At 60.8% G+C, this 135,931-nt stretch overlaps 6 protein-coding genes across 11 annotated transcripts; 1 reads left to right on the plus strand and 5 right to left on the minus strand.

Annotated features, from left to right (window-relative positions):
- Positions 1 to 314: 314 nt before the first annotated feature.
- On the minus strand, positions 315 to 4,132 carry GPR142 (G protein-coupled receptor 142). Its single transcript, XM_045570745.1, has 4 exons — positions 4,047 to 4,132; positions 3,102 to 3,493; positions 1,886 to 2,044; positions 315 to 1,183 (listed from the first exon to the last, which is right to left on the minus strand). Exons 1-4 carry the CDS (start codon positions 4,130 to 4,132, stop codon positions 315 to 317), a joined length of 1,506 nt encoding a protein of 501 aa, XP_045426701.1.
- Positions 4,133 to 8,050: 3,918 nt separating this feature from the next.
- Positions 8,051 to 20,457, plus strand: BTBD17 (BTB domain containing 17). Of its 2 annotated transcripts, XM_045570751.1 has the most exons (4): positions 8,051 to 8,207; positions 9,413 to 9,689; positions 11,108 to 12,228; positions 20,437 to 20,457. In XM_045570751.1, exons 1-3 carry the CDS (start codon positions 8,123 to 8,125, stop codon positions 12,180 to 12,182), a joined length of 1,437 nt encoding a protein of 478 aa, XP_045426707.1. In that variant the 5' UTR covers positions 8,051 to 8,122; the 3' UTR covers positions 12,183 to 12,228; positions 20,437 to 20,457. The 2 variants fall into 2 exon arrangements, with proteins under 2 accessions (XP_045426707.1, XP_036263577.1); XM_036407684.2 differs by lacking the exon at positions 20,437 to 20,457 and having other exon boundaries at positions 11,108 to 12,417.
- On the minus strand, positions 12,876 to 32,940 carry KIF19 (kinesin family member 19). The gene is made up of 20 exons (XM_036407681.2): positions 32,790 to 32,940; positions 31,096 to 31,176; positions 24,559 to 24,669; positions 23,899 to 23,986; positions 23,425 to 23,561; positions 21,883 to 22,008; positions 21,461 to 21,655; positions 20,752 to 20,898; positions 20,037 to 20,159; positions 18,873 to 19,038; positions 17,383 to 17,557; positions 17,030 to 17,228; positions 16,225 to 16,495; positions 16,011 to 16,132; positions 15,580 to 15,713; positions 15,260 to 15,365; positions 14,987 to 15,083; positions 14,108 to 14,505; positions 13,729 to 13,888; positions 12,876 to 13,492 (listed from the first exon to the last, which is right to left on the minus strand). Exons 1-20 carry the CDS (start codon positions 32,826 to 32,828, stop codon positions 13,362 to 13,364), a joined length of 3,006 nt encoding a protein of 1,001 aa, XP_036263574.1. The 5' UTR covers positions 32,829 to 32,940; the 3' UTR covers positions 12,876 to 13,361.
- A 3,205-nt stretch (positions 32,941 to 36,145) lies between these two features.
- DNAI2 (dynein axonemal intermediate chain 2) lies at positions 36,146 to 53,418 on the minus strand. Its single transcript, XM_045570752.1, has 16 exons — positions 53,275 to 53,418; positions 51,501 to 51,694; positions 50,805 to 50,966; positions 49,457 to 49,578; positions 47,813 to 47,955; positions 46,856 to 46,969; positions 44,540 to 44,679; positions 43,556 to 43,678; positions 41,696 to 41,919; positions 40,784 to 40,919; positions 39,890 to 40,036; positions 38,637 to 38,864; positions 38,545 to 38,547; positions 36,778 to 36,888; positions 36,394 to 36,457; positions 36,146 to 36,361 (listed from the first exon to the last, which is right to left on the minus strand). Exons 2-14 carry the CDS (start codon positions 51,681 to 51,683, stop codon positions 36,781 to 36,783), a joined length of 1,833 nt encoding a protein of 610 aa, XP_045426708.1. The 5' UTR covers positions 51,684 to 51,694; positions 53,275 to 53,418; the 3' UTR covers positions 36,146 to 36,361; positions 36,394 to 36,457; positions 36,778 to 36,780.
- A 2,370-nt stretch (positions 53,419 to 55,788) lies between these two features.
- On the minus strand, positions 55,789 to 77,987 carry TTYH2 (tweety family member 2). Of its 2 annotated transcripts, none has more exons than XM_036407659.2 (14): positions 77,775 to 77,987; positions 73,619 to 73,776; positions 70,808 to 70,919; positions 67,718 to 67,962; positions 64,508 to 64,603; positions 63,935 to 64,007; positions 60,930 to 60,999; positions 60,396 to 60,451; positions 59,819 to 59,911; positions 59,511 to 59,603; positions 58,817 to 58,959; positions 58,062 to 58,244; positions 57,582 to 57,660; positions 55,789 to 57,227 (listed from the first exon to the last, which is right to left on the minus strand). In XM_036407659.2, the coding sequence occupies exons 1-14, from the start codon at positions 77,901 to 77,903 to the stop codon at positions 57,147 to 57,149; spliced, it is 1,611 nt and encodes a 536-aa protein (XP_036263552.1). In that variant the 5' UTR covers positions 77,904 to 77,987; the 3' UTR covers positions 55,789 to 57,146. The 2 variants fall into 2 exon arrangements, with proteins under 2 accessions (XP_036263552.1, XP_036263553.1); XM_036407660.2 differs by having other exon boundaries at positions 67,718 to 67,938; positions 77,775 to 77,986.
- A 4,972-nt stretch (positions 77,988 to 82,959) lies between these two features.
- RPL38 (ribosomal protein L38) lies at positions 82,960 to 87,087 on the minus strand. 4 transcript variants are annotated; one of them, XM_036407688.2, is made up of 5 exons: positions 86,992 to 87,087; positions 86,738 to 86,771; positions 86,537 to 86,597; positions 83,896 to 84,018; positions 82,960 to 83,025 (listed from the first exon to the last, which is right to left on the minus strand). In XM_036407688.2, the coding sequence occupies exons 2-5, from the start codon at positions 86,738 to 86,740 to the stop codon at positions 83,000 to 83,002; spliced, it is 213 nt and encodes a 70-aa protein (XP_036263581.1). In that variant the 5' UTR covers positions 86,741 to 86,771; positions 86,992 to 87,087; the 3' UTR covers positions 82,960 to 82,999. The 4 variants fall into 4 exon arrangements, with proteins under 4 accessions (XP_036263581.1, XP_045426709.1, XP_036263583.1 ...); XM_045570753.1 differs by having other exon boundaries at positions 86,988 to 87,031; XM_036407690.2 differs by having other exon boundaries at positions 86,944 to 87,005.
- Between the last annotated feature and the right edge of the window lie 48,844 nt (positions 87,088 to 135,931).

Raw genomic sequence — 135,931 nt, forward strand, 5'->3', positions numbered from 1 at the left:
GCAATGCCCACAGCAGCTGGCACTGTTAGCCTGTGCCTGGCAGAGCCCTCTCCTTGTTCCCGGAAATGGGAATTGCTGGAAAAGCAATGCCAGCCTTGGGTAAACTGTCCTCCCCTCGACTTGGGAGGCTGTTTCCAAAGGAAGGACCCCCCCTTCCCTCTGCCCCCAGATTGCAAGGTAGGGCATGGATGAAGTTTTGTGGGCACAACCACCAAGGCCCAGTGTCCACTGGCCCCGAGCCGCACCCCCTCCCCCAAGCTCGCTGACGGGGCCTCCTCTACAGCCCCGCCCCTTCCGGGGGTCCCGTGGCCCCTCTACAGCCCCGCCCCTTCGGGGGGTCCCGGAGGCTTCAGCACGGGCTCCGCCGCGGCGCCCTCCGGCTGCGGCCCCAGGACGCAGGGCAGGTGGGCGTCGTGGACGACCTCCCGGATGGTGGCCCGGAAGGTCTTGCTGACGAAGCAGTAGAGGCCGAAGTTGGCCACGGTGTGGAGCATGGCGACCATGTTGGCCACGTCCAGCGCCAGGTGCACGCGCCAGTCGCGGTGCACGGGGGCCACGTACAGGTGGTAGAGCACCACGCAGATGCGGGGCGCCCAGAGGCCGGCGAAGAGCGCCGTGAGGCCCAGCAGGATGGCCGTGCTCTTGCCCACGCGGGGCCGCCGCCCGCCCCGCCGCCGCCGCAGCCGCCAGATGATGGCCGAGTTGGTGACCAGGAAGATGGCGCCGGGGACGAAGTAGACGGTGAGGCAGTGCGCCCACTTGAGGGCCTCGTCCAGCGTGCTGGGGGGGCCCGGGTCCCGCCACACGTCCAGCCACCAGTAGAAGGGGATGCCGGTGAGCAGGGCGGCGCCCAGGACCAGGCCGATGGCGCGGCGGGCCCGGCCCGGGGAGGCGGCCGCGCGGTGGTGCAGCGGGCGGCACAGGGCGCTGTACCGGTCGAACGTGAGCAGGACGGCAATCCACACGGAGGCGTGGACGGCGGCGAACTCCAGGATGTTGATGGTGTGGGCCACGGCCCGGGGCACCTCGCGGGCCAGCACGGCGCCCTGCAGGAGGAAGCCGCCGAACACGATGACCACCTGCGTGACGATGTCCGAGGCCGTGAGCGCCAGCAGGTAGGAGTAGGCGGGCTTCCTGGTCCGGGCGGCCAGGCGGGCCAGCGCCACCGTGGTCAGGAGGTTGACTGGTGGCAGCCCGGCCACAGAGGGGAGAGGTCAGAGGGGAGAGGTCAGAGGGGAGAGGTCAGAGGGGAGAGGTCGGAGGCGTTAGGAGGGCCACTCGGACCTGGCTCTCCCCACCTGCTTGTTCTGGCTTCTTGTCCTCTTTCCAGACTCTTCTGAAAACTCCTTATCTCAGGGGGCTGGCCAGGTCAGCCCTGTCTGTCCACCCACACTGATCCCCTCCCCGCACCTCCCTTCCTTCCCCCTCTCCCCGGCCACTGACTTCCCCCTGGACAGGCAGGGACGGGCAATTCCCAAGGCCTGGACCACCTGGCCTTCCTGCACCCGCCCCCGCCCCCGCCCCCGCCCCCACCCAGCTCTGCTCCCCGCAAGTGGTGGGCGGGACTCGGAGTTTGGCCGAATCCTGCAAGACTCAGTTGTCCTAGGAGGGTGCTCACTGCTGGGGTGGGGGGTAAGTGGGGGTTGTCTGCTCTGGTGAATCCCGGGGTTTACCTTGAGTACCCCAACTTCCGGCCCCTCACTTTTACTCCCCACTAAGCTTTGCTCCTCAGAGACCCAGATCACCCCCCTTAAAGACAAGGGGAGCCTCGGGGGTCTGTGATCCTGGGTCTCAGGGGTCAGCATAGTGGGTTGGGTCCCATCAAAGGAGCACCCCAATTTCTGGGCATCCCCCCCAGAACCCCACACCCCAGCTCCCCACTCACCAGGCAGCCCCAGGCTCAGCAGGACGCTGTAGTAGATCACAGGGATGACCCCGGCCACGCACGGGGACCTCTCCGAGGCCGCTGGCCAATGGCCTTCAAGCTCCGGGCTCGGCCCACTGCCATTGGGTGTGGGCAGCATGGCCACTCGTGGCCGGCCGGCTAGGAGGGGCGGAAGGGCGTGGGGTTAGAGCACTTGGTCTCTTTCCAGCCTGGCCTGCTAGCAGCCCCACCCTGACCCTGACCCTGACCCTGAGGTCTCTGTGCGCCCTGCTGTGTGCAGACCCCCAGAGCAGGCCCAGCCAAAAGACAGCCCTCACTGCAGAGCCCGCCCGCCCTCCGCGGCCTGGCTCCCCCGGTGACGGGAGGAAGCCCTCGGTGGCACGTTGGGCTGCCACGGAGACCATATCTCCACCACGCTGCTCCGGGTGGGTCCTCAGCCTGGAGAGCAGGAGGGGGCACAGTGAACAGGCATGCTCCCCGGCTTTGCTCCGGGCAGGCTGAGCCGGAGGGTCCGCCGAGGGCCGGGAGTGGCTGTGATTGCCTAAGTGTCCCGGTGACTGTGACCGAGCGTGACCCGCAGCAGCCGCCTGGCTCCACTCGGCACCCCCCTTCTCCGAGGAGAGACCGGACCCGGCTCCCCTCTCTCTCCGCTCAAGAGCGACCTTCCCGCCAAAGCCAGTTTGGCTCAGTGGCTAGAGCGTCGGCCTGTGGACTGAAGGGTCCCGGGTTCGATTCCTGTCAAGGGCATGTACCTTGGTTGCGGGCACATCCCCGGCGGGGGGTGTGCAGGAGGCAGCTGGTCGATTTCTCTCTCATCGATGTTTCTGGCTCTCTATCCCTCTCCCCTCCTCTCTGTGAAAAATCAATAATAAAAGTATATTTTAAAAAAAGAAAAGAAAAGAACAGCCTTCTCCTGGTGAGCACCTGGGAGCTGCAGTGGCCCCGGCTTTCCGATGGGGAAACCGAGTCCAGAGGTAAGGTGACCGCCCTGCGCCCCTCGGCCCCACTTTGGGTCTTTAGGCTTCACCTTCTAGTTGTGATTTCCTGCTGAAGCTGCCCCTCCCCCAGCCCCTGCTAAACCTGGTCCCCCCCTTCCTTCCCCCCTCCCCCCGCCACCCCCACAGGTTATTCCCCTCCAGCTCCCAGCCGGGCCTCCGGGTCTGGCACCTGCGCTTCCACCCGCCTCCCCCCGCCCACCCAGGCCTGGACCCTTTACCTGTCTCCTGCCCCTCGAGCCTCGGGCTCCGGGGTCCTGGATTCGAGGTCGCCCAGTGGCTTTCCCCGGGAGGCCCCGCGGGCCCCTCTCGGCATCGCCAGCTCGCACGCAGCTGTTGGCCGGGATTTTTCCAGCGGCACTGAGCCCTCAGGCGGAGAGGTAGGACAGGGGAGGAGGGAGGAGGAGGAAGGAAAGGGTGGGGCTGGGCCTCCGGGAAGAAGCCTGTAGAGCTAAGTGTGGCCTGGAGCAAACCTGAATCCCCCAGGGCGGGCGCCGAGGTGGGGCCGGTGCACCGCTGGGAGGGAGACCTTGGGGGGAGGGCAGGGGCGTGCTCCCCGACACTCAGGGAGCCCACCTGGGCTCCGCGGGGCTGGCACACCCCACGGGGCGGACTTTGGGGAGAAGTGGAGGGTTTGGGGAACTGACTCTACCAGCGTGCAAGAGTCCAGGCAGGTCTGCAGGGAGGGCAGGTCTGCAGGGAGGGCTGAGGGGGCCGTGCTGGGAGGGAGAGGGAGGTCACTGCGGGCCGCCCCAGGCCTGGAGAGAAGCCCTGGGCTTGGAGGACTCTTGTCCTGCAGCTGCTGCGGGCGGTGGGACCAGAGGCGGCCACAGGGGCTGTAGGCTGGGGTTGGGTGGGGTGGGGGTGAGGTGGGGTGGGGAGGGGTGGGGTGGGGGTGAGGTGGGGTGGAGTGGGGTGGGGTGGGGTGAGGTGGGGTGGGGTGGGGGTGTCCGGAGCCCTGTGCCCACGGACAGGAGTCAGCAGTGAGCAGGCTGCCAGCGGCGCTGGGAAACGGGGACCCCGTGGCCCCCGGCAAGCTGTTGTTTTCCTGGGCCTGGTGCAATGGACCATCCCTCACGGAGGATCAGCCACTGGCAAACAAACACCAGCCGGTGTGTGAGCGCTCAGGGCGGCTGCACTGCACCCTGGCCAGGCCCCACCCCCACCCCGGGGAGAGTGACCAGCGCAGCCCCGAGTGGGCACCCAGGACCACAGGGGTGACCTGGAGGAGAGCTGAGGCCCAGTCTGCCATCGCTTCCCAAGCTTGCCTCCCCCCACCCCCCAAACCCCCAACATAGCAGCCTGGCTCCCAGGTTCCCCAGCTAGATCCTTCCTCTGGGGCTGGATCTACCTTGACTCCCCCCCCCGCCCCCCCCCCCCCCCCCCGCCCCTCCGCCCACTCCCACCTCCGGGGCCACCCCTGCAGCAATCACATGTGTCTTACTGTCCCCTGGTGGCCACGTCCTGACACTGCAGGCCTCCGAGAAGCCGCCAGCTTTGGCCAGGTTGTGTGGGTTGGCATAGAGAGACCGGAGTAGAAACCACCCACTCAGGTGCCCAGGACGAGCGTCCAGGACCCAGCCCTGGAGTGCAGTGAGCTTCCAGGAAGCACAGAGCACCCCCCAGGCCGCCAGCCCCGCACCACGAGACTCGCGGTGAGCAGGAGCTACGTCCAGGCCAGTCAGATCGGCCAGCTGTGTGCGGGGCTTGGCCATTCCCTGAGCACCACTCTATCCCACACCTCCCCCCCCCCCCCCACGCTGTCTCTGGCATCTCCATTCCACACAGGAGGGCACTGTTACAAAGCGAGTCCCCAAGGGATGAACCACCGGAGCCAATTTGGTTAAGCATGCTAGAGTTTATTACAGATTCGAATCCGGGCTCAAACCTTGGCTGACGCAGCAGCCGGCAAACACCCAGGTGAGAGCCCCGATGGAGGGGCAGTCCCTCCTCTTATACCTCTTTTTCCCCTCCCATCCCACTGTTGGTCTGTCACTCCCAGATTGGCCCCTCAGGACAAAGACCTGGCCGTCTTTAGCTGTTCCTTAGGTGATTTACACAACCTGGCCTGTTTTGCTTCAAACAGAATGTCTGTTCTGACTCCCAACGGGAGTGCAGGATGCTGCGGTGTTTTATGACCCCAATTTCCCAGCCAGATCCGAGGGAGGTCTGCATGTCCCACCCCAAGGGAACTCCCGGCACTGAGTTATGACTGACTTTATTTTTTTAAACTTTTTCCCCCTGGCCTTATCTCTTGGGCAGACGGGGCCCACTGTCACAGGCACCAAGGCGCAGAGAAGCTCAGGAACTGAGGTGAGGCCGTGCACTCAGGCAGGGAAGGGTATTCAAGTCGGGGGAACAGCACAACCGGGTGCAGAGGCAGTAAGCAGATGCACCGCCCCTGACGGGACACCCTGGCTTCCGGGGAAGCGTTCAGCGGTGAGTGAGTGACTTCAGGGAAAGAGTCCTCCTTGTGCGTTATTAGTGTGGCCCCTGAGGACACGGCCCGGAGCCTAAACTCGTGACTCCCTGTTCCCCGAGCTCAGTGTCGGGGAGACCCCAGCTCAGGAAGGGAGACGGTACAGATGGCGGGTGGCTGTGGTCTGGGCAGGGCTGGCTGGAGCCCACCCTCCTAGTGGGGTGTCACTGCAGCCCAGCACCCGGTCCCCACCCTCCACCCCCCCCCCCACCCTGTGGGCTCAGAAACCCTCCCTGCTCCAAGCTGGAAAGTGTGCAGTTGCTTTTAGTCCTCGCACAACGGGGCCGTTTACGGCAACGGCGACAGCTTCCCAGAACAGCCGGCGGGGCCGGGCGGAAAGGCCGGCAGAAAAGCAGCACGTTTGCCGTTTGTGTCCCGGCTCTGCCTGTTCCTGGCCCGGAGACGAAGCCGCTCAGGCTGTAAACACTCCGGCCTGGGCCGGAAGGAGCCGTCTGGGCAGGAATTGTTCTGGCTTGAGAGCTCCTCAGACTTGCTCTCAAGGAATCGCGGAGTTTCCAGGTGCTCGGGCAAAACAAAGCGAGTGTCTCCAAGCCTCCGTCGCCAGGACCCTGCAGGCAAACGCCCTCTTTCCTCTGCTCCGGGATGCTCGCACACACGCACACGCACATGCACACACACACACGGACTCCAGCAGCCCTCAGACTGCGAAAAGGAGGAGAGAGTGCCTATTCCTAGAAGCCAGTTTCTCCATCAGCAGAGGAGCTCCGTGGATGACGGGAGTGAGAGACAGGAGGAGGGGGCATCGGGGATGGGAATGAAGGGACCCTCCCTGTCTCCTTGGTACCCGGGGCCTCTCCAATCCTTGTGCACCTGAAATGCCAACCATCCAACCGTGCAGGAGGCTGCCCCACAGAACCCTCTTCTGGGAAGACTCTGGAGTTGGAGGCGCGCACGCCGAAGCACCGTTTTCTGAGCAGGGGGTTGCTGTATCACCGTCTCTTTCTCCTCAGGGACGTTCCCATGGAGAAGTATTTCTCATGGAAACGGGACGCCCCCGCAGCCTGGACCCCCGCCGCACTGCGACTCGGTGGTGCAGCCCCGGGAAGGCAAGGGGCAGCCAGGGGCAGGACGGTGGTGTCCCGCAGGGGAACCAGGCGTGAAGGTCAGGGCAGCCGGAAGGGGTTTCCACTGGCCCAATTCCTGCTCCGTCTGAGGCACAGGGAAGGGGGGGGGCTGTTGGGTCTCTGTGCCAGCCTCGGGCGGAAATCGATGCATCCAGCTGGTCCCTGGGATCCAGAGAGCAAGGGAGGGCAGGCTCCACCCAGCCCAGACAAGCCCTGGCCTTGGGAAATACTCAGAGCCCAATCTCTGGGGAGCCCCCCCACCCCCACTTCGTTTCATCAACCTCTAAGGAGTCCCTCTCATCAAGACTGAGCCAAGCCGAAACCGGTGTGGCTCAGTGGATAGAGCATCGGTCTGCCGGCTGAAAGGTCCCAGGTTCGATTCCGGTCAAGGGCATGTACATTGGTTGTGGGCACATCCCCAGTAGGGGGTATACAAGAGGCAGGTCATTGATGTTTTTAGCTCTCTATCCCTCTCCCTTCCTCTCTGTAAGAAAATCAATAAAATATATTAAAAAAAAAAAAAAAAAAAAAACTGAGCCAAGCTCCACTCATTCCCTAAAAAGGTGAGGTCTAAACACTCCCTCTCACCCATTCCCCCAAGTCCCAGACCCCTCCCTCCTCTCCCCAGGCTCCTGACCCTCTCCCCCCTCCCCCAGGCCTCAGACCCACCTCCCCTCGCCTTTCCTGAGTTTCCACAAGCGCAGGCCTCTGCACGGACCCACGGAGGCCGTGTCCTAGCTCTCTGCCTCGGTTTCTCCTACGGGCGGGAGGAGTGCCAGGTCTGCTGGGTGTCTCCTTGGCATTCTGAGGTTGGACAGAAGCCCAGAAGAGACGCCGCACACTGAGGGGAACCTGGAGACCTCAGACCACCTAGGAAGGTGACTGAAAGGGGGGGGCGGGGGACAGGTGTGCCCCTCAGCATCTCCGGCCCCACGCCCAGGCTTGTGCTGGCGGGCGGGCGTGGGCACCCGGGATGGAGTGCCCCTGCCTGAGGCCCAGCCCTGCCGTCGTGGCTCATCTTGACCTTTTGGGGGGATGACGGTCACAGAGTGTGCCAGGAACATTCTCCCACGAAAAAGCAAAACAGGAAGGGACACCAGTTACCCATGAGCCCCTATGTGACACCCTTGCCCTCCTCGCTGACCCACCCCAGAATGGGAGAGGGGCGAGGGGAGGGTGGGAGCCTGAGCAGCCTGGTCCCTGCCCCCTCCCAGGCGCTTCCTCCGCTGCCTGGCCTGGGTACCATGGTACCCCGGGCCGGGATGCTGCCAAGGGCGCTGGGCCAGAGCAGAGGCTGCGCCTGGGCTTGGGGGAGGGGCAGGGGACCCTCTGGGCCAGCGCAGGCAGCCCTTGCCTGGCCCTGGAGAGCCCGACCCCCCGGGAGAGGGAGGACCGGCTCTGCGGGTGGGAGGTGGGGGGAGGGCGCCGGATCTGCCCCGCTCAGGGGCCCGGGGCAGCACAATAGCTCCTGGGCTGCCACTCTCTGGCTTAAGAGGTTGCCTGGGCAACAGCTGGGGCCAGTCCCCACCAATCCATGGCGGAGGCCGGGTGGGGGAGGGAGGCTGGTCCGGAAGGGGGTGCCATCCCCTTGTGCTCCGTCCTATATAAGGAGGAGGGGTGTGAGAGGAGTGGTCTGGCTTCACCGTCCTGCCAGTGCCCGTGGGGGAGGGGCGCCAAGATGCTGAGGCTGGGCCACACTGCGCCCGGGGCCTGGGGCGGCTTCTGGGCCGTCCTGACCTTGGTGGGCCTGGCCGCTCGGGCAGGTGAGTGAGGGGGGGGGGGGGGGGGGGGGGCGGGGGGGGCAGGGAGGAGGGGCGGGGGGGGCAGGGAGGAGGGGCTGGACCTTCCGGCCCTCCCTGCACAGTGGCGGGAGGGGGTGGGGTCCAGTCCACCGGGAGGAGCAGAGTCCATTCCGTCTGGGGGGAGGCCAGCCTGCCTCTGAGGGGAGGAGGGGCAGGCCGATGGGCGGGGCCAAACACAAGCAGACCTTCCACTGCCCATTGTCCCAGGCAGCTGGCCTGGGCAGAGGCCCGTGGGGTGCCATCAGCATTCAAGTCCTTCCAAGTGACAGCCTGGGGGGCGGGGCTGGGAAACGAACCTTCTCCTCCCTCCCCCCTCCCTTTCCCCCTCAGTCTCCCCTTCCTTACACACTCTCCTGTGAGCCTTCTCTCCGGTTTCACACAGGCTGTGGGCCTGGGGGTGGGCGCGGGGGAAGGAGGAGGGATGGCAGGCGCCGATCTTCTGCAGTCGGATGCCCTCCTTGCCTCCCGAGAAGGTCCCCCCCACACACACCCCTTGGCTTGGAGAGCTGCTGGCAGCATTATCTGCTGCCGAGTTTCCTGTAAATGTGTCCGTGTCCCCATCTGACCCTCATGGCGTCCCTGGAAACACGGCAGGAGGGCCCAGCCTGGAAGGGGGACGCCAGCCCCCACCCGCAGGTGCCAGCGACTCTCACCTCCCTGGTGGGTCACAGTTGAAAACTAGAGTGCCAGCCTGCGCATTTACTGAGCTCTGAGAGAAGGGCTTGGCTCGTTTTGATCGCAGCCATATTCCAAGCTCCCCAGAGAGTGTCTGACACAGAGCAGGTGCTCAGTACATCTCTGCTGGTGAGTGCGTCACTTCCGCGGACTCCTCCGGAAGTGAGGGGTTCTTCAACCCTGGCCTAGGGGTCTGGCATCATGGAGATCCGTTCTGGGCATTCTGTCTCCCCCTGGTTCCTGCCCTCTCTCCTCCTCTCCAAGAGCATCCCCCCAGGGTCTGCTCAGGGTCAGGTTCACGGCTTTCCCCACCACTTGTGCTGTGCATGCACGCATAGGAATCCATGCAGCCCGTGGGCACAGACACGTGTGCGCACAGCCTCCCAGGCCCGTTCTCAGGCCCCCTCATCTCCCGGGGACCGGCTGTTTGCCCGGGCCACACTCCCAGGCCCAGGTGCCCCCGCAGACGGCCTGTGTTCCTCTCGCTGCAGCCCAGAGAGCCGGCGTGGGGGGCGAGGCCGCGGGCACCTCCATCAACCACTCGCAGGCGCTGCTGCAGCGGCTGCAGGAGCTCCTGCGCCAGGGCAACGCCAGCGACGTGGTGCTGCGGGTGCAGGCGGCCGGCACCGACGAGGTCCGCGTCTTCCACGCCCACCGCCTGCTGCTGGGCCTGCACAGCGCGCGGTTCCGGGAGCTGCTGAGCAACCAGAGCGAGGTGCTGCTGCAGGAGCCGGGGGACTGCGCCGCCGTCTTCGACAAGTTCATCAGGTGGGCGGGGCGGGGCGGGGCCGGATTGGGGGCCTCCATCCTCCCCAAGCCCCAGGCACCCCCACTCAGGGAGTCCCGGAGGCCCTGGCCCTTCGGTCCATCTCCCGCGTGTCATTGGGGCGAGGATGCTACCACCTCCTGCGTCCCTCCTCCTCTGTTCTCTTTCCTGCGAGTGCAGCGACCCCCTGCCCCTGCCCACAAGCTGCAAGCGCAGGGGTTTGACATCTGTTACCGGAGGCCCTCAGAGCTGTCTCCAAACCTGCCGGGAGAGCTTTTAAAACTAAGGTTCCTGGGCCCCACCTGGGTCGTTGGCTTCGGGTCTGGGGTTGAGTCGTCACTTAAAAAAAAAAAAAAAGCCTTCATACGGTTTGCTGTCCAGCCAGGTTTGGAACCACCACGGGGTGAGGGAGCTGGGAAAGCTCGCCAGCTCTCCCCCTCCTGCCTCCCACCAACGCACCGCACACGGGGTGCCACGCACACGCTAGCCTGAGGAGGTGACCCTGTGTTAATGGCTCAGACAAGATGGTCGCCAGGATCCCAGCCATCACGTCCAAGATCTAGGCAGCAGGAAGGGGGGAACACAGAGGGGCAAAAGGTTCTGCCCTCCGCTCCCCTCAGGTGGTCCTACTTCACCAGCCTTCCCGAAATCCCACCCTGCCCCGCTGCTGGCATCTTATTGGCTAGAACTTAGTCACATGGTCACCCTCACTGCGAGGGAGCCTGGGAAACCTGCTTTCTTCCCAGCTGCAAACATGCAGAGCTGACATGCAGGGAGAGGGGAGATGTGGGTGTTGGGGCCTCTGGGTGTGTGCCAGTGGGGACTGGCAGGAAAGGCAAAGCGGGGAGGAGGGCTGGCAGCAAGGGGAGAGAGAATGAGTGAGCAAGAGTGAGAACAAGCATGGGGTTGACCTGTGTGGCCCCCTGCTTTGTAGCAGGCACCACTCACTCTCCAATGGGCACCATGACCCAAGGGGTGGGTGTTATTCCCCCCTTCTAGGAGTTTGACATAAGGTTGAGCCGTGAGTGGAGTTCAAGGACGTGTCCACGCATAGCTAATAGCGGATAGGACCTCGGTTCTGCACCCACAACGGAGCACAGAGCTCGGCCGCTAGTATAAGGTGACCAGACGTCCCGATTTTAAACAAATTGACAAATTGTTAAAAATCGGGGCGTCTGGTCACCTTAGTCTAGTAGCTGCTCAATAAATACACGCTAGTCCTGTGTCCCCACGAGAAGCGGAAAGAGGAGGCTGGGAGCAGAAAGGGCGTGAGAGGAACGGACAGGAAGCCTCAGGACCCACCGCTCGGTGTGTGCCTCTGACCACGGAGCTCTGCACCCGCGGCCAGGGCCCCTCTGGACTCAGAACGCGCCGCAGCTGGCCCTGCCCCGACCCCGCCCCTCTCCGCGCTCTCCCGCAGGTACCTCTACTGCGGCGAGCTGGCGGTGCTGCTGGCCCAGGCCATCCCCCTGCACAGACTGGCCGCCAAGTACGGCGTGGCCGCCCTGCAGCGCGGTGTGGCCGACTACATGCGCGCGCACCTGGCGGGCGGCGCGGGCCCGGCGGTGGGCTGGTACCACTACGCGCTGAGCACCGGCGAGGAGGCGCTGCGCCAGAGCTGCCTGCAGTTCCTGGCCTGGAACCTGTCGGCGGTGGCGGCGAGCGCCGAGTGGGGCGCCGTGAGCCCCGAGCTGCTGGCGCAGCTGCTGGCGCGCTCGGACCTGGTGCTGCAGGACGAGCTGGAGCTGTTCCGCGCGCTGGAGGCCTGGCTGGGCCGCGCGCGGCCGCCCCCCGACGTGGCCGAGCGGGCGCTGCGCGCCATCCGCTACCCGATGATCCCGCCGGCGCAGCTCTTCCAGCTGCAGGCGCGCTCGGCAGCCCTGGCGCGCCACGGCCCCGCGGTGGCCGACCTGCTGCTGCAGGCCTACCAGTTCCACGCCGCCTCGCCGCTGCACTTCGCCAAGTTCTTCGACGTCAATGGCAGCGCCTTTCTGCCCCGCAACTACCTGGCGCCCGCCTGGGGCGCCCCGTGGGTCATCCCCAACCCGGCCCGCGACGACCGCAGCACCAGCTTCCAGACGCAGCTGGGCCCCAGCGGCCACGACGCGGGCCGCCGCGTCACGTGGAACGTGCTCTTCTCGCCGCGCTGGCTGCCCGTGAGCCTGCGGCCCGTCTACGCCGACGGCCCGGGCGCCGCGCTGCCCGCCGCGCGCCCCGAGGACGGCCGGCCGCGGCTCGTGGTCACGCCGGCCAGCAGCGGCGGCGACGCGGCGGGCGTGAGCTTCCAGAAGACGGTGCTGGTCGGGGCGCGCCTGCACGGCCGCCTGCTGGTGCGCCACGCCTACAGCTTCCACCGCAGCAGCGAGGAGGCGGGCGACTTCCTGGCGCAGGCCGACCTGCAGCGGCGCAACTCCGAGTTCCTGGTGGAGAACGCGCTGCACCTGCACCTCATCGTCAAGCCCGTCTACCACCCCCTCATCCGCACCCCCGAGTAGCCGGGCGGCGGGGCCCGGAGCCTGGGGGCTGGGCCATAAAGGCCTGGCCTGGATGGGGCCGGAGGGACCGGCAGGGGCTTTGCGAGAGGTGGTGCGTCCACCGCCCCCTGGGTAACCAGGTGCCCGTGGCGTCAGGGGGAGCCCAGGTGAGGGGCGGTAGACCAGATGCCTGGTTTCACAAGCTGACTCCGCAGCTGACTTGAAGATGATGCTTTGGTTGAATAAACAGATGCTCGGAGAAGCGAGGGATGATTGAACCATCCAAACGCTGGGAAAAATTAGCCCAAGAGAGGGGGTTCCCTGTGTTTCATTAGCTTTCCCCAGGCTCCGCCCCCCCGCCCCCATGGAACAGGGCAGACAAGAGCATCTGAATAGTCAGGACTATGGGCCAGCTGGGGAGGGCGACTCCATTCCCAGTTTCTACAACTTGAAGCTTTCGCGTGGCAATTTCTGAGCCTGGACTTCCCGGGGTAACCGTTTGTTTCATTTAGGTTGCGAGGCTTTCTGTGGTCCGGGGCACCCCAATTTCCGACCGCCCTCCTGGGAGGAAGCCAGGGCAGGTGTGATGGGGCATGACACCTGGGAGGGGCCTCAGGGTTTCTAGGTTGGTGCCATGCCCCCAGCCAGGGTGAGATGGGGGTGCGGGGAGGGAGGGACACCCAGTTTCCAATAAGGTCTAGTTTCCAACGCAACTGTCAAGATCCAAATGGGATTTTACTGTTAAAAAGGAAGCCAATGCCAAGTAAGGAAACCAGACACCCTCCCGCCCCCCATATACGAACCATCTGCTGGCCCTTCCCGCCAGCCAGGAGGCCCAGCCTGCCCCAGGTGTGGGCCCCGGAGCCCCGTCCCGCTACCCACTCCCCCTCTCCCCCTTTCCCAGGCCCAGTCTGGCCACAGGTCTGTGCAGTTTGGGCAACAGGGTTCCACTCAAGGTGGGGAGCCGAGGAGCCTTGTCATCCGGCCTGCCTCCTGGGCCCGCCTCCCTGCCCTGTGGCACTGCCCACTCGAAGGGTTGGGCAGACACCCTGGTAATTCCTGGGTCCCGGGAGCCCCGGCCTTCTGCCATCCTAAGCTCCTGCCTCCAGGTCACCCCCGCCTGCCAGCCTCCATCTCCCATTTCCCACTGCACCCCACTCAGTCCTTGGGGGCAGGAGGGCGGGTTCCAGACTGGGCCCCTCAGTTATGCCGGAAGCGTCCATCCTTGCCGTGGGTGCTGGTGCCGTGGGGCAGGCGGGGCCCGCGGGTAGCCCGTCGGGAAACGCCAGCCGGATTGGAGGGAGCAACGAGGGGGGAGGAAACCCCTGGGCCTGAAACGGGGAAGGGCCGGAAGCAGGGGTCAGGAACGCTTCCCCCGCCCCTCTCTCATCACCCAGTAGCCTCGAACTCCCCAGGGGCACCGCCCCGAGATGCCAGTCCCACACACAGTATTCTGCAAGAACCCCGTTTCCAGCCAGGGCCGGCCATGGAGGCAGACAGCTCGGCATGCCTCCTGTGTGGGCAGGCCACAGGCTCCCCTCCCCCGTCCCTTCTTGCTGGGACTGACCTGTGTTCTGCCTTGGCGGGAGTTTGACCTTGGGCAAAGGCAGCGCGACCTTTCCCAGATGCCGGACGCCAGGGGCTGGGTGCCCGCACACTGGCATCCTGTGGTCCGAGATGCTCTCCAGGGGGCGGGGCCCCAGGAGGTGTGTCTTGGGGCAGGAGAGCTGTGTTGGTGGGAGAACAGTAAGGCCCGAGCTGCGGGGATGTGCTACGGGGATCTGCCCCCAGCTATGCGGTACAGAGGGCCAGTCGGGGGGACAGAGGGCCAGACTGGGGGACAGAGGCGCGGAGGGTGGTGCAGATGCTCTGAGCCTCTGGAGGAACCCAGCCCTCAGGCCCCCACCCACAAAGAAGGGGCCCAGACACCCCACTCCTAGCCTCACCCTTTGCCCGGTGACCTCAAAAGACCGGGACCTCCGCTTCCTCCTCTTTGCCTCCAGCGACTCCTCTTGTTTCTTGCCCAGGCTTTTCTTCTGGCCCCTCAGCCAGGGCCCCGGGCCGTCGTCTCGATGCCCGACCACCGGGGGCGGGGCCTCGCCGGTGCTGCTGGACAGGTTGTCCTCGCTGGCGGCGTGCTGCAGCGTGGGGCTGGGCGGCCGCTTGCAGGCCAGGGGGCCTGGCGGCCGGGACTCCTCCGCCTCGCTCAGCGAGTGCAGGGACAGGGTGCTGCGCTCCATGGCCGGTGCCAGCAGGTGGCGCCCCTCCATTCCCGGGGCCCTCGAGCGCCTCCGGGCAGCCTTCACCGAGATGCACTTGGTGCCTGTCAGAATCTCCTTCCTCTCTGCAGCGGACAGAGGGGGCGCCCACCCCGGGATCAAGGCCCCATATTCCTCTCCCTTCTGCACCTCCAACAACCCCCCTCCCCCAAGGCAGGAATGGGTAGGAGCCAGGATGTCTGGGTTTCACTCCCAGCACCCCCACTTGCTTGCCATTTAAGAAGCCTGGGGCATATTCCTGAGCCTCGCTTTCATCTCTAGCCCTGAGGGGGTAAAGGAACCCCACTGGGTGGTTGTGAGCATTAACTGAGACAGTGGGCTTAGCCTCCGGCAAGGGGCATGGATTCCATCTGTATTTGCTGCTGCATTTATTCCTCAGAGGAAGGGGGGCCATATGTCCCCCCTTCTGACTTCTGGCTGTGCCCCCAGTTCTGTGTGCCTGGCGGTTAACCCTCTGGGGGCACTGGTGCCTGCTTCCTGGAATGGGCAGCTTCAGCAGAGCAGAGGGCAGGCAAGGGCGCTCTGCTGGGCAGGCTGGGGGCACACCTTTGTGGGACAAGGGGATCTCCGACAGGTTCTCGCTGCTGTCCGGGGAGGAGATGACGCGGCTGCTCAGGCTGACCAGGCTGTCCTGAGTGGGAGCCTGCGGACAGGTGATCGGGGGGTCAAAGGAGACCCCACGCCCCACTCAGCAGACAGCGGGGCCTCAGGGGTGGCGGCCGCTCTGGAAAGGCACCATCCTGGCCACTGGGCATCCACCCTGTGCCCACCCTCAGCGAGAGCCCGCGGGGCCGAGGGTGCTGGGTGCTCAGTGCTCACCTCCTGGGTCACCAGGTGGCCGATCTGGATGGGGGGCGGGGTGGGCACAGAGGAGCCTTTCGCCTGCCACGCCCGGGGACTGGCCTTGAGCGCGTGGCTGGCTTCACTGAGGTTGGCGGGAGAGGATGGGCACCTGATGACCCAGCTGGTCCCACAGAGAGCCCACCCCCCTGCTGGGGGAGAGCTGCTCGCAGGAAGGGAGAGAGAACCCGGGAGCCCTCGCTCCAGACCCGCACCACCTCCTCCCCGTTGCTCCTGCCCCCCCCCCCAGCAGCCCCGCTCTGGGCGGGCACCCTGAGGTGGCGCAGACAGGGGCCCACCTCTCCGTGCTGAGGGGCGGGAGGATGCTGTGCTGCAGGCGCTGGGCTTCGGAGCTCAGCGTCTTCACGCTCTCCAGGTCTGCCTCGGGGGTCAGTGTGCTTCCTGCTGGGACAATTTTGGGCAAGGAGCTGTCCTGGGGAGGGAGGGGGCAGGAGTGGACAGTCAGAAGACGTGGCCTCGGACCAGATAATAGCACAAAGGCAAGGCCCTCGGGAAAACCCGGGCTGAAATATGGACTGGGAGCCCCCCCTCCCCCGAGGGCAGTGTTCTGGGTCCCAAGGGGGCAAGCTGTGGCTGGTGGGCATCCCCAGGGGCAAGGCTTTGGGTGGGGTAGGAAGGAAAGGGGGCAGCTTCCTGGGGTGTGAGCCAGCCTGGACCCCCGGAATGCCTTGGGCATCGGCCCCTCCCCCAGAACATGCCCGGCGCCCACCTGCAGGGCCCTGGAGGCCACGCGGTCCATGATGGTGGCCCGCTCCAGGCCGCCCTCCTCCAGCTCCCGCAGGTACGCCTCATAGAGCTCCTCCAGGTGCTGGGGGACCGCCAGGCTGTAATCTGCGGCGGGGGGAGGAGGCGCAGGGCTCAGGCGGGTCTCTGGACCCCTCGCCCTTGTAGGGGGGAGGGGAGGAGGCAGGGGCGGGACCCACCGTCGATGACCTGCCGCTGGCCCTGGATGATCTCGTCGCAGAGCGCGCGGTGCTGCTCCAGGCGGCGCAGGGCCTCGCGGCGGTGGCGGAGCGCCCCCTCGCGGAGCAGCGCGTGCGACTGCATGGCCGCGTTGTCCACCTCGAGCTCGTGCACGCGGCACAGCAGGCTGAGCACCTCGCGCTGCTCCTCGGAGCCGATGCGCCCCGGCAGCGTCTCCTCCAGGCGGCGGCCCCGCGAGCTCAGCTCCCGGCAGCGCTGCTCCAGGGCCAGCTGGGGGCGGGGGCGGCGGGGCTCAGTGCCGGGCAGCAGGCCAGGACCGCCCCCTCTGGCCCTGCTGGTCCTCGCCCCTCATGTCCCGGGACTCCCGGGGGCTCCGTCCCGAGGTCCCCGCCCTCAGCGCTGGATCGTGGGCCTCGCAACCAGGGGCTACTCCTCTCGGGACCGCCTCTGGCTGCTCTGAGCACACACTGCCCTCCCCGCAGCCCAGCGGGTGCCCTGAGAGCCCTGGGCTTGGGGCTTCTCCAGAACATTCGGCAGAGAGCCGTCATCAGGGAACCCCGAGGAAACACTCGGTGCCATTTTTGGAATCCTCGGACTGTGCCAGGCATGTCTGTCATCTCCTCCGCAACCCGCCGAGGCTGCACCCTGAGCCTCTCACTGTGCAGGCGGGGAGCTCAGGGGCAGAGGTCACCAAGGAACTTAGCCAGATCCCAGGGTCTCACTCCACCCCCCTCCCCCAGCTCTGCCCCTCCCCTCAGCCCCCCCCCCCTGGAACCCGCTCTCCCCGCCCCCAAACCCCGGCACCTTCTGCCTGCGCAGCTGCTTCTGCTCGCCCACCAGAGCCGCGATGCTCTCCCGGGCCGAGGCCACCTCGGGCGGCTCCACGATGTCGGGCTGGTCCTCGCCGGCGTCCGAGTCCTTCTCACTGTCGTCCTTGGTGTAGGATCCCTTCCGCTGCTCCTCCCGCCACTTGAGCGCCCGGCGCGACTTCTCCTGCTCCCAGCTGCCGCCGCCCCAGCCCCACGCGGAGCCGCGGGTCCGGCCACGGGAAGGGGCGCAGTGAGCAGCTGCAGCTCCAGCCGCGCTGGCCCGGCCCCGGGGTGGGAGGGGAGGGGAAGGTCCGGGGGTGGGGGTGGTGGTGGTGGTGGGGTGCTTACCCGGCGATGGTGAGCAGGTGGCGGGACGTGTCGATCTGCACCTCCATGGTGTGGTTCTCCAGCTCCAGCAGGCGCCGGCGCACGTCCATCTGCTCCTGGAAAGCGCCGATGAGCTGCTCCCGCAGCTGCCCCATGTCCGCCTGCTCCTCCTGCCCGCGGTGCTGCTGGACCTCAGCTGCCCATCGGAGAGTGTGGGGAGCCCAGTGAAGAGAGAGTCCCCTCCCCCCCGCCCTTCCCACCCTTTCTTCCCAAACCACTCTCAGTCCCAACCACCGTCTCTAGAAATCCCTCTAGATTGCTACCTCCTCCCGCACTGCACTTCCACATTGGGTCTTTTTTAAAAATATTTTTTATTGATTTTTTACAGAGAGGAAGGGAGAGAGAGAGAGAGAGCTAGAAACATCGATGAGAGAGAAACATCAACCAGCTGCCTCTTGCACACCCCCTACTAGGGATGTGCCCACAACCAATGTACATGCCCTTGACCAGAATCAAACCTGGGACCTTTCAGTCCGCAGACCGACGCTCTATCCACTGAGCCAAACCGCTTTGGCCACATTGAGTCTTTTTTTATTTTCTATTTTTTATTTTTTATTGTTTTGTTTTGTTTTTTACAGAGAGAAAGGGAGAGGAATAGAAAGTTAGAAACATCGATGAGAGAGAAATATCAATCAGCTGCCTCTTGCAACCCCCCCGCCCCCCCCCCCCCCCCCACTGGGGATGTGCCTGCAACCAAGGTACATGCCCTCGACCAGAATCAAACCCTTCAGTCCACAGGCTGATGCTCTATCCACTGAGCCAAACTGGTTTCGGCCATATTGAGTCTGTAGGCTGTGGCCTGCAGGTGGCCCCAGCCCCTCTGTATGAAACAGGCTTCCGTTGGCCCTTACAGCACCTTTGTGTCAGCGATTGCAAGGTGCCCTTTAGCCTAGCCGTGACCAGTGGTTGAGCATCGACCTATGAACCAGGAGGTCACGGTTCGCTTCCCAGTCAGGGCACATGCCTGGACTGTGGGCTCCACCCCCAGTAGGGGGCATGCAGGAGGCAGCCGATCAATGATTCTCTCTCCTCATTGATGTTTCTCTCTCCCCCTCTCCCGTCCTCTCTGAAATCAATTTTTAACAAGTCCCCCTTAGGCACCATACTGCCACCAGTCAGCAAACCATCCTGGCAAACTCAAGTCTACACGAGAATGTAGGCTGTGCCCCTTCTGGTGATGCCTGGTGTGGTCTTACAGCCCCACCCTGCAGCGTGGAGGGGGAGGTCCTCCGCAGCTAAAGGCTCCTGTGCCCCTCACTCGAGTGATCCCACCTAATCTTCATCGATCACCATTCCATTTGACAGCGAAGGCTCGGGGAGGTGGAGTGACCAGCCACGGCTACCCAGCCAGAGTCCGACCCCAGCCCTGCCTGACCCCAGGGCAATCTGAGACAGCCTGCAGGGGCTGTGGGAGACGGGCTCCCACTAACAGCCCCCCCCACCACACACACCTTGGATGTGGCGAATGTCACCCCGCTCCAGCCGGCCCCGGGCCTGGCCCCGCCCTCCCTGCTGGTCAATCTTGCACTTGAGCCGCTGGATCTCGCCCCGCAGGTCGGCGATGATGCTGGTGTACTGGGCGATGTGGTAGGAGACGCTGAGCAGGTTCTGCTTCACCTGCGGGGAGCACAGGGCGGGACACAGCGGTGAGGTCAGCCCAGGGGCCAGGGCCGGCCTGGGGCCTTCCTTTCTCTTCCTCCCCTCCCCCCCTCCCCCACAGAGCTTCTGGGTGACAGCAGTGGCCTTGTCTCCAGCCCCACGGCCTGTCACACCCCAGGCCCCTGGGAGAGCCGCACTCCTGACATGCTGTTCCCCTGCTGAGCCCGCACTGGCTCCCACTGCCTGGGGGCACCCTCGTTCCTTCACCTGGTGTTGGTGGCCCACCACCGTCTGTCTGCATTTCCCTGATCTTTCTTTCTTTTCTTTTCTTTTCAAATATATTTTATTGATTTTTTACAGAGAGGAAGGGAGAGGGATAGAGAGCTAGAAACATCGATGAGAAACATCGACCAGATGCCTCCTGCACACCCACCACCAGGAATGTGCCCGCAACCAAGGTACATGCCCTTGACCGGAATCGAACCTGGGACCCTTGAGTCCACAGGCCGACACTCTATCCACTGAGCCAAACTGGTTTCGAATGTTCTTTCTTTTTTTTATTAAAAAATTTTTTTTTATTCATTTCAGAGAGAAAAGGAGAGGGAGAGATAGAAACATCAATGATGAGAGAGAATCATGGATCAGCTGCCTCCTGCACGCCCCCTACTGGGGACTGAGCCCAACCCTGACATGTGCCCTGACTGGGAATAGAACTGTGACTTCCTGGTTCATAAGTCGACGCTCAACCCTCTGAGCCACACCAGCCGGGCTGTCTGGATTTCCTTTTGACTTTGTGTCGTGAACATTCTGTGACAGTTGAGGAACGTATCCAGCTCTCCCCATCCCACCAGACACCACCTCCTTCCTGCTTTTGGAACCTCTACTCCTGCTGCTCCCCCTTCTGGAATGTCCTTGCATCCTTCCGAGTCTCCCTCACGGAAATGGTGGCTGGTTGCAGGGAGCGCGGGAGGGCGGCAGGGTCTGGGATCCGTCCAGGGACTCAATGGGGCCCTCACCCTGGTCTTGATGTTCTTGGCCCGGCCGGCGTAGGTCAGGGTGTTGCGGGACTCCTCGAAGGCGCTGCTCGCAGGGCTGATGTGGGCGATCATCACAGTGCGGCTGTTCCCCCCCAGGGAGTCCTGGGTGCGAGGAGGGAGAGGGAGGAGGCCTGGGCTCAGCCAGGCTGCCGGGTTCCCCTTCTGGAGGTCTCTCTCCCCCTCCCCCCCTCTCTCTCTTCTCCTCTCTCTCTCTCACTCCCTGGTGCTGAGCAGCACATGGTCCCCCTCAGTCCAGATTTCCCCTCCCCCCCATCCCCCACTTTGCACTTCCACTTTTTCTCCGAAGTTCTCATTTGGACATTTCGAGTACCCCGGACAGGGCCTCCGGGCCCTCCTTCTCTCCCCTCACACAGGGAAGGCGTGGATGGCTGGGGGTCCGAGGGGCCCTCTCTCCTCCCTCCTCCACTTCTGGCTGCCCACGGCCCTCCTTTCCCGGCCGTGGATGGCACTGCGATTTTGGCCAGCGTGCGGAGTGGGGATCTCCGTAAGAAGGCTGGACTTGGTGAAAGGCACCAGATAAAACACAAATGCAGTACTTGGGACGTCCTTATACTAAGTAAACACAATCCGCTGTCTGTGTGAAATTCCAGCGTGGCTGGGCACCCTGGGTGTCACTGGCTAAATCCGGCAGCCTCCTCGGGTGCCCGGCGCCCGGCCCGGCGCGCGCCGGTACCTTCAGGAGCCGGGTGAGCTTGCTGTCGCGGTAGTTGATGTACTTGTTGCTGCTCCGGTCGCTCAGGGCGTTGATGCAGTTGCCCAGGGCCAGCAGGGAGCGGTTGATGTGGGCCCCCTCTTTCATGCGCTGCCCGCGGTTCTGCGTCTGGGGGCGAGCAGGGGGGTGATCCAGGTGGCCGGCATCACCCCCAAAGCCTTACGAGCCTCTCCCTCTCCCCAGGGGCTCTGAAAGGCCGAGATGACCAACTGGGCCTTGCCCTGCCCCCCTCCCGAGGGCATGCTCCAAGGGGAGAGAAGGAGGCCTCTGAGTAGGAGCAAGGGACTGGCCTGGCCTGAGAGAGCCACCCTCCGCCTCACCCCCCTACCTCACCCGCCTCCCCCAACGGGCAAGCCCCCTGCGCAGCTTGGTGCTGTGTACCACCAGGTGGAGGGAGGTGGTGGCCCCAGCTCAGAGCCAGAAGAGCCACAGGCACAGGCCTAGAGGGCGCCCCAGGCTCCGGAACGTGTGTGAGTGTGTGTGTGTGTGTGTGTGTGTGTGTGTGTGTGTGTTTTTCTCCTTCCATCTGAACTGGGAGGCTGGCATCCTTGCCCTCTGCTCCCCCCTCCCCACCCCCCAAAAATCATTATCCCCAGTCCTGGGGGAGCTGGCCTCATCTGAGAGGCCACACACACACCCCCCCCCCCTCCAGCCTCCGGGAGCTGCTCACCTGGGACGCGCGCTCGGAGCCGGCCAGGTCGACCATGAACAGGCGGCCGTGCCGCACCTCCTGCAGGACGTTCCTGACGCGGCTGCGCTGGCGCACGGACACCTGCAGCACCGCGTGGGAGCGCGAGGACGCCCGGTTGGCGGCCGTGGGCTCCTGGGTCCGCTGCCGGTTCCCCTTCATCAGCAGCTGCATGATCTGGAGGGCGGGAGGGAGGCCGCTCTGGGGGGCCCGTGGGGGTGCCCCACACATCGGGGAGAGGGCCAGGAGGTGGCGGGCTGGCCCCTGTGGGTGTGGAGGGGCCCGTGGGGGGCAGGGGCTGTGCGCCCACAGGAGGCTGGTTGTCCGGTCAGTCCTCTGCCCCTCCTGCCCCTCCCGGGTCCCCGTTTGCCCCCTGCCTGCTCTGCTGGCTGCATTGGACTCGCCTCTTCGGCGTTGATGGTGGAGACCTCGGTGATGCCCGCCACCTGGATCACCCCCTTGGAGTCCTCCCTCAGCTCCAGGTACCCCAGCGCGGGGTTCAGCAGGTCCCGGATCATCTCATTGTAGATCTGATGGGGCGGGTGGGGGACAGATGTTCATGGGACACTGAGGCCCAGGCTCCCCGTCCGTCCGGAGCATGGGCAGGAGCTCACCGGCCCCTTTCTTTCTGTGGGGTGGGGGGTGGGGGGGCTTCAGAGTCCACTGGAAACATGGGGCCACCAGAGCCAAGGAGAGAGGGACCCCCTTTGTGGGCAGGCGGGGCACTGGGCAGAGCATGGGGACCTGACTGATGTCCTGCCCTGCTTGTTGCTAAGCAACCCTTACACCTCGGGACCCCCACCCCCAGGGCGCCTCGCGGGCGGAGTCCACGCCGTGCTGGTGGGAGAGCCGCTGGCCGTGATGCGTCGTCGCTGCTCGCTGCTCCACCCCAGCTGTCACCCGGGAGATTATCAGCTCTGAGGGAGCCTCACGGCCCGGAGCCAGATGGAGGCCAGCCCACTGGCTCTCTCGCCTCGGCTGGCCTCTGCAGGATCTCCCCCTTCCCCCCGCTGCCCGCCCTGCCGGTGGTGGCACTCCCACAGGTGGGCGCTGGGTGCCGGGGGCTGTGGCTAGGCAGTGGAGGGCGGCAGGTTCAAGCCTGTGCATGTATGTACAATGCTCAGCCGCCCCCACATACACCGAGAGCCTGGAGGCAGCCTGGCAGGGTACACAGGGTTGGCCTTAAGAAATGGCCATGGAGGCCCTCACCGGTGTGGCTCAGTGGATAGAGCGCCGGCCTGCCTTGGTTGCAGGCTCATCCCCAGCCTAGGCCGTGGCTGGGATGCATGTGGGAGGGAACCAATTGATGTGCCTCTCTCTCACACTGATGTTTCTCTCTGTCTTTTCCTCTAAAAATCAATGGGTAAATATCCTCTGGTGAGGATTAAAAAAAAATAATAATAATAAAGAAATGGAGCCCTAGCCGGTTTGGTTCAGTGATAGAGCATCAGCCTGCAGACTGAAGGGTCCCGGGTTCGATTCCAGTCAAGGGCATATACATTGGTTGCAGGCACATCCCCAGTAGGGGGTGTGCAGGAGGCAGCTGATCGATGTTTCTCTCTCATGGATGTTTCTAACTCTCTATCCCTCTCCCTTCCCCTCTGTAAAAAAATCAATAAAATATATTTAAAAAAATAAAAAGTAAAATGGAGCTCACGGATATAGGGCGCAGAGGGCACTGAGCCCGTGCTCAGCGGAAGGCTGTTTGGAGTGTGGGCCAGGGAGCCGGGCTCCCGAGTTCAAATCCTCGCTCCCTCTCCTCGCTGTGTGACAGCGGCCTCGCTGCCTCACGTTGCTGAGCCTCCCGTTTCTGTAACCTGGGGCCGGCAGTGTGTGCGGGGAGCTGCCATGGGCAGCAGCCAGAAAACCGCCTGGTGATGGCCCCAGGCAGGCGGCCAGCTGTGTCCCAGGGGCCCTGGAGGAAGCCGGCACCGGGGGAGGCTCACCTCCAGGTAGGACATGGACACCTCGTACTCCATGTCATTGCTGGTCTCCTCAATGGCGCGGAAGAGGTCATTGAGGGTCCGGGCGTAGATGCCTGGCTCGTGGTCCGTGCCCAGCATGGTGTAGGTTTTCCCGCAGCCTGGGCACAGCACGGGGCTGGGTGAGCAGGGTGGCTGGGGAGTGCCACCTTGCCGGGCAGGGTGTCCTGGCCAACGGGGTGTGTCCTCAAGGCTGGGACCCCCGGATGGCAGGGCGGTGAGGGTTGGGGAGGATGGGTCTTGCCTGGGGCTGGGGCCGCTGGGGTCTGAGGGCCCTGCCAGGGGGTGGGGCAGCTATATCCTTGAGCCTTGCCCCATGGGGCCAGCCTGGCTCTCTGACACAGGGCGAGGGGGCTCACTCCTCCAGGGGGACAAGCATCTGGGCCCCCACCGTGGACCTGTGGGGGCTCCCCCTCACCTGTGGGGGCTCCCCCTCACCTGTGGGGCCATAGGCAAAGACAGTGGCGTTGTAGCCTGAGATGACGCCTTTGATGAGGCTCTTGGTGGTGGCCTGGTACACCATCTCCTGCAGGGACGGGGAAAGGGCAGCCGCCCGGGGCCTGGGCACAGCGGGCACACTGCCCAGGGGCACCCTCCCGCCGCCCCCAACAGCGGCGCTTTCTGTTCCTGGGCCCCAGAGACGTGGGGGTGGGCGTGGAGGATGGTGTCTCTCTTTTCACCCCGCAGGGGGCGCCCGCCAGAGAGCACGCTCAGACATCTGAGCTGCCTCCCCCACAGCCGGCGGCTGGCCCCAGCCTCGGGAACGCATCGCATCTGCTCCCGGGAACGTCCCACAGATGGGCAAGACGGGGGTCCCGGGAGGGTGTCAGCTTCTCCGAGACTCTTCCTCACACCAGATGGGCTCCCGGCGCTGCCCTCCGGCGCCTGGGGGGCCACCTGCCTTGTGGGCGCCGTGTGGGCGCCGTGGAGGGAGGCCGTGCACATGCCATGCGGGCGGGCGCACGCTTGCATGCACGGAGCCACGGGAGGGGGGAGTCGGGGAGCAGGGGGTGGCGGGTGGGCTGAGGGCTGCTGGCAGGTCCCCAGAGGGTCCCTCCCACACGGGGCAGAGGGCGTCCCCAGGCCCCGCCCTCTCACCTGCGTGGCAGTGAAGTCAAAGGCCACGTCGAACAGGTAGGACTTCTCTCGGGACCGGTGTGCCCGCAGGATGTCATCCGGGTCCTCCATCGGGTCCATGAGGACCACCATCTGCAGAGGGCGCGGGCAGCCCTGGTCACCGGAGCCCCGGCCACATGCTGGGCCCTGACCTCATCCTCCTCACGCGGTGCGGGCCAGGGGTGGGGGGCCAGAAGCCAGGGGACCACAGTCAGGTCCGGCAGGCGGTCCAGAGCTGGGCGGCCCCATGCCCCTGAGCCCCAAGCCCAGCCCTGCCCCCATCAGTGCCCGTGTGCCCCATCCGGGCATTTGGCCTTGGATGCCCACCGCGAATGCCATGTGCCCTAGCCCAGTGGTCGGCAAACTCATCAGTCCACAGAGTCAAATATCAACAGGACGACTGAAATGTCTTTGGAGAGCCAAAGTTTTTAAACTTAAACTTCTTCTAACGCCACTTCTTCAAAATAGACTCGCCCAGGCCGTGGTATTTTGTGGAAGAGCCACACTCAAGAGGCCAAAGAGCCGCATGTGGCTCGAGAGCTGCAGTTTGCCAGCCATGGCCCTAGACCACCAAGCTCCGGGCCCCTTCCTCTGCCTGCATCACGCCCCATGCTTTCCCCAAGGGAGGAGCGACACTAACGTGGGCTGGGGCCATCGGGCATGTGTTGTGTTGACGTGTTTTGAGCACCGACCCCGTTAGTCCCACTCGGGCCAGGCGGCGAGGCCACTGCCATTCCCACTTCACAGAGGAGACGGGCCCGGAGCAGTGACCTGTCCACGCCCACACACTAGCCAGTGGGGGAACGGACTCAAACCCGGGGTTCAAAACTTGCAGACCTTCATCTCACTGCAGCCGTGAGGCACCTAGGACCTTGCACCCCAGCCTCACTCCAGCCTCAGCCCTGCACCCCTGCCTCAGCCCCCACACTCCCTCTCACCCGCTGGCAGACCCAGGGGTGGGGCCAAGAGCCACTGGTGCTCGGTGACGGGGGAGGAAGCAGGAGGCCCAGGCCTGGGGGGGCCACAGCCTGGGGCTCCTCCAGACTCCAGCATTCTCTGTGCGCCTGACATCAGCCCCCCTTCTCCACCTGCTCCTGGCTCAGGTACAGCCTGGGCTCCCTGCATCCACACTGGCCTAAGAGCCGGGGCCCAGCTCGGCCTCCTCCTGGGATTCTCCACGGAGGAGGGAGGAGGGAGGAGGAAAGAGGGAGGAGGGAGGGACGGCAGCTCCCCAGAGGCCCGGCCTCAGGAGTCTCACCCACCATCAGATGGGGTTCAGGTGAGCCAGCTGGAGGGGCCCCCAGACAGGCTGGGCTGGGCAGTGCGGGAAAGACAGAGGCCCTGACTCAGGCCCCTCTCAGCTCGCCAAGGGTGAGGGGGGATGACACCCTGAGCTGAGTGCAGGTCAGGTCATCCAGCTACACTGCCCCTCAGGGTGCCCCCCTGGTCCAGCCACCTTCTCAGGGCTTCTGCCCACTGCCCCGTAAGCTTCGTCCGGGATCCAGTTCCTTCTCAGCCCTAAGCCGGCAGCAGGAGCCGATCAAGTTTCAGCCCAACTGGAGATAAGCCAGTGACAAGGGCCGGGCGTGGGGCCCAGCGGGCCTCGCGGGAACCTGGCCAGCGGTACCAGTTCTCACCTCTCCTGTGCCAGCGTGGACACAGGCGGGCCTGAGGGGTGCCCTCGGGAGGGGTGCCCTCGGGAGGGGCTTCGGTGCAGGGAGGGAGAGCAGGAGAGCGGCATTCACGGATGCCCATATCCCACTGATGACCTCCAAACGCCCTCCCGGCACTGCCAAGTTCATGGCTCCTGGGCATTTGGTTCCTTTGATATGCAGGCTCCTGAATCAGTGCATTGTCAGCGGGGCAGCCGTGATCCCCTTAAAGAGGGCTTTGTCAGGTCCCAGCCGGCACCCCACCCTCAGAGCATCCCCCTTCCCTGGCCCCTCGGCATACAAAGGCGCCCTTGTGCCCTTGGCCAGGTGAGCTGGGCTGAGCCCAGAGGGCAGCACAGGCAGTCCGCCCTGATGGACATGCTTTCTGGGCACCTTCTGTGGACCAGGCTTTAAGCAAGGGTGGGAGAGAGAGTATGGTTTCCTGCCTCTGACACTTCAGTGGAGGGGGAACAGGTCATTTTAATAACAAGAGCTGCCTGGCCGGTGTGGCTCAGTGGTTGAGCATCAACCTATGAACCAAGAGGTCATGGTTTCATGCCCAATCAGGGCTTGTTCCCCGGATTGCGGGCTCGATCCCCAGTGGGGGGCATGCAGGAGGGAGCCGATCAATGATTTTCTCTCACCATTGGTGTTTCTATCTCTCTATCCCTCTCCCTTCCTCTCTGAAATCAATAAAAAAAAAACATTAAAAAAGAAGGAATGAAGTTTTGACTCGTGCTACAATGTGGGTGAGCCTTGGAAACATTACGCTCAGTGATAGGAGCCAGACACGAAGACAACACACTGTGCTTCCATCCACATGAAATGTGCAGAATAGTCAGGCTACGGAAATGGAAGTAGGTCAGTGGTTGCCTGGGGCTGGGAGGGGCTGGGGAGTTGGGGGTGAGGGCTAAGGCGGGTGAGGGCTAAGGGGGGTGAGGGCTAAGGGGAGGTGTTGGCTAAGGAAGGGGGATGGTAACGGCTAAGGGGCAGGGTGAAGAACCCTCCCAGTCTCCCCCAGTCACTCCTCACCAGGCCCAGCTCTGTGGGGCAAAGGGGCACGAAGCTCCCAGATGGTGGGTGTGGAGGGAGCCGGGCAGGAAAGGGGGCTCATAGGCTGCCCCTCCCAGCACTCCGTCCCCCAACACTCGGCATCTGTCACCTGATACTTATTTATCTTTCACAACAGCCTCCCAACTGTGTGCTGGCGCCTCCCTGCACAGACCTCCCTCATCCTCTCAGAACCCTGGCCAGACGGGCGGAGCAGCTTACTCCCCAGGACTCCAGGGCCCTTGCCTGGCTCCTCAGACAGGTCCCAGGAGCACAGGGGTGACAGTTGGGCTTTGAGCAGATAAAGGCTAATTATGGGATCACCCATATTGTCAGGGGACTTAAATTCTGTAGGTAAAGAGCTGGGAGGGGGTCTGCAGGCTGTGGGCTTTGTCGGGGGAGAGATGGAGGGGGAGCGGGCTGGTGTGGTTTCTGCTTCCACCCTGGAAGCCCTGGGCCTCCAGACCTCTCAGGCTGCCTGCCCCCCACTTTGTGGCCATCGATGGCACCCCTGAAGGGTCTGGTGTCAGGGTCTGAGCTCCTACCACTGTTGTTTTGTTGATTTCAGAGAGGAAGGGAGAGGGAGAGGGAGAGGGGGAGGGAGAGGGAGAGGGAGAGGGAGAGGGAGAGGGAGAGGGAGAGGGAGAAACATCCATGAGGAGAGAGAATCATTGATTGGCTGCCTCCTGCCCGCCACACACTGGACATCCAGCCCGCAACCTGGGCATGTGCCCTTGACCTGAATCGAACCCTGGACCCTTCAGTCCACAGGCCGACGCTCTATCCACTGAGGCAAACCAGCTAGGGCAGTGTGGGCTCAGTTTCACCTCTGGGGTCCCAAACCACCCCATTCCAGCCCTTAAGAGACTAACACCTGTTAACCCCACTGTGTGCCACGCGCAGGTGGAAGGGGGAGGTGTGGGGGGAGCTAAAGGAGGCACTGTGGCTCCTGACCCAGACTGCACCGGGGCTCCAGGCCGTGGGGCGATCCCTGAACCCCTTTTACAAATCTGAACCCTAACCCCCACTTCCCCAGGAGCCGGCCTCTTGTCCCCAAGGACTTGTCCTGCGAGAGGGCCGCTCCGCACAGCCTGGCTGTGAAATCCCCCCCTTCCCAGGAGAACAAAGCCTAACTCTGAGGAGGGCTGCGCTAAGACCCTCCCAGACTCCCCAGCAGCCCGCCGGCTCCAGACCTGCCCGCGGCTGCCCAAGCCTGCACCCCAGCCTCCCCTGGGCCAGGGCCGCAGACCAGCTGTGGGGGGCGCTGGAGAGAGACAGAGGTCCGGGGTGGGGCTGGTCGGAGTAATAGGCGAGGGGACTCGTGTCTTTGCCTCCTGCTCGCCAGGGCCTTGCTGTCAGAGGAAGGAGCTGGTGGGGGAACAGCAGGGATCTTAAGGGGTGGGGGTGGGGGGTTCCCAGCCTGCCGTTGGCCATGGCTAATCTCCAACAGCAGGCCAGGCAGCGCATTTGAGGGCCCAGAGTCGGAGCGGAGAGCCCGAGCCCACGCTGCTCAGACGCCCCTCCCGCTGAGGAAGGCGCAGGCGGGGAGGGAACGCCCAGCCCAGGCCCCTCTCGGAGGCGCAGCTCAGCCGGATCAGGCCGGACCCCGCCCCACCGGCAGGGACAGAAAAGAGCCAGTGTCTGCCGGGTGGGCGTAGGCACACAATGGGCTGTGCCCGGACCAGAGCGTTTCCATCAGCACCAGTTCATATCTCTCAGCCCCCGTGCAGGCCAGACGCCAGGCGCGGCCGAGAGAGCCATCATTGTCCCCGCCGAGGACCGATACCCTCGGGGCCATGGTGGACAAACAGGGAACGGCGTGGCCTGGAAGGAGGTTCTCTGGCTCTGGGCACGGCCCCCCAGCCGCGCCCCGGGGGCCTCTCCGTCTCTCATGGAGGCGGGGAGCACACCCATTAGACTCCCACTGTGCCCCAGGCACTGGAGCTGTGTGAGTCCATCAGCCACAGAGCCCCCTGCAGAGGCACCTGATTACTGTCCCCGCTTGCAGAAGAGACAGTGGGGGTCTCAGAAGCAGCCCGCCAGGCGCCCAGCCGGCTGATGGCAGAACTCCCCTAAGGGACTGTCCCGCACCTTCCTCCCGCTCCTGCCGCGGAACCAGTGTGGGAGGGATCTTCCCAGCCATCCCTGCCCCGAGGCTCCGAGGACGGCTGCTCCTTGAGAGAGAGGGACCAGAGGAGAAGCCAGGAGGCTGGGACCACCCAGCTCGCATGCCCCCAGCTTCACGGCCGGGGCTGAAGGAACAGGCTGGATGGGCATCTCCCCTCGGGGAGCCCAGCGGCCGGCAGGCATTGCGGGCTGAGCTGTCCACCTCTAGTTTGCTTCCCTTGGGCGTCCTGAGTCTAGCCTGCCGTGCCCAGGGCCAGCACGTGCCCACTTGTGCCTTGCTCTGCATGGCATCATGCCACCCCAACTTCCCTGGCCCGCATGCATCCCGCTGCACGCAGGAGAAGGAGCACGGGCAGCGGCCACTGAACAGAGGCAAGTGGCCATGCTCGGGTTGCCGTAGGCCATGCCACCGGGATGCTCAAACTGTGCACAAACCCGCTGCTGGTGCCCGTACCACTGTGCCCTCTTCTACCCAGTGCCTGAATCCTCAACTGCCTACCCAAGCACACATCCTGGCCAGGACCTACAAAGTGTGGGGGCTGGCCCTGCCCCCCTCTCCAGCCTCAGCTCACACTCCCAGCCCGCTCTCTGCATCTCTCTCCTGCTTGAGCCACATCAATTTTTTCTTTTTAAATATATATATATTTTTTATTTTTTTAAATTAATTTCAGAGTGGAAGGGAGAGGGAGAGAGAAATAGAAACATCAATGATGAGAGAGAATCATTGATCGGCTGCCTCCTGCACGCCCCCCTTCTGGGGATCAGGTCCGCAACCTGAGCACGTGCCCTTGACCGGAATTGAACCCGGGACCCTTCAGTCTTCAGGCCGACGCTCTATCCACTGAGCCACACCGGCCAGGGCAGTTTTTTTTTCTCATTTCCCCAAGCCCATCACAGTCTCTCTATCACTGGGCCTTTGCACATGCCAGTCCCTGTGGCTGAGATTTCTCCCTCACGGCACAGTCCTAACGACTCCCCTTCGCCCCTCCTGCTTCAGGGCAGGCACCGCTCCTCCTGGTGCTGCGGGACTGGGCCACGTCCCCTCGCACTTCCTCTGCCTTTCTCTGTAGGCCCTGTGGCCGCTACCCCCCGCCTGTTTGTGACGCAATGCCAGGATTAATGTCCTGTCCGCCCACATGGGCTCTAAGGTAACGGAGGGAGGGCAGGGTCTTTTCTCTTCATCGCGGCCCTGTCACCGTGTGTTGTGGGTGCCCGGGGAAGACGGATTGCCTCCTGTGTAAACAGAGGTGGGCCCCGCATCATGGCGACGTGAGGATCAAGAGAGCAAACAGACATCCCAGGACTTTGCAAAACATGAACGCTGTGGAGGCGGGCTTGCGCTCTGGACCATGTAAACGTGTGCTCTGAGCGTAGCGGACGTATTAAAATGGGCAAGTCGTGTCTCGGGCACATGGGAGTGGAAGTTTCAGAACTGGACTAGGCACCAGGACCCACCCAGGCTCGGGAAGCTGTCAGCTCTCCTTGGATCAATCCAGGAAGGCTTCCTGGAAAAAGAACCCTGTTTCCTTGATGATACCACCAACTCAGTGTGGGCCAAGAGGTCAGTGGGCAAGCAACAGGGGCCCTGCCCTGCCCTGCCTGTCACTGCCAGGTGAGTGGGCACCTGCCCCCACGAGGTAGGAACAGACCTGGGCCCTCGCCCGCAGCTCCCAGCCTCCACCCCTCGTACCTGCTCGTCCACTTTATGGGCGATGAGGGTGGCGCCTTCCTCCAGCTCCGACACGCTGATGGGCCGAACCCGGAGCGCCACCTGGGAGGGAAGGCCAGACGCCTGAGATTAGACGGAAAGGGCGATGCTGGGCCCCAGAGCAGAGGCTGAGAGGACCCTGGGAGTCGGAGAGGGCACGCCCCAGGCTCTCCTCTGTCCAGCCATCCCAGGCCTCCTCCGTCGTACGGAAAACTCAGGGGGTCAGGACAACCACCTGGGTAAGGGCGGGAGGTCAGAGTATGGGGCTGGGGCGGAGTCTGTGCATTTCCCCCAGGAGCCTGTGGCTCAGGGCGGTCAGGCACATGCCCACATTAAGGAGCTACAGCTCCCTGGGGCTTTGAACTCGGAGCCCTGGCACGGATAGGCTGTCTGTGCCCCGTGAATAAGGGACTGCAACCAAGGGGGCAGCACTGAGCACAGCAGGATGGGGCTGGGGCCGGGGAACTTCCCCTCCTCCTCCTCCACCTGGGTCCACATTCCTACCCAAGGACAGCGCCACGGGGCCCCTACTCTCTACTCTCCAGCCACTGGGAGATGGTGCGTCTTCTCTCCGCCTGAGCTTTGCCCAAAAAATGGGGGCATGCCTAGCCGGTTCAGCTCAGTGGATAGGACGTCGGGTTGAGGGGTCCTGTGTTCAATTACGGTCAAGAGCACATACCTCAGTTGCAGGCTCGACCCCCCAGCCTGGTCAGGGTGGGTGCCGGAGGCAACTAATCTATGTGTCTCTCTCACATCTATGTTTCTGTCTCTCCCCCTCCCTTCTACCCTAGCTAAAAACCAATGGGAAAATATCCTCAGGGGAGGACTGACAAAAAAGGAAAACAAGAAAACTAAGAATTAAAAAAAAGGAGAAGAAAAAAAAAGGAAAGGAGGCACGTGTGTTCCTGCTGATCAAGGGGAAATGCCTGCCAGGTGTGTGTAGGTCTAACTCCACTCAGAGGCTCTGCCCCAGGCGCCTCAGCCAAACTCCACTGCTGGGCGGGGAGGACCCTCCCCCTCTGCAGAGCGGGTGCTGAAGGCCCGCTCCCAGGTCTCAGAAGCTAGGAGGGGGCTGTGGCCCCGGGGTGACTGAGCCTTCCCCCAATTCCTCTGACCCAGCACCACCGAAAATCAGGAGTCTGTCCTCGGTCTCTACCTGAGCCCCAGTCTCTACACTCACACCTCTGCATCTGCCCCCACCGCAGGGCAGGGCTGGGCTGGGCTGGGCTGGGGGCCCCTCAGCGGCTCCCAGCATCCTCGGAACCAGCTAGTCCTCACTTGGACAGCATCTTCCTTGCAACCCAATCGCCAGCCACCTGGAGGCTCCCGTCGGTCTGCCTGTGATCCCCAGCTCCTTTCATTCACTCCCGACTCCGCTGGGTTGGGGTACCCCTTGGTTCCCGGCCAAGCCTGCCCTGGTGTTTCTGGATGGGGAGCCGTCTTGTCCCCGAGACCCATGGGCACAGGCTTGGGGGCCGGGCCCCTGGTGGGCAGGTTAGAGGGAGGGGCGGAGCTGGGCTAACGGGGCTCAGCAGGACGCCTCCGTCCTGACCCCAGGACTCGGGGAAAGTTCTCGGACAGCCGCCTTGCCTGGTCCCCGGCCCCTTTAGTGGGGCGGGGGCGGGGGGCAGGGACCGCTCCGTGCGGGCGGTGGGATGTGAGTGGCCGGGTCTCACCGTGAGCTGCTGGTCCCTGCAGTCCCCGCTGTCCTTCATGCCGGCGGGGACGGAGGGGCTCAGGCCGCGGCCGCGGGCATGGCCGAGCCGCGCCCCCGCCGCCGGGTCCCCCGCAGCCTCGCCCGCGCCGCCGCTGCCTGACAACCCGAAACCAACAACGCGCCCGCGGCCCGGGGCGCCGGCCGGGAGGCGGGGCGAGGGGAGGGCCCCGACGGCGCCGCCCGCCGCCCGCGCCCCCGCCCCGCCCGTGCTCCTGAGGCCTGGCCCGGGGTGCGCCGCCGCCGCCGCCGCCGGGAGGCGCTCGAGCCCGCGCCGCTCTGCCGGCGAGTGCCCGCCTGCGCGTCCCTGCGGCCTCGGCGCGGCCCTGGTCCGCCCGCCGGCGCCGCCGCCGTGTCCGTTTGGCCGCTCCGGCGCCGCCCCGTGCCCCTCGCTCGCGGCCGGGCCCTCTGCCTCTGCCCGCCAGGGGGCGCCCTGCGGGCTGGCCGCCCGCTGGACAGCGGCGCTCCCTGCCCCTCGCGGGGTGGCCGGCCTGCCTGTCTGCCTTCCTATATGTCTGTCTGTCTGTCTGCCTGCTTTTCTGCCTGTCTGTCTGTGTGCCTGTCTGCCTGTTTTTCTGCCTGCCTGCCTGCCTGCCTGCCTGTCTGCCTGTCTGCCTGTCTGTCTGCCTGCCTGCCTGTCTGTCTGTCTGCCTGTCTGCCTGCTTTTCTGCTTGCCTGTCTGCCTGCCTGTCTGTCTGCCTGTCTGCCTACTTTTCTGCCTGTCTGTCTGTGTGCCTGTCTGCCTGTTTTTCTGCCTGCCTGCCTGCCTGCCTGCCTGTCTGCCTGTCTGCCTGTCTGTCTGCCTGTCTGTCTGCCTGTCTGCCTGCCTGCCTGCCTGCCTGCCTGTCTGCCTGTCTGCCTGCCTGCCTGCCTGTCTGTCTGCCTGCCTGCCTGCCTATCTGTCTGTCTGTCTGCCTGTCTGCCTGCTTTTCTGCCTGCCTGTCTGTCTGTCTGTCTCTGGGCGTCTCCAGGGCCGTGGCTGGCTGCCCCGGGTTCCCATGGGCGCTGTGTGCCTCGTGGCTGTGGCTGGTGCCTAATCCCCATCTCCAATGACAGGGGTAAACCGCTGGCCCTCCGCCCGGGCTGCCCACCTGTATCGCTGTGTCACACAAGAGCCCGCCTCCATGCACCCCCCCGGCAAGCGGGGCCCTGTCGGGAAACCCAGAATCTAGGTCCCGCCGTGGGGTCTGCGTGCCCTCCGGGCGGAGGGACACAATGCCAGAACCACCTCATCGTTGTGCTGTGCGAGAGCGGGGCTCGGACGCTGCGGCCGCCGCATGGGGCGAACGTAGCGGCCGTTTCACAGCCAGGAGCGCAGTGGAAAGACGCCGCCCCAGGAGGCCCGGGGACCAGGATTCGGTCCCGCTCTGCATCCAACTGGCCAAACCACAGGAGCCAGGGTTCCGCCCCCGGGGCCCTGGTTTCCTGGGCGATGGATGGTGTGTCTGAAGGCCCATCTTCCTGTCTTCTCCTGCCCCCACCTGAGCTGCGTGGAGAGGGAGCGGGGAGCCAGGGGCTCCTCCCTCGGGGCCGCCGCAGACGGCCTGGCGGGCATCCAGAGGCGGAGCAGGCTGCCAGCGTGTGCCCTGGGGCCGGCTTCCCCGCTGCCCCCAGGGGCTCGTGTGTTAGTTATTAATAAGCATGCAGAGAGCCTCCTGTGGCCTTGGTTTAGTAAGTGGATAAAGCGGGGAAGCTTGGTGGAAACCGCTCCTTTGGGGGTGCGGGAGGGGGGCCTGGGGGTTGTCCCGAGGTTTTGTCCTGCTCTCTGGCCCAGGCTGCCCAAGCCTGCGCCCTGCCTGGTCCTCTCTGGCCCCACATCTCTGTGTCGTTTCTGACTTCCTCTTTCCTCTCATCCTCTGCAGGTGTTTCTCCTCCTCCCCATCTCCCAGCCACTCCCCCAGGCTCCATCAGCATCACCTGGGCACTGTCATGGCCACCCCCTGCAGGCTCCCACTTTCAGAAGATGCGGCTGTAACAGGAAAGCACAGGCAGGCTCCTCGCCTGGCTCCGCACACCCTCCTGCCCCTCCTCTCCATCACTCTCTCTGCGGGCTCAGGCTCCACCCACCTTGACCGAGCATCCCGGACAGGCTGGTGCCGGCCCTGCTTTCAGGCCTCGGCTCATGCTGGTCCCTCTGCCCGATGCACCCCTTTCGCTTGTCAAATGTAGGAGACAGAGGAGCAGACAGGCACGTGACTGGCCGCCACTGTGCCGGGCCACCATCTTCTCTCAGCATCTCCTCTCGACCAGCCTCAGGGCTGCCTCTCTCCAGGCCATCATCCATGACCAGCCCAGGGATTTTGTAAAAAAAAATAAATTAAAAAAGTATATATATATATATATATATATATATATATATATATATATATATATATATGCAAATCTCCCCTGCTTCTCCATGATCCTAGAAGAACGGCAGAAATGCTTTGCTTCCTGGGACCTTCAAGGCCCTGCCTGCTTGTCCCCTGCGTGTTCTCCAGGTCGGTTCCAGCCCCGTGACTGCGCTTCAGCCACGTGGACGTCTCCCTGTCAGTCCTGAGAGCAGCAGCAGCTGCTGCCCTCTCTCCTCTGCCTGGAACGCCCCTCCATTGTGCACCCCCATAATCACTTATGTGCACACATGTGCCTGCACCTGCACACACACCTGCGCACGCACCTGGGGCGGGACTGTGGGCTGGAGTCCAGGTCTGCCCCTCGCTCCCTCCCGTGGGACTCGGGCCACGTGCTCCCGCCCTGTGTCTCTCCCCGGGCACATCCGTGGCTCAGGGGTGGACGAGGCCGATGGCAGTCTATTTTGAAGCTCAAGGGCCCAGTAAGTGTGACCTGCGAAGACTATTTTTCAAGGTCTAGTCGCGGTGGACAGTCAATGCTGTTTGTTTTTTTTTCTTTTGGGCACAAGAGCAACGGGTCTCTCCCCAGTAAGATTCTCAGCACATGCATTTTTTAAAGGGACCACCTGACACCCACAGCGTGAATGGTGGCCGGGCACTTCTCCTGGGACAAGGCTGGCTCTGAAGGGTCCTCTTGCCTGTGACATTTCTGGTGACCTGTGACATTTTTGACGATGCTTGCCGAATGCTCGGCTGTGCCACGGTTTCAGGGCGGCCCAGGTAGTTGGGACGGAGCTGCCTGGCCTCCTGTCCGTCTGCCGCTCACTCACTCTGTCACCCCCCAGCCCTTCCCCCTCCTGCACCCTGCTCTTCCCCTGCAGAGGGAGGACAATACAAACCTTCCGGGGACTGGTAAAGGGAAGGACACGAATAACGTGGGAAGCTCTCGGTGCAGGCTGCGTAATGAGCGCTACTAGTAAGTGTGAGCTCTGTTATCATTAATTTAATTACAACTTAATTTCATTAGGACCACAGGGAGCTTGCAGAGCCCAAGAATAAGCCGAGCTGATCTGATCGGCTGGGACCCTCCTGGAGGCAGCACGCCGCGGCTGTCGCTCCGGGAGGCCTCGCAGACTGGAACTCCGTCCGCCCCGGCTTGTACGCGGCTGTGGACCCGGGGAGGGTCGGGGAGGCGGCCCCCGGCCACAGGTCCGTCCGAGGCCCCACCCGGGCCGTGAGGAGCCCGCGGAGGCTTGGCCAGCAGCTGAAGGAGAGTGGTGCCGGGAAAGCCCTGGAGGAGCTGAAGGGCACACGCAGGGCCAGGCTGTGTGAGGCCCGAGCTGGGGTTGGCCGTGGTGGCTGGGACAGGGGCTCCCATCTTAGGGGTGAGTGTGCCCCCTCCCTCCGAGGGGTCACTGGGGACCAGGCTCCATGAGTCAGCCTGGGCCAGCGATGTGTGGGGTGTGAGGACTGGGCTCAGGGCTCCTTTGCTCCCCATCCTGCCTCCCCCCCAGTGACACTTTGAGGAGGGAGATGAGCCCCCCACTTACACAGCCAGGGCAGTGCGGGGAGGCAGGAGATGGGGCGTCTGTCGGGGAGGGGGCTGCAGGCAGGCCTGACCTTTTAGTTTGGAGCCTCTTCGGCGCCTTCTTCTTTCTCCACCTCTTCTTCGCCCTCGCCCTCGCCCTCGCCCTCAATCTCCACCTCCTCGCTCTCTTCCGGACTTAGTTTCTGCCAAAGAAAGACAGCACAGGATCGTGGGTGGGCAGGCCTCCCCTGCGCCGAGGCCAAAAGCAGCCGCCTGGCCCAGGCAAGATGCCAGTACCGTGGCCACGAGGGCCTGGTGGCCGCCGATGGGGACAGTGGGGACGATGGGGACAGAGGGGGTATCCCCCAGGCTCCGGTACAAGCCCAGCTCTGCCGCTTGCGGCCTGGGTGAGCCGGCTGTGCTCCTGAGGGTCCTGGGTCCCCTCCCCATATTCCTCTGGGGTTGGAAATACTGGCCGGAAGGACCCGGGAGGGCCTTCTGAGCTCTGAGCCCAGAAATGCTGGCCAAGTGCAGAGACTGAGAGAGACTGGGGGGAAGGGGAGAGAGTGGCCCAGTTCTGTGAACCGTGACCCTCGGGAGGCCCAGCTGCTGTGACGGGTGCTCACGCTGCCCCTGCTGCCGTGGGGGGCGCGTCTGGGGCCTCCCCCAGTGGGAGGGGGTGTGAGTCACACCGCACTGTGAGGTGGCCAATGTGGGCATCGCCTTCGGAGGGCTGGGAGCCCAGAGGTGGTGGCTGGGGAGTCTGGGTTTGGGGGTCCAATCTCACCTCCGCCACACACGGAGGGAGTGCCCCGCCCAATGGGACACACAGAACCAAGCCACTCGGACCCTAGGCCTTCCTGGGCAGGCATCCTGTGTGTGGGCACAGTGTGCAGGCACCGTGTGAGGGTACCCTGTGCGGGCACCCTGTGCGGGCACCCTGTATGGGCACCGTGTGCGGGCACCGTGTGCGGGCTCCATGTGCAGGCACTGTGTGTGGGCACCCTGTATGGGCACCGTGTGTGGGCACCGTGTGCGGGCTCCGTGTGTGGGCTCCGTGTGCAGGCACTGTGTGTGGGCACCGTGTGTGGGCACCGTGTGTGGGCATGTGTATGGGCACCTTGTGTGGGCACACGAGGCTGTGCTGGAAAGGCCCCCCCACTTGCTTGCGTGTTCTGCTGTCACTGTCTTGAAATTCTCAAGACCTTTGGAGCCAGGGCTCCGGTTTCACTTTGCAGGGGCCATGCCCCCAAACGCTGCCGCTGGCCTCGCCCACAGGGTGGACACGGACAGGCGCTCCCGGTTCTGGGCTCCCCTGCTGCCCGGCTGCACTTGCCTGTCTTGTTATCTGATCTGCGGGTCTCTCAGGGCGATGACCCACACGGACCACAGCCCTCCCGTCCCCGCTGAGGAGGAGGGCCGTGGAGGGACCCAGACACTCCCCCCGGAGCTGACCTCCTCATGTTCTGAGTGGAAAGGAAAGGACCGAGGAGGGGAGTGGCCAGCCCGGCTGCTACCGCTCGAGGGTGCTGGGGAGCCAGGCCACGGGCACAGGAGTCCAGCTTAGGTCACACCCCTGACACCAGAATGCGCTCCAGACCACGGACCTCACAGCCCCGCCATGGGCCTCGGGCTCACTCTTCCCCGGCTGCTCCCTTAGCCCCCGGCCCTCATTCAGTTGGTCACATGGGTGCTCCCGGCGTCCCCTGGGGGTGGGCGAGGAGGATTCCCACCAGCACGGAGCACGGCTCCCGCCCTCTGGAGGCCCATCCGCCTGGGGACTTGGGTTCCTCTGGAGGAGGGCAGTCAGGCCTCCCATTTGCCAGATGGACAAACGGAGGTCCACCTGATAAGGTGACTTGCTTGAGGTCGCCCAGGAGGTCAGCAAAGGGGCAGAACCCCCGTGCCGTGCCCCCCACCCGCCCACACGGGCCCCGCCCGAGGCCCTTACATCCGTGGGCTCCTTCTTCAAGGCCTCCGTCTCCTTCCGCTTCAGCTCCGAGAAGATGACCTCGTAGAACTCCTGCTCGGCCTTGGCCACCAGCTCCTCCAGGTTGACGGCGCCCTCCTCCTCCCGCAGCTCCTCCTCCCGGCCCTCCGCCTTGCCCCGCTCCTTCAGCCGCATCTCCCGGTGCCTGGCCTCCAGGATCTTCTCCCGCCGGGTCTCCCGCTCAAATATCTGGCCGAACGGGGGCAGAGAGGCCCGTGGGAAGGGGGTAGCGGCCGGGGCTCCTCCTTACTCTACTCACAACAGCTCCCCACGGGGCCTGCACTGCGCTAACAGCAGGAGCTGAGGGCTAGCCTGGCCGGCCGGGCTCAGTGGTTGAGCCTTGACCAAGGACCCAGGAGGTCACGGTTCAGTTCCCGGTCAGGGCGCATGCCCAGGTTGTGAGCTTCGTCCCCAGTGGGGGGCATGCAGGAGGCAGCCGATCCATGATTCTCTCTCATCATGGATGTTTCTATCGCTCTCTCCCTCTCCCTTCCTCTTTAAAAATCAATTAAAAAAATAATAAAGAGCTGGGACCGGTTTGGCTCAATGGATAGAGCATCGGCTTGGGGACTGAAGGGTCCCGGGTTCGATTCCGGTCAAGGGCATGTACCTTGGTTGCGGGCATATCCCCGGTAGGGGGTGTGCAAGAGGCAGCTGATCGATGACTCTCTCATCGATGTTTCTAACTCCCTATCTCTCTCCCTTCCTCTCTGTATAAAATCAATAAAATATATTTAAATAATAATAATAATAATAAATAAAATAATAAAAAAATAATAAAGAACAGAGGGCTGAATATTGGGGTTGGAGTGAGGTCCGCAATTCTAAGGGGTCCTAAGGACAGAGATGACCGCGTGAAGAGCGCCCCCAGGATTTGTACACTGGGCCCACGAAGGGCCAGCTCAGAGGTGGGGCCACAGGCTCGGGCACCGCCAGGGGCCCTCCCAGTCTCAGCACCAGGTGTTTGCAGCATCCTGTGCCCCTCGGTGTGCCTCCCGGGCCACCTGCCAGGAGGAGGCGCAGCGACAGAGCTCAGCGCCCAGTGCCCCCAGCGCCCCCAGCACCCCCAGCGCCCATTTCCAGCTTGCATTTCAGGACCCCACGTGGCCTCCCCAGAATGTCCCCCGTTTCCCAGGAGGCGAGGGGAGCAGCCCTCCGTGTCCCTCAGACGGGCCTGCCCTGCAGGGCCGGTGGGAGGGGGCCCGGGCACTCACAGAGGACGCCGTGTTCTTCTCGTTCCTCTGCAGGTTGCACAGCCCCTGCGAGACCTCCAGCAGCGTGGTGGTCCCCAGCTGGGAGCCGCAGGCGATGAAGCCCCCGTTGTCCTGCACCCGCAGGCAGAACAGGGCATCGTCGCACACCTGCGGGAGGGGAGGGCCAGGCCACGGGGGCGGAGGGAGGAGCCAGTGAGCCTCGGGCTGGCTCCTAGGAGGCGGCCCATTGGCCCCGTTCACACACCCTCGGCGACTCCCCACCCCCAGGAGGGGGTGCACACTCAGAGAGTGGCTGTCAGGGCCTTCGTCACTCCCTCCCAAGCCTCATCTCCACCTTGTCTCCCCCACCATGCTCCCCCCCACCCCCTCACCCCCGGCCCCCAGTCTCACATTCATCCATGCTGCCAGGGCCTGAGGGCCTAGGTCAGGGGTGAGGGGGTCTGGCTGCAGGCTGAATAAGGCCACAAAATCATTTGGTCTGGCCAAAACCGGTTTGGCTCAGTGGATAGAGCGTAGGCCTGCTGACTGAAAGGTCCCAGGTTCAATTCCGGTCAAGGGCATGTGCCTTGATTGTGGGCACACCCCCAGTGGGGGTGGGGGTGCAGGGGGCAGTTGATTGATGTTTCTCTCTCATCGATGTTTCTAACTCTCTATCCCTCTCCTGTCCTCTCTGTAAAAAAAAAAAAATCAATAAAATATGTTTTAAATAAAAAAATTTGGTCTGGCCTGCCATAGCATGAGGGGCGCCGTCATGAGATGTTGGACCCAATAGCACAGGCTAACTGTTACGTGGGTGATTTTGGCCCGTGAACGAGGTTATCGATATTCCCATGGCCCTTGGCAGAGAAAAGGTCCCCCACCCCCGGCCTGGCAGCGGGGGAGCGGGTGTGGGACCTTCAGGCTGAGGGCGGGGTCACACTGCTTGAACACAAAGTCCCAGATGTCCAGGGTGCCGTCCATCTTGGTGGTGAAGAACACCGCCGGCCGCACCGGGCTCCAGGCGCCGTCCGTGAGGTAGGCCATGTGGTACCTGCGGGCGGCCGGGCCACGGTCAGGAGCTGACGGGGATGGCGAGGCTGCTGAGCCTCAGCCCTGCTCGCCTGGCCCCTCCCGGGCTGCAGGTCTCATTGTTGGCCAGGAAGTTCTTCCTTGCGTATGACTTCTAGCCACACCGACCGCACGCCCTCCCCCACCCCCACCCCCCCACCAGCTCATAGGTCCTTCCCACGGGCTGGCCGTGGGCCTTTCTCCAGAGCCACCTGCAGGGGGAAGCGTGCGGGGCTGGGCCTGGCCCAGGGGTTAGAGGGAGGATGTGCCCAGAGAGCTCCTCACACTAAGTCAGAGGGTGTTACATGCCCCCCTCCAGCTACTCCCTGCAAATCTGGCCCACGCTGGCCGCTGAATTCACAGCCTCTCTATTCGCAGCAGCTCAGAGGCGGAAGCAGCCCGCGTCCATCGGCAGGTGACGGGTACACCAAGTGCTGCGGCCACACTCCGGCCCCCTGCGGCTCGGCTCCCTCACGGCTGCAATGAGGGGCCCGGAAAACAAGGCTGCCTGCTCCCGGGGTTGTCCGGAGGGTCAGCAAAGTGGACCCAGGGCTTTGTTATTCCTCACCGGGGTGCTTCGAAGTGTGCTCCTCCTTCAGGCCACTTCCCAGCGGAAGCTTGTGTTTGTGGGTATTTGTGCGTGTTTGTGGGCACACAAAGGCTCAGGCCGCTCCTGGGCTGGGCTGGGCTGGGCCCCTTCCGTCCCCTCCGCCCTCCTGCATCCCTCTCCCATTCCTAACCCCCCCCCACCCTCCTTACTTGGTCCACATGATGGACGACTCGCGGCTCTCCTCCGACCAGATGCGGGCGGTCCAGTCGCCCACGGTCAGGAAGTTCTTGGGGTAGAAGGGGTTCCTCTGGAGGGCGTAGACGGGGCCGTGGTGGCCCGGGAAGGTGCACACGATCTTCTCGGCCTGCGTCTTGGCCTTGCGGTTGCAGGAGATGACGATGCCTTGCTCGGTGCCCACCATGAACTTGGTCGGCTGCGGAGGGGATGACAGGGGAGTGGATGGCCCCCTGACACAGCCGCTCGGGGCTCCACCGGCCTGGCCCACAGCCTTCTGGGGCTTAAGCCTCTGCTCAGGCTGTGCCCCAGCTGCCCCTCAGGGGCTCCCCCGCTCTTCCCATCTTCGTCGGACCCCACCCTTCCGGAGCACCTGCTCCAGGGCCCCGGCTTGAGGGAGGCCTCCGACTCTCCTAGCGCTGGAGCCTCTCATCACCAGCCCTCAGCAGCACTGTGTCTGCTAGGCATCCTGCCGTAAAGATCCCGAACGTCTGTCTACCAAGCCACGGGTTCAATGAATAATATAAACCTGAGTCTCGCTGCCCCCTGCAAAACTGGCTACACTGTCCACCACTTAGCAACATCATTCACAGCAGCTCAGAGGCGAAAGCCACCCCGTGTCCATCGACGGGAGATGCATAAACGAAGTGTGGCCCATCTGCACAATGGGATACTATTCAGCCTTAAAAGGGAAGGAAGTTCTGACACAGGCGACCATGTGGATCAGTGGTCGGCAAACTCATCAGTCAGCAGAGCCAAATATCAACAGGACAACGATTGACATTTCTCTTGAGAGCCAAATTTTTTAAACTTAAACTGCTTCCAACGCCACTTCTTCAACATAGACTCGCCCAGGTCGTGGTATTTTGTGGAAGAGCCGCACTCAAGGGGCCAAAGAGCTGCATGTGGCTAGAGAGCTGCAGTTTGCCGACCACTGGTGTGGATGAACCCGGAGGACGTGATGCTAAGTGAAATAAGCCCGTCGGGAAAGGACAAACACCCTAAGAATCCACTTAAAGGAGGTGCCGGGGCAGTCAGATTCATAGAGACAGGATGCAGAAGGGGCTGGGGCAGGGGCGGTGGGAGTTGTTTAACGGGTACAGTGTAGAGTCTCAGTTTTGCAAGATGAAGAAGTTCTGGAGACCCACTGCACAACAACACGGATGTATTTAACGCTTCTGGAGTGTACACGTAAAAATGGTTAACATGGTGAATTTTATGTTAGTTTTTTAATTAAGATATTTATGTTGATTTCAGAGAGGAAGGGAGAGGGAGAGCGGATAGAAACATCAATGATGAGAGAAAAGTCATTGATCGGCTGCCTCCTGCACACCCCCTACTGGGGATCGAACCTGCATCCAGGGCCTGTGCCCTGACTAGGAATCGATCCTTGACCACTTGCTGGGCCACCTTCGATATGTTTTTACTCTTCCTTCCCAGTTCTGTGCTGTGGTTCTCCTCGGAGCCTTCTCTGGCCTCACTGCCTTCTCCAACACCTCCTCCTTCCCTATGGGAAGGGAAGTGACCCTCCCAGGGCCCCACGTGAGGCCCAGGCAGAGCCTGGCCTCCGACACAGAGTGGGCGCTGCTGGGCTCTGCCCGCCACCAGCCAGTGAGGAGGGAGCTCGGCTTCTTTCTCAAGGAGCTCTGCTGCCCCCTGCTGGGCGGCTGTTGTAAAGCCCCCCGGTCTGGGAGGATGCTCCCCAGGGCTGCGCAGGGCACAAGGTCAGCAGCAGCCCCGGCTCCACAAGCATCTGATTCACCAGCCAACGCCCCCCTCTTGGCTCCAGCGGCCCGGCGACAGGAACAGGGGCGGGGAGAGGAAGGGACCCTCACCAAGGTAGACTCGAACTCCAGGGAGATGGCCCCCAAGGCATTTTCCAGCTGCTCCTTCCTGGTGATGTCCATGATCACCACCTCCGTGGGCTCGCTCAGCTTCCGGATGTCCCACCACATGACCTGGGGGGAGGAGGGGCTGCGTGAGACCCGGGGCCCTCCTGGTCTACGTCCCCCTCACCTCCTCCAGCTCCCTGGTGCCCGTCACTCTGGTCAAAAGGGGGGGAGACAGCGACCCCCAGGCACAAACATGCTCTGAGAGGGACTGCTGGCCATCAGAGTCATGGGCAAGCGCCATGAGAGGCAGATGCTGGGACTGCACCCCACACCCACGGCATCGAAACCGCCAGCTGTGGGCCCCAGTATCCCAATTCTTATAAGTTCCCCTCCCGATGGCACATTCTAGCGATGTTATACATGCACACACACTCTGACCCAGAAAGCCCACTGCCGGGGACGCATGCCATCGATGTACCTGCCCGTGTGTGCAAATACACACTTTGTTGCATTTTTTTGGTCACAACAAAATATTAAAATGCGCTGCAGTGAATGAAGCCGCACCCCATGCTCTCCTTAGCGGGCACAGGGCGATGTTTCTGAACTCTGAGACCGGCTCCCAGCCTCACGGAGGGACACACCAAGCGCAGAGGCCCGTGCAGGGTTCGGGGCACAAACAGAGGCTAAGAGAGATGCCTCTGTGCGCAGACACTGCCCCCTGGCGGGAGGGCGTGGTGTGGGCCCTTTTGTACCTGCTGCATTTTGTTCTGAGAGCATGTGTTCCGTGTTTTTCAATTTAATAGTAAGAGGCAAAGATAATGTTGCCGGGTGATTCCAATGGGGAACCAGGAAATCGTTACAGCTCCCCACCCCCTTCCCCTGCAGCGCCTGCCCTGTGGGTACCTGCCCGCCTGTGGGTACCTGCCCTGTGGGTACCTGCCCTGTGGGTACCTGCCCGCCTGTGGGTACCTGCCCGCCTGTGGGTACCTGTCCGTCTGTGGATGCTGAGAAACACTCAGTGCCCGTCTTCGACTGCAGCCAGATGGTGCCGTACACGGGGTCTCGGTGGCTGAACTCAATGGTGGACAGCTCCGCCACCAGGCTGCCCTTCCGGGTGTCCCAGCAGGCTGCGGGAGGAACGTGAGGGGCCGGTGAACAGGGCAAGGCTCCCTTTCCTGTGGGGGAGCAGGGGCAGGGCGCTGTCCTCCGGGTTTGGCCGGGACGGGGCTCCTTAGAGTCAGAGCTGGGCTCACACCAGCCACGTTTCCTGCCGGCCCCCTGTGTGGAGTGGCTCCCAGGCTGCACACTTCAGTCACTCCTTCTGCCGAGCCCGCCATGTGCTGAGCACCTCTCCCCCTTCTCCTCCCCCCCACCCCCCCGGGCCCCTGGGGAGGCCGCTGAGGAAAGGACAGACACTGTCCCTGAGAGGCAGGGAGGGGACCTGCAAATTCAGCCTGGAATGTGGTTTCCCCGGTGGGGGCCCACGGGGGTAGTCAAGGCGGGCTTCCTGGAGGAGGGGAGAGGGAACTGAGACTGAGGATGAGCCTGGGATGGGCTGAGCCCGGCAGGGAGAGAGGAGCCTGCGCCCCGGGGACAGGCTCCGGGGTGGGAGCCTGCAGGGGAGCCTCTCCTGCTGCACAAACTCCTTCCCCTTCATCCTCCGGCCGTCGCTGCCTCTGATGGAAACAGAACTCCCAGAGGGAGCTCTGCCCGCCCTCCCACCTTGAGGGCTTCACCTCTTCTGCTTTACCGAGGAGGACCCGAAGCTAAAACCTCCTTTCTGTCCTCATCGATCTCGCTTCCATTTTCCCACGATGAGCAGCGAGAACTCCGCCCCCCCTCCCTCCGGCCCTCGGAGCCATTTCTAGGAAAGCTGACTCCGGAAAACCAACCCAAGGCCTCGACACTCAAGTGCTGACGGATGGCGTCCAGTCTGAAGCGTTTGCCCTGCACCGGCCAAGCGTGCCCGGCTGGGGCGAAGCAGCAGTCATGGCGGAGGCAAAGGTGGGGGGTGGGGGTGTCCCTGAGGTGCTGCGGTAGGACCGCAGAGCCCAGGGCCCGGCCAGGGCTGGGGGAGCCCACGACGGCCTCCAGAAGGGGTGCTGAATGATGGGTGAGGCAGGGCTCCTGAATAACACAGGTAGGTCTGAGTGCTCAGGCATGGTGTGGTCACTAGGGGGCGCTATGGGCCTCAGACACAGAATCCAGACTTGTATCCTGGGTGTACTTCTCAATTTGTAATCCAGGCCACCGTTTCCATAACCCAGAGGTCCAGGTGAGGTGCCAGACTGCACCCAGGGGCCCAAAAGTCCCTCCCTGGCCCCAAAGGCCCTCCCAGGACCCGGACCTCCGTTGACGGCCCAGACTTACCTGCTGGTCACAGACCATTCTGGTGAGGACCAGAAGGCCATTTCGGGGAACCATTCTGGAAGCCGGTGCCTATTTCTTAGTTGGGGTCCAATTAACCAGGCTAGTCCTGACCCCCATTTCATCATCCCCAGGTCCTGCCCTTGCCCCAAACCTCCCACCTGGGCCCATAGCGCCTCCTAGTGACCACACCACGCGTGAGCACCCAGACCTACATCCGGGGCTCAGACCTACATCCGGGTCCCAGACCTTCATGGCGGGGCCTACCGTGTTTCCCCAAAAATAAGACATCCTCTGAAAATTAGACCTAGCGCATGGAAAGATAGATAAGACATCCCCTGAAAATAAGACCTAGCACAACTTTGGGAGAAAAAATTAATATGAGACACTGTCTTATTTTCGGGGAAACAGGGTAGTAGGCCCACCTGGGGCCCAGGCCGCAAACCTGGAACTCAGAGTTGTATCAGGGAACCAGATCTCTATGCGTAACCCCAACAAGTATTCCTTATCCAAGACGTTCAGGTGAGGTACCAGACCGTCCCCAGGGCTCAGACTTCCCTCCGGGCCCGAACTAGGTCACAAGACCCAGACCTCCACCTGGGCTCACGCCTACATCCGGGACCCAGACTATCAGGGCTTGAAGCCACCAGAGAGCTTATTCGGACACAGCTCGCTCCTGGAGGAACGGGCGTCTTGTCTTACGACCTACACTCTCCATCTCGTGGCTGCCCTGAGACACACACTCCCCTCCCCCCTTCCCGGTGAAATGGTCGCCTGGCAGCCCGGAGGCTGAGGAGTGGGTCTCTGTCCCAAGACCTGTCTGGTGGCTCCGAGATGCCCTGGCGAGGCTGGTCCTATCTGACTCGATGCAGAGCTTGTCCAGGGAAAGGCCTTTTCACCCAGGCGACCATTGGCTAAGCGCTGGGCCCCTCTTACCGATCTGCCCGTTGTAGCAGCCTCCCAGCAGCACGTGCGAGTCTTTGGGGTTGTACTCCAGGGTGACGAGAGGGGAGGATGGCTTCAGGACAGTCTCGGGCCTGTTGGGGCTTTCTGAAGAGCAGGGGGAGGGGGTATATATATATATATATAAAACTTGTGTGTATACTGGAGGCCCGATGCACAAAATTCGTGCAAGAGTGGGACTCCTGTTGGCACCAGCTTCCCTCTGGCACCTGGGACCCGGGCCTTCCTCCCAGCCTCGGCTTCATCTGGAAGGACATCTGGTCTAATTAGCATATTACACTTTTATTTTATTTATTTATTTATTTATATTATTTTTTTAAATATCTTTTATTGGTTTTTTACAGAGAGGAAGGGAGAGGGTTAGAGAGCTAGAAATGTCGATGAGAGGGAAACATCGACCAGCTGCCTTTTGCACACCCCCTACCGGGGATGTGCCCGCAACCACAGTACGTTGGTAATGGTTACACTTTTATTTTATATACTGCAGGCCCGGTGCATGAAATTCATGCACAGGTATGGCCCCTAGGCTTGGCAGGCAATCAGGGTCGATTAGGGCCTTCCTTCGTTCCATGACTCCCCCTGGTGGTCAGCGCACGTCATAAAAAAATCGGGACTTTTTAAAAATGCCGTGGGACGTGGGACAGATTGGTAGAAATCGGGACTGTCCCGCCAAAAGCGGGACGCCTGGTCACTTGACACAGTTGGGACTTTGTGGGGTCTGGTCTTGAATGCCCTGATTACAGATCTGGAAATAAAGTGAGTTTCCTGCTCCCTGAGTTTGACAGGCGAGGCTGCGCCTGAACCCCAGACAGGGGTGCAGTGAGTGGCTTCCTCCTGGTCCCGGCCCCTCCCTGCGAGAGCCTCCCCCCCACCCCCCACCCCCCCTACCGCTGCTGCCGAGTCCTCCCCCTCCCCCTCCCCGCCCCTCACCCAGGTCCCAGATGTACGAGTCGTGGCTCATGCCCTCAGGTGCCCTTTGAAAATTCAAGCAGGAATACGCCACCGCCAGCTTCCGGTTGCCATCCGGGTGCCAGGACAGGTGTGTGGCCGACCGCTTGATCTCCTGGGGGTCCCTGTAGGGGCCAGCAAAGGGCAGAACACTGGAGTGCCAGGCTCCCAAATGTCTTATCTCCTAGAGATTTTCTTTATTTTTTTAATTTAAAAAAATATATTTTTTATTGGTTTTTTACAGAGAGGAAGAGAGAGGGATAGACAGGTAGAAACATCGATGAGAGAGAAACATCAATCGGCTGTCTCCTGCACACCTCCCACCGGGGATGTGCCCGCAACCACAGTACATGCCTTTGACCGGAATCAAACCCGGGACTTTTCAGTCCACAGGCCGACGCTCTATCCACTGACCCAAACCGGTTTCGGCTAAAGATTTTATTTAAAATATTCAAACACGTTGCCAAAACCGGTTTGGCTCAGTGGATCGAGCGTCGGCCTGTGGACTGAAGGGTCCCAGGTTCGATTCTGGTACCTTGGTTATAGGCACATCCCCAGTAGGGGGTGGGCAAGAGGCAGCTGATGGATGTTTCTAACTCTCTATCCCTCTCCCTTCCTCTGTGAAAAATCAATAAAATATATTATATATTAAAAAAATATATTCAAACACGTTGAAGTGTAAACACCCACTCAGATAAATTTATTTAAAACAAAATTCATAGGACTCCCTTCATGGAAACACCAGTCCCACCAGCCATAAATAAGAGCTAGCAAATTAAAACAAAGGAAACAAAGTATTAAATTCCAGTCTGCCCTTTCCACTTGTGGAAGGTTCTGAGCCTGAGGCTTGGTTGCCCGTTAATATGAAAATGAAAGGAAGGATGGAGAACTCAGCAGTCATGCTCTCCGATATTTGCCCAAATGAGCCCAAAATTAATGTCTGCACAAAACCTACACATGGATGTTCCCAGCAGCTTTATGGGGAGAGAGAGAGAGAGAGAGAGAGAGAGAGAGAGAGAGAGAGAGAGAGACAGACAGAGAGAGAGAGAGAGAGAGAGAGAGAGAGAGAGGGAGAGAGAGAAAGAGAGAGAGAGAGAAACATCGATGATGAGAGAGAATTCTTGATTGGCACGCCCCACACTAGGGATGGAGCCTGCAACCTGGGCATGTGCCCTGACCAAGACTCGAACCGTGACCTCCTGGCTCACACATGTACACACACACATGTACCATGCACATAGGCACAGACACGCTGGCGTGTTTCAGACGAAGCGGTGCTCTCTGCACGCTGCTCTGCACCTTGTTTTGGTCTCACGTGTGTTGAATCTTGGGAACATGCCTGATCCTCTCATTGGGAACACCCGCCCACAGGGGAGACCGGGATTGGCCAGCACCCGCCTAACCATAGAAATACCTGAAGCCCAGACGGCCTGGCTCGCTGGTTAAGTGTCAACCTATGAACCAAGAGGTTACTGGTTCGATTCCGGTCAGGGTACACACCCAGATTGTGGGCTCGATCCCCAGTAGGGGGCGTGCAGGAGGCAGCTGATCCATGATTCTCATCATTGATGTTTCTCTCTCTCTCCCTGCCCCTTCCTCTCTGAAATCAATTTTTTAAAAAAATACCTGAAAACATTGATGGTCTTAGCGGAAGGGGCCTCTTCCGTCACTTCCACCGCGTCCTCGTCATCGAAATACTCCTGGTAGATGTCGATGGCGTTGTTCTGCTTGATGCAGTGCTCCATGACCTGAGGGGACACACCGGGGTTCTCAGCGGGAATGGGGGTCCCTCTGTCTGCCTGGGCTGAGACGAGGTCTGGGAGGGCTGAGACAGAGCTAGCGGTCCTTTCCCGCCCTTCCCCGTGCGTTCTCAATGAGGCAGCATCGCCCCCCACAGGCCGAAACTGGTTCTCAGCGGTAAATAACACTGCTTTCCCCATACAAAGCACAGACAGATGTGCAGTCCATAAACACATGTACGGCACACCTGTGGCTGTACATGTGTTTCATGGGGGCAGGCGATTAGGAAAAGAATATCTAAAAAGACTGTTTGGGGACAAAAGTGAAAAGAAAAAAAAGAAAAAAAAAAACGGCTGAAACCGGTTTGGCTCAGTGGATAGAGCATCAGTCTATGGACTGAAAGGTCCCAGGTTCAATTCCTGTCAAGGGCATGTACATTAGTTGCGGGCACATCCCCGGTGGGGGGTGTGCAGGAGGCAGCTGATTGATGTTTCTAGCTCTCTGTCCTTCTCCCTTCCTCTCTGTAAAAAACTCAATAAAATATATTTTAAAAATTAAAAATAAATAAATAAATCTTTAAAAGAAAAAAGAAAAAGAAAAAAGAAAAAAACGGTGACGAAACACTGCTCCTGTCAAACAGAAGTGTCCATGACTCAATATAGCCGTCTTCTATTCCTTTACCCCGAAAGCCCTCCCCATTATTCCCAATGCCCTTCATGGAAAAGCCCAGGCTCGAATGCCACCTCTTCCAGGAAGCCCTCCATGATCTCCCTCAGAGGGAAATGGGATTCCCTCTCCGAATGGGGCAACATGGCAAGTCATCCAGCCTCTAACATCCTTTATCTCTGCGTGGTGGGGAGCTCTCTCTGTCTCTGTCTCTGCCCTCTGTTGGATCCTAAACTCTTTGGAGCAGGATGCATGTGGATTTCAGAGACGGGAAGCGTGGTCCCACTCTGAAAGAACGTTCCCTGGCGGTGGGAGGCGGGTGGGCAGGGTTCTTTGGGGTTCTCTTTGCCCCCGGGGGCCCCTTTTCAGACTCCTCCCAGAGCCTGTTCGGGCCCTGCTCCTCCCGGCCTTCCCCTCTGCTCCACGGAGGTGGCTGTGCCTGCTCCCCCACAGGAGGCTCCTGTGGCAGCTGAGTGGCTGTGGGAGCCGAGCACAGGCGTGCCAGGCAGCTGGGGAACCCTAGCGCCGCCGGCCATGGCTCTGCCCGCCGGGCGAAAGGAAGCCTTACCAAGCCCAGCTGCATGATGGTGTTGATGTAGTTCTCGTCTTTCTCCACCTTCTTCCGGAAGCGGATGGTCTGCTCCAGCTCCAGGGGGTTCACGTCCTTGGGCCAACCCCCCTCCACGTGGTTGACGCCCCGGGTCTCCATCTCGAATCGCTCTGTGTTGGCCTGGAGAGAGAGCCCCAGGGGAGAAACCCCAGCCCTGGTGTGAGCATCAGCCACTTCCGCGCGCCGGGGTCCCAAGCCCCATGGACCGAGGGGGTGCCTGGCCAAAGCCACACGCTTTTCGGGCACCGGGAAGGCGGTCAGTGACCCGCAGGGGGTCACAGGCAGCCGTGTGTGGAAGTGGCCCTGGGTGGAAGTACCCCATCTTTGCAGCTGATGCCAGAAGCCAAGGAAAATCCCCTTCTGAGTTGCACCAGTAAGGGCCCACAGGAAGGGGGCAGAGCAGAGGGAGGCAAAGGGGGAGCGGGGAGCAGGAACATGGGGGACATCTGTAATTGATTCAAAAATTAAAAACAATAGTGCATCCAGCAGGTGTGGCTCAATGAATGGGTTTGGACCCAAGAAGCAAGAGATCACTGGTTCGATTCCTGGTAGGGCACTTGCCCAGGTGCCATCCTGCCCTCGCCCTCTGGCATCCGCCCTGGGCCCTGCTACCCGGCCTCCAGGTGGATGGAGTGACCTGGACCAGACCCCCACCTCATGCTCCGACATGCTGGTGGAGCACTGGATGCCCGTGTCCACGGGGTTCCGCGCCATGAACTGCTCCGCCAGCTCGGGGTTGGGCGGGATGTCGATGTGCAGCTCCGCCAGGCGGTCCGAGAAGTTGCATTGCTTGCCGAACTCGCTGCGCTTCTTGACGTACACGTACACGATCTCCATGGTGCCAGCAGCTGCAGGAGTGGGAGGGCGGTGTTTGGTGAGAGGGACCCCGCCTGGCCACTTCCTGTCCCCCTAGGCCTCACTGGGCCCGGCTCCAGGCTCCCCATCTGGTGGAGGGCAGGGGTTCAAGGGATTTGTCCATTTCTGTCGGAATTTATTTACCTTCTATAATTGAAACTTTGTACCCTTGAGTGGAGGAGACCTGGGCCCGCCAGAGTGTGTGGAAAGCTTGGCTTCCTCCATTGCCGGGGAAACCCAAGCCTCCCTCCTGCTCTCTGCGGCCGCAGCCATCTTGGTTGGGGTTAATTTGCATATTCGCTCTGATGGGCTGGTAGGCATGGCTGGTAGGTGTGGCTTGTGGGTATAGCGGGGTGATGGTTAATTTGCATATTACTCTTTTATTAGATAGGATAGATGGAGTGAAATCGAGAATTCAGAAATAAAAACCTTTGTATTTATGGTCAACTGATTTTTGGTAAAATTACCAACGCATCTCATAAGCTATCAGAGCACGAAAATGGAGCTTGGGTAACTGGGCCCTGACCTGCAAAGAATGATTACAAACCCTGACCTCATACCACACTCAACAATGAGCTCAAAAGGGGTCAGGGGCATAAGTGAGAGAGCAAACACCGCATCACCACAGGGGGAGGACACGGAGCGAAACCATCCTGACCCTGATCAAGATAGGCTTGTTTTGGATAAGATTTCCTAAATATGGCATCAAAAGCACAGCCCATAAAAGAAAAACACAATAACTTGGACTTCATTAGGAATGAAAACCTTTGCACTTCCGACAACACGAAGACTAGGCACAGACGTGAAGGACGTCCTTGCAAATCACAAGCCTGATAAAGGGCTTGGAGCCCAAATCTGCCAAGACCGACTGGGTCCCAGGCGCTGCGAACCCCCACCAGCGCCCCCAAAACAGCTACCACAATTCTCATTCTACAGGCCAAGAAGCTGATGCCGGGAGAGGTTAAGCACCTGGTCGAAGGTCACGGTACTTAAGTCCAGACAGACAAACAGACAGACAGGACCCGGCTCTGAAGGGGAAGAGCAGAAATGGTGCACTTACCGCCCCCCCCCCCCCCACACACACACACCCAGCAGGTGCCCCGTCACTGTACGCTCCCTCCCCTCCATTCTCATCAGCAAGCTCTCCGCCCCGCCTGCCCGTCCTCCGGCCACCGCAGCCCCGGCGGTGTTTGCGCTCCATTCCCAACCCCGGCGGTGCTTCCGCTCCATTCCGCTGCAAACCCTCTGGTTCCCCCGCTACCCACCCCGCCAGCAGACAGAGGGCGTCAGGGCCAGCGGACTGGGAGCGGAGGGCACAGGGGGCAAGGTGTTCAGACCTTGCAGGGCCCTGTGACTCGGAGGTAGTGAGGGCAGCGAGGACCAACCGAGTGGGCTCCCTAAGAGCGCTATTCCTGGCACCACCACTGGGCAGAGCCACCCCAGGGGGACGCCCCCCCACCCCCATCCCAGGAGTTGCTCGCCCTATCGGAGATTATTATTTTGGGTGGGGGCGTGCCTCCCGCCTTCCCTCTCCACTTGTCTCCCCGCCGACCTCCTCCCCGCCAGCCCTTACCCTGGGCCCGCTCCTGCTGCCCCCGGGAAGCGCCCCAGCCGCGGTGCCCGCTCCTGCGCCTCTCAAACGGCTCCCAGCGCGGAGTTTACCCGTTGCCTGGCAACCCTGGCCGGGCTGGGGACGCGGGACCGCGCGGAGGCGAGCGGGAGCCCGTGACCTTCCCGATCCGGCCGGTAGGAGGCGCAGCGGATCCCTGCTCCCTGATCTGGAGGTCTGCAGGGTGAGGAGGGAAATAACCAACAAGTTAGCCAAACACCGGGAACAGAAACGTTGGCAGGGGCTTGCCAAGGCGCTGGTCCAAGTTTACCTTCGTGCCCTGGGCAGGATCCGGAGGAAACGCCAGTGTGTTGGCAGTGCCCCCGGGGTCCGGAGCCCAGGCTGGGGAGGCCCGGCTCTGCTAGTTATTTGCTTGTGATCTGGCAGGAGTTTGACCACTCCATCGCTCAGTGACCTTCATCCACTAAGTGGGAATTATAACCCCAGCCTCCCCTCTTCTGCCAACCCCCCCCCCCCCCCCCCCAATACCTCATCGTGTAAGAATACTCAGTCTGACCCAAACCGGCCACAGTGGAAAGGAGGGGCTGGACAGAAGGAGGGGCTAAGCAGGCGCTGAGTGTTCACCGAATGAATTGATGCAATGGCATTTCTCTTGGTATCAAGGTAATGAAGTGAGATCATATAAAACTTGGGGCTGGAAGGCATGCATTAGAACCCCAGCTAAGGCCAGTTACGAATCGCATAACCTTGGGAGCAAGTTACTTTCCTTTTCTAAGACTCAGCCTTCCTCTTCTGCAAAGCGGGGGGACAGTCATTCCTCAGGGGAACGGGGAGGGTCAGCTGAGATGATGCATGTGTGGCCAGCCCGTACTGATGGCGGCTCTGGTGCCTGACCAGTGCCAGGTCTGTACTTCCCCCGAGGGGACTGGGCGGACCTGAACTCGGGGGGAAGGCGCTAGAGATGTGGGCTCAGGGGGACAAGGGGTGTGTCCTCCAAGTGGGGGTTTGGGGCGGGAACCAGGCCTTGAACAGTGGTTGTGAGTTGCAGGGCAAAGGAGAGCATTCCAGATTGGGGGGAGGGAGCATGGTGTGAGCAAGGGGGGGGGGGTGTGATGGTGGAAGAAAGGCATTTGGGGGGTGGATGCATCCTTCGTGCCTCCCCCACCCCCTTCCCAACTCTCCAACTTCTCCACGTATGCCTTCACCACCACCCACCTGCCTTGAACTGGGCTGGGCAACACAGTTCCCAACGAGATGTCACTTTGCCCACCACACCAACCAAAGATCAGCCCCTAAGCTTCCACGGGCTTCTCGGAGCACTCTGGGGTGGATACTGGGGGCTGGGGAGGAGCATCTGAAAGCCCACCGAGGTGGTTTTGTGCGGTCAGAGGCGAATAGGTTCCAGACAAATCATCCGGAAGTAAGAAGCAGACCACTTCCGGAGCGGAGACCGGAGACTGCCAACACTGGTCACTGACACCCCCTTTCCCTCCTTCCCAGTGTTCTGTGCAGGTGCCATTGTCAAGAGAATGAAAACAAGTTTTTCAGAGGATGAAAACAAGTAGTTCATTGTTGAAATGCAAGCGTTGTTTTGCGTTCACCTTGAATGCAGCCACTCTGCCGATTCATTTCCTAGTTGTAACCGTTGGTGGTGGCATGTTAGTCTCACACATGTAAAATGACATCTTCATGAACATACGTGCTCATAGCGTGGCACGGAGGCCCCCAGCCTGACTTCTGGGTTGGCCCTCGCTCCCAGTTACCCTCTCTGGTGGCCCGTTTGCAAAATGATGGCCCGCAAAGTTACTGAGGTCTCACCAGCAACGAACAGAAACACGTGGGGCAGCCCTGGTGCCCTGCAGGCGTCTCACATGCTCCTCATTCTTAGCGACAGGAAGAGCAGAGCCCTTTCCGGGGAAGCTGAAGGGGGGGGGGGGGGTGCAGGCACGGGGTCTGAGTGTGATGGTAGCGAGGGGAGGGCCCGTGGCCTTCTCAATAGCCCCATCTTTCTTTCTTTCTTTTTAAAAAATATATATTTCTTTATTTCAAAGAGGAAGGGAGGAGGGATGGAAACATCAATGATGAGAGAGAATCATCAATCAGCCACCTTCCACACACCCCCCCCCCCCCTGGGGATCAAGCTCACAATCCAGGCATGTACCCTTGGTGGGAATCAAACCTCAAGCCGACACTCTATCCGCTGAGCCATGCCAGCTGGGGCAGTAGCCCCATCTTTCAACCCAAAGACTGACTTTGCCCCTGAAATGTGCCCGGAGGCCCTCCAGCCCCACCAGCCCCCTCCTTCCTCCACCGCCAAGGAGGGCAGACACGGAGCAGACACTCTAGGACAAGCGGTTTATTGGCCGCCCAGGGGGGCGCACGTGGACCAGGCAGAGGGACCTCCTCGTGTGGTCTGCATGCATTAGTCCTCCGTGCAGCCTGCCGTCGCCGTCTCCATCCGCACAGGACGTGGCCACCGACGGTGTCTATGGTGCACGGCCCAGAGGTTAATGCTGAGAGTCCTGGCTGCCCCGTGGCCCCATCTGTCCTGGGGGCTTGAGAACCGCTCTGCTGTCCGTGTTTGACGAGAAGGTGGCTCTTCCAAAACGCAACTGGAGCCTCGCCCCAAGCCCGGCACCCATGTCCCTGCTTTGGCGTGGGAGGCCGTGGGAGCACTGGGCACTGAGAGTTGGCAGGATGTCGGCGGCACCCAAGACCCTAACCCTGGCTCCTCCGCAGGCAGAACCGTGGGTGTTTTCTCCTGGTTTAGTGCCTTCTCACCAGCGGGGAGCACAGGGCCTGGGACAAGGGGGTGGGGTGCGGATAGGGTGGTGGGGGTGGCAAGGAAGACGACAGTTGTCCAGCTTTGCTAAAACCTTTCCAGACAAACTCGCCTGAAGACAAAAGGGAGAACACTGGCCCATGCCGGCCGTTCCCCTGGGTGGACGCCATTCATGCTGTTTGTCCTTCCTTCCCCCTTAAAGGGCCATCACACAGCAGCTTAGGGCAGGAGGTCTCACTGATCTTTATTTTGTTTAAAAATCCCCCCTCCCTCCTCCCCTAGGTCCTGGCAGTGTCAGCAAGACCCGAAAAGGAACGGGATCCAAACCAGGGGTGAGGACGGAGCCGGATGGACTGTGAAATCTGCGCCCTGAGGCTCAATTCTTTGGCGAATCCACGTATTTAAAACGCTGGGGAAAGGAGAGTTAGTCTCTTTCAAAGTGTCCGCGATTTCCTGTCGGCGTGAACGCACTCCCAGCATCACTTCCAGCATGGCGCTGGAAGGGAGGTGATGCGACCAATGACTGCGGAAAGGCCGGGGACGGAGCGGGCTGTCACCCCATTCCCACCCGCTGTCACTGCAGAGCTGCCAGGCCCGAGCGAGCGGCAGCAGCCCTCCTAGGCAGGGCTCCAGCACCTTCTCTGAGGCCCAGGAAGAGGCCCCCAGGCCCTGGGAGACGGTCTCATCGGGGACATCGCCTTCCCGCAAGCATCTCCCGATCAGCGCTTCCAGGTTTGCCTGCAGGAAAATGCACGCAGGAGGCACAGGGCTGGCAGTGGGACCCTCGGGCCTGAGCCGGGCCTTCCTCGCTGTCATTGTCATTCCCCACCCGGCGAGGGCGGGATCCAGGCTCCCGGGTAGGGGCAGCCAGCAGCTGGGGGACAGGAGAGGAGGGAGAGGCCGGTCCAGGTGGCGGGCCCTCCGTCTGTCTGCCTGCGGTTTTGGTCAGGGTCCCAGCCAGGCCCGGGCGCCGTCCGGCCCTGCCATCCCGCAGGTGGTCCCCAGAGGCCTTTGGCTTCTATGAATGACACGCAGCTTCCAGGCGAACCAATCCCAAACGGCGCCGGTCGGAGGCGGCAGGCGCCTCTGGGAGCTAGGCTGGAAACTCATTCCCGTAGTGCCGCAGGTGCTGGTCCCCGACGGACAGGTAGGTGGCCCGCATGCTGGGAGAGTACTGGGGGAGAGAGGGGAGAGGCGGCAGCAGCACAGAGTCAGACGCGTCACCAGCTAAACCGGACGCTGTACTCGGGAAGGTGCCGGGAATTTCTGAGGGAGCGGGAGCCGGGCCAGCCAGCTGTGTGGCCGTAATTGGGGCGCCCGCCCCTCCCTGCAGGTCCCTAAGTATCCGGGGCACTTCCTGCAGCAGCATCCCCGAGGGCCCCTGAGCATCCTGGTCTCAGCGCCACAGATCCCAGGTCCCGGGACGCCAGGGCTCCTAGTTCACCTACTGGACGGGCAGGTGCAGCCCTAACCGGACAGACGCCTGCCCGGAGCCCTCCGCACCCTGCCTGCTGGGGGACCCCGTTACCGTGGGCGGCGGCGAGCCTCTCCCGATGAGCGGTGTGTTCTCGTAGCGCGGGTTCCCGCCGAACAGCGCAGCCTGGTTCCTGCAGGGCCGAGAGGAGTGCTCAGGGGGGCGGGCGCGGGGAAGGAGGGTCCCATGGGCGTGCCTACGGACCATGGAGAGCGCGAGGGAGTGTGGGCAGGAAGCTGAGTGTGTGTGTGTGTGGGGGGGGGGCCCGGGGAATAGGCCTCGGTGAGCGGCAGGGCCCAGGGGCAGCGTGGCCTGGGGAAATGCAGATTCTCGGCCTGAGACCCACCGACAGTGGGTTCTTCCCTCCGCACACGGGGCTATGCAGGGGTCATGTGACTAGCTGCTCCTGGGGCCTTCCTGCCAGCACCCCAGGGCTCCGGGGAGGGGATCCCTCGGCCTCTGGGACCGGCGGACCTATCTCCCTGTGGGCGAGGCTGCCCGGGGTGGGGTGGGGGGCCAGGGGCCCTGCCGTACATGTACTCGGAGACCGGCGCGTTGGAGAGCGCCTGGGCCGGCGGTGGGCCGGGCTGGCTGTCCAGGCTGCCGCTGTAGCTGCAGAAGCTGGGCAGCCGGCCCCGCGCCGGGAGGTAGCCCGCGATGCGCCGGGCCTGGGGGTTGAAGGGGTCGTCGTCGTCGATGTCGTTGTAGTCTCTGTCCCTAGAACGACACAGGAGGCGGCCCGCCCGCCCGTCGTGAGGGGCGAGGCCGGCTCCCCCGTCTTTCCTCCCAGGACTCGCCCTCCGGCCACAGCCGCGTCCTTGACTTTCCCCTGAAACACGCTCCTCAGCCCTGATCCCAACTTCACAGCCGCTGCCTCCAGGCAGCCCGCCATGCTGACCACGGAGTCTCCCTAAGCTGCTTCCTCTCCTCGGACCTTCCATCTCTTCTCTGTCTACCTCCTCAAGATTCTACAGGCGGGCGCTGAGCAGTGCTACCACCTCTGCTTCCTGGTGTCCTGGGGCACCCCTCCCAGCAGGGAAACCCCCCTCATTCATGTCCCACTGCAGAGGCCTGCAGAGGAAGAGAGGACCAGCAAGGGATGCCAGGTGGGGGTGCGATGCTGTCACCGTCCTCAGACCCACTCCCGCCCCAGCTCCTTCTGCAGAAACCAACCCAGGGGCCTGCTGGGGGGGAGTGCCCGTGCCCTCCGCCGTTCCTGTCCATCCCGGGTGGTCAGCTCTGAGCTCCGTCAGAGCAGCCCCCCGGGAGGCCCCCTCCGGGCAGCCCACCTGGCGGGAGAGCGCTTCCAGGCCCGCGGCCCCGCGCGGACCATGGTGGAGAAGGCCAGGGCGGCCAGGAGGGAGAAGAGGCCCAGGAAGAGCAGGCCCTCGATGCCGTCGTAGCAGACGCCGGCCAGGGCGTCCAGGTAGTCCTGCGGGAGGGGACGCGCAGCTGGACGGGAGCGGGCACGGCCTGGGGGCTGGGCTTGGCCCCGGAAGCCCCTCTCCCTCGGCCTGGACCGGCACGATGACTCTTTGCTCCCCCCTGCCCCCCGCCCCCCGCCCCGGGATGTGAAAGCTGCCGACACGATCCCAGTGTGTTCCCTGCATCATGTCTGAGTTCCCATCCCAGGAGCTGACCCTGGCCGTGGGCCTGGGATGCCCACTTGCAACCCAGGGAGATGGACGGGACGACCAGGTGGCCGGGAGTGTGGACAGTGGGGAGCGGCCGCCCTCCCCGAGGTCAGGGTCCCCAGTACCCTAGAGGTGACGTGACCCAGTGCTGCCAGCTCGCCCCCTGGTACTTTCACCGAGTCTCCCTGTCTCAGCTGCTGGAGAGAACCAAGCAGCCAGGTATCTCTCCCACCTGCCCATTGCCCGGCTTCCTCCCCATCCCCGGGCAATCTCTCCTCTAAGCCCCTCCTGGCTGCTCTGGGAAAATGTGGCTCCCACCCCACGCACGGCCCCCGGGGCCAAGCAGCACCTTGTGCAGCCCTCGGCAGTCCAACAAGGCTGTCAGCTGGTGGAGGCTGGACTCGGAGGAGTTTAGCAGGAGCTGGATGCTGAGCAGATCCTCCTGCAGACAGACAGATGGACAGAAAGACAGGCAGAGACTGAGCGGTGGGGGCGGGGCTTGTGGCGAGGATCACCCACAGCAGCGGGTGGTGCACAGAGGCCTCTGAAGCCACAGGGGCCAGACTCCAGGGGGAGCACCTGCCCACCGCCCGGCTCCCTGAGGCCCTGGCCCCGGGCTCTCCCTCCTCTGCGTGGGCGCTGGGGAGACTGCCTCACCTTCGCCGTGGGGAACACGGGCACGGCGAAGCGCAGCAGGCCCGCCACCTGGAACTGCATGGCGGTCAGCGAGCGCTGGAAGACGGTCAGCGCCTGCCCAGGAGAGACCCGGCCGCGCGGTGAGGGTCACTCCCCAGGCCCCCCCCGCTGCGGAGGGCGGTTCCCCCGTAGCACCCCTCTCCGGGCTGCCTCTGCACGCTCACCCCTGGCTAAGGCCCTTCCCGCCCACAGGAACCTCCCTCTCATCCCCCGGCTCCTTGGGAGCTGCAGGGTCCTCTTGCTTCTTGCTGCTCAGAGGATGGTCCTCGGACCAGCAGCGCCGGCCTGGCCTAGGGGCCTGAAAGAGATGCCGACTCTTGGACCTCCTCCCCCCCAGACCCACTTCGCTGCATCTGCACGCCAACCTCGCCCTGGGTCTACTGTGACCTGGAGGATGCTGACCGAGAGCACTGTCCCCTTCAGAGGACCACAGCGAAGCAAAGGACACCCGGCCGCCTCCCCCTGCCCGGTCAGTGCTGGGGCCGGGGGCCCACGAGGGGGGACTGTGGGCAGGGGGAGGGCTGGGCGGGCGCAGTACCTGCTGGAAGGGGCTGCTGACGCTCTGATTGCAGTACAGGTAGTAACGGGTCACCTCTGCAAGGCAAAGACCAGGTCAGGAAAGGGACCAGGCCCTCGTCCATCCTCCGAGGCGGAGCCACCCCCAAGCTCCCCAAGAAGGCAGGTTCTCAGAAAAGGCCCAGCTCGGCTGGTGTTGCTCAGTGGTTGAGCATCCATTGGTGAACCAGGAGGTCACAGTTTGATTCCTAGTCGGGGCACAGGACGGGGGATCCCCAGCTCAGTGTCGGTGGGGGTGTGCGCAGGAGGCAACCGATCAGTGATTCTCTCTCATCACTGATGATCCTATCTCTCCCTCCCTCTCCCTCCCTCTCTGAGATCAATAAAAACAAATAACAAAAAGAAACGGAGGAGGAGGACCTCTGAAGGAGGCCCAGCTGGTGCTGGAAGTGTGGGGTTTGGGAGAGACTGGGGACCACAGGGCTGAAACAGGTAAGTAGAGGCACAGCCTGGCTGACCAGGCAGCTCTGACCACGGAGGCCCGCAGGCTGGTTACCTGTGCTAGGCTGGCCCTCCGTGATGTTCAGGATGAAGCTGTCGGGAGCCGCGCAGAAGTCACTGGTGCCCTAAGCCAGGGAGAGACGGAGGGGCGGGGCCAAGTCACAACTCTCGGGCCCTGGGAGGAGCCCCGTTTGAGTCCTGCCTCTGCCCTTCCTAGCTCTGTTGCAGGCGCCTTGCCTAGAACATTCCCTTTATGAACTAATGTCCACCAAGCCTCCAAGTCTCCGATGCCTCCTCCGGGAGGGACCCTGGCGAGCTGGGGCCACGGCGGCTGCGGGGTGGGTGCTGGGTCATTTGCACCAGGGCCCCCTTGCTCATCTGTTTCATTGTTTGTCTTGCTGTTCCCAGGTCCCACACCCTCCGGGGTGTCAATCCGGGGAGCCTTCCCTGGACCCTCTAAAGAAGGATGCTGGTGCTGAATCCGTCTTTGTGCTTTTGGGGGCGGGGCCTGCTCGGGAAGACTTGGGGGGCTGGGAGTCAGAGGACAAGCTCCAGGCTCTGCCACGGATGACCCACTGCATGGCCTGGCTGGTGACCAGCAAGGCCCAGGCACCCCGCCCTGTCACGGGAGGGGCAGAAGGAGGGGAGCCAGCCAGAGGGGGTTGGGGGGGGGGTGGGGAGAGAGCGAGGCTACCATCTTTGTTGGGTCACCCCCGAGAAGTTCCAAAGACGGGGCAGGAGGCCCTGTCAGAAGCTCTGCCAGGGATGTGGCCTTCTCGTCCCTGCCTCCCCGATCCGGCCAGGAGGACTCCCCGTGTCTGTCACCAGGACAGGGGCCTGTGTATGCACTGGCCACGCAGTGGGGACGGGGATGGGAGGGGAGGGAAAGGGGCCGAGCACAGCTGGGGCGGGGGGAGAAGCCACCCAGGGCCCAGCTGGTGGCTGAGCCTGCAGGCAGCTCCCGACTCCAAAGGAGTCAGCCTGGGACCCTCACATGACAACACAGTGGTAACCAGTGGAAACTGCCATTAAGTGAGCATGTGTTATATACCCCCTCCTTCCCCCATCCCATGGATTAACCACCCATCATCCCACCAACAAACCATCCTCTAGGGCAAGGGCTAGGATTCTCCCCATTTTACAGAGGAGAAGGCTGAGGCCAGGAGAGCCTCAGTGACCTTCCAGGGGCCCATGCGGGGAAGGAGTGCCCAGATTTCCGGGAAGCTCCCCTCAAATCAGTGGTGCTGTGCAGCCAAACCTCCTACTGCCCCTTGCCTCCTTGGGGAGATCCTTCAGGGGACAGAAAAGGCAGAGGGGGTGGGTGATGGGGGGCACCGTGTCAGTTCTCTGGCCCCACAGCTCCAAAAACAACCCACAAACAGAAGCCAGGCCTCGGAGCGCGGGGGCAGGGCGGCCACACAAAGAGGACCACAGCAGCCTTGGCCGCCCGCCTCCCCGTCCGGCTCCTCCTCACCCCGCTTCCCCCGCTTCCGTTTACAATGCAGCAGGATGTGCAGCCAATCAAAGGCTCATTCAGGGGCTCTGGCACCCAGGGCCTGACTATGCCAGTCAGGGAAATGGCCTTTCTCTCTGCAACCCTGCACCCCAGGCACCCGGCCCAGAGACTGTAAATCACCGCTGGGCTCCCCGGATGCTGCAGCCGGGGAGGAGCCGGGAGGAAGCTGCCTCCCACAGGGCAGCTTCAGGGGGCACGCTGGCTGCTGCTGCTCCTGGGGCAGAGGCTGGGGGGGGTGGGGGAGGAGGCCCCAGCATGCACTGCATGTGTGAGCTTCCCTGTGCTCACACCGTCCGGAGGGGAGGCGGTGGGCTGGCAGTGGTGCGTGTTGCCCTGGCCAGCAGCCACTCTCCTGACTATACACAGCCCCCTCCCCACCTCCCCCATCCCCATGGCGTCAGGATGCCTTGGAGCATGACGTGTGCCATCTGACCTGCCCTTCCCTGTGTCTGAGGGGCCCCCCACCTTGGGACACATGCTGGCGCCTGTCCAGCTCTCCCTCTGGGGGAACAAGCCCCAACGGGAGCTGCCCGCCTCCTCTGCCTTCCGGCCAGCTCCGCCCCAGCAGCACTCGGCGTTCATTCTCTGGGTCCCGTGAGCGAGCGGCCAGCCCTGAGCCCCTGGGCGTAAGTCTGGGTACAGGGCTCCGGGCAGGAGCCCGTTCCTTTCTGTCCAGGTCGCTGGGGCCCTCGAATCAGCGAGGGGCTCCCTGAACCCCCTGGTAAATCCTGCCTCCCCCCCCCCCCCCCCCCGCCACACACACAGCGGGCACCTCCGCGGCACCCATCCACATGGGGGTGCAGATATCCCACCAGCCTTTCTCCTGCCACTTAGTGAGGAACAGACATGGCACCGGCCCACTGGCTGCCACGGAGCCAGACAACAGCCAGATGAATGAGTGAATGAGGAGTGAATGAGTGAATGAGTGAAGAACTCACGCACGCAGCTTAACTCAGACGCCAGATCTATTAAAGACCGAGCATCTGCATAGGAGGTGCCCCGACCCTGTATTTTAGTTTCTAACATTTTGAGGTGCCACATCCACACACATGCATCGCTGGGAGCCAGACCGGGTGGGAGGGAAGGGGACAGAGGCAAGTTCAATGCCACGTCCCAGGGCCCAAGGCTGTGCCGCCGAGGGCAGAGGGCTGGAGGCCAGGGGGCTCCGCCAGCCGAGGGCCAGACCCCACCCGTCCCTCCCGTCACCTCTCACCCTGCACGTCCTCACGAGCAGTAAGCCGTGGCTGGGCCCGGCCGGGTGGGGGAAAGGACAGGCTCCCGCTGTCTTTTTATCACCTTGGCTAACCGCCTCAGGATCCTAGGGAAGCCTCCTCTCCCTGGGCCTGTGTCCCCCCTGAAGCGTGAGGGGGTGGGGGCTGGTGCAGGGGATCTAAGGCCCTTCAGCTCTCAGATTCTGGGGTTCTAGCTTAGGGACAGAGATCGGAAGCCGACCTGGCCTGGGGGCGCTGGGCGGGACACGCTGATGTACCACCCACCTCAGCAGGTCCTGGTCAGGCGAGTCCCCCCCACTCACCCCCACTCACCACGGCTGCGACGGCGTCGGCAGCCAGGGACGTCCAGCTGAGGACCACGGCCAGCAGCCCACAGCACAGCAGCCTGGGAGAGAGGCACAGCGGTGGGGTCCAGGCAATGGCAGACAGGGGACCCCCTGATGGCTGATACCCCACCAACCTCAGCGCCCTTCTTCTTGGCATGAACTTGCCCTCCCTGAGCCGCGAGTCTTGGTCCCTGCCCTGCCATGGGCCCCGCTGACTGCCGGGACAGGGAGAAGGGCCCACCCCTGGGACGTAGGTGGCTGAGCTGGAGACAGGGGTGGGTCCTGGCTAGGGAGGAGGTGCTGGGGGGAGGCTCAGGCCTGGGCAGGCCCCGGTGGGGGACATAGAGGGGAAAGCCTAGCCCTTGCTTGGGGTCCAGATAACAAGGTGGCTGCCGCCCCCTCCTGGCTGGGCGCTGAGCAGGGGAGGAGGCGGCTGCAGGCTGTTGCTCCTACCACCTCCTTCGAGCCTGACGGGGGTCCCCTTCTCTCTGCTGGTGGCCCCGCCACCCCCCCTGCTCGCCCCGATCTTTGTCCCAGGCCCACAGGCCGGGCTACTCACAAGGCCAGGAGGCACCTGGAGCGCTTGGCCAGGCCCACGCAGGCGAAGAGGCAGACGGCCAAGTCCAGGATGAAGAGCAGGAGGTAGGAAAGCCACCTAGGGGAGTGGGGAGGGTGCGAGGGATGGTCAGGGGGAGCAGGGCACAACTCCCCAATGGGGGGCCTGACCAGCAGCCCCAGGCCCACCGAGCCTTCGCTGTACCACTGCCGGGGGCGGGGTGGGCCCTGGAGGGCCTTCTCCTAGTGCCCACAGGGAAGCTTCCTGCTCATTTTTTTCCTCGATGTCGGAGCCAAATAAATTCAGGGACCCCTCCTCTCCAGCGCTGGTTTCCTGCTTCACTGGTACCCAAGGAGGGTGAGAGGGCTGGCGTGTATACGGGGCAGGAAGTGGGCCGGAGCCGGGAGAAAGTGACAAAAGGGTTCCGAGGGGGAGGGAGCTCGCTGGAGGCGTGGCAGCCAAGTGTGGTTCTTCCTGCCTTTGTGAATGGAGACCCTCCGATCGAAACACCCCCGGCACAGAGTGGGGCAGACCGGCAGGTGCCTGTGGCGCCCAGAAATGGAGGCGGAGGCTCTGGGGGAGACTGCAGGACGAGGCCATCAGGAGCCAGCTTTCTCAGAATCAGAGTCAGAGCCAGAAGGACCTGGGGACCATCTGGTGTTAGGATCCCCACTCACAGATTGGGAAACTGAGGCCGGCAGCAAGGGAGCCGGGCCCAGGAGTTCCCCAACTCTCCAACCTTCCTACAGGAGACAAGGCCATGTCTGGATGGTGTGGCTCAGTGGGTTGAGCATCGACCCATGAACCAGGAGGTCATGGTTTGATTCCCGGTCAGGGCACATGCCCAGGATGCAGGCTCAGTCCCCAGTGTGCGGCGTGCAGGAGGCAGCTGATCAATGCTTCTCTCACCATTGATGTTTCTATCCCTTTCTCCCGTGTGTGTGTGTGTATATATATATAGAGAGAGGGAGAGAGAGAGAGAAAGAGAGAGAGAGAGAGGCCAGCCACCAGGCCCCTCTCAAAGTCCTGGCTTCATGTTTCAAATCAGAAGGTTTCTCGCGGCTTCCCTCCCCATCGGCAGGAAATCAGGTCAGGATTGCTTCCGGCTCACTCTCCAGGACCGAGCTCAACCCCTGGTTCTGCAGCCTCGCCTCCCGCCGCATGCGGTTCCTGGAAACAGCTCCGCGAGGCGGATGCATCTTCCCAGAGGAGTGGGGGATGGCCTGGGTTTGTATTTCCAACGGAGGACGGACGGGGCTCAAGGCTCTCCAAGAAGCGGCCAGCCCTGACTCCCATGGCCCCGCCCACATCCGGCCTCCGCCGGTTCACTCCTGGGCTCACTCCGTCACAAGGCCGTCTGTGCGGGCTTGTCAGGCCTCCAGTGCGTGGGCAGGAGTGCTGAGGGATGTCTGCTGAGCTGGATGGCCGTGCTCTGCACCGTCCGGAAGGCAGAGAGGGGGAGGCTGCCTGGAGCCCCAGCCCTAAGGCCGGTCAGCCAAGAACAGACAGAGAGCGCCCAGAGCCGCTCAGTGAGAAGAGCGGGTGAGAGAAGGAGCGGGTGAGAGAAGGAGCGAGCAACAGCGGAAGATGGGACAAGGGACAGGCCATCCTCAGGGCTCAGGGGCTGCAGGCACTAACCCCGAGGAGACCTCTGCTGCCCAAGGGGTGGGAATTGGGGGCGGGAGTTCTAGGGGTCCCTGTCAATCACCCAGATTGAAATAGCTCCTGGGCAGTTGGCACCACGCTCCTCCACCCACTTTTATCTATCTATCTATCTATTTATATTTATTTATATGCATTTTATTGATTTTTTACAGAGAGGGAGAGAGAGGGATAGAGAGTTAGAAACATCAATGTAAGAGAAACATAGATCAGCTGCCTCCTGCACACCCCCTACTGGGGATGTGCCTGCAACCAAGGTACATGCCCTTGACCGGAATTGAACCTGGGACCCTTCAGTCCATAGGCCGACTCTGTATCCACTGAGCTGAACCAGTTAGGGCCCACCTCTCCCACTTTTAAGAAAACTACCTTAAAAATAAGCTCCTTTAGATATGCCCTCTGCTAGGTCCTCTCGGAGAAAGCTGGCTGCAACCGCCTGACTCCCCTGACCCCGCATGACAAAAAGGCTGTGGAGGCTCAGCCAGTGAATGTCTCTCCGTCCCAGGACGGATCAGCGGCCTCTGTTTGGGGTCACGGGTCACAGCCAGTCCTCAGAGGTGGCAGTCTGTCACCAGGAAGAAAGGCGCTGCTGCACAGGATCCTCCATCTAGGGCAGGGGCTGGACGGCTGCAGGGAGGGTCTGGGGGCGGGGTGCTACCTGGAGCCAAGACCTCATGTGTTGCCTCTCAGCAGGGCCCTGCCCCGAGGGAGGTGAGAGCCAGGGGTGCGGAGGTCTCTGGCTTCTCAGCCAGGGGAGGGGCTTTCCCATAAAGGGGAAATGAATCCAGAAAGCCAGAGTAGATGGTGCAACTCGGGCTAAAGGCGGTGACCTTTGCAAATGGCTTGAAAAGGAGCCAATGGGTGGGGAGGGAGAAGGGGGTCCAAAGAGGTGACACCTCTTGGTCAGGACTCATTTATCTGCTCCGCCCTCCAGCCTACTCCGTGCCGGGCCCGGGTGCAGGGACTTCATGAGTGGGTGCTCCTTCAGCCGGGAGACACTCAGCCAGACGGCTGCCGCCCTCCCGGGCTCTCCCAGGGGGACCTTCTCTAGACCCTCTGGCTGACCGGTGAGTGCCCAGCGTGTTGGGCCCGGTGTCTGAGGAGTGGGGGGGCAGGGGACACATCACTGGGCCCCAAAGAACAGGTGACGTAGGGATGAGCTTGCACCGAGTATGGCAAATGAGGGGGGGGGCGGTGTGTGTGTGTCCCCCAGCCCCCATCGCTCCAGCTGGGGGCACGCTGGGCTTGCTAAGACATTACCATCAGGGGAGGCTCCATGCAGACAAAGAGGCGCCCATGTCCCTGGCCGCTGGCCCCACACATGGCGGCAGGTGAGGAACCGTCAACCACTTGTACTTCACCCAGCAGCAGCCAGTGAGCAAGCCGGTGCTGGGAGCCCGAGCTGTGAGGTCCAGGCTGGGGTCCCAGCTGAGCACCGCCCTCCCGGAGGCTGGTCTAAGGCCCAGCCCTCGCCCCGCCAGCCCTCGTGTCCTCTCACTTCAGCTAACGGCTTGTGGAGACCTTGGGGCACCTCCCTGCCGGGGCCCTCACCGGTAGTACTCCACGTAGCCGGTCTGGTCGGCCAGCCGGGTCAGCTGGGCGCTGACCTCCGTCCACACGGGCACCCCCGCCAGCTGGTCGACGAGGCCGGCCGCCCTCTGCTGCACCAGCTTCAGGGCCTGGGGGTAGTCGCTCCGGGCGGCGAAGATCTCGCCGAGCCGGGCCAGGTGCCGCGCCAGGTCCACCTCCATCGTCTGGGTGGTTCCGGACACCTGGGGAGAGGCCGGGGTGGGAGTCTGGCCAGGGGGCGGGAGGAAGCCAGAGGGGGCGGCTCCGGACCCCGACTCTGATTCCGGAGGAGTGCTGGGAGGAGCGGAGGACGGGGCTTGGGCTCCAGTGAGTGCACCTCCACCTACGCCCACCACAGCCCTCCCGCCCGCCCAGCCCTGCAGGGCTCCGGAGGCTGCTGCTCAGAGGGAAGACGGAGGACAGAGGCTCCCATCACCCACCCAGCCCTCTGGCCCCTCCCTCCAGGGGTCAGGTCCCGACCTGGCCTGTCCAGGATCTGTCCCTGCGATCCAGCACCTGAGTCCCAGGCGGGAAACACACGATCCCCCTGTTGCTTCCCTGTGATTCTCCTAAAACTCTCAACACGTTGGGATTACAGATTCTCTTTCGGGGCGAGGAATCCTCTGTGTGAGCCCAGAGTTCCTGTTGCCGCCTGACTGTTCATTCCCCAAACAGGATGGAAAGGCCTCGAGAGAGAAAGATGCTGGTATTCCAGCCAGCGGCAGCTCCCCGCTGGCGTGAAGGCAGACAGGGAGCTTTGCACAAACAGACAGACCCCATCCTGCCGCCTGGACACCTGGTGGGAGGAGACCAGCGCCTTCTCTGTCTGCACGTCTGTCCGGCAGGCGGAGGGACACGCTCCAGACCCCAGGCTGAGCCTCAAGAACCTGGAGCTGAGCGGACCCTGAAGGAAGCAACTTGCGATCCGAAGGTCGAGGGGGAGGGGCGATGGCAGGGACTGTCTGTGGCTTGAGGACAAGGACCGCAGACCCAGGGTCCCCGGGGGACACAGCCCCGGAGCCCAGCGCCCCCCTCCCTCCCTGCGGGCCTGCTCGGCGGTGTGCTGGCCGCGAGGGGAAGCAGAGCGGGGCTGTCCTGAGGTGGTCACGCTAACCGGACCTGCACGGCTGGCTGGAAGGGCGGACGTGTGAAACCCGGGCCGGGAAGGAAGATAAAGGTGACCCAGGAGAAGGGGCAGGCGCTTCCCACAGCCGGAGCTCAGCAGGAGGCAGATGACCCCGGATTAGGGGGGCGGCCTTCACATCTGCACCGCTCCGCGCTCTGAGCTCCCGGTTCCAGGAGGAGAAAGGCCCTTTGTTTCGTTTTGTTTTGTTTTGTTTTGTCCATGGCTTGTTCGGTTCCGGCTAGTTCCTGGTTCTCACACACTGGCCGAGGAGTGGGCGTGGCCGGCTGAGGAGTGGGCGTGGCCGGCCGAGGAGTGGGCGGGGCGGGGCGCAGAGGTGCACACCCCTTATGGCTTCCTGGGCTTTCGGCCTCACGCGGGGTGAAAACCACGTGTAAGTAAACACAGCAACTAAGCGTCACCCCGGAAAACTGTCCTTTTTAATTCATTAAGATGGACGCACACGTGGCCGCAGGCACGTTATGAAACGCAAGAGGAGACACACACCGTGAACTCCGTGGCATTTTCACGTTCCTGTTCTGTGACAGCCCAGGGCTGCGAACGGGATCTGTCAACGTCAGTTGGAAGCCACTTCCCCTCCACAGCTCCGAGTTAACTTCTCTCTTTTCCTAAATCCCTCCTCCAAAGACAGACGCGAGGACCTGGCTGCCTCTCTCCTCTGTCTTCTTTAGGAAACAGCAATGCAGAAACAAAGACCCAGCGCCGGCCTGCTGCAGCACCCTTCCCCACGCCACCCCAGGCCTTAGAGGGGGATGTTCCAGAGTTAATAGCTCCCCCACCGAGGGGCAGAGGCTGGGGTGGGTTACAGGCCAGTTAGTAAATAGTGGAAGCTGTGGTCCCATAGGATGGAGCTGTGGTCCCATAGGATATAGGATGGAGCTGTGTTCCCATAGGGTATAGGATGGAGTTGTGGTCCCATAGGGTATAGGATGGAGCAGTGTTCCCATAGGTTATAGGATGGAGCTGTGGTCCCATAGGGTATAGGATGGAGCAGTGTTCCCATAGGGTATAGGATGGAGCTGTGGTCCCATAGGGTATAGGATGGAGCTGTGGTCCCATAGGGTATAGGATGGAGCTGTGGTCCCATAGGGTATAGGATGGAGCTGTGGTCCCATAGGGTATAGGATGGAGCTGTGGTCCCATAGGGTATAGGATGGAGCTGTGGTCCCATAGGGTATAGGATGGAGCTGTGGTACCATAGGGTATAGGATGGAGCTGTGGTCCCATAGGAGAATGGTCGGCAAACTTATCAGTCACCAGAGCCAAACATCCATAGTACGACGACTGAAATTTCTTTGGAGAGCCACATTTTTTAAACTTAAACTTCTTCTAACACCATTTCTTCAACATAGACTCGCCCAGGCCGTGGTATTTTGTGGAAGAGCCACACTCAAGGGGCCAAAGAGCCGCATGAGCCACACACCAGCATCGACCCTGGAGGAGGAGCCCAGCCCCGGAAGAGAATCCCGGCCAGGGAACGGAGGAAGTCCCGGAGCCGTCCCATAGTGACTGGAGTTCTGTGGAGCGGTGCTGAGGGGGATGGGCGGACAGGCCCAGGCCGGGCACAGCCGCCGAGCGAGGAGGAGTGCGGGGGCGGGTTGGCACATTCCCAGCAGCCCCCCTGCCCTCGTCTCCTGAAGATGACTGGGATCTGTCCCGCCCTGTCCCCACGCCTTTGCACTCTGTCAACTTCCCCTCCCTCCCAGCAGCCTTTCTCCTTCGGTCCTCACGTCCCTGGCACCCCGCCCGCCCCAGAAGCAGCAATTGCCTGTCCGCTCCTGGCAGGACCAACTGCAGCCCCAAATGGAGTCCAGCGCCCCCTCTTCCCCCGGAGCTGAATGGGAAGGATCTGACCGGGCCCTTGTTCTGACCACACTGACCTCCCCCGCTGTGCCCGGCCCGGCCCGGCCCACTGCCCAGAGCCTTACCAGCGCATCGATCCCGGAGAAGGTGTGGTTCGCGTTTTCCAAGGAGTAGATCAGCTGGTACACCCCATCGTTGGTCTCGCTGTTTCCATAGAAACCAACGCCCACCGCGGCACTAGGGGCAAGACCCCAAAGGAAGTCAGAGGTGGCACCAGAGACCTTGTTGAATATGCGTGTTTTTTAGAGCAGTTTAGGCTCACAGCAACACGGAACGGAAAGTTCAGGGTGACACACGTACCTCCTGCCTCCCCTCCCAGATTCCCCTGCTGCCACCAGCCCCCACCAGAGCTGGCCACAGGTTCTAACTGAACCTACATGGACACGTCGTGTCACCCAAAGTCCACGTGTGCATGAGGCTCCCTCTCGGTGTGGAACATGCAATGGGTGTGGACAAGCGTCCGAGGACATGCGTCCTCCATTAAACACCACATAGAGCATGGTCCTCGCCCTGGAACCCTCTGTCCAATCTGTCCACCCCTCCCCCAGCCCCTGGCGTCCCTGTGTTTCCCTGCCTCCAGAGCTTTGCCTTTCCCAGAATGCCATGTGGTGGGGGCCCCACAGCACGTGGCCTCTTCGGACCTGCTTCCTTCACTCACTCGCGCGCATTCCCCTTCCTCCGGCTTGCCACGGCGGGACGGCTCATCTCTTTTTAAATATATTTTTATTGGTTTCAGAGAGGAAGGCAGAGGGAGACAGAAACATCCGTGATGAGAAGCATGGATCGGCTGCCTCCTGCACGCCCCGCCCTGGGGATGGAGCCCGCAACCCAGGCATGAGCCGTAGCGGGGAATGGAACCGTGGTCTCCTGGCTCACAGGTGGACGCTCGGCCACTGACCCACGCCGGCGGGTGGCTCATTTCCTATGGGCGCCGAGTCTGGATGGGCCACAGCTTAGGTCCCCGTCACCCACTGACGGAAGTCCTGGTTGCTTTCAGGTCTGACTGTTATGAACAGAGCTGGTCTCTCCGGGGAGAGCAGGTGGGTTTGACGTTAGCTGAGGCGCTCTCTCCGCGGGCGGCTTCAGGGCCAGCCTGTCCCGGCCTGGCTGCCTCCTCCACAGCTCAGGGCAGCCTGGCTGCAGAAAACCCTCCTGCTCTGGCCCCGTGAGTCCAGCTGAAGAAAGCCTCTTCTTCCTCTGAGCCGGAGCCCCCTTCTGGCTCCCGGTGTCCTCTGGGTCCCCCGGAATAAGCCTCTGATTCTCAGACGCCCCGTCCAACACCTGAGGTCAGACACAGGTCCTCTAGCTCCACGCTCACTGGGCAGTGCTCCCCCTCAACATGGCCTGAGTGAGGGGCCAGGCTGTCCATCCAGCGCTGAGCACGGGGCAGGGGCAGGTGGGGGGGGGGGCGCTGATGCCCTGAGATCCCCTCTCCCCACCTGGTACTCACAAGCCCCGGTTTCTCCGCAGGATCCCCCCCAAGCCCTGTCCCTGCTCCCTCCCGTCCCCCCTCCCTCCTGCGTGGTGAATGGGTGTTTGTTTTGTTCTAACCAATAGGGGAGCTTTGCCTCTCTCTCTGTGAAATTGCATCTGGTGGGATTTGGTCCAGCATTCCAGGCGGAACAAATCATCTCAGGCCCCGCCTCTGTCACCCACTGCGCTTTTCTCACCCACACCCTGGGGGCCGTGAGCCGCCTCATTAAGCAGCCTCCTGGGTGTTCATTCATGACAGCAATCCTGGGGGTAGGGGTGACATGTATGCACTGATTCTTCTTTCTTTAAACATGACAGGAGCGGGACGGGGTCCTGGGAGGCTGTGATAGGAACCTTCCAGGCGCCTTGACCCTGCTCAGTGTTCCCATTAACAGTACAGGCCAGGCCCTGGCTGGTGTGGCTCAGTGGATAGAGCGTTGGCCTGGGGACTGAAGGGCCCCAGGTTCAGTTCTGGACAAGGGCACAGGCCTGGGTTGCAGGCTCCCAGTGGGGGGCGTGCAGAGGGCAGCCAGTCCATGATTCTCTCTCATCATTGATGTTTCTATTTTTCTCTCCCTCACCTTTCCTCTCTAAAATCAATAAAAATATATTTAAAAAAAAACAAGTGCAGGTCAGGGTGCCCGCCTTCCGCCTGTGTGTCAGTGGGCCCTCCCTTGTACAGTGCTGTCTTTCTCCCTGGCTCCCTCCTGCCCGGCACAAATACCATGAAGAACCCGCTAAGCGCACTGCACACTCCTGTGTACTTTCCCCTCAATGGCAGGTGATTATTACTTACAGGATCTGACCCTCTGGAGTTATTAAATATATATATATATATATATATATATATATATATATATATATATATATATATATATACACACACACACACACACACACATACATATATATACACATATATACATATATATATATACACACATATATATTGATTTCAGAGAGAGGGAGGGAAAAGATATAGGTAGAAACATCAATGATGAGAGAGAGTCACTGATCAGCTTCAAGGCAGCGGCCGGGAGGGGACAGGGACTCAGAGAGCAGGTGCCCTCTGCTCGCCTGTGCCACCCAATACTCAGCCGGGCAGGGGACGTGGCACAGCAGAGGCCCCATGCCCGCTCCAGGCCTCTGACTCCCGCCGCCTGGCAAGAAAAGGGACAAGGCCCACCAGGGGCAGGCTCTCCATGAGGCACCCGGAGCTCCGTCAGGAGGACGTGGCCAGAAAGCGGACGAACCAACCGCTGGGGTTTGTTGGGGGGCTGATGGTGGAGGGCGAGGAAGGGCAGGACGCGGTGGGCAGGCCCACTTTCCGCCCACCGCGTCCCCTCGCGCTCTCGCACGCCGCCCCGAGCCGCCATGTGGGGCCGGCGCGGAGGGACACTCACCAGCAGACGAGCCCGGCCACCACGGCCGACCAGGTGACGCAGCAGGACGGGCGCGGCTTGGCCTGGCGGCAGCAGCAGGCGCACACCAGGTAAGCCGCGAGGAAGAGGAGGTTCAGGCCCAGGCAGGCGGCGGCCACCAGCCCCAGGAACAGCAGCGACTGCGGAGGGAGAGGCGTGGGGTCAGCGCTGGGCCTGTGGGGGGTCTGGGCGGGCCCTGCGCTCAGGCCTGGGGCGCCCACGGGGCTGTGGGTGTAGGAACCAGGCTCAGCGGTGCGTCTGCAGACACGGGGGCTGGGGGGTCGGGGAGGACCAGCTGAGGGGGGTGGTGTGGGATGGGGGCAGCTGCCGGCCAGCCCCAGGTGTGTGGCCGACACGCCTGGATGGACATGGGTGAGACCCTGCCCGAGGACCCCACAGGGCAGGGGGCATCTGCTGGCAGGGAGGGCTGAGGGGACAGGTGACTGAGGGAGACAGGCAGGGAGAGGGACACCTCAGGAGCTCAGGGGGACCTGGGCCAGGCCCAGGAAGGGATGTCCTGGCGGATCTGCTTCCTCCGAGCCTTGTCCTAGGGGTGGGGGTCCCCCCAGAGAAGCCAGAAGCCAGGGGAGGGGAGAGGTCCGGATGGACCCTCTGGGGTCCCTCTCACGGAGTCATGAACGGGACCCCACGACCTCATGTGCCAGTGGTGGCAGCAAAGCCCAGAATTCCGACGGGGTAGGAGGTGCTGGCTCAGGCCCAGCGAGGATCTCAGGTCCCGTAAAGGGAGCTGCTGTCTGCCAGGAGGCCTGTGCCTGCTCCATGCCCTCCGATCTCCTGATGCAGCCAGATGGCGCCAGGATCGGTGGCCGCAGCCGGCGCTGGCTCTGGCTGCCAGTCAGGCTCCAGAGGGGAGAGCCTCACCCAGCCTCCCACGTGCCCCCCGAGGGGGTCCTGGCCCAGAGCCCCCTGTGCTCCAGCCTGGGCTGTCGGGGCGGGAGCCTGCTTCGGGGACCCCGTGCTGGTGGCAGCAATCAGAGGGTGGGGGAGGTGCCGGGACCCTTCAGGTCCAAGGGGGGGATGATTCTGAAAATCGGCGGCTGGGGCTGCAGGCCTGGCACCTGGCCCCAATGAGGTCACCGATAATGCCTCAGCCCAGGCAGGGGGGCGGGGAGAGGGGTGGGAGGAGGGCTGGAAGGCCTTGCTGGGAAGCCCAGACTTGGAGGGTGGGCATTGTTAGTGGTTTACTGCTGGGCTAGGAGGGCAGGGGGGATGGGGCAGAGGGGGCTGGGAGAGAAGGAGGTGGGATGGGAAGAGGAAAGGAGGAAGGTGGGGGAGGCGGAGGAGGGAAGTGGAGGGCTAACCAGCAGGACAGTTCCCACAGCCACTCCCCCACCTCCATGTCCCTGCAGCCCTCTCACAGGGGATGACAGTCCTGCTTCTGAGCAGCACAGGTCCCGTGTGCAGGGGTGAGGGAGGATGGGGCAGGTCCCCGTGTGCAGGGGTGAGGGAGGATGGGGCAGGTCCCCTTGTGCAGGGGTGAGGGAGGATGGGGCAGATCCCCGTGTGCAGGGGAGATTGAGGATGGAAGAGGGAGAAAGCGGTGGAGGGAGCCAGTTCTGCTCTGACAGCCTGGACAGGACAACTTCCCACGTCACCTGCCCTCCCGGTGCCCTGCAGCCGCCACCTCCCATCCCACCCAACGCCCTGCCCGCAGCCCCTCGGCCCAGCCTCTCCTCGGTGAAGGGACTTGGGTGAACTCCGGTTTGAGGAACCAGAGCAGAAACCCAGGCCCCGAGCCGGGGGCAGAGTGACCCGCTTGCATTCTGGGAGGCCCGAGGCTGGGACTGGACCCCAAGGGGCTTCTGCACTCAGTGGGGGCGGGGAACAGCCTGAGCCCCCTTTCCCAGAAGCCACAGCGGACAGAGTGAGCCAGCCCTGTGGGGAGGCCGGGGCCGCGGGGCCCACAGGCTGGGAAGGGTTAACACCCCCAGCTGCCCTCCCACCCTCTGGCGGGCACCATGGGGGTGGGGGTGGGGTGCAGCGTGATTGTCCGATGACCATGACTCAACCTTTAGGCTGGATGAATGGTGCTTCCTCATCCCAGCCTTGGCTCGCCCCAGCCCTTCCCGGGGGCTCCCTGCCTGGCCGCCCCCACGCCGAAGAGGGGGTTAGTGGGGCGAGCCTGTAATTCTGGGCCTAGCCCCCACTCTGTGCCCTCCCCTGGCCTGGGCACACACACTGACACCTTGTGGGGAGTCTATAAACAGAAGCACCCCGAGTTTAGACATGAAAGTACATGCCGAAACACGAAAATATCTCTGCTGCTTCATGCTTGCCCTGCATATACAGTTACAAGCACCGCTGCTCCTTCACGCGTGTCCCGGAGGGCTGGTCTACGGATGCAGCAGAGGGGACAGGAAGTGCACGTGGCGCTCACACGGTGACTGTAGCAACAGCGAGCACAGCACTGGGGAGCTTAAGACATCAGTATGTTTCAGGCACATTAGCTCACCAGTGTCTGGGGTCGGTCCTACTGTGTGCTATGGGACCCTCTATGTTCTAAGCATGTTGCATGGGACATCTGGCCTAACATGTGCAGGTGGGGCAAGCGAGGCTCAGAGAGGTACAGACACCTGCCATGGTCACACAGCAAGCAACAGCGGCATGGCGGAGCCCGGCCCGGGCCCGGCCACCCTGGCCATCCCGCCGCCCGAGCCTGGCAGGGAGCTCGTTTCGGATCAAGTTTGCTGAGCGCCCCGATGACTGGCAGCAGAAGGTGCCCGATCCAGGGTGCTACCACCTGCTGCCCGGCTCTGGCTGGGACTGCCTCTCAGGGGAAAGGGGATCTCTGGGAGAGATGGGCTCAGACAACAGAACTCACCAAACAGGCCCCACATCCAGAGCCACTCCCACCCCTGGCTGGCTCACCCACCTCTTCTCCCACCCTGTCCTCAGGAGGCGCGAGGGGACCAGGAGCCTGGGGGTTGGGGTTGGGCCATGACCGTGACCGTAGCCGGATATCCCCCAGGGCTGCCCCAGGCAAGGGCATTCTCTCTCAGGGCCTCCGACTCCCACGGGCGGGGCTCTGACTGGGAGGGGCCCAGCCGGCACAGATTAGGAGGGGAGGGAGCCAGGCAGGGAGGGCCCAGATTCTCTGGGAAGGCGAGGGAGGGGAGGGCCCAGGAGCTATTATTAGACTAACGGCCAGCAGGCTCCGCACACCCCGCCGGTGGGGATCCCCGTTCCCGGGCCTGCAGGAGGCGAACAGCCGGCTCCAGGCTCAGCGTCCCGCAGGCCGGACGGGCCCCATACCGGATACGGTGCCCGTGAACCTGAACTGCAGGCGGGGGTCAAAGTCCGGAAACTGGCCCATAGCTCAGAACAAACGGGCCCGGCCGGGCGGCAGCAGGATCTGTGACCAGCAGGGAGCTGACTTGGCTTGGGCCAGACCTGAGAATGTGGGGAGCTTCCGTGGCTCAGCCTGGGCGAGGAAGTCTGGGGAGGGGGTACCCCACGCGCCGTGGGGAACAGAGACCGCAGGGCGAAGGGCCAGCACAACAGAGAAATGGCAGAAGTGCAGGGAGAAGGGGGGTGGCCGGCTGAGACCCCGAAAACCCAGGGTACAGAAGGCCGTGTGTCCGGGAGGCTGACGCTGGCCAGATGGGGCCGACCCGGGGCCAACCCGGACCACCGTCCTTCCGCCAAACATCCCGGCGCCGGAGGGGCCCCCGCCCCCGCCCGGGAAGAGGGGTGCCGCGGCTCCCACCCAGCGGGCAGGGCTGGGAGGAGGGGCGCTGCGGGCCCAACTCGGGAGACTCCAGTTATTGTAGTTTCAGCCCAAACTTCTCCCGGTCGCCCGGCCCCGGAAAGAGAGCTTTTCCCGAAGCCGCAGAAGGAAAACTCCGGAGCCCCGCGCTGGCCCGGAGGAGGGACCGGGATCCGGCACAAAGGTCCCCGCCCGCCCCGCGCGGCCTCCGCCTCCGCGCTCAGCTCCACCCGCAGGCAGCCCCGCACCCCCTCCCCTCCCCTTCCCACCGCGATCGAACCCCCAACGCCCAGTGCTCCGGCCCACGAGGTTCCCGGACGGGAGCGCCCAGGTGAGGGTCCCGGGGGGAAGGGATGGGGGAGGCGGTCTGGGAGGCTGGCAGAGCGGCGGGCTGGGACGGTGCACACTCACCTCCTGGTACTCCTCATCGCGGGGGCGGAAGGTGCTGTTCACCCACTGCAGGCGCAGGCTGAGGTGCGGGGCCCGGTGCAGCCACACCACCCACCAGGGCGCCAGGTACTCCCCGCGTGCGCCCGGCATGGCCCGGCCCAGAGCCCGCTCCTCCGCTGCCGCTGCAGCCGCCGCCACCAGCCACCGGCCCGGGACGCCACCCGCCCGGATCCGCCCAGGCCCCGCCCCTCACTGGCCCCGCCCCGCCCCAGGCTTGGCCCCGCCCTCTGGGCGTCCACTTTTCTGCAGGGCGTCCCGCCCAAAATCCCTTTTGGGATCTGGGATCTGTCCTGGCCTAGGCGAAAAAGGTGGAAGAAGTGAAAACAGCCCAAAACGCTCCTAAATCTGTTTCTTCATAATTACTAAGGCCCATGTCAATGGGTGCAGCTAGCAGTCAGGGCACTGGAGGCGAGGCTGGCCGTTATTTAGGGGGTGGTGAACTGATTGGGGACAGAAGGGGGCAACATTTAATAGTTGTCCCCTGGGGGCCACTGGGGACTGAGGAAAGCCCAGTAAGGCGGGACTGGGCGGGCCTCCTGGAGGAGGGGAGGGGAGGGGAGGGGAGGGGTGGGCAGGGAGGGAAACGGAGGGCAGGCCATCAGCTGCACATGTTTATGGAGCATCTACTGTGTGCCAGCGCTGTTCTGTCGTGAGCAAAGCAGACAGACCCGCCCCCCCCCCGCCCCCGCAGGGCAGCACATCTCAGTGGGCGGATGGCGACAGTCGGCGTGCAAAGACGCACGGAGCGACATTAGGGGTGTTTTGGAGAAAAGCTAAGGCGCAGCAGGGTCAGCTGATACCGTGTTTCCCCGAAAATAAGACATCCTCCGAAAATAAGACGTACTTACAAGTTTCCTTCTGAGTGAAATATAAGGCATTCCCCCTGAAAAAAAGGCCCCCTAGGCTCTGTCTCAGAATGAAAATTAATTTACGAAAGAAAAATAATTCACAAAAGAAAAATAGATCAGATAATGATTCCCACAGGAATGATGGCCTATCTCCAGACTCTTGATATTGCAACAAACAAGCCATTCAAAGACAATTTGCGCATGGAAATTAATGACTACATTGAAAACAGAATGGAGAGAAATCAGCGTGGGAACTTTGTGGAACCTGAACTGCAAGAAGTTGTGACTTGGGTGAAGAATTCATGGGAGAAAATCAGACAGTTGCATTGCAAATGCACTGCCAGCAGGCTACCTTGACAAGAAGTACTCATTTAAAGACAGTGCTATTGCTAAACATGAGCGATTTGGTCCACTGATTCGGAAAGAAATGTGGAGTCACAAGAAATGCACCAGGAAATTCAGGAATTGGATTGTTAGGATGATGTTCCAGAAGATGATGACATGATTGTCATTGAATAAATGAGTAAAGTCTTGATACTGTAGGATTCACAGTGTGTCTGGTTTGTGTTGACAACTACCGTACTACTGTACTGTATACAGGTAATAAATTTGCTTTATTTTCACTTACCAATAAATGTGTACCGTATTCTTCTTCATGGAAAAATAAGACATCCCCTGAAAATAAGACCTAGCGCATCTTTGGGAGCAAAAATTAATATAAGACCCTGTCTTATTTTCGGGGAAACAGGTAGGACTGTGGGGGCAGCGGCAGATCTGGGAGTTGAAGGTCAGCAGAGTCCCCAGGCAGCAGAGGGCCACGCTTCTGCACCTGAAAACAGCGTGGCATGACCGAGGACGCTGAGCGGGCCCGTTGAGGGCAGGGCAAAGGGCAGGCCCGGGCTGGGGAGACGGGAGTGGAGGTAAGGGATCCTGAGGGGATGGGACTCGGGCCCTGGCAGCCAGCCTAAGGGGTAGTAGCGACGGGCAAACCCCCAGGCTCCTGGGTCCAGGAACTAGGTGGATGCCGGAGTCCGCAAATGTCTACAAACACATGGACAGCCCACAGCGGCCCCAAGAGCCTGAGGTCCTACTATGTGCTTTGGGAAGGAGCCCTGTGTCCTGGCCTCTCCTCCTGGTTGTCAGTTGGGGTCAGTTTTCCCGGAGCATGATTGGGCCATCTCATCTGCACAGGCCCAGAGCTGGGGCACAGAAGGTTGGAGACCAAGCTTCTCTCACAGGGGTTTTCTTTCATTCAAGAAATGTGGGTGGAGCTCCCTCTGTTCCAGGGGACACACTGATAAATAAAACACAGGTTCCTGTCTGCCTGGGGTCTGGATCTAACAGGTGAGTGGGCAGCCTTGGATCCCAGAGAGGGATGGAGTTTGGGGAGAGGGAGGGTGGTCCAGGGATGTTTCCTGGGTAATGAGATGAGGTGAGAGCTGAAGAATGATGGACAGCCAAAACCGGTTTGGCTCAATGAACAGAGCATCGGCCTGCAAACTGAAAGGTCCCAGGTTCGATTCCAGTCAAGGGCATGTACCTTGGTTGCGGGCACATCCCTAGTAGGAGGTGTGCAAGAGGCAGCTGATCAATGATTCTCTTTCATTGATGTTTCTAACTCTCTATCCCTCTCTCTTCCTCTCTGTTAAAAATCAATAAAAATATATTTAAAAAAAGAAAAAAAAGAATGACGGACAGGAGGCAGCTCAGGGAGGGTTCTGAGCAGAGGGCAGTGGCTATGATAAGGGACCAGGGACCACGCTGGGCAAGTGCAAACCAGCGTCAGGGGAGGGACCAGGAGGAAAGGCTGGAAAACTGCCGAGAACAGGTCAGCGCTGAGGTGCAAGGGGCCCGTAGGGGGACAGAATCACTCGATTGCAGTGGCAGTTACACAGCTGTAAATGTCAAAACTCCCACAACTGCACACCAAGGGTGAAGGCCACTGTAAATCACACCCAATAAGCCTTACTTTAAAATAAATGCCTTTACAAGAATAGACATTGTTTACAAGAATATATATATATATATATATATATATATATATATATATTTTTTTTTTTTTTTTTTAATTGATTCTAGAGAGGGAGGGAAACATCAATTTGTTGTTCCCCTTTCATTGGTTGCTTTTTGTATGTGCCCTGTCCAGGGATGGAACCCACAACCCTGGCATGTTGGGACAACGCTCTAAGCAACTGAGCTATCCGGGCCAGGGCCTGCGTTTTTAAATATAGACAGGCAAGAGCCAGAGCACACGTGGCGAGGGTTTGGTCTTTGAAGCAGCCCCTGCTGGCTGCAAAGGAAGATGGGCTTGGAGCAATTACGCAGGGCCCTCAGGGGGCAGCTCTCACGGGGGGACCGCGCAGCCCCGGCCTATGGTGTCCCTGGAACCTGTGACAGGCACGGCCTGGTTCCCCTTCCTCATGTCCACAGCACAGAAGGCGCAGCTGCAGCCTGCAAGTTAGGACTCGGCATTCCTTCAGGAGGATTAGTCACAACTGGGAGCCGACGGTCCTTCAGGAGGGAGAGAACAAGGGACCCAGGTGGGAGGGGTCTGTCTCCTGGGGAGTGGCAGGGAGTCTTGCCTTTAGGATTGACCTTGAACTGGTGTAAGGCAGCCTTTCCAGAGCTGGGATTGGGCCCGAAGGAGTGGGTGGGTTAAGGGGAAGGCCTGCTCACTCTCTGAAGAGGCAACTGCAAAAGCTCCCTCCTCACGTGTGACAGACCCAAACCTGCTGGGCCGGTCTGCGCCCAGCTAGACAGTATTCTGGCTGCACCCCCGGAGGCCAGCCCTGCTGGCAGGTGCGCCAGGAAGCAGAAACTGATACACAGGCCTCCTGGGGAGATGAAGTGAGAATGGTACCCACCTTTCCAAAGGGCCCATGCCCTGCCTGGCACAGCAGAACAAGCCCTCCCAAGCTGACAGCTGACTTCAGCAGGGTAGCAGCTGGCACCAGCCACTGGAAGGGTTAACACACCTGTGCTCAAACCAGCTTCAGCTCTGGAATCAGCTGGGCCAGTGACAAGGCACAAGCAAGCCGAGAACTTGGCATGAAAGGCTGTCTTCTTTGGCCCCAGAGGGCCGTCTCCTAGGAGCTGGGGCTGGTCTCCGGACAATGTGCCGGGCACAGGGAGCCAGAGCGGGGCACCCTCCCTCCTGGGCACCGGACGTTAAGAGAATGGGGAGGACTGAAGCCACTGAAAGGGGCCTGGGGCTACTGGTCATGAGCACCCGGAAGAAATAAAACCCAAGTCCTGCAGGACCCAATTCAAACCCTCGGGCTCTTAGCTACTTGGTAAACCATTTTCCAACTGGCCTGGTCAAGGGTTTATCTGTTCGAGTATGTCTCCACCTTGTGGTCAATGCTGACATGACCACCACCTCCATCTTCCAAATCTTCACCAGTACCCAATTTAACCCTCACAATAAACCACTGAAGTCCTAGTACAGGCATTTGCCATAACTATTTGTTAAGTGAGGTGATGGGACACCTCCCTGCCAAGGGTCTAGGAGCCCCCAGCCTGTGCTGGCCCGTCACCTGCTGGGGGAGGAGCTTCGCTCCAAGCTGTGAGTGCTCTTCAGGGGGCTCAGAGGCGTCAAGCAGCAGAACCAGGATTTAATCCTGACTCAGGCCTGGCTGGATCTAAGCTGCCACTCATGCTGGGTTTTAGCCCCTCCACACCCACCGCCGTGAACTAATCTCTGCCTCACTGCCTGGAGTCTGGGGCAGACCTCTGGAAGGAAGCTGGCTCCTTTGCTGAGCTACAAGGCACTCATGTCCTCTCAGCTTTAGGACCTGAGCCTCCAAGTTGCCCTGCACTCGCCTCCTGCAGTGCACCGCTCCTGAGATCCTGGTAAGCAGCCCAAGGGTGAGGGGGCGCGCGCGTGGCAGACAGTTCTCGGCATGACACTCCCCTCCTGTCACAGGGGTGTGTGTGGGGTGGGATGGTGATGGGCTGTGGACATGGACATGAAAGTGGAGCTACATCCCAGGGACAAAGGCTTGCAGCCATTTCCAAGGCTAATAAACTCCTTTTAACCAGTTTCATTATCAGGGAGCTCCTTCTACCTAAGTGACTTTCAATCTCAGTGCACGCTGGCTCACTCCCACAAATATCTGGCTCTTCTGCCATCTATTGTTCAAACTCAGGCCCAAATAAATCAGCTTTCTCGGTCCACTGGGACCACACAGCCCAAAAGCAGGGCGCAAGGAGGCTGCCACCAGGACCCCCACCCCATCCCCACCCGAGTCTAGCAACCCACACATTTCCTTCCCGCCTTCAAAGACAAGACACAGGAGAAGAGTTTTTAACGTTTTAATACAGGTCAGGATGTCGGGTTCATTTCAGCTCCTTCACCGCCAAACCTAGAGCGAGAGAGGCAAACGCGAGGCATCAGAAGAGTCACAGCTGCTTGTCTGGGATCTGTTCTGAGTTAAGAAGGCTCACAGGGCTCAGACAGTAAGCCCACAGGGAGGTTTCAATAAGTGTTTGACAAAAACCCAAAAGCCAAACACCCGTCAGCCTTTATAGACGGGCCCAGGGGCTCCCACACACGAGCAGCACCAGCTAACCTTCGCGGTGGCCAGGCAGCCTCTGGAGCTGCTCGGTGCTCCACCCAGGATGGACCTGTTTAATGCATGCTCACGGCCCGCGGTACTTAATCCATTTTCCAACCTGTAAAAATGGGGATCCTCTGTCCTAACTGGTTTGGCTCAGTGGATAGAACGTCGGCCTTTAGACTGAAAGGTCCCAGGTTCGATTCCAGTCAAGGGCATGTACCTTGGGTGCGGGCACATCCCCAGTGGGGGTGTGTGTGTGCAGGGGGCAGCTGATCAGTGTTTCTGACTCTCTATCCCTCTCCCTTCCTCTCTGTAAAAAAAAATAAATAAATAAAAAAACTAAAAAACAAATACTAAAAAAAAAAATATATATATATATATATATTTTAATGGGGATATATATATATATATTTAAATGGGGATCCTAAAAACCAGCATCTGCCTGGTGGGATGAAATGAGGTACAGAGTAGGTGTGAGCTGTTACTATTCTGCACTAGAAAAGCATGAACCAGGGAAACACGTTCACCTCGGCCAGGGCACCGTGTCGGAAATAACCACGGTCGCCGACAATGGCATGAACAGATGCTTAGACCACAGAATGGACTCGCCTCTACCTGGGCACAACTCAAGCACAGGCTGGCGATGCGGGCACCGCCCACAGCATGCGCACTCACCCGGGGGCAGGGACTGCTTCAGCTTCTCAGCCTTCTCCTTGTCCGTGATGACCAAGGTGTACAGGTACCTGCTGCATCGGACTTTGAACTTCACATTATCCTTATTCTTCTTGATCTTGACGGCTACCAAACGGACCAGAATCAATAATTTAATCGCAACAGACATCACTTGGTTCACCTGCTTTATACATATGTAGAAAGTGGTACTTATGACCTAAACCACGGCCACAGCTGTGCCTGACCCGTCCTGTCCCTCTGCTGAGACAGAAAACAAGCTTCCCTCTGACCCCAATATTCAAAACCGCCACAGGCTGCTTCCCCCGGTTATTAACTCATGAACCTATGGCTTGGTCTTCACGGCTTGTTTATGTGTCTGTCCGTCGAACACACCCTAGAACACTGCCCCGTCTTACTTTCTGAAGGGAAGGAGGCAGCTTATAAAGCAAGCAGATGGCCATCTGCTGGGACCAGAATTCGCTGCTCCCCTTTGGAAACCCGTCTCTGTGATGGCACGCCACTGGGGGGGGAGGGGAGAAGAAAGAACAGTGAGTATGGCTCACACTTTTCCTACACGGACACAGAGCCATTTCTGGGCCCATCCCTGCCCCAAGTTCTACGTCAGGACCACCACTCAGGCGGCGAGGAGCCCCAACTGCAGCCCAGCCCCAGCGCAGGGTGGGAGGCCTGGGGATCTGGTCAGGGACAGGCATCAATGCGCTGCAGCGCCTCTGGCTACTGGGAGACAGACTGCTTCCCCGGGGCCAGTCATTTCAGGGCCCACCAAAGCCTGCACCCCAACTTCTTTAGAGACAGCTCAGGGCTCGCCCGCAGGATGTGTTAACGGGAAGGCCAATCAAGAGGAGGTGGTGGTAAGGACCGAACAGGCTCCTGTGCTCAGCCCCAGCACCTGACCAGACACCCACACCCAGCGCCTCACAGCAGCAGCACAGGCCAACTTGTACCCACAACCCCGTTTCTGCCAACAGCTGCTGAAGGCACAGGCTCGAAGCAGGATGCTGAAGCACCGTGGCTCAGCCGGCACCCGGCACTGGCCGCCTTTGCTCAAGTAGCTGCGTCGGCCATAGTGTTAGCTGTACACCTATTCGCACTTGTATAGGATCTCTTAAGAGATTTATTCCCCATCATCACGTGATGCATTAACTCCAGTTACAGGTGTATGCCAGGCACTGAGGGACAAGGGACACCTGCACGTCACTGTTCATGGCAACATTACTCATAATAGCCAGAGGGGGGAGCCCTCCCTGTCCGCAGCAGGATGCACGGATCAACAGTGTGATCTAGCCATTCCACGGGGACTCGGCCTGGAGGACAGGATGCTAAATGAGAAAGCCCGTCACAAAGAACAGACACTGATCTCATTAAGAGGTCCCTAGGCCAGTCAGAACGATGCAGTGGCATGTACAGTTTATGTGCAAGATCAAGGGTTTGGGAGATGCAGTGGGAATGTACTTCATAGCAGCGAAATGTACACTTAAAAATGGCAAATTCTCACCATGTAGATTTACTTTAGAATTAAAAAGGGCCCTCTAATGCCCAGGGGACCATGGCCTGTCTTCACAGGACACACAGTACAGAATCAGGCCCCCAAACAGAATTAAAATGCAAACAAATAAATGGATTTAGTGTCAATCCTCCAATGGGCCATCATCCCACTGTCACCCAGCAACACGAGGAAGAGGTGTCATGCTTACGTTCGCCACAGCTATTGCTAGAGCTGGGACTGAGCCAGGCAGTGACCCCCAATTTCCTGCTCGAAACTAAATCTCTGTATTGCACACCAACACCGCCCCCCTGGCACCTGTGGTCCCCACAACCATCCGCAGGGCGGGCATTCCCACCAGCTGCTGCTCACCCCTCACAGGTGATCACCATCTCATCCATGTCACCCTGCGGCCAGCTTCAGGTCCCGGGGACAAACAGGACCCTCCCTTCCCCAGAGCCCCCTGAAAGGCTCTCCCAACCCCACTCTGTCCCCTGGGGACAAGGAGCATTAGCGAGGGCCGGCTCAGCCCCGCAGGCCCACTTCCACAAAAGGACTTTCCCTCCGGAGAACCCTCAGGGGGGGGAGGAAGCTCTTATGGAGAAGACGATCCTAGGTTAACACCGCGCAAGGAATCCAAGCTCTCTCTTGCTCTAAGCACAAGCCCCCAGACTTCCTTCAACTACCATGAAGGAGTCTCAGCAGGACCCCTAAACTGGTGTAGGAATGGGAAGACCCACGGGGTCCCAGCACACAACAAGCAGAGGCTCGCCTGTTTCCGATGCATCGCTCCCTCTTCCCTTTACACAGCCCGGGAAACCAAGACCCGTAGGGGTGCAATTACTGAATCAATCAAGTTCCCCGCGAGCTGGGCCTGCCCTCGGCGCAGAACCGAACCTGCAAGCACCCATCCCGGGTTTGCGGGACACGCATCTGCAGGCGTTCGCCCAGGAAGGCTTCTGTTCGGAGCCCTAAACCCCAGCCACGAGGGACCAGCTTTTTTAAATGTTCAATCAATCGGCCTCCCGCCTGCCATGTGGGAAGGCGCTCCCGGGGCAGCACCGGGGTGGGGGCGGCTCCACGCCAACGCGATCCTTACCTTCTCCTCCTCCTCGCCCGCCCCCCGGAGCGGCCACTTACATTTGGCGTCCTTCCGCCGGGCTGTGAGCAGGAAGTCCTTGATCTCCTCAATCTTGCGAGGCTGCGATACAGAGGAAACGGGTGTGAGCTCAGGCCAGACATCGCTGGCGATGGCCGAGTCCCCCGGCCCCGCTCGGGCCCCCGGAGACCCTCGCTCCGGGGCCCCCACCTCCCGGAGGTCTCAGCAGGGGCCGTACTCACCATGGCTGCGAGGCGCGGAGCGTGCGGCCGGCGCCTGCGGGGAGGACAGACATTAGCGTGATCAGGGCGCCGGGACCAACAGGGACTCCCCGCCTCCGCTTTTCCTCCCCGAGCCCCCGAAATGCCGGCCCCACTGCACTCTACCCTCTTCCCTCTTCCCTTGACCTAGGCCCGGGGTCCGCAAGTTGCCCTCGGCCGTGGATTACCTCGGATTAGCCCCACTATTCCCTGTGTACCGCCAAAGAGGCACTTACAACAAGCGGCCAGAGGCGGAGAGGGTGGGAAAAGAACGAAACTTCCGTTTCCGGGCAATTAAGCCCTGCCCCAGGAGGAACTGGGTACGGTGTCTGCAAAGGGTCAAGAATTACCAGCATGTAAGCGTTCGCCCTTCCCATTGCAGCACCTCTGCCCCCTGTAGGCCTAGATTAAAAGTGCAGCTCCAGCCGAAACCGGTTTGGCTCAGTGGATAGAGTGTCGGCCTGCAGACTCAAGGGTCCTGGGTTCGATTTTGGTTAAGGGCATGTACCTTGGTTGCGGGTTGGGGGGTGTGCAAGAGGCAGCTGATTGATGATTCTCTCTCATCGATGTTTCTAACTCTCTGTCCCTCTCCCTCTCTGTAAAAAATCAATAAAATATATTTTTAAAAAATAAATAAAAGTGCAGCTCCACACATGGATGGGGCCATCTCCCTCCTCCACTCCCTTCCCTTTTCTACCCTCGACCCCATGCCTTTGCTAGATTTTATTTTAGACCCAGTTTGAAGACCTAAATCTTATCTCTACCACCGTCATTAGATCAGTGCATTGGGATTTTCCTCATTTGAATGAAGGAACCTTCTTCTTCTTCTTCTTCTTCTTCTTCTTCTTCTTCTTCTTCTTCTTCTTTTAAGTGTTTTTTTCTTGATTTTTACAGAGAGAGGAAGGGAGAGGGATAGAGAGATGGAAACATAGATGAGTGAGAAATATTGATCGGCTGCTTCCTGCATGCACCCCTACTGGGGATGGAGCCCGAAACCCAGACATGTGCCCTGACCAGGAATCCAACGGTGACCTCTTGGTTCCTGGGTCAGCGCTCAACCACTGAGCCACACCAGCAGGGCGGGACCTTTTTATGTCTATTTTAGGACCTCTCTCTAAGCATTCCTCACATTTCCTTCTGGGAGTAATCCCAATAGCCGAGCTTCTGTCCTTACCCATGGGGACAACCGTGAAGGGTTGTCGGAGCCGGGAGAGGAGTCAGGGCTTGAACCCAGGCTGCTTGGGTCCCCCAGCCCAGGCTGCCGAGGACGTTCGAGGCTGTGCCTAAAACGGCTGTCGGTCGGGGAGGCCCTCGCCGATGTTAGATGTTATTTTTGTGGCACATAATTACTCTCCCCTCTCAGGCAGCCTCTCTTCAGGCGGCTCCGGGAGGCCCGTGGTTATCGACTTTATTTTTATCCTCCGCGTTTATTTAATTTATTTTTAACCTCTCTACCAGTGTCTACGTTTTATTATATTTGTTTCCCAAAAATTTAATAACTGCACAACGGAATGTAATTGCCTTGTGTGTTTGTTACACTTGAAGCGAGAGTACTTTACCATGAACTTCACGTTGACCTCGCCCATCTCTCTAGGGTTAGATGAGCTCAGGCTGAGCATATTTTCCGGGGGGGCTGGGCTACCGGGAAGCATAGACCCACAGGGAGACCCCCCCCAATTCCTCTGATTGTACTAGAGAGCCTTTGAGAAGAAGCCAAACCCTGTGTCTGTAACTGCGGAGGCCTCTGGGTGTCAGCAGTGGGAAAGGTCCACTGGGAGGGGCAACGTTAGATTGTCCAAAGGTTGGGGTTCAGGCGGAGAGGAATGGGTGCCTCCCTCCCGAGCTGAGAAGGGTGTTCCCAGACCCTCCGCCCGCTGGGCCGGCCTCCCCCACCTTGGGCTGATGCCTTTCTGGTCTCCTCTGTTCCACCGGCTCCACCCGAACGACTGGCCTCTTAACGCGCTGGGCGCCGACCCCAGGCTGAGCCTGCACCGTCCCTCCAATAACAAGCTCTGCTCACCTCCAGGGCTCAGCTCCCACCTCCCCTCAGGCAGGACCCTTCGCCTTGGACTCCGGACACTCACCTCTCGTAGGCTGTGCGTGCAGCAGCCCTCAACCTTTCGTACATTTGTTCTGACTTCTCTGAAGGTGAGAAAGGGGTTCACCTCCTATGGACAGCTCCTGAAACGCGTTCCTCCTCCATGCATACAGGCGGAGCTCAACGCGGACACTGTAGGATTCTCAGGCTGGGCGCTGCTTCGGAGCTCACTCCCTCTGTGCAGCGTGGGCCGATAGATGTAGGGATGGAGGAGTGAATGAATGAAGGGATGGAGAGATGGGGAGGAGGGAGGGAGGGAGGGAGGGTTGAATTGGACCATGCCGTGCCAGGCACATAGTAGGTCCACACAAATATGTGTTGAGTGGATGCCTGGTGCTTCTGCCCGCGGCAGGGACAGGGGCGGTGGGAGGGGCGGGGCCTCCCTTTTGGCAGAGAGCCCGGAGAGACAGATGCTGCCCTCCTGCATTGGACAATAAGCGGGCAGAGATGAGCAGTAACGACACACTGAGGCAAATTTGTTCAAGTACCCAAGTTTTCCTCGGGGGGATGAATGGCCAGATAAACGCAGCTACTGAAGGGCGAGGCCAGGAGCCGGAGGGGGCACTGCCCACGCTTCAGGGGAGGGTGAGCCCAAAGGTCATGGGGTGGCTGTGACTGCGCTGACCAAGCCCTGGCCCCTGTGAGAGGAGCCAGGACGCCCCATTTTACAGAAGCGCCCGGTGAAGACACGTGAAGTCTAAGGGCCCAGGGCGCCCCCTGCAGGACATGGAGGCCCGGGTTTGAGAGCGGGGTGGTGTGGGGGGTGGAGGAGGGGCACCCTAAGTGGCCTCCCCCACTTCCCGCTGCTCTGGTGGGTCTGCCTGGGCGCCCTGGGCTCGCCACACAGTAGCTGAGGCCCATGGTCCAGTCTCCCCTCCGTCACTTGCTGGCTTCTGAAGCGAGGCCTGTGGGGGCCGCGGCCTCCTCTCCTCCCTGCAGGGCTGCTGGGCAACCTCAACGGGATCATTTAAAAAGCCAGGCAGTGCCCTCCCGGCTTCCTCCAGGTCTGGACGTCACCCCTGCCCTGGGTGCGGTGCCCCAAAGTGGCCACACGGGGATGGAGTGGCAGAGATGGAGGCATGGAGGCAGGGTTGGAGGGATGGAGGCAGAGATGGAGGCATGGAGGCAGGGTTGGAGGGATGGAGGCAGAGATGAGGGATGGAGGCAGGGATGGAGGGATGGAGGCAGAGATGGAGGCATGGAGGCAGGGTTGGAGGGATGGAGGCAGAGATGAGGGATGGAGGCAGGGATGGAGGGATGGAGGCAGGGATGGAGGGATGGAGGCAGAGATGGAGGGATGGAGGCGGAGATGGAGGGATGGAGGGATGGAGGCAGGGTTGGAGGGATGGAGGGATGGAGGCAGGGATGGAGGGATGGAGGCAGAGATGCAGGGATGGAGGTGGAGATGGAGGGATGGAGGGAAGGAGGGATGGAGGGATGGAGGCAGAGATGGAGGGATGGAGGCAGAGATGAGGGATGGAGACAGGGGTGGAGGGATGGAGGCAGGGATGGAGGGATGGAGGGATGGAGGCAGAGAAGGAGGGATGGAGGCAGAGATGAGGGATGGAGGCAGGGGTGGAGGGATGGAGGCAGGGATGGAGGGATGGAGGCAGAAATAGAGGGATGGAGGCAGAAATAGAGGATGGAGGCTGAGACTGGAAGAGGAGAGCTAGCAGCCCCTGTCTGACTTGAATTCTAACACCCAGGCTGTGACTGCTGATAGAAATGAGAAGTCCTGTTTGGATAGCATTTCATACCTGACGGCGCTTTCACATCTACCATCTCATTTAATCTCCGAGCGGCCCCCGAGGGGCTCATGCATCTGGCGGCGGCGGCAGGCCGGCCTTCCATCATCTCGGAAGGGAGCTGTTTATTAAATCGGGAAGGTTCCACCGGGAGAGTCTAGCATCCTGGCCGAGCTGGGCTCCCGGGGAAAGGGCTGAAGGAAGGGAAGAAGGCTGGTGCGGGCCTGGCGGCTGGTGCTTTTTTTGGGGGACCAGATGAGCACCTTGGGGGGCCAATCGGGCGGGGGATGGGGTGGGCCCAGGGAGACCTTCTAGGAGCACACGGGGAGAGCTCACCCAACACCCACACAGCACCCTGACCGTGTGTATGTTCCGGGGAGGGGGGCATCATAAAGAAGCAATCAGATTGGGTGGCACCCATCCAGGAGGCCTTCCTGGAGGAGGCATTGTGCTAAGATGGGAAGAAAGCTGTGCCCGGAGACAGCCAGTCTCGGGGTGGAACCCTGTGTCTGGCTGGGAGACCCTGACAGAGCCTCCTGGCACCTCTGAACCTCCGTCTCTGTTGAGGAGAAGGTGCGAATCCCTCCTTCCCAGCCTCCCGTGCCAACTGCGGGCGGCTGCACCCCTGTCCGCGGCCGCCCGGCTTGAGGCGCAGAAAGTGCTTAGCCAGCAGCCGGCTCCGCGGCGGCTCATCGAATGCCAGTCCGAGGCGGGAGCTGCCGGTGGGCTTGGAGCGCTTCCCCCTGGCGTCGCCCACATCTCCGGCCCCGGGGCTGGGACACAGGCACAGGGGACGCCTCAGAGAGCCTGCCTGGCCTTCTGGGGGGCAGGGGGCGCAGGGCACAGTCGGTGTTTTGACAGATGACACCTCCTCAGAGCCCCTGCTTCCCTCCTCGGCCCCTCTCACCCCATCAGCGGCTGCCGATGGGATGGTGTCCACAGGACGAGCCCGCGGGGCAGGCAGAGGGGCCGCCATCCTCTGCAGGAAACACGCGCCCTCCTCCGCCCAGCGCGGGCCAGGGCGAGGGGACGCTGGCGTGAGGAAGGGGAAGGGCGTGGCGGCTCTTCGGAGCGGGCCGGGCCGGCCTATCGCTGGTACAGATCTTGCGTATGCGGCGGCCGAGAGGAAATCGATAGGGCTGTCAGCGGCTAATGCGGTCCCTCCGCAGCGGGCTGCTCAGGACGCGCCAGAAGGATGCTTCAAATTAAAAACCAGGGGCGGGGCGGGCCGGGGGGCGGGAGATAAACACCCTGACAGGCCGGAGGGAAGGAAGGGACACGGCGGCGGCGGCTCCGGGAAAATTAAAGTCCATCCATCATGGGGCTCAGAGAGCACCGGGGCCGTGAGTGACAGGAGGCCCGGATGGGCAGCCGTGTCCCGGGGCCCGGCTCCCCCTGTCGGGCAGGAGTGGGGAGGGAGGGGAGAGAGCCGGCAGGCCTCTTGCATTAACAGTGTCAATGCCCAGTGCGGGTGAAGGGGCTGGGCTGGACAGGTGTGGGGTGGGGGAGCAAGATGAAATGAATGACAGCCTCAGAGCCTGCGATATTTAGGTGGAGGGCCCCCCAGGGGCGGGGGTGGGGGAGAGGTACCCCCTCCCATGGGGCAGACAAAGCAGGACCAGGTGACTGGAGGACGGAGCAGGCAGGTGCATGAAGGCAGGAGGGAGACCAGCCCCTGGGCCTGACCTGGGGCAGCCAGGCTGCATGGAGGGCGGGCTCCGGAGCTCCACAGAGAGGCGAACCTACACCATGCAAGGCCACAGCCCGAGACCTTCAGCCAAAGGACAAGCTCACCTGTGGCAACCTCTCAGGGTGAGAGATGGAACCTAGTACCTCAAGCTCACTGTCTCCTTCCCTCTGTCCCTCCCTCCCTCAGTCCCTCCCTCCCTCTTATCTGTCTCCTGCTGGGCATCCCCCTGGCTGAGCCCAGCAGGTTCAGGCTGGTCCCGCTGGGGCCTGGAGCATGGTGGCGATGCAGACTCAGAGACAGTGAGAGACACTCCACCCACCCACCCCTCCTCTTGGAGGGCCACCTCCACTGTGGGGTGGCCTGCGACCTCCGGTGGCCTGTGACCTCCAGTGGCCTGTGACCTCGCGTGGCCGCGTCCCTGGGTCCCTGTCTCCTCAGTGGGTCTAAGGCAGAGACGTCCCCCAGGGCCTAGCAGGCTCTCTTCTGTCCTGTTCGCCCCCAAGCATCCCCCACACGCCCTGACCCCCACACCCGGCACTGCCTCAGGCTCCTGTGCGTCAATGGGGGAGGACAGACGGGCTCTGGCTGGCGCAATCCGGTGCATGGCGAGCCTGCGCACAGGTGAGCCTGGCTCGTGCTTCCGGAGACCCCGGGCGGGGGCGGCAGGGTGGCTTCACGCTGCTGCACCAGGACAAGTTCCTCCAATTAAATTGGGGACCGCGCTCCGAAAGCAATTCCGGATGCTGCAGCGCTCCCTCCTGAGGCGAGGAGATTAAAGAGGAGCTGTGACTGCTGTGCAGCCGGAAGCAGGTGCGGTGGGGTGCCAGCGTGGACCAGCTCTGGGCACGTGCGTGCTCAGGGAGGGAGAAGGAGAGGGTCCCTGGTGAGGCGGGGGGAGGGTGGGCAGCCCCGGAGGCCAGCAGCCCCGGCTCCCCTGTCCTTCCTGTCTCCTTGCCTAGTGCTGGCGGAGAGAAACAATCTGTAGGAATCTAGACTCATGGTGGGGGTGGGGTGGGGGGGAAGAGGAGGAGACAGGGAGGTGGCTGCCTGCTTGTAAATAAGGAAGAGCCAACAGCAGGGGTCCCAGCACCGAGAAACCTGTGCCACAGCCTCCCGCAAAGGCTCATGGGCAGCCGCACCGGAAACCGGTGTCTTTGGAGATGGAGGGATGGAGGCCGAGTGGCCCTGGCCAGCCTCCTGCCGGGCTGAGCCTCAGGGCTGGGGCTCTTCCTGGGGTGGGGTCTGGCTGCTCCCCACAGTCTGCTCCGCCTGGGAAGGCTTCCCCTCAACCCCACCGCTCTCAGGAGCACCTGGCCCGGCCACGTGGGCTGCCCCTTCTCCGAGCAGATGTGTCCTGTGGCCTCTGTGGTCCCTGCCCGGGCCTGAGGGACAGGAAGCGAGAGAAGGGGGAGGGAGGCAGCGGGCAGGCTGGACTCTGGCTGGGTCACCCCGGGCTCCTGTCCACTTCCTCCTCACCTTCCCACTCCCCCCTGCCGGACGGGCTGCTCTGCGGTTAATGGAGCAGGACTGATGCAGTCCGCCGGCTAATTACAGCAGATGAAGTCTTCAGCTCAGACGTGTCCCCCAGGGCGAGGGGAGGGCGGGAGGAGGGGCACCGTCCCTGCCAGCAGGCCCACCCCTGGGGGGTCACCCTCAGAGCAGGCGCCGATGGGACTGCGAGAGCATCGCTGTGCGTGGCTGACCCGAGCCGCCTCGGACCTGGGGAGGGAGCCGCGGCTTCGGGATAGAGCGGGGACAGGAGCTGCCTGCCCCTGTGCCCACTGCCTGCCCTGTGCCAGGTGCCATGCCAGCTGCTCCGTGGAGATGGCCTCCTGTCCTCCCCACAACACCTTGAAATTAGGCGAGATCACAACCCCCATTCTACTGAGGAGGCCCGCAAGGCACAGAGAGGTGGATCCACTTGCCCGAGGCCACACAGCGAGTAACGGGAGGAAATTAGGCACCACGCGCCGCCTCCCTGACTCCCTCAAAGCTTCCGGCCTCCCTCTTCAGGGACCAGCTGGGCCACAGGCTGCTGAGAGGAGGACCCGGCCTGTGAGGTGACTCCTGTGATCTGCACATGCTTACGAAGCGTCTCCTCTGTGCGAGGCCTGGGGGTCCTCACGGAGCTTGCCCTCCAGCCTGGGAGGTGGACCAGCTCTCCCCATCTCTCTCTCCATGGCAACTGCGGAGGAGGCAGGGGCTGTGCCCTCCTGCCCCCTGCCCCCGCTTCCATGACCTGTGACCACACCCCGTGGCCTCAGAGGATGGGACGAACCTGGGACAACCATAGTCTGTGGCTAACGGGGCCGGGGTTTCATGCAAACCGGGGGCCGAGGGCACTTCTCTGAGGGCAGCCACACGGGTGCGTGCGAGCAGAGGGCAGAGCCGAGGTGGCTCCGGAGGAGAGCGGCTGTGGGACAATTACCTGGTGCCGGTGGCAGCAGCTGGCCCTCCGCCCCCCACGTCTCTGCCTCTCCCCGTGGATGGATGGAACGGGTTTCCATTTTTAGAAGCTGATGACCCCTTGGGTAGAAGTCTGACTGGGGCGTATGAGTCCCACAGTGCGGGACACAGCAGAGGGGGCTGCACTCCTTCCTGGCCTCGGTGAGTGACCAGGATCCCACCGGGCAGGGAACAGAGGCAGAGGAGGTCTTTCAGGGGGCGGGAGGGGAAGCCGACAGAGAGAACAGCACATCCAAAGATGGGGGCTACCTGCGTGCAAGACCTTGTCGGGGACCTTCCGGCAGGGCTGTGCTGACACATGTCTAAAATTTGGCTTCCTTACGAAAATAAAATAAAATAAAAATCTTACTTTGGAGCATTTGCCAATTCCTGTGGTGTAAAAACCCCCACCATGGCCAAGTTCAAGCCGCCCGTGCAGTGCCAGCTTTTGGACCATGGAACAAGCAGCTCTCATGAGCTGGCATGAGAGCCGGTTCCAGCAGGCCACACACCAGGCCGTCTGCCAATGCCTCCCTGCAGGGCACGTGTGGGGAGGGGGCTGACAGGGCGGACGGGGGCCGGGCTGGGCAGGGCTTTGAAGGTCACACTCAGAGTTTGGGCTCCAGTGGGAACTGGTGGGAGCCTAGGCCTGGCAGGGTGACTTTGGAGGGTGTGTGTGAATCAGCAGCTGCATCCTAGTTGCTGTCTACGACGGCTTGGCCTCCCCTTTAGCCGGCCCCCCTGAATACCTCCCGGGGGTCCATGGGAGCCTCATACAGGACCGGGGGAGGGGTGCCCGGAACGGGAGCCGCATTATTTTCTAATTAAGAGAGAAAAGGAGTTCTAACGCACCCCGGCCAGCTGCATCTTGGGGCCATCCCTCATCTTAATGATCCCATCCAAATCTCATTTGCTAATGAAGAGTTTAATGGTCATAAACTGACAGGCAAGACGGAGAGGGGAGACAGGAAGGTCGTTACGAAAATGAAGTGTGCAGTTAAATGCCACACCACGCCATCCCACCTGCCCTCCCAGAGTGCCAGCCCCGAGCAGGTGAGAGGTGGGACTGGGGCCTGCGGGTCAGCACCATGGACAGGGCATAGACTTGCTCTGCACTCCCTCAGCCCAGAAAGTCCTCCGTGCCTGCCATTTGCTCCCTGTAAAGTTTGTTTTTCCAAGACTCAGATGGGCCCTCACCTCCCCCTGTGAACCTTGCGTGCAGCGCCAGACGGGTTAGGGCCCATGGTGTCTGGGGGGCAGCTGTGGCACATTCTCAGAGCACCTACGACCAGGCCCTAAAATGCTACCTTGTTTCCTTGGCTGTTTTCCCTACTAGTTCGTAAGCAACTTGAGGGCAGGGTCTGCATGATTTTCTTCACACCTGGAATTCAAGGCACGGGGATAGCGTTTGTTGAGAAATGAATGAATGAATGAATGAATGAATGAATGAGGCAGTGAGTACATGAATAGACAGAGGACTGAGGGAAGGAATCCCTGAATAATAACATGTTTGATGAAACCACAGGGGACAGAGAATCGTGGCCAGGCTGTTGAAAGGGTGGGGAGGGCCGTCCGGGACATTGCTCCGTCATTTACCGTTCATCTGGGGCTCGAGGCATCCCTCACTCCGGTGCAGATCATAAACATCACAATTGATGTTTCAATTAGTTATAATTTACAGAGCGATTACGTGTAATTTCTCTTTTATTATACTTTAATGGCTTCGAATTCCTTGCTGATGAGATCCAGCCCCATACTCGGAAGCCAGGGCCAGAGGGTGGGTAGGGGGCTCGGGTTCTTAAGGGGGTAGGTGGGCGGGTTATCGCTCAGGGTCCCTGGCTGCCCGGGGTGTCCCCCTGCCTGGCCCTTTTGGTCTTGGGTTCGGAGCATGGAGTGGGGTAGAATAAACACTGCAGGGAACAGGGGTGGGGGTGGGGGTGGAGGTTTGGGGCCCCTGCTCGGCGGGCATCTGCTGAGATCATCCTGCTAACGGAGAAGGTGAGCTGGCATGGTTTTCACTGAGGATGGAGGGATGAGGCAGGGACGAGGGAGGGCCCTGGGCCTGGCTGTGGCTGGGACGGAACCAGGAGCTGTGCCCCTGCCCCCCGCCGCAGGCACCAGAGGCCGCTGGGGAGGGGCCTCTGCAGCTGGCTTAAAGCACAGAGGAGAGAAGCTGGGGCCCGGCTGTCATGGCTCCGTGGTTGAGCATCGACCTATGAACCAGGAGGTCACAGTTCGATTCCCAGTCAGGGCACAGGTCCGGGTTGTGGGTTCGATCCCCAGTGTGGGGCGTGCAGGAGGCAGACGATCAACGATTCTCTCTCATCATTGACGTTTCTCCCTCTCTCTCCCTTTCCCTTCCTCTCTGAAGTCAATAAAAATGTGCTTAAAGAGAAAGAGAGAGAGCGAAGCCAGGAGAGGAGGCAGTGCCTCAATAGTGTCTCTGCAGTGTGGCCGCCACGGCGGGTAATGCCAGATCAGTGGCCGGTTTTCCTGGCCCCCAACTCCAGGGCGGCTGGGGACCCCGGGTGCAGTTCTCTTTGAAGCTCCCTGCCCCCTGGGAGGAGCTCCCCCACAGACACCCCTCTCCTTCCTGCTCCGGGGCTGTGGTGGAGGGGTGGTATGGGGGTGGAGGGGTGGCGTGGGGGCTTGGCCGCAGAAGCCTCCTGACTGTGCTTCCGGGAAGCCGTCTCAGTCCCGGCTTTGCCCCTGGGGCCGGCCCTAGGCTTTTGCTTGAAATCTGGGGTGAGTGGGCGGGCCGAGGCTGGCCCGGGGTGCACTGGAGGGGGCCCAGGGTGCAGGGCCACTTGGTGTCCTCGGCCCTGAAGGGGCTTCCAAGTGTTTGTGTCCCAGGGAGCCCCCAAGTCGCCTGAAGAGCAGCCTGTGTTTGGCGGGAATAGGAGGGGGGGTGAGGGAGGGAGAAGATGCAAGGGAGAGGGAGGGAGGGCCCTCTGATACCCTGCGCTGGGTTATGTACCCCTGGAGGGCGGGGCCACCTCCCTCCCTCCTGCTGCCTGGAGGAAGCCAGGGTGTGGACGGACAGGACAAGAGGGCACACCCTGGAGATGGGACTTGGTGGTTGGGGTCAAGAAAGATAGAATGAGAGAAATGTGGGAGGGGAGGGGAAAACAGGGGCCAGCCTCCTGGAACCCCAGGCCCCCCACACCCAGCGGCACCTTCTCTCTCTGCCGCTAACCCCTCGTTTCTCAGGTGTCACGAAGGAACAGCACTCGAGGTAGTGAGAAGCCACAGTGGCGGCACGGAGGAAGGCGGGGCGAGAGTGTCAGTGCTGCCACGGTGATGTCATGAGGAGGGGTTCCCCTTGGGTGGGGGCCCGGACTGGAGGAACGGTGTCAGTAAGCGTGCATTAGGGACCTTCGTGTGCTGGGCCTGGGAAGCAGCCGGGAAGACGATAGGGAGTAGCTTGGCATCCACGGAAAGTAGGTCAGTTGGAGGGCAAGAGTGAGGGGTGGCAGGCAGGGGAGCTGCCGGGGTGGGGGGCCTCCTGCAGCTGGGTGGGGCTCCATGCTTGGCGCGCAGCAGGTGTGTGGGGAGGATGTGTTGCATAAATGAGTTTAGATTATTTTATGGTTCATCAGCTTATGTCTGCCAGTGATTCACTCTGTGTATATCCTGCCTTCCTTTGCACACCTGCCCCCAGCCAGTACAGGTGCGCGCGCAGGCACACACACACACACACACACACACACACACTCAGCTGCCTGTGTGGTGCTGGGCACCTGTGAGTGCTGAGTAAGCACCTGTGGCCCAGCGGCTGGCAGATGATGATTGGTAGGAATCTGCCTCCATCTACCTTGCTGTCTGTGGCCATGGGGGCGGGGCCCTGGGTGGCTGCTGGAATCCTGGCTTATACTCTGCTCCTCTGATTCACTCTGTGGGTGATCCTGGTGTTTTCTCCAAGATCTCGCCCCTCCCGGCCGTCTTTAGCGAGAATCAGTTCCCACGGCCGTTTCCGCAGTGGCTCCCGACTCCCAGGCTGGCTAGGGGTTTGGGGGTACTTCAGGGAGACAGCAAGGGAAGTCGCAGAGGACAGTGTGAGGTTGGGGTGGCGGGGGAGGGGGGTATCTCCCTGTTTCTAGATCCTTCTGTGTCCCTCTCCTTGGAGGGTGAGTCTGTGCTGCAGGCCCCTCCCCGAACCACTAGATGTCGGTGTTTCTTAAAGGATGGGAAGTGGGGTCTGGAGAACGGAAGGTGGGAGAGGGACGTTCTAGACCATCTTAGGGGGGATAGACGATTCCAGGTGGTGCTCATTTCAGAGATGGGAACAATGAGACCAGGGAACAGAGCTGAGGCCCGGGTAGCGATTCCCTGGGGTGATATGCGGGGGATCAGTTGTGCCGGCCCAGCTTCTTCGTCCAGGACCTGCCTCCTGGGTGGCATCTGGGAGGGACCTGCACACAGGGGCATGGGGAGGAGCCAGAGCTGCAGGGAGGACCTGGTTAGTCCAGTGGGGAGGGTGATGCTGAAAGGGGGTGAGAAGGAAGCCTCTGTCCCTCCCGGCTGCCTCCCCTTCCTCTCCTGCCCCTCCGCCTCTTCTCAGGGTCTGTGTCTAAGGGGTTATGAAAGCCTCCCCAAGAGCCGCTGCCTTTGGTGGCCATTTGGAAAGCATGCCCAGTGTCTGTCCACTGCACTCACTCCAAGACTCCAGCCACAGACCTCCTACCCGCCATGTCCTTGGCACCGTCTTCCCAAGGCCCTGATCATCCAGCAAAACCACTAACCACAGCCCCTTCCTTCTGGCTGTCTCTCAGCTCCGCCAAAGGGACAGCCAGGGAGATGCTCGGACTTCCGCCCGTGGGGAGGACTCTGCTTGGCCACTCTCCCAGGGGCACGGTGCTGTCCGGCTGGTCCTGCTCTGGGTCACTTCAGGCCGGGGGCCCCCGTGGCCTGCAGAACCGCCTGCACACGGATCTGACTTCGGTCCTTTTCCGTCAACTGCTCGCAGAGAACGTCCTATGTGTCATCTGACCTTCCAAGACAACCGCTATGTTTTCGTTTTCCGTGCGCCTTGGGTGGTCTCTAATGTTGTTGTATCTTCATTTCTTTTTCTTTCTTTTTTTTAATATTGTATTTTTTTATTTTTTTATTTTTTTTTACAGAGAAGAAGAGAGAGGGATAGAGAGTTAGAAACATTGATGAGAGAATCATCGATCAGCTGCCTCCTGCACACCCCCTACCGGGGATGTGCCCGCAACCAAGGTACGTGCCCTTGACTGGAATCAAACCTGGGACCCTTGAGTCCACAGGCCAACACTCTATCCACTGAGCCAAATCTGTTAAGGCTGTATATCTTCATTTCTTGATTTGTTAACTTGAGACCTTATACTGATTCCCTACCATGAACGATGACGATTTCATATCACCCCATGTTTTGTAATTGTATTTATTTTTTTACACTAGTGACCTTAGCAATGTTAAGTAATGCACTTAAAACACTCAATTCTATTCCCTTATGAGACAGTAATCCCCGGGTGCTTATGCCGTAAGATGAGGCCATCAGGAGACCTCCTGTCTTTACTCCACCTCGCCTCTCCCCACCCCTTTCAGCCTCCCGGTTCTACCGGCTTTGTCTGTACGTTGACATTGCCAGAGCTGGTAACATTTCATTCTGTTCTCTAACCACCTGCAAGTCACCCATGTTTTATCTACAGATTGATCTTAAAAGTGAAATCCAATCAACAGCCTTGACACCTGATGGGGCTGGAAATACAGCCTCTCCCGTGAACCGGCTTCTCCCCCAGTCTTCCATCACACGCTCGTGCAGAGATGGGAAGGAGACGCACCTCAAGATCAAATAGATCGCCTTCCTCTATTCTCCATCATTTGCTCAAACTTTTGCTTATGTTTACATCATGATTGTTTGGTACATTCTTTTTCTCGGATTTCTTAAAAATTATTTTTTTGAGAGAAAAATTAGGTTCCTCATCAGTTCAAAATATCTCGCAGTTTCTCACTAAGTCAACCCGTGACTGAGACTACACAGAACTCTTCTTGAAGGTCTTGTCTTTGGCCCGCTGGCGTGGCTCAGTGGTTGAGCATTGACCTGTGAACCAGGAGGTCACGGTTTGATTCCCGGTCAGGGCACAGGCCTGGGTTGCAGGCTCCATCTCCAGTGTGGGGCTTGCAAGGAGGCAGCAGACCAATGATTTTCTCATCATTGATGTTTCTATCTCTCCCTTTCCCTTCCTCTCTGAAATCAATTACTTACATATATATATATATATATATATATATATATATATATATACACATACATATGCCATTTAAGCAACTTTCATAGCTCAATGCATAACCAGTAAAGGAGATAGAGAAATACAGGCCAGCAGTTGGAGGGGGGGGGGGGGGGGAGACTGGGAGAAGGTAGGATCACTGAGGCCAGTGAAGCGAGGATTTCAGGGTCAAAGTGGGATGTGTCGGATGCTGTGGAGCACTGCTGTGGGATGAGGGCAGAGGATTACTTTGGACGTGGCCCGTGGAGAAGCAGGGGCAGTGTGATGAGCACAGTCCCAGGTGGGTTCCAGGCCGGAGGAGCGGTCAGCAGAGGCGCGGAGAGGTGCAGTGATGGGGGAGCTCTGAGCTTTGCCGGAGGAGCAGATACAGGGCATCGTGGGCCTCGGGCTACAGCAGCCGGCCGCTCACTGCATGCAGCTGTCGCGGGCCTGTCACCCACACGGCCTATTTCTGGGATTAGGTGGGTGTGGGGCCACCAATGAGCTGCCCAGCCCCCACTAGCGTGGGGTTCTATGGCTGAGCCAGCACATCCCAAGCTCAGGGTGCCTGGAGCTTCTGGGTCCGGGCTAACCTGAGTCAGCTGGGCTCCCAGACTTCCTTCCCCAGATGGCGGTGCCCTAACCACAGCTGATTGGTGCACGAGAGTCACCTGACCTGCTGGGCCAGATCCCGCTGGGGCAGTGGTCAGCTAACTGTGGCTCTCGAGCCACATGTGGCTCTTTGGCCCCTTGAGTGTGGGCCTTGGGTGGGGGGAGCCCAGGTTGGGGTGCAGTGAGAGGGGTGACAGATGCGGAGAGCACAGAGAGAAGGAATGCAGGCGCAGGAGGCAGAGAGCGTGAAGGTAGAGGAGAGCCAGGTGAAGAAAGCGAAGGGGAAGAGGAGGAGGGAGGGCTGCGAGCTCCCGGGGAGAAGGAGACGAGGTGCAAGGGGCACAGCGGCCTTTTCCGTGGGCTGTGTCCAAAGACAAACATGGCTGTGGGCCTTTGCCTCACTCGGCCCTCTGATGGCTCCCCACTTTCTGGGTATGGAGGGGTCTCAGCGCAGGCTTGCTGAATGAATGAATCAATGCGGGGGGGGAGGGGAGAGGCCTGATGGAGGGTCTGGGATCTGACGCGTCTCCTCTATGCCATCGCCCTATGCGTTTCCCATACACCGCTCTGCGACGTGCTGTCATTCTCTTAGTCACACATCTGCTGGCTGTCGACTGAATCTCAGACCAGAATACACTCTCCCTGAGGACAGGAGGGCCGGGCCTAGCTGTCCACTGCTGGGCCCTCGGCTCCTCTCTCCAAGAGACACTGAATAAGCAATGAGTAAGAGGTGAATGGACAAGCGAGAGGGGCTGAGGAGTGGGATAGCTCAGTGACCCCCAGCTTGACCTCTGGGGAAAGGGAAGGGGTTGGCTTGGGCGAGGGCTGTCAAGGGCCAGTGGCCTGACCTTCTGAGAGCCTCTGGAGGGACCCGCTCTCTGTCCCTCGCACAGGAAGCTGGAAGGCAGGGGGTGGGGAGGAGCTAAATACAGCCCGGGCCTCATTGTCTCCGTCTCCTGATTACCAGGTATTTAGGCTGCAGTTATGGGGGTGGGGGGCAGCGGTGATGAGCTGTAATTATCCCCCCTCCCGCCCCTGGAAAAGAAACTGATACTTGTCATCTCCCCCAAGACGTGTCCTGGTCTAGTCCTGAGGCTAAGGTTGAGCCGCCCTCATTACCCTATAACCTCGGTTCCCTTTCCGGTTCTTGGTGAGCCGGTGGCTGGGGGCAGGGGAGAGACTCCGAGTCCTGGTCTCGATTCAGCCACCAACTTGCTGGATGGTTCTGGGCCTCAGTGTGCCCATCTGGAAAGTGGGCACAGTGCTGAGGAGGTGAGGTGGGTGGGGGTCGAGCCCCAGGGGAGTTCCAGTCCCTCGAAGGAGGAGCTTTCAGGATCCGAGGGCTGAGGAAGCAGTTCCCGGGCACCGGGCAGGTGGGTGGGCTGAGACCAGCTTCATATGTAATACCTTAATCAATAAAGAAAAGTTTATAAAAATATATATTTATTGATTTCAGAGCAGATGGGAGAGGGAGGGATAAGCACATCAATGATGAGAGAGAATCACTCATTGATTGGCTGCCTCTTTCAAGCTCCACACTGGGGGTCGAGCTTGCAACCCGGGCATGTGCCCCTGACCTCCTGGTTCATAGGTTGATGCTCAACCACTGAGCCATACCAGCCAGGCAAAACCTCCCCTTCCTAGTTCAGCTCAGCTCCCCGCCTGGGAAGGGTTGGATCCATGATGTCCGAGCCAATGCTCACAAAGAGCCATTCCTGCTGCCTTCTCCACCATTCCCCTCCCACCAGGACCCCCCTCCCGCCCTCAGGACTCCCTGGGTGCCCCCAGCACGTGGCCTCTTGGGGGGCTGGCCCTCCATCCACTAGGCACTGACTTTAGGCCTTTGGGGAAGCGCCCTCCCTCCCCCCGCCCCCCCACCTCTGCATCCGGGCTCACCCTGGCCGCTGTCTGAACCAGGGGAAGGAGGAGCCCTCTCCCGCAGGAAAGGTAAGATCTATGGGATTTAATAAGGCCATCCGGGCCTTGGCGCCCCGGCAGTTTGCTGGTGACACCACGCCCTTCGGGGAGGCAAATTCCTTCTCTGTGGTCCGCGGCACAGGTGACCCGCTCGGTGTTATTACACGCAGGTTATTATTACCATAAATCCTTCCGGGTCTACTTCTCCCATTTACATTAAACGGAGCCTCTGCTGTGGGGCCTACATTAGCTTTCGAAGGAGGAAACCTGGGTAATTTAAAGGGAATGAGGAACTCGAGTGTGGCTGGGGGCCGAAAAGGGAGTGAAACGGGTTCTTCCTCCAACCGGGGAAGGGCCTGAGCTTCCTCCTTCCTGATCTACTCAGAACCCCCTAGAGCAGCGGTCGGCAAAGTCACTCGTTAGTCTGCGGGACCAAGTGTCAACAGGACAACCACTGACAGTTCTTTTGAGAGCCACATGACCTCTCAGTCACCTGCTTTCCCAGGCGGCCATGGCTGCAGGAAACCACCTCGTCTCATCTTCGCCGGTGCGACAGGGTGCTTGCTGTCGTAAGCCACTGGTTTTGGGATGTGCTCGTGCATTTATGTTACACCTGTACCTGATGCAGGCGGTCGAGAGAAAAGAGGTAACGCCAGAAGGAGCTCCATCATGGTGAGACTTCTCACCAGCCTGGAGTGCACTCCTGAGGGGCCCTGTCCATACCCGGGCATGTGACCTAATTAATATTCAGGCTTCCCAAAAGGCACCGGGGCCCAGGTGCCCTGGGCTCCGGGCATCCCCTGCCGCCCCTCCCCACTTTCACCGTCTGCACGGCCTTTCTGGCAGCTAGTTTGTAGGAAAGACCTCGGAGGAGAGGCTGCCTAGGGTGGGAGGAGGAGGAGGAGAAGAAGAAAGAGGAGGAGGAGAAGGAAGAGGAGGAGTAGGAGGAGCAGGAGGAGGAGGAGGAGCAGGAGGAGGATGAGTTACTTCATCTCTTCCGGCCTCAGTTTCCTCACCTGCAAAAGCTGGGTTTAATGCCATCAGGACTCTATTTCTGCTCCAACATCTTAACTCTGAGATGGGGTGAGGTGCTGCCCACCCCACCCCGCCCCCTCCAGGCCACTCCTCAGCCGATGAGAGGAGTAGGAAGGACACTCCACGCCGGATCCATCAGGTGCACAGAGTTATGGCCATGCTAATGCTCTCCGCTAATGACTGATGGGCGTGGGTGATTGGAGATGGCAGGTGGGGGCGGCGTTGTGAAGAAATTTCGGTTCTTGGGGAAAATATCGCGTTCGAAGGGCTTAAGCATGATTAATGGAGGTTCCGGAATCACCAAGCGCAGTCAGCGGGAACTGTTTGGAACCGGAATTGCTTGGGGAGTAACCTTGAAGAGAGTGGGCCCAGGTGGGGGACGTTCTGTGGACTCCGGGCAGGGCGGAGTGTCAGCGAGGAGAGGCGGGCAGGGGTGGTGGCCGCCCCGCAGAGGTGACTGCAGAGAACATGGCTTGGTGCGTGGACCAGGCTGGAGCCCGGGGGCCGGAAGTGAATGTAAAGGCTGGACCTGCGTGCTCACCTGTCCGCTCGATTGCACACGGGTGTGTCCCAAGCCTGCGTCCCACTGCACACGCCAGGTCTCCCTCAGTGGCTGGGGACCCGGTTCTCCCGGGAAAGACCCAGAGGGAGGCTCCACCCGCAAAGCAGGTCACGCAGGGACGGGCAGTTCAGAGCCCGATCAGCTGACCCTCAGGCGTCGTCAAAAGGAGGGCACGGATTCCCATCCCTCTTCGCCCTCACAGGGCCGTGGGGAGCCAGCACGCTTCTGGGGCGAGGAGCCTCCTGCAGGAAACCTGGGCCCCCACCTCGCCTCCTCCCGTAGAGACTGATCTGGTTGAGATTCGGTCCCACCACTCCGCACTTGCAATCCTGTCCGCGCGGGAGGAAGCGTGGAGGAGGATGTCCACCCAGGGAGGCTCCATCCCGACCGGATGCTGTGGGTCGAGGCAGCGGCCCCTGGCCTCTCCATGCCCCAGCCAGCCCAGCGCCCCCTGGTCAGCGGCACCTCCAGGCTCTCCAGCTCCCCGAGTGATGAGTAAGGGGGGCTGTGCGCCTCCCGTCCCCACCCCCTACTTTCAGACGCAGGGAAGTCGCTGGGAGGAAGGAATAGACAAAGACCTGGGGGTGGGGGAGGCCAGGGCTGCTGCCTCCATCCACAGCATCTGGTCGGGATGCAGCCTCCCTGGGTGGACACGCCTGCTCCACTCGGACAGGATTGCAAGTGCTGAGCGGGGGGCCCGAATCTCAACATCTAACCAAAAGCCACCCCCTGTCATGGCTGTGCCTCTGCCTGTGCCTTAGCCACACGACGTTCACAACAGCGACCTCTTGACTCAGTCCCCCAGAAAGAAAGGGGCCGGGCAGGGTCCTGGGTGCCCGCCTCGGCCCGTCACGGGCCCTCTTCACGCCGGGCTGGTTTTATTATGATGCCAACAACACACCAGCTTAATTCTCTGCTGTCTTTCTTCTTAGTGTTTTAATTATACAATTCAGCACTCCTTAAAACATGAAAAACTGCTCAACTTTTCAGGCAATTAAAAGGCAGCGGCGTGTATCAGCCGATGGGAGACGAGATGAGTAAATCACACAATTAAAAAAAACTCGTCTGGTGAACAGGCAGCCACCCCCTCCTCAGAGCGAGTTTCTGGGCCCCCTGACAAGAACGTAGTCTCAGACAGGTGTCTCCTGCCTCTCACCCTGCTCCTGGGCCCGGCTCCCCGGCACCTCCCTCCGTCCCTCCCCCCTTCTCTCCCTGTCCCCTTCTCTCCCCCCCCTCCTTTCTCTCTTCCCTCCCCCTCTCCCTTCTCTCCCTGCCCCCTTCTCTCCCCCCACCCCCTTCCTTCTCCCCTTCCTCTTATCTTACCGGAGTAATTCATGTTCTGGGAGGCAAACCCTGAAAGCTGCCCACCTGCTCCTCCTAAAGCCCCTCCCTCCTCTCCCAGCCCCTGGACCATCTGGGAAGCCTGGGAGTGAAGGGCGGAGGTCAAGGTCAGGTATCGATCCTGGCATGGCTCCTTGGACCTGGCAGAAAACGCTCAAGCTACGCTCGGGTCAGGCCAGGGTCCGCTGAAGAGGACAACGGGGAACATTGGTCCAGGGAGGTCTTTCTGGAGGAGATTTTTGTGGCCAATAAGTTTGGGAAATGCTGAGCTCAATAAAATCAAATAGTTTTTTTGTGTGTATGTTTATATTTTAGCTGCAGGGCATTCCTGAACCTTGAACATGGCATGTACCTGGTTCCCTGCACTCTACCAGGTAGACTTTGCTATACAGACATTGTCCTATTTATTTATTTTCATTTTTAAATATATTTTATTTATTTATTTATTTATTTATTTATTTATTTATTTATTTATTTATTTTTTACAGACAGGAAGGGAGAGAGAGTTAGAAACATCAAAGAGAGAAACATCAATCAGCTGCCACCTGCACACTTCCCACTGGGGATGTGCCCACAACCAAAGTACATGCCCTTGACCGGAATCAAACCTGGGACCCCTTAGTCTGCTGGCTGACACTCTACCACTGAGCCAAACCAGCCAGAGCTACATCATCCTGCTTAAACGCTGACCACCCCAGGTCTACTGTACAGACTTTGCCCCGTTTACTCTCCATCACAACCCTGCGGGCTGACATCAGCACGCCCCTTTCCAGATGCGCAGACAGACATTTGCAAAGCTCGTCAGCCCCGGAGGCAGGACTCGATCCGGGGTTGGCCTGACTCCGAGACCGAATCCTTAGCCTCTGAGCGCCGTCCCCGGGGACATGGAGACGGGACCCCGCCCCTCACTTGGATGGAGGCTTTTCCAGGCTGGTGGACCCCGAGTCAGAGATTTCGGGAGCGCTCAGGACTGCTCTTCCTGCTCACTGATAAAGGAGAAAAAGGGAGGATTTCGCCCAAGAATCCCTACTGCCTGCATCTCCTTCTCTCTGAGGGGCCCTCCATCTCCCCCGCCCCTCATCACCCTGCCCCGCAGGCGGGGCTGTTGCTCTCCCAGGTAAAGCAGGTCCCCTCGGCCCACCCGCATTGCTAAGTCTTGGGTGCAGACTTATTGTTATAACCCACTGTTCCTCACCCTCATGATGGATGGTGCACGTGTCAGGATCAATATGGCCAGGGAACATTTACATATTTATATTATTAATAAGCAATAAGTCACCTAGGCAGCCCCGCGCCACTGGGCTCTCAGGGTGTCCTGGGCTGACGGCTAACCTTGTCCTCCGTCCCTTGCGTCATTCCTGATGGCTGGTATCGATCCGCTTGGCCAGAAGGGGACACGGCGTGGAGCACCGCGTCCTGGGGACAGAGATTTACATCACACTGGTGTCTTTTGCACGGCCGCTCCTCCCTCTGCCAGGACGAGAGGTCCCTGCCCACAGCGGTCCCCGGCTTGCGGAAAGGAAAGCAACATGGAATGGAGATTAGCCCCATGAAGGAGAGAGACTGCCTGGTACCCGAGGGCCGGGCAGGGCGGGGCTGGAGAGGTCAGGGAGAGCAGGGAGGCTTCTTACACGTGTGCTGGAAGTGGGTGATCAGGAGAGCATGTGCAAAGGCCCTGGGGCAGGAGGGCAAGTGAAGAGTTTGGGAAACGGGAGGAAGCCAGTAGGGCTGAAACACAGAAGGCAGGGCCGGGGTGGGGTGATGGAGGTGGGACGGGCAGGTGGGACAGCAGCCAGGCCTCACAGGGCCCTTACAGGTGTGGCAGGGCACCCACCATTCTCTGTCCCAGGAGCACTGGGACACCAGCAAGAACCTTCAAGCAGAGGCAGATGATTTGATTTCTGTTTTGAAAAGCTCGCTCATGCTGCATGTAGAACAGGTGGGAGGGAGGCGCAGGTGGTGGGAGGGACGAGGCAGTGGTCCACGCAGGAGCTGATGGCAGGGGACAGCGTGGGGATGGAGAGCAGTGGACCAGTTTGAATGGTATTTAGGAAGCAAAACCATCAGGACTCAGTGACATTTAGGATGTGGGGGGGCGGAGGGAGGGACAGGGTGGCCAGTTTATGACTTATGGCCCTGGCCAGAGCCGCTCACTAGCAGGGAGAGCAGGAGATGGTCAGGTTGATGGTGGTGGGTGGCTGGGTGGGTGGGGGTGGGCAAACCATTGGATTTAGACCCATCGAGGTGTGTGTGGGGGTGTCTTTGAGGCCCCTGAAGGCAATGTCAAGTGTGCATGAGGCACTGAGAAGAGAGACTTCGGCCTGGGGATGTGGACAGTAACTGGGACCTGGGGTGGGGTGGGGAGGGGAGATGGAGAAGAGGGAGAAGAGAAGGTCAGACCAAGCGTGGGGTGTCCCATCTCGCTGCCACCCACAGTTCTGCCCTTCCTTCTGGGCCTCCGTTAGGTGCCCCGTGGGGGCTCCTGATGGGAGCTTAGCAGGAACAGATGCTCCCTGACCAGTTTGGCTCAGTGGATGGAGTGTCGGCCTGCAGACTCAAAGGTCCCAGGTTCAATTCTGGTCAAGGGCATGTACCTTGGTTGCGAGCACATACCCAGTAGGGGGTATGCAGGAGGCAGCTGATTGATGTTTCTCTCTCATTGATGTTTCTAACTCTCTATCCCTCTCCCTTCCTCTCTGTAAAAAAAATCAATAAATATATTAAAAAGAAAAAGAAAAAGAAAGAATGGATGGGATTCTGTGCTGTCGCTGCCTGTCTGTCTCCTAGCCAGCCGTTCCGGAGGCGGGGCTGTGCTTTGGCGTGGTACAGGCCCCTTAGGCAGTAGCACTACCTGCTGATGGCGGGGTCCTTTCTCCACATCAGGCCCCCTGTGGGCCCTGCAAGGCTCCCCGTCCCGCTAAGGAAACAGCCTCGGAGGGTTACCTGATGGAGCCCAGGTTTCCAGCGACCCCTGGCCAAGTAACAAACAGCTCTAAAACTTGGGGTCTGGAACAGCAGCTGGCACTGATTTTTCTCTTGGTTCTGTACTTTGGGGAGGCCTTGGTGGGGACAGCCCGTCTCTGCTCTGTGAGCGTCTGTCTGTCCATCCGTCCGTCCATACGGGAGGCTCAGCCGGGGCTGGAAGTGCCACGTTCGAGAAGGTCCGTTCACGTGGCTGGCCAGTTGGGTCTGGCCGCTGGCCGACACCCCAGCACCATCGATGGACACACCTCGCTGCCAGCAGGAAGGAGTTGCAGCCAGGCCCTCCCCTGGGGAGAGGCTCGGACCAGCCCAGCTGCTGTCACCCCCGGGCGGCCCCCACTCATCTTTCCCTGCGATCGATCGGCTGGCACCAGCTCCGTTCTGCCTCCTCCCGGGCCCCTAATTACTGGCAACCTTACTTCCCTCCGGGCGAGTGTCGGCCTTCCCTCTGAGGCCATCCCCGTGGGCACGTACCTGGACGTCAGGTATTTATCTGGCTCTTTGTAGCCTCCGTGCTTCTAGGAAGCAGACAAAGCGAAGGCATAAACATAAGAAGGCGGGCGTCAGCGAGAAAAGTCCGGGGAGAGAAGAAAGGGAGCGAGTGGAGCGGAGATGAGGCGGAGGAGGCGCCCCGGCCGCCCGGGCCGGAAGCAGGCTTGGATCTAAGCTTCCGGAACAGAGGGAGAGGGCGGCGTGGCCAAGGGCGAGCTCTTGAAGATGGCGGGAGGGGTCGGAAGATGAAAAGGCCCCGCGGTCTGAGCGAGCAGCAGGAGAGAACATCAAACGGGCCCCGAGCCCAGAAAAGGCTGCCCGCGGGGCTGCCTGAGCAGCACGCCAGGCCGCGGTGAGCCCGCGGCGAGCGATGCTGGCCCCTGGGGAGGCCGCCGGTGTCCGGAGCCGCTTTGGTCATCTCCGGCGAGGAGGTGGGCTTCCACTTGAATCTGAGAGTAGAGGCCAGGGATGTCCCTCCAGGCACAGGACGGCCCCCAACAAAGGAGGATGTTGAAAGATGAGACAGAGGCCCCAAAACTGCAGGCTTTCTTAGAGGAGAAGGACCCTGCCGGGCTGTCTCGCAAGGGGAGAGTAGCAACAGGTGCAGACCTGAACAGGCCTTTTGAGGGGAGGAACAGGAAGGGGTGGAGCTCAGAGGGAACAGGAAGGAGTGGGGCCCAGGGCACTCGGCACTCGCTGATTGGTGGTTTCATATAAGGCACATGATTAGGCACTTAGGGACTTAGGAATCGGGGGCTTAGGGTATCTGGCAGGTGCTGACTGATGGCTCAATGTACAGTCCATCTAAGGTGCCTGGTTAGGTGCTCAGGAATGTCTAGGCCGAAGGTACAGGTTACATCATACTCTGTCCATCAGCTGGGGGAAGGGAGGAACTATCAGATGTGATCTAAAATGTCAATCACCCGCAGCTGAGCAACTCTCGTCCAATCCTCTGCGGGGGCTGGAGACGTGGCCCCGCCTGCAAACCCAGGCCTCTATGGCTCAGCCCCGAAGCACTCTGGGAAAAGACTCAAAAGGCACTGGCCGGGGACTGGATCCTCTTCCCTGGGGAGCCGGGCCTGGGTCCCTTGGATCATAGGGCGGGACAGCTGGATCGGGGCCAGCGCCTCCACCAAGGCCTGGCGGGTGCCCAGCGCTCGGTGGAGTCCGGAGTCCGTGGAGAAGGGGGGTGGCCTGCCACATGCCCTGCCTCTTACGGCCCCCCCCCCCCGCCCCCACCAGCAGGGATCTTCCGAGTGGGTTCTCCACGGACTCCATGGCTTGTGGCCTCCCTGGTTCAGTGGGGAGAGTGGGCCCCCGGGGTGGGGGTGGGGGAGAATGTGGCTGTCCCAGCACGCAGCCTGCAGCTGGCTCCCGTGAGGCATAGGTGCTTCTCCCAGGCAGGGTGACTCATAGCTAAGCGCTGGCTGGTGTGACCTTGCAGTGACCTAGAGCTCAGAGCGCCCGCGCCCCTCGCTGTGGCTCTTCGTTGAGGGCCGGTAGGAGGGCTTAGCTGGCAGAGGCCCCCAGTGTGGGCTGGGGTCTGGGTCCTGGAGCACCCCATTTCCACCCAGAGCCTCTCCCTGCGGCTCTGGGCCTTGACTTCCCCTGCTTTCCTCCCACTTCTCCCTTCCCCTCCCTGTGTCTGGCCACTGTCGCCAGGGCCGCAGCCTCTGGCTGGGCTGGCTTGCCGGGGGTGGGGGTGGGAGGGGGGTGCAGAGCCTGGGGAGCAGCCTGCTTGGATCCCTCGCCCTGTCCTGGCTCACCTGTGAAGCGGAGTGTGAGGCAGCACCCAGCTGTGCTGTACGTGTCTCCCCCTCACAAGCCGGTTCATCCCAGAAGCGGCGTTGCTGAGTGCCTGCTGGGTCCCCGCCCGGAAATTCCACGGGATAATGGCCCCCCTCAGGGAACCTGGCTCTACAGTAAGAGGAAAGCGAGACCGAAGATGGAGGACGAGGGCGCGAGGAGGGTGACACACGCCCAGGTGGAGGCGGAATGGCTCTTAGAGGGCCCCTCTGAGCCCGATCCCCATTCACCCCGCAAATCCAAGTCTTCCCGATACGCCCAGAGGTCGCCCACCTCTCCTGCTGGGCCGGAGCGCCATCGCCTCCTGCCAGGTCCGCTTGGCATCCGGCGCACGGAGTTGGAAGAATGCTCAACACCTTGCCCAAGACCATGTCGCTGCCAGCGGCAGAGCTGGGCGTTGAACCCAGGCCTCTGTCTCCGGAGCCCTCGCTGTGTCCGGAGCTGGGAGCCCAGGCCCCAGGCCTGTGCCGGGAATGGGGAGTCGCAGGCAGCGTTTTGCACAGACGCTGATTGCTTCTCCTTTAATGGGAAACTCCCCCCTGCCTCCCGGGGCCTCCATTTCGCAGCTCCTGATTCAGGTTGTTTTTCTGATTGTCTGGACCCAGCCAGGTTCAAAGCCTTCCCGCTGGGCCTGAGTCTCTGATGCAGCTGCCCTGGCGCCCTGGTGTCAGAGAGGCCGGCCTCCCCCTGGCTCCCCGAACTGGGCTCCTTCCCGCCCCTGCCCACCACCTGCTGCCCCTGCCAGCCCCTCACCCCCAGCTGCACACACAGCTCAGCCCTGACAGACATGACGATGAGGAACGGACAGGTGGGCGGGGCCTCACGCTCCTGCCCCTGCCTCTGGTTTTGTTTTGAGGGGAAGGAGGAGGGGAGGGGCACCAGCGGACAGGAGCCTGGCAGACACGTCCCACCAGGGGCCCTGGGGCAAGTGGCAGAAGCAGGACCCTTGGTGCAGCTGCTAACTGGATGCCTGTGGGATGCTGGGGGTCTGGAGAGAGGGTTTCCCGGTCCCTCTCTGTCTTTGGCCTTGACCTTTCTGGCCAGCACGGTCCCCTTGGAGCCCCCCTGGGCCCTAAAGGAGGGGCACCGTCCCTGGAGTCAGACATGTCGGGTCCTTTTCTCACTGATTCCCTGCACCCCTGCAGGAGCAGGACGGAGGCAAACCCGAAGGGTCTCGTTTTCAGGAGTGAGGTTGAGCCCCGTGACTACCGCTTGCTGGTGGGGTGACCTGGAGCACACTCCCCAGCCTCTCAGAGCCTTCCCGAACTCCTTGGGGACACAGGGCCTGTCACACTGGTCCTCAGCGGAGCAGGAGCCTCAGAGTGTGTGCAGAGCAAGCGCCTAGTCTGGGTCTGGCACATCACAGCCGCCAAGCACGCTCACGGCTACTGTGACCTTGACGGGGCTGGGGGAGTGGAGAGGGTGAGGGACGGGAGTTCCAAGTTCATGCCCTGTTTATATGTTTTATTTTTATTTATTACTAGGGGCCCGGTGCACAAATTCGTGCAGGGGGAGGATGGTTCCACGGCTCTGTATCTGTGGCTGCGCCAGTCCCCGGCCTCCCTCCAGCCATAGCTGGGCTGGTGGTGGGGGTCCTGCCCCCGCTCCCATCCCCCCTCCCACCACAGCCTGCTCACCTGTACATGTGCCCCCTGGTGGCCACTGCATGTCATAGCGCCTTAACTGATGCTGGCCTGGACAAACATTGTGACAGCAAATCCACAATTTGCATATTAGCCCTTTATATATATATATATATATAGATTGACTTTTAGACAGAGAGAAAGGGAAAGAAATAGGAAGATAGAAACTTCCATGAGAGAGAAATATCATTGATTCGCTGCCTCCTGCATGCCCCCTACTGGGCATCGAGCTCACAACCTGCTATGTGCCCAGACTGGGAATGGAACCAGGATCTCCTGGTTCCTAGATAGACGCTCAACCATTGGGCCACCCCGGCCGGGCCATGCTTGTTGATGAATGCCCAGTGCCTGGAGGGGTATCTGGGTGGGTGGGGGTGCCCACCTCGAGGAAACGGTTGTGAGAAAGACACCCTGGCGTCTCGGTCACAGCCACGTGGCCTCCCAGCTGCAGGCTCGCAGCTCCAGGGGGGACCCGGCTCCCTTCCTCCTCGTTATTTAAAGTCGGAGGGGTGTGCAAATCAGCCAAAATAATTCACAAGGATCATTAGCGGCTCCGAGGCGGCATCCTTTCCCGGCAGCAGTAAATTAAAAACAGCGCAAAACGCGGCGTTTTAACCACATCAGCTCCGCTTCCTCCCTCCTGGCTGCGGGGATGCGGGCTGCTGGGACCTGATGGAATGAAATTAGCATCTGCGGCCCCCCTCCAGCTGCCAGGCGGGGTGTGGGAGGCGCCTCCCTCCTCTCCCAGCCCCTTCCTTCCCCCTCTTTCCGGCTGCCAGGAGCCACCAGAGCTGCTGGGGGCTCGGCGATCCCGCTGCAGAGGGCCGGGAGGAGCACAGGTCCTATGGCCCATTTTCCCGCTTGGCACCTGAGGAGACCTGGCCCCGCTGGCAGCACCCACACTGGCAGTGCCATCACGGTTCCCGTGACGACCACACAGCCGGCCTGTCTCCACCCAAACCCTCTGCTCCCTGCCCAGCCAGGCCCTCTGTCGCCGGGGGGCTGTCGTGTGGCCTGCAGGGCGCCTAGCTCCCCAGTCATGGCAAGAAGGAGAAAGTCACAACAGGTGTGTGTGTGTGTGTGTGTGTGTGTGTGTGTGTGTGTGTAGGGGTCACGTGGATGGTGACACCTGGCTGGGAACCACTGACCCCTCCCTCCTCCTCCCTCCTCCCAGCATTCTCTCCTGAACTCGGGTTTTGCTAAAACAAAAGCTGACCACCTCATCCTGCCCCAGAGCTCCCTCCTGCCCCCCTTTCCTCTGTTCCAGGCCCGAGCCCCCCAGAGCTCCCTCCTGCCCCCCTTTCCTCCGTTCCAGGCCCGAGGCCCCCCCCCCCCCCTCGCTTCCCCGCCCCGCTCAGTCCACACGCGCTGCGCTCTGTGTGCCGAGACTGCGGGGTGGGTTCGCCCGGGTTCAAGGCAAAGCTGAGACCCGCGAGACCACACGCTCAGGCGCAGAGTGCGTCTTCCCGCCCCCACCCATGCTCTGAAGCCTTCTTAAAAGTTCCTTTTCCACGTCTTCATTCATTCATTCATTCATTCACTCTATGCTGAGTCCTCCCCGCCTACCTAATGTCTCTGCCCCAGGTTTCTCCACAGGAGGAGGAGCACCCCAGCAGCTGGAGAAGCAGGTGCTAGCCCCAGGCACACCTCAGGCCACGGGGCAGGGAGTCGGTGACAGGAACACCCCGGTCCAGGCCCTGCAGCAGGACAGGCAGAGGGCACGGCCGCCTACTCTCTCAGGGGCCGCTTCCGCAGTGGTAATGAGCCCAGGCACGCCCCTCCACGGCCTCTCCCTTCCCAGCCTCACTCCCCCTGCCCCCTTCACTCCCCCTGCCCCCTTCACCTCCCACAGAAACTTCCCCGCCTCCCACCCATACTGTCCGGCCCCCCACCCAAGTCTTCCTCTCAGACTCCACCCCAGGGCGGACACGGACAGCTTTGTGGGGCTGCGGAGCAAGAGGGCCTGAGCACAATGTCCTCCAGCAGTTACTTCATCTCATCCCCTCCCCCACCCCTCGTGGACAGAGCACTGGCTCACCTGGCCCTTGAGCCGCCTGCAAAAAGCCGGGTCTTTCCCCCAAAGGGGGAGGCCGGTGGAGGTGTGGGGAGCTGACAGCGGGAGGGCCCAGCTCGGAGGGGAGCAGGCCCTCCCGAGGGGCAGCGTGGGGTCCCCGGGCGGGATGGGTGGGACACTGCGCAGGCGCTCTGGGCCAGCCTGGAGGCCCTGGGGTGCCCGCTCCGATCAGGAGCAGCTGGCAGCACGGGGCCGTCTTGCTTAGCAGGCTGGAGCCCTGGGGCTGAGCCTGGTGGTGGTGGTGGTGGTGGTGGTGGTGATGATGATGATGATGATGATGGTGGTGATGGTGATGGTGGTGGTGGCGGCGGCTCCCGCTCCTGCTGCACTGACCAGATTGCAAACACTCTCACCGGACCCACCTGGGCATCTCGTGCTCCGCAGGCAACAGCTGCTCCAATTATTGTAGCTGGGCCTGGGGCAGGACCCCCCAAATCAGACCAGAAAGCATTCCTGATGGACCGGCCTCGGCAGCCGCCCCTCCCCCTCTCTGGAGAAGGAGGCAGAGCTACTACTGTGTTTTTGTTTTTGTTTTTTTGGGCGGGGAGCAGAATAATAAGGAAGGGGCAGACAGAATGACAGCTGATCTTGGGGTTGGTGGCCTTGATCTCTGTCCCAGGTTCTGTCCTGATTATAAATGTCCTCCTTCTTCCTGGCCGGCCAGCTCTCTGCCCAGCCCCTTCCCCACAGAGGCAGCCTTTGCCACCGGCACGGCCCGCCTCCCAACCCCAGTCCATATGTGCCCGGGGCCCTGGATGGCGGCTGGCCATGTGGTTAGGATGTTTGATTGTGGCGGGGTGAGCCAGAAGGGCTGTTTGGGAAGCGGGTACTCCGTCATCGCCGTGCTTGTATACACAAGGGCCGGCATCTTTTTATTATGCATAATTACACGCTTCTAATGTGCAGGCGTCCCAAGCCGTCTCTCCCTCCCCCGATGGCGGGTGGGGACCAGCCTGGGCGGGCGGGGGCCCGGGGTGGCTGCCCTCCTCTCCCGGATGCGGGAGCTCTGAGCCCCGAGTGCCATGGCCTGTCTGATGGATGGGCTGCCCGCACACTCTTTTTTTTTTTTTTTTTTTTTTTTTTTTTTTAATATATTTTATTGATTTTTTACAGAGAGGAAGGGAGAGAGATAGAGAGCTAGAAATGTCGATGAGAGAGAAACATCGACCAGCTGCCTCTTGCACACCCCCTACTGGAGATGTGCCCGCAACCAAGGTACATGCCCTTGACCGGAATCGAACCCGGGACCTTTCAGTCCGCAGACCCACGCTCTACCACTGAACCAAACCGGTTTCGGCTGCCCGCACACTCTTAACGGAGAGCAAGTTCTTCCGAGGGGACCTGGGGAGAGGAGACGCAGCCGTGCGGACGTGGAGATGCTGCTGATCATGATAGGAAGCCCACCTCCCCCTCTGTCTCTGAGATGCAGCCTCCGCTGTGCGCTCCGTCCTCACCCAAAGGAAACCTGTCCTGCCTGCAGAGCGTCTTCGGGGGCTGCACCCCGCGGCGCTCCTCTTCTCCCCACACTTCGCAGACCTGACCCCTCAGGGAGACGGAGAGGTGTCAGGCCCCTCTCCCCAGGGCTCCGGGAGCTTGTGATGATGATGATGATGATGATGATAAGAGCCTTTTGTCTGCATAGTATAACAAGACCTCCAGGGTCAGGTGACCTGGGTTCAAATCCAGCCCGGCTGGCGTGGCTCCGTGGTTGAGCGTCACCTATGAACCAGGAAGTCACAGTTTGATTCCTGGGCAGGGCACATGCCTGGGTTTTGGGCTCCATCCCCAGTGTGGGGTGTGCAGGAGGCAGCCAATTGATTAATGATTCTCTCTCATCATTGATGTTTTTCTCTCTCTTCCTCTCTGAAATCAGTAAAGAAAAAAAAATTATATCTATATATCTATCTATCTATATCTATCTATATACTATCTATATCTATATCTATATCTATATCTATATCTATATCTATATCTATCTATATCTATCTATCTATAAATAATTTTTTTTAAAGGAATAAAAAACACAAAAATCCAGACTCTGCCATGTGTTAGCTGTGTGGCCTTGGGCTTGCCATTCAATGTCTCAGAATCCTGGTTTCCTGTTGGTAAATGGGAATGCCGTTTTCCTACCATGGACAGCGCCCGGCACAGTGCCTGGCACACAGGAAATGCTTTGTAAATGGTGATTTCGGCTTTATCCCTGCGGCCCCAACCTTTTCAATGCAGGAGGTGCTGGAGCTCTAGGGTGTTATGGAATTATTCCCCTCCCCCCTTTCAAAGGCTGCTTCCACCAGGAAGCCCTCCGGGGATAAAGTACCAGCCCGCTCTGGAGAGCCTTTTTTTTCTGGGCTTCCTACCCCGTGAGGAGGGTCCTGGGGACGCCCAGGAAACACTGACACTGCCGGGTGGATGCCGAGATGGAGGTTCCCCCCCCCCCCCCCCCCCCCCGAGGAGGCAGTCAGGCCTGCTAGGGGCTCAGGGCTTGGGAGCGTGCTCCGGAGCCCTGCACATACATGACAGGCCCCGTGTTCATGATGTTGTCCCATGACGCATACCGGCCCTGTGAGAACACCCTACATGTCCACACTCAGCTCCCCTGCCCAGATCATCCCCCTAGGCAGGCAATGAGAGCTAGTTTTCAAACTTCCCTGGGCGCCTGTGTTTTTATTGGGTACACCTGCCAACACCAGTCTAGATTGCTGACTGACTTCCCCAGGTGGCAACGGGTGAGGGCTTTGGGTCCTCCCAGCTGCCCGCTGCAGTGTCAGGAACCAGCCCAGGGACCAGTGGGGGCACTTGGGGGTGGGCTCAGAAGCCAGGGAGGTGCCAGCACCCGGCTGGAGCCCGGGTGGGCCTGTGTGCTGGCGGGAGAGGAGCGGTCCTCGGTAACAGAGATTTACTGTCCGAAGGGCACCCGCCTCCCCTTGGAGACCCGATTAGCTTCCTACGTGCTTCTCTCTAGATTTGTGTCAGGGACATGGAGGCCCCCATTACTCTCTCCCCTTCCCACCTCCGGCTGTCCCCCGAGATTTAGAGTCGGGAGGCCATCCTCCCTCTGCTCCGTTACCTTAGCGCCTGAGTTACGGGGCCGCTATTTCTGGAAGAGTTCTTCATTCGACCTCCGGCAGTGGCATCCAAGGAGCTGGGGAGCCAGCCTCCTCCTGCCTCCGGCCCCTGCCCACCGGGACCTGCCCTGCGGGAGCGAGGGGTCCCTCCATTCATTTCGCTCCTCGATGGGCTGGCTCTGCCGCTGTGGCCAAAGGACCTCGACCTCCGTGAAATTCATTCTTCCTCCTGCGTGAAGTCGGCTGGCGGAAACGGATGCTCTCCAAGGCCCCGCACATCCGCGATTTCTTTCCACCAGACTGGACCCCCAATATAACAGAGTGAAGAGGCCAGGGCCCAGCCCAGGGAATCGTCTGCTCATCTAGCTCACCTCCCACACCTTGACCCACCCCATCACGCACAGTCAGCCATGCACCAGAGGGGCAGGCGGTGGGAAACGGCGGAGTTAATGCAGAAGAGGGAGGAGCCGGCTGGGGCTGGATGCCCTCCCGTCGCGAACACAGGGCACCTGGGGCTGATTTCCCCTCCCGTGTCCCGTGGCTTCTGCTCCGGTGCAGGGAGGAAAGGCTTTGCACCCAGATTGGTGGTTCCGCCAGGAGCCTGCGATCTGGCCGACGGGAGCCCAGGCACCAGCCACCATAACCAGCGTCCTACTCCCTTCCTTGCCTGTGCCTGTTCCCTTCTCCTGTAGACACACGGGGTCCGGGAGGGAGAGTCCTTCTTACCGGGTTGGGGTTCGGTGCCCCGAGGAGGTCTCCAGGGAAGGGCGGCCTCTGTGGGCAGGCCTATTCTCTGGAGAAAGCTGCTGACCCTCTGTCTCTCTCAAGGGGCACGTGTTGGACCAGGGATGTGGGTGCCTCCTGGCCAGGAGCCGGGGTGGGCGAGGACCAGCCGCAGCCGCTCCCGCACAGACCGGTCGGGGTGGGGGACATCAGAGCAGGTGGCTCCGATAAGGACAGAACAAAATAAATGTGTTTTCGAAGTCTCCCCCAGGCCCCAGCAGGATTCTGCAAAACTGTAATCCTATTTTATAGATAGATGGGATTGCCTTTTTTTTTTTTTTTAACCCATTAGAGATGCAAAGCCAGCTGCTCTCCTCTCTCTCTCCCCCTCTCCTCCCTCTCCCCTCTCCTCAGCTGACAAAGCAGGAAGGAAAGCTGCCCGTTTGCCCTAACCCTGGGCTGCAGTGAGGGAGGCCTGTCCCAGCCCCTGTTGTGTTTGTCTCTGAGCTGCACCAGTCCATACCCACACCAGCCGCCACTCATTCAATTCAGAAATAGCCCGCGGACCAGTGGAACAGGAAGCCGGCTGGAGACTGGTGACCCCCGAATCCTTCCCGGGTCTGTCCTTCCTTTTTTCCTTTAAAAAAAAATACATTTTATTGATTTTTCACAGAGAGGAAGAGAGAGGGATAGAGAGTTAGAAACATCGATGAGAGAGAATCATCGATCAGCTGCCTCCTGCACACCCTCTACTGCGGGATGTGCCCGCAACCAAGGTACATGCCCTTGACCGGAATCGAACCCGGAACCTTTCAATCTGCGGCTGACGCTCTATCCGCTGAGCCACACCGGTTTCGGTGGGTCTGTCCTTTCTTAACCAAGTGCCTGGGCCAGGGTCCTTGGGACAGAGGCTGGGACCACCCAGAATCTTCCTGTCTCAGAGTCGCACGGAACTGAACCGCATCAGAGCCCTCGGAGCAGAGCCGTGGGAAACCACCAGGGGAGCTGGCATTATCCCTGTCAGGGGGCCCCTGGAGGATCTAAGAGGGCATGGCATGATCATGTGTCTCAGATGCCACTGGTGGCCACGTTGGGGTGGGGTGGGGGCCAAGAAGGCGGGAGGGAAGACCAGGCAGGACCCGCTCAGAGGGATGGTGGCGCCTTCACCAGAGAGTGGGCATGGATTTCTGGCCTGTCAGCTGTGGCTGGGCGCTGCCTGGCGTGGCCCGGGCAGGTGCTGTCCCTGTGGTAGGAATGCAAAGGAGCAGACAACCGGATGAGCGGAAGTTGACGCCCCTGAGTTCGAAGTCCAAACAAGTCACCTGGTGAATGTGATGATATCATATTTAGATTCTGCCTCAATCAGGTTCTTTAACAAAAGGCAGGTAGGAAGGAGCGCACAGCGTGACAAGGAGCTGGCAAGTAGTCAGGGCCTCAGAGGAACAGAGCCAATAGGATATCCACCTGCTGTCTATCATCTATCTATTCATCTATCATCTATCTATCTATATCTGTCTATCATCTATCTATCATCTATATCTATCTATCTATCTATCTATCTATGTCACCTGGTGAATGTGATGATATCTATGTATCTATCTATCTATCTATCTATCTATCTATCATCTATCATCTATCATATCTATCTATCTATCTATCTATCTATCCATCCATTATCTATCTATTATCTATCTAACTACCTACCTACCTACCTACCTACCTACCTACCATCTATCTGTCATCCAGCTATCTATCTATCTATCTATCTGTCATCTGTCTATTATCTATCTATCTATCTATCTATCTATCTATCTATCTATCCATCCATCCATCCATCCATCTATCCATCTGTCTGTCTATTTATAGGAATTGCTCATTGCATTATGGAGAGAAGTCCCACGCTCTGCCATCTGTGTAACCCACAGCTGGCCTGAGGAAGTCCGGGGAAACCAGTGTTAAGGGCCCAGAGGGAGCCACGGGCTATGGAGACGCACGGGGAGGGGGCACATCCACGGGCAAGGCTCGCCGGCTCCCGCCTGAGTCCTGAGGTGGAGGCAGCCCCCGTCTCCGAAATCCAATTCACCCCTCGGCCAGTGCGCCCAACGGCCCATTTGCTGAATTTATTTGCTGCCGTCAACTCTTTCGTTTTTGTCGACTGGTTTTCATTTTGTCTTCGTGATGGTGGTTTAAGGAATTGACCTGCAGCCGTGAGAGGGTCTCCAGGTTGTCAGGCTGGAGCTCACGCGGGCTATTGCGTGTAATAAGGTTTACGGACGAACGAGGCGGCATGAACCTCCCGGGGCTCCGAGCAGCCAGGGTGTCAGGTGTCACGGAAGAGAAATACAGCGCATCATGGAGACAGCTCTCGGGGTCACTCCCATCATGGCCTCCCCTGCAGCCAGGCATCCCACACCAGTGAGCCTGGTCCCTATCAGAGGGGCACGGTGCCCTCTTTAACAAGATGCATGCCAGGACGGGTTCCCTGGCATTCTTCTGGCGTCCCCAGCGCAGGGAACACGGCAGGTGCACACGATGCAGGGTGACGGAGTGGGTGAGCAGGGAGGTGACGGGGTGGGCGAGCAGAGAGGTGATGGGTGGGTGAGCAGGGAGGTGGTTTGCACAGCTGGTGGCTGAGGCAGGACTAGAACCTGGGCTCCACCTCACGGCTCAGCGCCCTCTCACAGCAGCTACCCTCGCTGCCCAGGGAATTTGCACCAGTCCGGCCAGGACAGGACCTGGGGCCGTGTTTGCCCATTGACACTTGTGCATGAGGACAATGAGGGAGGATGAGGAGGGAGCACCGTGGCAGCAGTGGCCGAAGACCCACGCCCAGTGACGTGGCCTTTGGGGGCTGTGCCCAGCCTCCCCCGGGCTTCTGCCTGCTGCTGCTGCTCTTGGCCCTGCACCTGCCCGATCCCTGCCTTCTCCGCCTTCTTCTCCGTCTCCTTCCCCCTCCTCCCCGATCCAGCACAGAAAGAGGCTCCTCCTGCAGGAAGCTCCGAGAGTCCGGAGCGCAAAGGGCATGACCACGGCATGTCGGGGGACCCTCACACTCAGCTCACTCATTTATGGGTGCCCACCCTGTGCAGGCGTCCCACTCTGCGCTTTACACACCCTGCGCGGAAGGCACTGGTATCTCCCCATTGACAGAGGGGAACATGAGGCCCGGGATGGTTATGTGGTTTGTCCGAAGGCACACGGCTGACAAATGGGGGAGGCAGGTTTGACTCCGTGTCTGACCACGTGTTCTCCCTCAAAACCCAGCCAGAGACAAGCCATTGCTTCTGATCCTCCGTGCAGTGGCCGAGCGGTGGGGGACTTCATCACACCCTCCTTCTCCCCAGGTGGACTGCCCCCTGGTGGCAGCTGAGGTTTGGTTTTTGGGGGTAGAAGCAGCCCCTGTGGGCTCCTGGACACCCCCCTTGTCTGCCCCCCTCGTCCTCAGCCTATTCTCTGTACATACAACTGCCCGCCTCCCTCCCGGCCCCGCCCCTGCTCTCCAAGGTTAGCTCAGGTCCAGGTCTGCATGTGGGTCTGCATCCTCCTGCAGAGCCGCCCTGCACCCCGGGAGGGGGACAGGCAGGGGCAGCCACGGCCACTCACCCTGGAGCCCCTTCCTCTCTCTGTTCAGCCCTGGCCCTTGGGGTGACTGGGCCCACTGGGATGCCAGGCTTCTTGGGGAAAGTACAAGACTGTGAGCCACCCCTCAGCCTGAACCCCGAACTCCCCAGCCCTGGGGATGTCTGTCTGAGGCGGCACAGCTGGGTTCAGGGAAGTGGAGATGGCACAGCCTGTGCCCCAGCACCCTCCCTGTCTTGTCTCCAGGGGATGGGAGAGACTCTGGTGGAAGGAAGCTGCACGGGCCCTCTGTGGGCTGCCATCGTGGACAAAAGGAACTAGGACACTAGCCCCTGGCTCCGGCTCCTGCTGCCGACCAGCCCCAGCCAGCAGCCGCCTGCTCATGGCCTTCTCCCAGCCTCCTTGTGGATAATGATAAATCACATGTATTTTTAGTGTGGAATTGGATCCCATCTCTCCATTTCTCCGGTATGTGTTAGGTGTTTTTCCCCTTCTCCCTTGGGTCTGAGAACTAGGCATTTGTGCATTTTCTGTGTGCATTTACTTCCTGCCAGAAACTGACATAGGGGCTCATTAATTCTCCCACACTGTTCTCCTCCCAATGCCCACCCGGCTGGATCCTGGAGGAACCTGCTGCCCTGGGGATAGGGGTGTCCCGGAGGCAGGGCACTGGCCTCTGTCTGTGATCGCTGGTTCCTACACGGAAGCGATCCCACAGGAGATTTTTTCTTTTATTAAATATACCAGAGGCCAGTGCACGAATTCATGCACAGGTAGGGTCCAGCTGGCCTGCCCCAGGGCCGATGGGAGGCGGGGGTGGCTTGGGGGAGGGGCTGTGGATGGTTGGACAGTAGGCCCCTGCTCCCTAGTTGAACTCTGGGTAGAGAGGATAATTTGTATATTAGCCTTTTATTATATAAGATATGTTTATTGATTTCAGAGAGGAAGGGAAAGGGAAAGAGAGAGAAATAGAGAGAGAAACATCAATGAGGAGAGAGAATCATTGATTGGCTGCCTCCTGCACGCCCCCTACTGGGGATCAAGCCCACAACCCAGGCCTGTGCCCTGACTGGGAATCGAACCATCGAACCATGATCTCCTGGTTCATAGATCAACACTCAACCACTGAGCCACACCAGCTGGGCCCCGCCAGAGTTTCTGACTCAGTAGGTCTGAGATAGGATGCAAGAATTTGCATTTCTAACAAGGGCCCAGGTGACCCTGAGGCTGTGTTCCCGGGGACCCCACTTTGAGAACCACTGGCCTTGCTCCTGCAAGTGTGGGCCTGGGACCCGCAGCAGCAGCATCACCTGAGGCTTGTCAGAGATGCTGGCTTTTGGGCCTCAACCTGGGTCTAATCAAAGTTTGCCTGTTAAACAGGTAATGTGAATGTACATGGAGTCCAAAGTCATACCCTCTATGTGGCTGCATGGGTGCCCTTGCCCAAACATTGCTTAGGGGTCAACTGTACATTGCAGTCGGAGAGGCACTGGCCTCAGATTCCCCCAGGCTCCTCTCAGCCCCGTGGCCTCCATCTTGGCTGTAATGAGAAGCACTCGGGAGCTTTGAAACCGTCCCTGAGCCCCAGGCTGCGCTCCAGACCAATTAAGCCAGCGTCCCTGGGGGTGCGGCCAGGGCACCCGTGCTTTGAAAAGCTCCCCGAGAGGCTTCTGTGCGCAGCCCCATCTGAGAAGCACCATTCCAGATGGAGGGTTCCGATCGGCAGCTGGTCCCCCCAGCTCCGACCTTGAAGGCGATGGGAAAGGTCCTTCTTTCCCCGTGGCTGCTCACCCATCCCGGGAAGAGCTCAGCTCTGCTGGCCCAGGTCGTCCATCTTGCCGGATGCCTCGCAGGCGATGGCGGTGCATCCTTCTCTTTCCTTTCAGGTCAGCTGACTGGGTGGAGGGCGGGAGAAGCAGCAGAAGCAGCTGGAATTGGCCAAGTCAGGCTTTGCTTCCCCAGAGCAATGCCCGCAAGGGCCCATGTTCCACACTCCTCATTTCCTCTTAAGGAGAGCTAACAGCAAGGCGGGGAGAGAAAGAAGGAAATAAAGCAGATGAGCAAGGGAAGGGTTCTTCTTAAGGATGGTGCATCCATCCATCCGTTCATCCATCCATCCATCCATCCATCCATCCACCCATCCATCCATCCATCCATCCCCGTCCGTCCGTCCGTCCATCCGTCCGTCCGTCCATCCGTCCATCCATCTGTCCATCCATCCATCGTCCATCCACTAATAGACGCTCCTCATCAAACACCTACTCCCCAACCGGCTGGAATCCGGCCAGACCTTTCCTGCATGGACAAGCCCCTCTTCCCACTGAGGGATGGATGAGACGTGGCTCCCAGGCCGTCCTGGTGGCAGGGAGCTTGCTGGCAGGGAAGGTCTCACCAGCGCCACCATTAGAGATGCCACTGCAGATGCCTCAACGCACCTGGTTAGAAGCAAACGGAAACGGAGGCCCGGCCTTCCTGCCTGCGGGTGCTCAGAGGGGACTTTGCCTTCAGCCTGTGACGGAGACGGGGACCCCAGGCTGCTGGCTCCACCCAGGACTCGGTCTTCTGAAAAGAGAGGAAAGCCCAGATCTGGTCCCCAGCTGCCCCAGCCCAGACCGGAGGCACCCACGGGGGCGTGTGCCCAGGCAGCAGACACTCAAGAGGCCGGGCAGCCGAGGCAGCTTGGAGCATCTTTTATTTTTATTTTTTTTAAAAAAATATATTTTTTAAATATATTGTATTGATTTTTTACAGAGAGGAAGGGAGAGGGATAGGGAGTTAGAAACATTGATGAGAGAGAATCATCATTCAGCTGCCTCTTGCACCCCCACAACTGGGGATGTGCCCGTAACCAAGGTACATGCCCTTGACCAGAATTGACCCCGGGACCTTTCAGTCCACAGGCCGACTCTATCCACTGAGCAAAACCAGTTTCAGCTGCTTGGAGCATCTTGTAAAGAGTTTGCCAATGAGCGGGGATCTCGGCTGGGGGAGGCGGGACAAGCAGCCCTCCTTGTGCTTCCTGAGCTGGTGCTCCCGATAGAGGCCCCACCTGCCTGCCTGGCCACCTGTCCCCACCACACCTCACCTCACCTTTCCGGCCAGCCTGGCCCGGGGCTCCGAGCTGCCCCTTGGAGGTGGGACTTAAGAGGGAGAGCTGCCCTTCACCTCTTTGGCTAAGGGCCTTCCTTCTGCAGCCTGGCTTTGGGGAGGACGTTGGCAGCTTCAGGCTCCCCGGGACCCAGGCCCTGGTGCTCACCCCCGGGAGTAGAAACAGGCGGAATCCTGGGGGAGGGGATGGGCTTTGGAGGCAGAGCTATTCTGCGGCCCTTAGATGTGGGACCGGGTCAACCCCGTGCCCACTTCCCTGGGGAGGAACTGGGGCGCTGGAGAGGCTGCCATAGGCTGCCGGAGGGTCTGGCAAAGGGGTCTGTGGGGGCTCTCGCACAGGCCCCTTGAATTTCTCAGGACCACCCCGACCGGAGCCAGTGCAGAAGGAGGTGCTGCTGACATTCGGTGACCTTGACTCCTCGCTCTTCCGGCTTGGATGGAGCAGCGACGCTCTGCTCCGTCTGTCCGTCTTCCCCGCTCCAGAGCCAGCCCGTAAATGACCCGCTCCATCCCGGCTGCCGGCGGAGTGTGAGAGGCCGAGGAGGGATGTGTTCCGAGGCCACTTTTCACCGCAGCTCGGAGTGGAGTGATGTACCCCCTCCCCCCCTCCATCCCTCCAGGCCCAGGGGCCATGGACACCCGCCCCCCTGCGCCCGCCGCACTTCCCGGCTGCCAGCAGAGCCGGAGCTGCCGGGATGGATTGACTTGTTGGGGAGAGTATTTATCCTAAGAGGCATTTTCACCTCCGGTTTTGATGTGCTTGGCTTCTTACCCATAAATATCAGCTAACAGAGAGGGGGTGGCGTCCGGGGGAGAAGTGGGCATTTTGGAGGAGGGAGACCGAGAGCTGGCGTATTCGCATGGGGATGGTTCTTGTAAGTGCCCCCCACAACAGTGCAATCCAAAGGCATTCTGAAGCCCTACTGTGCGCTGGCTGGCACCAAGTGGGCCTGGGCTGCACCAGGGCATCACATGATGCCTGTGAGAGTGTGGGCCTCGCTGAGCAGACAGGGTCTGAGGGGCAGCTCTGGGGTACACAGGAGGTGAGATGAAGGATGGCGTTTGCGGGGGGTGGGGGGGCTGGTGGAGTGAGCAGACGAGGGGAAGGGCGGCGTAGAGATGGCGGAAGGGCTCACAGGGCAGCCAGTGTGACGCGGTCGACGGAACCCGTGCTTTTCCATCCCGGGAGGCGCTCCCGAGCGAGGTGTGGGTTCGAGGCTTGGCAATGGACAGACTCTTACCCACCCTGGGCCGCTGAGGCTCACGTGACCCGTCTGCAGGGGAGGGGAGTGGCATTTTGTGGAAGAGCCACACTCAAGGGGCCAAAGAGCGGCATGTGGCTCTAGAGCTGCAGTTTGCCGACCACGGGTCTAGGGTGAAGAACCGGTGCCTCTAGCGCCCCCTGTTGGCAGCGGCTAACTAGCCACAAGGGGCAAAGGACCTGGCAGGCTTGGAGCGGAAGCCCTGCCCGGTGGCACGGCACCTGCACCGGGTCCCCAGCGCCGAGACGCTCCTGAGGGCTGGGCTGCAGGCCGGCGCAGGCGTCCACACGGCACCCATGGCAGGAGGAAATGTGCATCACGAGCCACCGATGTCGGGGTGCAGAAGGGAGATTAGGGTCAGGTGCTCCCACCCTGAGGGGCTTCCTAGACACCCCCACCCCCCAAAGCAGCCACAGCCTCTGGGCATTTGGCTCAGACTGAGGATGCAGGGCAATGCTTCCACTTACTGATGTGTGACCTTGAGCGTGAGAATGACCTTCCCCAAGTCTGGATATCTTTCCTGGGGCAGCTCCCCGAGGCCGTCAGGGGGTTCGGGGGAGCGTGTTCGGACCCAGCGCCTGGCAGACAGCCGACGCTCGGTTAGTGGGGGGAACTGCTTATCCGTAAGCAGGAGGGCAGAGCCTGTCTTGTCCTGGAGGCCTGGTGTGGGGAAGGGGAAGCCTCACTGATGAGGACGGAGGCCCTGGGAGCAGAAGCAGAGGAGAGAGAGGGCACGTTGGTACCCGAGGCTCCAGGGCCCTCCCCAGGCTAAGCCCAGCCCAGGGAGGCCGTGGAGGCCCCGCCCAGCCCACAGGGGCAAGGAGGTGCCACCCTGATGGGCACTCGGAGGCCCAGGCCAAAGGACCCCTGCCCTGCGGCAGCCCCCCAGCCTGCCGTGCCCAGGGAGGCCGTGCAGACCCCCAAACCGCCAGCCTCCTTTCTAGACCCGGCGGCAGGGACGTTTGGATCAGAGCGAGTGGGTGTAAAGAATGTCAAGCAAGATTCGATTACAATTTTTATTTTGGAGAAACCTTCATCAAAACATGTATATCTAATTAGGACAATTAGAGCACAGGAACAAAAACTGATTAAAAATCAGACACTCCATAAATCACGTGCGCTCCTCCAGCTGGGGCGCGTCTCCGCTGCGGAGCCGCCGGGCCAATCAGGGAGCCGGGCGTTGGGAGCCGGAGGCGGAGGCGGGGGCTCCCAGGACAGGGCGCAGGGGTGGGTGCTGCGGGCTGGCTGGGGGGGTCCCCGCCTGACACCCTGGGGTGTGCGGGCATCTGGGCCTGCTCACGAACAGGGCCCTGGTGAGCGGTGTATGTGCCTGTTCAGGGGCAGGTGTGTGTGTGTGTGTGTGTGTGTGTGTGTGTGTGTTTGCACTACACTGGGCCTGAGCTGTATCTGCACACACGTATGTCAGCATATGAACATCTGTGAAAACAGATGCAACTGCCTGGGCATAAACAAAACGCGTGGCAGCGTCTGGAGTCTGTGCCAGAGGTGGGAGCTGTGCAGAGGGAGAGCGAGAAGGCGGCGTGCCCTCCGTGCCCGGCACTGCTGGTGTGCGCTAGTGTGTGTGTGTGTGTGTGGGGGGGGGGGGGCCCTGGGGGTGGGTGAGCCCCGTATGTCAGCAGGGAGGCAGAGCTCCCATGGTCACAAGAGGAAGCCGCCCCATAAGCATCCCCACCCCCTGGACCCCGTGGAGATGTCCCCTTGTGTGGAGTAAGGGAGTCTGCGGAATGGACTGGGGAAGGACCTCAGATGGAGCTTGTCCTGGTCTCCTGGAGGCCCGGCGTCATCACGGGAGGAAGAGCTGTGTTAGCAGGAGAGCGGGAGAGGCCTGCGCTGCTGGCTTTGGAGGCGGAGGGGCGGGGCCGAGAGCCAGGGAATGGGCGTGACCTCTGGGAGCCGGTGAGGCAAAACCCGGAGAGCCTGCGGAGGGACACCCCCTGCTGATGTCCGAATGCAGCCCGGGGAGACCACACAGGCCTCCACCTGTGAACCCAAAAGGCTGTGGCCAGAGACCGAAGAAAACCTAGCAGCGCTTTACAGAAGGGGAGTGATCTTTAAAAAAAAAAAAAAAAAAAAAAAAAATATATATATATATATATATATATATATATATATATATATATATATTTTATTGATTTTTTACAGAGAGGAAGGGAGAGGGATAGAGAGCTAGAAACATCGATAAGAGAGAAACTTCGACCAGCTGCCTCCTGCACAGCCCCAACTGGGGATGTGCCTGCAACCAAGGTATATGCCCTTGACCAGAATCGAACATGGGACCCTTCAGTCTGCAGGCTGACGCTCTACCCACTGAGCCAAACTGGTTTCGGCAGGAGTGACCCTCTTTATGTACGCCGGCGGACTCAGGGAATAACTTTCCAATTCTCGGCAAAGTAACTCGCAGGGGGCTTCTCTCTCATGTCTTCCTGGGGTCTTTGTCCTGCAAATAGGGATCATGTTTCCGGTCCTCTTCGTGGGCCTTGCAAGGTGCTGGGGAGGAGGGGGGGCCTCTGGGCTGTATCCGGCGGTCTGGCCTGGCGCCAGCACTAATAACCCTCCCTCCGGGGCCTGCGCTGTTCACGGCGTTATGGCCTCTGTCACAGGTTCTGCAAGACCAGTTTCTGGGAAAGAGGCAGTGACTTAATGACAGGTTATCAAGAATGCACCCTGGGCTTGCTGGCATGGGTTCAGATTGCTAGCTCCCCTTCCCCACCCCCCAGATATCAGGGTGACACTGGAATTAGCCTTTCAGTCTCCTCCAATTAATTCATTGGTGGTTTTAAGCCGCTACCATTGCAATCACCGGTCACAGCAGCCCTAGAAAGCCAGCACAGTGGTGAATGCCATCTTGCCATTTCACAGGAGAAGGAACCAGAGCTCAGACGTATGAGGTGACTGACTCAAGTCCATCCGGCCGGGCCGTGGCCGAGCCTCAGTCGGAGGCAGGCCCGCCTGGATGCTGAGCCAGACTTTCCCACCCGGCCTGCTCGGTGCGAGGGTGTCCTGAGCGGCCGGGGTGAGAGCCGCCCCCAGAAGGATGCTCTCTCTCAGGGACGGAGGGTGTCGGGTGGTGGGAAAGAGGTTTCACGGGAGCCACTGCCATCTGCTTGCAGGTGAGGACCTTGGAGAGCTTTGCCCACACAGCCTGTCGGTGCCCTGGGCGGGGACACGTCCTGCTTGGGAGGCACTGTCATTTCTCCTTCTTCAGCCCCTTCAGGACTGTATTCCTCAAAGCACACGTATCCTAGCACAGTGGTGGGCAAACTGCGGCTCCAGAGGCACATGCGGCTCTTTGGCCCCTTGAGTGTGGCTCTTCCACAAAATACCACGTGCGGGCGGACACATACAGTGCGATTGAAGCTTCGTGGCCCATGCGCAGAAGTCGGTTTTCGGCCTGGGAGAGTCTATTTTGACAAAGTGGAGTTCGAACGCTCAAGGGGCCAAAGAGCCACGTGTGGCTCGCGAGCCGTGGTTTGCCGACCACTGGACTAGCACATCGGATACTGGAGCCAGGGGAGGTTCAGGGGGGGTGGCGTGTTAATGAAAAAATAAGAATGCACACGGCTCACCCTAAGTCTCACACTAAATAAGCCACAGGCTACAGTCTTGTCCTTCTGGCCTGAACATTCTTTGGGAAAAACACAACCTGCTTTCCCAGCTTGGCATGTAAGCAGATTGCCTCTCTTATTGTTTTCAGTTATTTGCCAGAAAACTCAAAATTTCCTCCACTGATCTGTCCAAGAACCCCGGGGACTTAACAGTGTACTAAGTTGTCTTAGCTGAGAGTCCACACCACTGTGGGCTCCTCCGTCCACAACTGCTGTTCGTCCCACTACCAGATGGTGTCGCTGTTGGCAATGGTCTGGTGCAGCTCGGTGAAAGTCAGGAACTGCAGGTCCTTCACGACTCAGCCCCAGCCCAGGCTGCAGCAGCGTCCAGCCCGGGCCCCCAGGTGACAGCTCCCTGGAGCCCAGGCCCCTATGCTCAGCCAGCAATTTCCAATATGCAAACAGGGTGCCAGGAGGATGATCCGGGGGAGCATCCAGCAGTGGCTTCCCGCACCTTCTAATAAAATCTCTTCTCTGTGGGATGTGCCGGCCATGGCGCTGAGCCGGGTCACAGGGCTGGACTCCCCTCCACAGGGTGACGTCATCAAGTAAAGGGGTCTTTTGTTTTGTGCGAGGATGTGTGGCTCACCATGTGCTACCCCAGAGCTGGACCCAATGTTGTCGGCTCTCCTCCCTCCTTCTCCTGCTCCAACCACCCCCTTCCCTCCTCCTCAAACCTCTGCTTGGACTTGTTCTTGGGACAGGCTCCTCCACCGAGTGGGCAAAGCAGCCACCGGCCAGGGAGAGACGGGGTCATTTCCGGGGGTTGTCTCAGTGGGCATGCCACTCACCCTGCTTTAGCTGAGAACCTTCCGGGCACCTAATTCCAGGCCATACTGATGTGTGTGCGTGCGTGCAGGTGCATGTGTGTGCACATGTGTGTTGCAGAGGCGGATGCCAGGGGTTTGCATCCTCCTTCATAACTGACAAGGGAGAGGTAGGGTGAGAGGTGGCCTCCTGTGTCCCCTGGGCCTCCTCCATCTGGCGTCTGCAGCTCCCTGATTGTTATTCTGGGCCCAGACGGAGGCAGCTGTGGTGTGTGTGTGTGCGTGTGTGTGTGTGTGTGTGTGTGGGCTGACAGGCTGTGACAGGTAACATGCTAGCAGGGGAGAGAAAACAGGGCCCGGAGGAGAGAGAGCCGCCGGGGAGGGGCCGTGCCACCGTCCCGCCCCAGCTCTGCGCCTTCTGTCATGCCCGGCCCCTCTGTCTCTGTCACCTCTGGGGCCCGGCTGGCCCACGTGCCCCTCCCAGACCTTCCTCTCCATCCCTTTCCTGCAGCCATGGGCAAACTAGGACTCAAACAGCTCTTCTGCCACCAGCAAGCTGTGTGAACTTGGGCCAGTCACTGGACTGTCCAGTTCCTACCTGCGAAAGGAGAGGGGGACCCAGATGGTGGCCCCTGCTGAGTCCTGGACCCTCTGCCCCGGGGACTCTGGCTTTTCTGGGTGCTCCCCGGGCTCAGCTGTTCCCCCTCTCCTGACAGGAACCGGAGACCCACTCAGGGGGCGTGGCCTCAGGTGCATGCAGGGCCCAAGCCAGGACCGGGAGGTCAACCAGGGTCAGTTCCCCGAAAGCTCTCTCCTCACAAGGTTGGGGAGTGAGATCTGGGCGGAGACCCCCAGCCCCCTTCCCCAGGAGGCTGCCTCTCCCCTGTGGGGGCAGGTAGCTGCCTCTGTGGGGCAGGCCAGGCAGTGGGAGGAGGGAGCGGGGAGGGGGGAGGGGGAGTGGAGAGTGGGGAGGAGGAGTGGGAGAGATCAGAGCTGAGCTGAGACCTTGTTTTGGGTTTGAAATGCCCAAGCTGTTAATCTGAGAATAATCAATGCTCATTTGCACATATCTGCTTGCTAGAGCCGGTTATCTATTTCCTGTCAAGATGCCCAGAAGTCCTCTCCACCGCGGCCCATGGGCCTCCCCCGCCCGCCCCAAGGTGCCGCAGCGGCTCAGCTCAGCCTGGGAGACAGCAGGCTGGCCGCCCACCCTCCCCGCCCTGCCCGGTGCCTGCTGGGCCGCAGGAAACCCCTGGCTGCGGGAGAGAAGAAAGGAGGGCCAGGGGCTGGCCCAGGAGCCGGAGGAGGCGGAGAAGCAAGCAGAAGGGCAAATTACCCGCACCCGTGATTAACATCTCTTCCAAATCTGCATGAATATTAAAGCGCAGCCCGCCCCGGTCCCCACACAATGAATTCTGCATGAATCTTAAGATAAATCGTTTGGATAACTGAGCAGCAGCTGTACTCCCCTGCTGCCAGCCACCTCCCCACCTCATTCCAAGGCGGGGAAGGGGAGCAGGAGGGGAGGGTGCGGAGGGCCGGGAGGGCGGGAGGGGGCAGAAAAGGGGCCAGTCATTGGAGTGTTACCAAGGGAGGCCACCTTGGTCCTGCTCCCAGGAGGGATAAATACCAGGGTCAGGAAGGCTGAGGGTGAAGCATGGGGTTCACAAGGCCAGCTGGCAGGGGCTGGAGGGGCACATCGGGGGAGGCAGGGCGCCATGGACCTGGCTGAGGACTCCCCTCTTGTGTTCTGGGAGGCCGGTTCGGTCCTTTCCTTCCCCTACCAAGGACACCAGCACACCGAGCCCTCAGCTCATTCCCTGTCCTCCGGGGGGAGCTGGTTCTCAAGGGGGTGACTGCGCCCCAGAAACCCCGGGCGTGCACCCTGATTGGGAATCGAACCTCGACCTTCTGGTTCATAGGTTGATGCTCAACCACTGAGCCACACCGGCTGGGCATGTGCAGATATTTCTGATTATTATGATGGGGAAGGAAGTGCTACTGGCATCTAGTGGTGGAGTCCACAGATGCTGCAAAATATCCTACAAACACAGGACATTCTTACCATATCCCCTCCGCCCCCCCCCTCCCCCCGACCCGGGAATGATGGGAAGGGGGTTGGGAGTCAGGTTCAGTCGGGGGAGAATGCCACCTCCGGGGCCGCGGGCAGTGTCCCCAGGTTGTGGCCGGCTCCTTCCCCGGGGGATGGTGGCATTTGCAGAGCTATTGGGGTACCCGAGGAAGGGTCTGGCCCAGAGGTGTGAATGCCCCCTCCAAGCCTCCCCCCTCCCAAGTAAGCAGACCAGAGGGGCCACTTCTTGTTTCCGGTTTTAAGCAACAGCCTAAGGAGAAATAGACACACCGGAGCGAGCACTTCTCAGCTCAGCGGGGTGATGGGGAGCGAATTAAAATCCCATCATACACGCGGCGGCTGGCGGTTGTGGGTGATTGTTTGCAGCCAGGCACACCCCGAACCCCTCCTCGCTGTGACTCAGGCCACGGGGCGGTGGGTGGCAGGCCGGGGGGAAGAATTGCCAAGCCCAGCCAACCCGGCCGCCACACACCGCCTCCAGCTGGTGACCTTGGGCAAGTGATGGAACCTCTCTTAGTCTGTTTCTCAGCTCCCCTGTGCTGGGAGCCCTGGCCGCCCTCTGGACCCCCCCCCCCCCCTCCCCGCACCTGCTCTGCCAGGAGGCGGGCCCTGAGGCGGCACCTGAGGCCCAGGCCCTGCAGCAGCGTCTGGCCTGCGTGGTGGCGGGGCTCAGGGTCTCTTTCCAGGAGAACGGAAGGGCCCTAAATGGATGGTGGTGGTGGCTACACAACGCTGTGCGCCCACTAAATGCCACTGACGTGCCCCCTGAACGTGGGGCGTCCTATGGTGTGTGAATCTGATCTCAATGAGCCGTGAAAGAGCAAGTGGCTGGGGGACGCGCCCTCTCCCACAAGGTGGGGGCAGAGGCAGGACCAGAAATGGCGTGTTTGGCTTCTCGGCCCTGAGCTGTTCCCCACGGCCAGGCCACTCCCTGGGGGCGGGATCTGTCTCCCCTGAGCGTGGCACCCGGGCCCCGTGTCCCCCGGGCCATTGTGGCACCCGCCGGAGGCCACGTGTGCGGGTTGGAGGCCTGGCCGGGCCGTTCCCCCCGCTCCGTCTTGCTCACGCCGATGGTGCCCCCGCCTGCTCCGGTGTCAGGCTGTCTTTGATGCCCAGCCCTCGGTGTTCGCCCTGATCCGGCACCCACCTCCTTGTTGTGTGCCGGCTTCCTCCCGCCCTCCCCCGCTCCCCTCGCCCCCTGCAAATGGTAAACCTCCAGGGGCCGACTCCATTTCCAATCCCTCAGATGTCAGGGGAATTGAAAGCATAGCAAATATTTCCGAGATCCAAATTACACAGACCCCGAGGCAGAACTTCTAGTGTAATCCAGGTTATGAATTGTAAATCAGACGCCATGCAAAGTACTTGCAAAAATTCAATAAAGCTTTTGCTCCCAGCACAGCAGAGCCCTACCTACGGAGGCAGCTGGGGAAGAGAGAGAAGGAGAGGGAGGGCGGGTGGGGGCTGGTCCTGGCTCGGCCACGGCTGCCCACTCTCCTGACCTAGGAGTCATGGGGGCTCCATGGTCTGAGGATGACATGCCCCCCGACATTCACTCCAGCCTTGCAAACAAGAACGTGGCTTACCCGCCGGCCCGAGCGAGGGAGGCCGAGCAAGCCAAGGGGCTTCTAGGCCAGGCGGGAACGTAAATGGTCAGGCTGCCTACGTCTGCCAACTGTTACCCAGGTCCATAGGGGGCGACAGTCACCAAGACGCATACAGTGGGGGGTGCCCTGCCTGCTAAGAAATTGTGCTCATCTCTGTGTTAGTGGGAAAGAACTTGGAGAATTCCTCGTGCACCCACTTGTGCACGGCCAAGGGTGAGTCTGAGAGGGGGCGGTGAAGGATTGAGAAAAGATAGGCGAGAGAATGAAAGCTGGGTCTGGGTGGATGCTGTCCTCTCTGATGGAGACCCTCTCTGGAGAGATAGCAACAGTGCCATGGCCCACAAGCTGTGTCTTTATTTTATAGCAGATACCATGGGGCAAAGGAAGGGCGTGGTCAAGCAGTTTGCAGCATTCTCCTGGGTTTCCATCCTTCTCCATTGCATGCACCTGACCAAGCTTTGTTTACTTGCAGCCTATAGCACTCAGGCACGTGGGGCCAATGTTCTGACCACAGGTTCAGCTCACAACCACAGCTGTTGGCTGTCATTGTGCTGGGAGGCTCTGCCCTCCACGCTGGGACTTGCACGTGGCCATGAGAGGACTGTGCCCTCTCATCAGTCAGAGGCTTGAACCTGTCCAAACTCTGTAGCCGCTCCTCCCCACTGGGTCACCCTG

Source organism: Pipistrellus kuhlii, unplaced genomic scaffold, assembly GCF_014108245.1.
Source record: "Pipistrellus kuhlii isolate mPipKuh1 unplaced genomic scaffold, mPipKuh1.p scaffold_m20_p_37, whole genome shotgun sequence".
Classification (NCBI taxonomy): domain Eukaryota; kingdom Metazoa; phylum Chordata; class Mammalia; order Chiroptera; family Vespertilionidae; genus Pipistrellus; species Pipistrellus kuhlii.

Bases quoted from the DNA above. Each gene is read 5' to 3' on its own strand.
- GPR142 (XM_045570745.1), bottom strand. From the start codon at position 4,132: ATGGCAGACTGGGCCTCAGCTCTCCTCCAGGTCACCCCTGTGGTCCTG. The intron at 3,494-4,046 runs GTGGGGGTGGGG...TTCTCCCCAAAG, and splicing joins CGCTGGTCACTCTCCCCGGG to TCCGCCCCGTGGGGTGTGCC. The intron at 2,045-3,101 runs GTAAAGGGTCCA...CGCCCCTCCTAG, and splicing joins GCTCGAGGGGCAGGAGACAG to CCGGCCGGCCACGAGTGGCC.
- BTBD17 (XM_045570751.1), top strand. From the start codon at position 8,123: ATGCTGAGGCTGGGCCACACTGCGCCCGGGGCCTGGGGCGGCTTCTGG. The intron at 8,208-9,412 runs GTGAGTGAGGGG...CTCTCGCTGCAG, and splicing joins GGGCCTGGCCGCTCGGGCAG to CCCAGAGAGCCGGCGTGGGG. The intron at 9,690-11,107 runs GTGGGCGGGGCG...GCTCTCCCGCAG, and splicing joins GTCTTCGACAAGTTCATCAG to GTACCTCTACTGCGGCGAGC.
- KIF19 (XM_036407681.2), bottom strand. From the start codon at position 32,828: ATGAAGGACAGCGGGGACTGCAGGGACCAGCAGCTCACG. The intron at 17,229-17,382 runs GTAAGCACCCCA...GGGCGGCGGCAG, and splicing joins CACCTGCTCACCATCGCCGG to CTGGGAGCAGGAGAAGTCGC. The intron at 13,889-14,107 runs GTGAGGCTAGGA...CCACCAACACAG, and splicing joins TTGAGGTCACCGGGCAAAGG to CTCTCCTGCCCCAAGACACA.
- DNAI2 (XM_045570752.1), bottom strand. From the start codon at position 51,683: ATGGAGATCGTGTACGTGTACGTCAAGAAGCGCAGCGAGTTCGGCAAG. The intron at 49,579-50,804 runs GTAAGGCTTCCT...GTGTCCCCTCAG, and splicing joins CCATCATGCAGCTGGGCTTG to GTCATGGAGCACTGCATCAA. The intron at 47,956-49,456 runs GTATTTTTTTAA...TGGCCCCTACAG, and splicing joins AAGACCATCAATGTTTTCAG to GGACCCCCAGGAGATCAAGC.
- TTYH2 (XM_036407659.2), bottom strand. From the start codon at position 77,903: ATGCCGGGCGCACGCGGGGAGTACCTGGCGCCCTGGTGGGTGGTGTGG. The intron at 70,920-73,618 runs GTGAGTGTCCCT...TCTTGCCCCTAG, and splicing joins GTGGCCGGGCTCGTCTGCTG to TGCCGCGGTGGGCGTTGGTT. The intron at 58,245-58,816 runs GTGGGCTGCCCG...GTGTCGTTCTAG, and splicing joins TGGAAGCGCTCTCCCGCCAG to GGACAGAGACTACAACGACA.
- RPL38 (XM_036407688.2), bottom strand. The intron at 84,019-86,536 runs GTAAGTGGCCGC...TCCGTTTGGTAG, and splicing joins CCGGCGGAAGGACGCCAAAT to CCGTCAAGATCAAGAAGAAT. The intron at 83,026-83,895 runs GTGAGTGCGCAT...CTCTCGCTCTAG, and splicing joins GAAGCAGTCCCTGCCCCCGG to GTTTGGCGGTGAAGGAGCTG.